The sequence below is a fragment of the Somniosus microcephalus genome, chromosome 3 (genome assembly GCF_052327205.1).
Source record: "Somniosus microcephalus isolate GS21.2 chromosome 3, FLI_Smic_1.0, whole genome shotgun sequence".
Classification (NCBI taxonomy): domain Eukaryota; kingdom Metazoa; phylum Chordata; class Chondrichthyes; order Squaliformes; family Somniosidae; genus Somniosus; species Somniosus microcephalus.
In genome coordinates this window covers 351,633,563-351,777,741 of record NC_140989.1, presented here as the reverse complement: position 1 = coordinate 351,777,741, position 144,179 = coordinate 351,633,563, and the positions used below count along the sequence as shown (strand labels likewise).

Sequence of the window (144,179 nt, the reverse complement as noted above, 5' to 3'; positions counted from 1 at the left end):
TGAGAGAGGAATTGTGTCAGGAGCTTTCCTCAAATTCTTTACTACAATTTGTCTTTTCCTGTTGAATAAATTTGTATCAATTTCCTACTTCTTTAAGATTAGATGCAGTAGTGTAGTCGATGTGTCATAGCTGGACTAGCAACCTAAAGGTCAAAATCCCATCACGGCAAGTTGTGAAATTGAATTCCTTAAATTTGCTAATTTGTCAGCCGGCAGTGGTAAAAATGACTATGAAAGTAGCACGGAGTCCAGCTTGACGGAGTACTGCTTCTACAGAGTACTAAACTTGGAATTTGGTGAGTGAGGGAAGTGGTGCTGTTCTGGTAATTTAAAAAACAAGGAATGGTCCAAGAGAGGGAGCGTGAGACAGCGATACATGACAGCTGAGGTCTAGAGACATTAATTCAAATTAAGAGTTTAAACAAGATACTAATTAGCTTCTGAAAGAGGGAATAGACATTTTTTAGATCATGAATGGGTAGCTGATAACCTGTTGCTTGCAATTCCTGCTCCATGTGGGAACTTCAGGACACTTCATGTGTCTTGGGGGAACCATGTGTGTAGGAAGTGTTTCCAGCTGCTTGAGCTCGAGCTCAGGGTTTCCGAGCTTGAGGGGCAGCTGGAGTAACTGCGGAGGGACAGGGAGGCTGAGAATTTCCTGGACCGTACGTTCCAGGAGGTGGCCACCCCACAGGCAGAGAGAGCTCAGGATAGTAAATGGGTGGCCATCTGGAAGAGTCAGAAGTGGCAGGAGTCTTCAGGGTGTGCGTCACTCTCAGACCGATACACAGCATTGGAGAGTGCTGGGAGTAACGACACCTTGAAGGAGTGCAGTCCAGACCATGGCACCAATGGGCAAGTGACTGCACAGGTGGGGGGTCAGCAAAGCATAGAAATGCAGTCGTTATAGGAGATTCCATAGTTAGGGGGACAGACAGGCGTTTCTGTAACCGTCATCGTGAGGCCCGCATGGTGCATTGCTTCCCTGGTGCCAGGGTAAAGGACATCACGGAGAGGGTGCAGAATATTCTGCAGGGGGATGTAAGGATATCAGCAAATAGTGATGATATTTGCCTGTGTTTGATTACTTATGCCTTACAGCATATTTGTCTGTGTTTTTGATTGCTTGTGCCTTAGCAGCAGAGGTCATGTGACCAGACAAGCAGGCTGGCAGTTTTACTTTCAGTTTGATTCTAGCTGCATCACAGCATAGTGTGTTCTGTAAAAAGCTGTAGAAAGTCTTGAACAAGACTTTAGATTAAACAACATTCTCTTTCAGAAATGAGTCTTTATTGAACCCAAAAAGAAATCAAAACATGATGTCAGAAGTGGCTGAAAGAGAAAAAATCTGAAGTTAGCAACTCGATGGGACAGTGAAAGCAGTTGTGGCAAGTAAGCGAAATCAGCTCTCCACATATTAGCAAGCCAGAAGAGAACATCGTTGCTTACCATTAGAGAATAGCTAACGAAGTGAAAAAATGGAAGGTTTACACCCACTGGCGACGCTTCAATTGACCGGTAATGTGGCTGAAAATTGGAGGAGATTCAAACAACGTGTAGGGTTGTATTTATCAGCAATCGGAGCTGACGATAAAAGTAATAAACAGAAATCGTCCGTGTTTTTACATGTAGTGGGTGATGCAGCGCTGGAGGTATATAATAATTTCATATTTGCCGTTGATGGAGACAAAATGAAGCTAGATAAAATAATGGAACAGTTTGAGGCCTACTGCATACCTAAACGCAACGTGACCTTTGAGAGGCACAAATTTTTCACATGTGTACAGAAAATCGGCGAGACTATTGATCAGTATGTGACTGAACTGAGAAACCAGAGCAAATTGTGTGAATTTGGGGGACTCACAGACTCGCTGATAAAAGACAGACTGGTGTGTGGTATTCGAGATAATGGTCTAAGGGAAAGACTGCTAAGAGAGCAAGATCTAGACCTGGGAAAAGCCATAGCACTGTGTAGGGTTACAGAGACTGTGAAGTTGCAGGCAAAGGAGCTGTTCAGTGACAGTAGCTGCAACGTGGATGCAGTGAGAAAGAACGGATACAAACCGTTTAACAAAGAGAGCGCCAATGTGAAAAAAGAGACGTGGCCAGCAAACGAAAATGAAAGGGACAATCGAAAGTCATGTAGTCGATGCGGTACACAGCATCCACCAAGAAAGTGTCCAGCATATGGTAAAACTTGCTATAGTTGCAACAAGAACAACCATTATGCCCGTTGCTGCAAGAACCAAGTGCAACAAAGCAAGGTCCATGCAGTAGATGCAAGCGACATAGAGGAATTCTATGTAGATATTGTGTCTGAAAACAAAAAAGAAAGAGACTGGATGTTGACACTAAAAGTGAATGACATACACATTCCATTTAAATTGGATACTGGAGCACAAGTTAATGTGATATCAGAGACCGATTTTAAGAGAATTAGACCCAGACCAAAGTTACATGGAATACAAGTGAAAGTGACCGGATACTCAGGTACTGATATACCAGTGAAAGGAAAATGCATTGTCAAAGTAACACACAAGGACAGAGAGCACACGCTAGCATTAATCGTGGTGCCAAAGGATGTGCAAGCCATACTAGGTTTAAAAGCCTGTGAGAGGCTGAACCTGGTAAAGAGAGTCCTCGTTGTGGAAAGTGAAAGAGAGACAGTCTATGATGAACTGAATGTTGCGTACACACCGGGTAAGCTGATGTATACAGCAGACACGTTGTCCAGAGCTGTTGACCCAGGAGAGCCCGCAAACACAGTGAAAAGACTGAAGTACAAGGCAAAAGACAGTGGAACTGACTTCGACCAGAGCATGCTTGTATACCGCACAACGCCGCTCGAGTGTGGTATGTCACCAGCCCAACTCCTGATGGGACGTCGGCTAAGGTCAAACCTACCCATCCCGGAGAACCTCCTGAAAACAAAAGAGGGGGAGAAAGTGAGGAAGTTCAAAGAACAACCAGATCACACAGCTGAGAACCAATCATCTGAGGCAACAACTCAGATTCAAGGACAATTAATCAGAAAATCCTCAAGACACGTGAAGCCTCCTGAGAGACTCATTGAGCAAATTTAAGGACTATTGTTAAAGAAGGAAGTAATGTTATCTTATTCTTTCTTCAAGTTCTAGTGTATTGACATATTTCATGCGAACACACAAAGCAAGGGTAAAAAACCTTGATCATGATAATGATGATGTAAGTTCATTAAATGTTGTTAGTTAAAAGTAAAATACTTTTGTTTTAAGAAAGGGAGATGTAAGGATATCAGCAAATAGTGATGATATTTGTCTGTGTTTGATTACTTATGCCTTACAGCATATTTGTCTGTGTTTTTGATTGCTTGTGCCTTAGCAGCAGAGGTCATGTGACCAGACAAGCAGGCTGGCAGTTTTACTTTCAGTTTGATTCTAGCTGCATCACAGCATAGTGTGTTCTGTAAAAAGCTGTAGAAAGTCTTGAACAAGACTTTAGATTAAACAACATTCTCTTTCAGAAATGAGTCTTTATTGAACCCAAAAAGAAATCAAAACAGGGGAAGGGAGTGAGCCAGATGTTGTGGTACACATTGGTACCAATAACATAGAGAGGGCAGGTATTGAGGTCCTACAGTCAGACTTTCAGGAGCTAGGGAGGAAGCTAAAAAGTAGGACCTCAAAGGTAGTAATCTCTGGATTACTCCCAGTGCCATGTGCCAGCGAGGGTAGAAATAGGAAGATAGGGAGGATCAATGCATGGCTTGAGGCGTGGCGCAGGAGGAGGGCTCCAGATTCTTGGGGCATTGGGACCAGTTCTGGGGCAGAAGGCACCTATTCAAAAGGGACCAATGTCCTTGCGGGAAGGTTCATTAGTAGGGCTGGGGAGGGTTTAACTAAATTGGCAGGGGGGTGGGCACCAGCATATAGAAGTAGAAAAGAGGAATAAGGTGCATAAAGGAGGGAGTGTGTCGGATAGTACTAGAGAAGGAAGCAGTACCATATTAGATAGGAGCAGACTAAGAAGGACTACGAGGAATACAAAGACAGGTTTGGAATGAATGTATGTAAACGCACAAAGTGTGGTGAATAAGGTTGGTGAGTGTGATGAAATATGTCATTCATCAGACTCTGTAGTTAACTGTATATATTGTATTGCCTGCTCCGGTGTTTGTACCTTGTATTGTGTATAGGGCACCGCCCCCTTTGTGTGTCGGCTCCACCCATACCTGGCCCTACTTAAGACAAGTCCAGGCTTGTCCTGCAGTAGAACAGCAGCACGCCAGGTGAAGCTAGGTGCAGCCACCGGCATCTTTTCTTTGCTAATAAAAGCCTTGTTTTATTCTGCTAACTTTGAGTCTTGAAGTTATTGAGGCACGTCAGTGAGCTACAAGCACAATTAGCCGTGTGGCAATATGATGTAGTGGCAATAATAGAAACGTGGCTTAAAAAAGGTGAGGGCGGGGTGCTTAATATTCAAGGGTACAAGTTGTTCAGAAAAGATAGGGAATGAAAAAAGGGAGGTGGGGTGGAAGTACTGATTAGGGAAGAAATTGGAGTGTTGGAAAGAGAGGATTTCCTTGAGGGGACAAGGACAGAATCCATTTGGTTAGAGCTGAGAAACAAAAAGGGTATGATCATGCTATTGGGGGTATTCTATAGGCCTCCAAAAAGTGAGAGAGAGATAGAGGAGCAAATCTTCAGGAAAATCACAGAGATGTGCAAGAACTATAGAGTGGTGATATTGGGGGACTTGAATTACCCAAATATCGATTGGGATAATGTTAAGAATAAAGGGAAAGGAGGGGGGAGGAATTTCTGAAATGTGTTGAGGAGAACTTCCTTGACCAGTATGTTCTCGGCCCAACTCGGAAGGAGGCATTGCTGGATCTGGCGCTGGGGAATGAGGTGGACCAAGTGTCTGTGGGAGAACACTTGGGTAAGAGTGATCATCGTATCATAATGTTTAGATTAGTAATGGAGAGGAGCAAGGAACAATCTAAAGTACAACTTCTAAATTGGAAGGGGGCTAACTTCAATGGGATGAGATGGGATCTAGCCAGAGTAAAATGGAACCAAAGATTGACAGGAAAATCTGTAACAGAACAATGGGTGATCTTTAAGGAGGAGATGATTCAGGTACAGGCTAGGTACATTCCAACAAGAGGGAAAGGTAGGGGAACCAAAGCCAGGACTCCTTGGATGATGAGGGAGATACAGAATATGATGAAACAAAAAAAGAGGGTGTTTGATGCATGTCAGGTGAACTCTTCAAGTGAGAACCAGGCCAAGTACAATAAGTTGAGAGGAGAAGTGAAGAGGAAAATAAGACTGGCAAAGAAAATATGAGAGTAGAATGGCAGTTAACATAAAAGGGAACCCAAAAATCTTCTACCGGCATGTAAACAGTAAGCGGGTAGTAAGACGTGGGGTGGGGCCTATTAGGGACAAAGAAGGTGATAGATGCTTAGAGGCGCAGGGCAGGCTAGAATACTCAATGAGTACTTTGTATCGGTGTTTACTGAGGAAAAGGATGCTGACCAAATATCGGTAGAAGCGGAGATGGTAGAGGTAATGGATGGGGTGAAAATTGATAGGCAAGATGTACTGGAAAGGATGGATATGCTTAGAGTGGATAAGTCACCTCGTCCAGATGGCTTGCATCCCAGGTTTTTTTAAATTCACTTATAGGATGTGGCCCAGCATTTATTGCTCATCCCTAATTGCCCTTGAGAAGGTGGTGGTGAGCCGCCGCCTTGAACCGCTGCAGTCCGTGTGGTGAAGGTACTCCCACAGTGCTGTTAGGGAGTTCCAGGATATTGACCCAGTGACAATGAAGGAACGGCGATATATTTCTAAGTCAGGGTGGTGTGTGACTTGGAGGGGAACTTGGAGGTGGTGGTGTTCCCATGTGTCTGCTGTCCTTGTCCTTCTAGGTGGAAGAGGTCGCGGGTTTGGGAGGCGCTGCCGAAGAAGCCTTGGCGAGTTGCTGCAGTGTATCTTGGATATATTTCTTAAGGCTAAAGGGATCAAGGGATATGGGGAGAAAGCGGGGACAGGGTACTGAATTTGGATGATCAGCCATGATCTCGTTGAATGGCAGAGCAGGCTCGAGGGGCCGAATGGCCTACTCCTGCTCCTATCTTCTATGTATCTATGTATCTTATAGATGGTACACACTGCAGCCACGGTACACCGGTGGTGGAAGGAGTGAATGTTTAAGGTGGTAGTGGGGGTGCCAATCAAGCGGGCTGCTTTGTCCTGGATGGTGTCAAGCTTCTTGAGTGTTGTTGGAGCTGCACTCATCCAGGCAAGTGGAAAGTATTCCATCACTCTTTACTTGTGCCTTGTAGATGGTAGAAAGGCTTTGGGAAGTCAGGAGGTGAGACACTTGCCACAGAATACCTAGCCTCTGACCTGCTCTTGTTACCACAGTATTTATGTGGCTGGTCCAGTTAAGTTTCTGGTCAATGGTGACCCCCAGGTTGTTGATGGTGGGGGATTCGGCGATGGTAATGCCATTGACTGTCAAGGGGCTGTGTTTAGACTCTCGATTGTTGGAGATAGTCATTGCCTGGCACTTCTGTGGCGCGAATGTTACCTGCCACTTACCAGCCCAAGCCTGAACGTCATCCAGGTCTTGTTGCATGCAAGCATGGACTGCTTCATTATCTGAGAACTTGTGAATGGCACTGAACACTGCAGTCATCAGTGAACATCACCATTTCTGACCTTATGTTGGAGGGAAGGTCATTGATGAAGCAGCTGAAGATGGTTGGGCCTAGGACATTGCCCTGAGGAACTCCAGCAGCGATGTCCTGGGGCTGTGATGATTGACTTTCAATCACCACAACCATCTTCCTTTGTGCTAGGTATGACTCCAGCCAGTGGAAAGTTTTCCCCCCCCGATTCCCATTGACTTCAGTTTTACTGGGGCTCCTTGATGCCACACTCGGTCAAATGCTGCCTTGATGTCAAGAGCAGTCATTTTCACTTCACCTCTGGAATTAAGCTCCTTTGTCCATGTTTCGACAAAGGTTGCTAAGGGTAGTGGGGGTAGAGATAGCAGAAGGGCTTGCCATAATCTTCCAATCTTCCCTAGATGCGGGGGAGGTGCCAGAGGATTGGAAAGTGGCAAATGTGACAAATGTGACACCCTTGTCCAATTCTAGTAACTACAGGCCGGTCAGTTTAACATCAGTGGTGGGTAAGGTTTTAGAAACAATAATCAAGGAAAAAATTAACAGACACTTGGAGAGGTTTAAACTAATTAAGGAGAGCCAACATGGATTTGTAAAAGGCTGATCGTGTTTGACTAATCTAATTGAATTTTTTGATGAAGTAACAGAGAAGGTTGATGAAGGGAATGCAGTGGATGTTGTCTATATGGATTTTGAGAAAGTGTTTGACAAAGTATCACATAAAAGGCTGGATAACAAAATTGAGGCTCATGGAATAGGAGAATTAGTGTCAGCTTGGTTAAGAAATTGGCATAAGGACAGAAAACAGCGAGTCATGGTAAATGGTTGTTTTTCAGACTGGAGGATGGTAGACAGTGGTGTTCCCCAAGGGTCAGTGCTAGGACCACTGCTTTTTTTGAAATATATAAATGGCTTGGATATTGGAATACAGAGTAAAATTTCTAAATTTGCCAATGATACCAAACTTTGGAGGTGTGGCAAACAGTGAGACTAGGACTAGGGGGCATAATCTTAGAATAAGGGGCTGCCTTTTCAAAACTGAGATGAGGAGAAACTTCTTCACTCAGAGGGTAGTAAATCTATGGAATTTGCTACCCCAGAGAGCTGTGGAAGCTGCAACATTAAATAAATTTAAAATGGAGATAGACATTTTCCTAGCAGATAAGGGAATTAGGGGTTACGGGGAGAGGGCAGGGAAATGGACGTGAGTCTAGATTCAGATCAGCCATGATCCTATTGAATGGCGGAGCAGGCCCGAGGGGCCGTATGGCCTACTCCTCCTATTTCTTATGTTCTTATGTTCTTATGTTCAATCGACTGCAACAGGACATAAATAGGCTAGCAGAATGGGCAGAGAAGTGGCAGATGGAATTTAATACAGAGAAGTGTGAGGTGATGCATTTTGGCAGAAGGGATAGGGAGAGGCAATATAGGCTTAATGGCACAGTTCTAAAGAGTGTCAGAGTGACAGGAGGACCTGGGGCTTCATGTGCATAGATCTTTGAAGGTGACAGGACATATTGAGAGAGTAGTTAGTAAAGCATATGGGATTTTGGGCTTCATAAATAGAGGTATTGAGTACAAATGCAGGGAAGCTATGCTGAATCTTTATAAAGCTCTGGCTAGGTCACAACTAGAGTATTGCATCCAGTTCTGGTCACCACACTTTAGGAAGGATTTGAAGATCCTTGAGAGGGTGCAGAGGAGATTTACCAGAATGGTTCCAGGGATGAGGGATTTTAGCTACAAGGTTAGATTTGAGAAGCTGGGGTTGTTCTCCTTGGAGTAAAGGAGGTTGAGGGGAGATTTGATAGAGGTGTACAAGATTATGATGGGTTTGAATAAGGTAGACAGAGAAAGGCTGTTCCCATTAGCTGATGGCACAAGGACGAGGGGACACAGATTTAGGGGTAAAAATTTGGTTGCTTTGCGCCTCCTGTCAGCGCCCTAAGAGGGTCTCTGCATAGTTCTTTCCAGCAGATTTGACGTACAGGTCTCTCCAGGCCGAGATTCAAGGCTGCAATGAGCAAGGTGTGGATAGAGAGCAAGATCGACCCTCCCCTTTAAGAACTGGCCGGCGCCAGTGTGTCTGTGTTCCATTGCTGACTGACATCACATGAGCTTCACCAGCGCTCTGAGGTAGCGCCTTGCTCCTCGGCGTTAATGCCTTAAGAGAGGTGTGTAGCGCCTGATTTAGCGCTCCAATCACCTCCAGAGGCGATAGAAGCCAAGTTTGCAGTCAGAGGCGATAATTAGCGCCAGGCGCTAAACTTTGCGCCCGGCCGATAATTGCGCCCCAAACGGGGTGATACCGAATTTCTCCCCCTTAAGGTTTTGGGCAAGAGATACAGGGGGGATGTGAGGAAGAACATTTTTACGCAGCAAGTGGTGAGGACCTGGAACTCGCTGCCGACGAGGGTGCTGGAAGCGGAGACGATCAATGATTTCAAAAGGAAATTGAATAGGCACTTGAGGGAAATAAACTTGCAGGGCTACAGGGATAGAGCAGGGGAATGGGACTGACTGGATTGCTCTACTGAGAGCCGGCATGGACTCGATGAGCCGAATGGCCTTCTTCTGTGTCATAATGACTCTATGACTGATTCTATGAAAGCTGCCGGATTGTTAGAAACCCAACTGGTTGCACTAATGACCTTCAGGGAAGGGAATCGGTCTTGCCCACACATGACTCCAGTCCCACATTGCATGGTTGACTCATCAAGCTCTCAAACAGTCTGGCAAGTCCCTCGGTTTAACCACAACTAGGGATGGGCAATAAATGCTGCCATGCCAGCGTTGCCCACATCCCAAGAACAAATAGCAAAAAATGGAAACAACTTACTTTGTGTTCAGCAGAGTGTAGGCATGGGAATATTGGGAAACAGGAATTTTCTTTAATCATTTGTTCTCCAGACTGCCATTCAAATGAGAAATCACCTGGCACTGTTTCTTTAAGAGATTTTATTTTCACGACAGTCATAAGATGTCCACAGTGTATTAAGGCCTCGATTTGGATATCATCCTGAGCTCTTTCTTCTCTCATCGTTGGCACCTGTTTCTCACTGTAGCTCCTGGTTACAGCCACCTTCGATAGCCTGCAGGCAACCGCATAGATCAACCTTGACCAATGTTGTTCTGCCCTGCTGCCGATGGCTGGAAGCTGTGCAGAAGCGTACTGCCCATTAACCTGGAACCGGAAGCATTATGTTTCTGGTTTTTTTTCCCCCAGAGCCCGCTCCCTCCCCGGCATTTAAAATTTGTTTTTTTTACGAGCCCGCTCCCGTAACGAGCCAGAAGCGCGCATGCGCAGAACGCTTCTATGCGGCTTCTGGTTCGATGGCAGCAGTCACGTCCTTTTTTTAATGTTGCCTGAGCTATTTAGCAGACTCAAGCCTCATTCTGATGTAGAGGATTTCTGTTCGGCATTTGGCATTCTGTTACAGGCCTTGGTTGAACATTGGACCTTTCACAACGCCTGCCTTCTGCTGGGTTCCCAAGCTTCTCTATTTCACACCCCTTTCCTCAGCTCTGCCTAAGGTAAGCGGACGTGACAGATTGCTCATGACCACTGTAGAAGTCCCTGTGTCTATTTTGCCTGCCGCAGACTCGTGTGTGATTTCCACATCAGATAAGTTTTGATAATCCTCCGAAGCCAGGGGAGGAACCCTGTGTTTATTGGCAAGGGGTCAAAAAGAGAGTGCAGGCTAGAAATTCCACAAGCCTCATTCCACCGCTGGACGGGAGGCAGGCCAGGAGCTCTGCCTGCTTGACTGCTCTGATTCTGGGGGCAGGGTCATGTGCATAATGGGACGAATGCTCGCAGCGTTTATGGAGCTATTGGGATGCCCACCTCATGAGGAGAGTAGGACTTTGGACCATGCAACTCTACCGGCGGTGAGGGGAGGCGCGGGCAGGTCTGGAGTGGGCTAGGTATCCCAGCTCAAAGGTTCCCACTGTTGGCTGAACCCTTGCTGTTATTCCATTTCCCTAACAGCGATGCATTTCCCTGAGATCAATTGCCATTGGGATACGACATTGTCGGCCCCGCTTATTGAAGTTGTATGGCAAGTGTACCTGCTTCGTGCAGGTGTACGTATCATTGGCTGTCGCTGGGCAGAGCTGACAGGATTTCAGGAAAACCCAGCCTCCCAGCAGCCCCAACTCCAAACGTGTTGTCAAGGTGGAGGGGTGGGTGGGCAGCAGAAGAGCCCAGCTCCCCATCGGAGTTTAGCCAGACTGGCCAGAAAGGGCCGGAACCTGGAAGGCAAGCGGAAATGGGTCCCATCCCAAATTCCACCTCCAGCTCGGATCCCAATGATTCTGCGCTCAGAGATGGTCAGAATTTCTAGGCCTGGGTGTTTGAGGTGGGGCAGGGGGAGGGGGTGGGGAAATGTCCATCTTGATGAAGACGCTTGATGTTCATCATAAGGAATAAATTATCATTACAAGGTGATCTTGTTACCCTGACAGTAGCACCCAGAGTGTTCAGAAAATGCCCGCCAGTAATAGAAGCCACCCTTAAGCTGCAGCAACTATACATCTCCCCGTACCGACAACAACTAGAAACAAAAGGAAAAACGAGTTTCAGACTTGACGTGGACTATTTCTGATTCATTCTCAACTTCGTTTTTGGGGTCAGCTCCACCTTTGAAAAAGTAGCAACATGTGACATGCAACGTCCATCTCCACAGCTGCACTGCTTTATTGCTGGCCCAACAGTGCATTTCTTTCCTATCCTGGTGAGTAATGTGTCTGCAAATGATGTCTTTGGCCAGATCCACAGTGACAAGGAAATAAAAGGTATTTTAGGTGTGTTTCTTAAGCATGCACCAGTTTCTTTCTGCTAGTTTTGGGAAACTGCTCAGTCTCAAGCACTGGCGTGTCAGCGAGGATCCATTTTCCTCACAGGCATATAGAGTGGGTCAAGGCCATGTGGCAGTCTAGGGATAACCACAACTTGCGCGATGAGATCAGACCTTCACTTTTATCATCTGGACTTCCGTGGATCAAACCCCAAATTCTCCTTGCGGCCAGCTCCAGACAAACATTCAGGCCCAGAATTTGCTGAGAAAATAACGGCGAGTTCATGGAGCAGGCTGCTATTAGTGCATAAAAAAACCCTCAGCAATTTGTGGCGAGGGAGATTTGCGGCCTGAATTGTGAATCACCACAACTTGCTGGACGATTTGGGCTGCTCGCCTTCAACCTCCCCTTGCGTTTCAAGAAATTGCTGCATTTACGCACTAATTATGAATCAAGCTCGCTGCAGAAAGTTAGGGCTGGTACTTAACGACATAAAGACCCTTTTAATGTCGGTGACCCAGAAAGTGAACAATTGAAACTGTGGTGTCTCATTCTTGCAGGTAGTAAATTGTTGCTAGTGGTTTTTTTAAATTTTAAGATGAAACATTTTTTTCTTACTTTTCCTTTCTGACTCTTTTTTTCTCTCTTAATCCAATCATTCTTTCCCTCTTCATTTCTCTCTCTGTGTTTAAATTGACTCTAATTCACCCTATTTTCCTCCTCCATCGTTCCTCTGTTTCTTTCCCATTGAGTTAAGGAGATACACTGTTGGTCCTGTCGTTCACCAAGGTCCCAGATGCCCCGTCGCCCTCGCTTGCACGTTCAGCAAGGTATCAGCTCGCACATCCAGCAATTTGTGGCGCAAACATTTTTCGAGCTGATGGGGGAGGAAAAAAAATCTAACTCACAGAGTGTGCTGCAAAGGTGCCCCGCTCCATCACAATATAAGAAGTAGGAGCAGGAGTAGGCCACACACCTCCCCGGGCCCACTCCGCCACTCAATAGGCTCATGGCTGATCCGAACCTAGACTCACGTCCACTTCCCTGCCCGCTCCCCGTAACCCCTAATTCCCTTATCAGCTAGGAAACTGTCTATCTCCGTTTTAAATTTATTTAATGTTGCAGCTTCCACAGCTCTCTGGGGTAGCAAATTCCATAGATTTACTACCCTCTGAGTGAAGAAGTTTCTCCTCATCTCAGTTTTGAAAGGGCAGCCCCTTATTCTAAGATTATGCCCCCTAGTTCTAGTCTCACCCATCAGTGGAAACATCCTCCCCGCATCCACCCGATCAAGCCCCCTCACAATCTTATATGTTTCGATAAGATCGCCTTTCATTCTTCTGAATTCCAATGAGTAGAGGCCCAACCTACTTAACCTTTCCTCATAAGTCAACCCCCTCATCTCTGGAATCAACCGAGTGAACCTTCTCTGAACTGCCTCGAGAGCAAGTATATCTTTTCTTAAATATGAAAACCAAAACTGTACGCAGTATTCCAGGTGTGGCCTCACCAGTACCCTGTATAACTGGCAAGACTTCCCTGCTTTTATACTCCATCCCCCTTGCAATAAAAGCCAAGATTCCATTGGCCTTCCTGATCACCTGCTGTACCTGCATACTAACCTTCTGTGTTTCATGCACCAGGACCCCCAGATCCCTTTGTACTGTAGCACTTTGCAGTTTCTCTCCATTTAGATAATAACTTGCTCTTTGATTTTTTCTGCCAAAGTGCATAACCTCACACTTTCCAACATTATATTCCATCTGCCAAATTTTTGCCCACTTACTTAGCCTGTCTATGTCCTTTTGCAGGTTTTTTATGTCCTCCTCACTCACTGCTTTCCCTCCCATCTTTGTATCTGGGCCTCTGTTGCAGTGCAGAATACATATTGAAAACAAAACTGGAAGCAGTAACTAGCACAAAGGAAAAGTCGATTCTCGAGTTCGGTAATCGAAATTTGGTCACATTTGCTTTAAAATAATATTTATATTTTTCGTGTACTTGCGTCCAACATTCTTTATAGAGTGCAGCCAAGAAATTCCACATGTCTCGTTCCATCGCTGGACATGAGGCAGAGCTGAAATCTGAAATCATCTCCAACACATAACGTGCAGACAGATCATCATTGTGCTGTTTTCTTTGGTGTATGTATTGAGTGACCTTTCCTCAGATAATTGTAGATAATTGCATACAATTCGCCAGGGTTTTCTGCAAATTATGAAAGGAAGTTCTGTCGGAAACCTTGCTTTTGGCATCAGCAATAAGCTATTCAAAGTCCAACATGAAATATAATTCAGAGGTTCAAAAATAGTTTTGTAGATTTGAATGTCTATTCCCAGTAGAGGAAGCATTCACAGCACAAACCTCTGCCCAGCCAAGATGAAATCAACATGCTCCCTATAACACGGGTGGATCTCACGGAGATCGTGGTGCCGGTAAGATTAAATAGCAGGACACAAACAATTGACCATAATGAGAATTGAATTTTTAGCTGCCGCCACAGTAATCGGTCAGGTTGCACTTTGGCATGATTTCTTTGAATAATGACAAAGATTATTTTTTCTGAGTAAACTGATGGTATAGCTAATGGAAGTGAGATAGTCTAAATAGGGGTAACTTTGACTCAATAAAGTCAATGGAAATAAAAATCGGGAGAGATGTCAAACGAGCTGCCCACTCGCTATCACCCGTTTTACACTATCGCACAAAGTCAAAAATACCCCCCAGTGTTTGGGACAACATAGAGCTTTAGTATGAAGTAAACACCCTCATTCAGTGGAGCACAATCCTGCCTGTGCCTAACTATTTTACCAGCACAACTCCTAGGGGTAGATGTTAACTGGCGGGGAGCGGATTGGCTGCCCGTTACGCAGCCCACCTGACTTTCCTTTCTGTTTACTTGGATTGAAATCCCACAAAAGTTTCTCCCAGTCTCATGTCAGAAGTGAACATTTACACTGTCTCTCCAGTTGGCTCCTGTTAAGGGTGGGAGACTGAGAGGGTAACAAAAACTGCGGGCCACAGTCACCCTGAGACAACATGTACTACAGCAACAAAATGACTGCCAAGATACACTGACAAAATTAATTTGTTGGCGCCTGTTCTTGGGCACAAGAACATAAGAATTAGGAGCAGGAGTCGGCCATACGGCCCCTCGAGCCTGCTCCACCATTCCATAAGATCACGGCTGATCATCGGCCTCAACTCTACTTTCCCGCCCGATCTCCCTATCCCTTGATTCTCCCAGAGTCGAAGAATCTATCTATCAAGGGTGAATTTGCGAGCACCCTAACTGTGAGGCCCGAGGCCGGCCCTAGATTGGGCCTGGGGCCTCATCTAAATAATATGGGTGAACTTCCGTCGTCTGTCGCGCCTCAGCAGGCAGCTCACCCTTTTGCAGCAACAAATTTTAGGCTTGCATCCATGCTGGCAGCGACCATGGGTAAGTACCAGAGGGGGGGACACGGACAGCAGGAGGGGCGCCGGGCCTATCATGGCCGGTGTAATGTATATACCTTTAAGGGGGGAACTATCTTTTACAGCTCATGTATACTGCAGTACCGGCAGTGACCACACCTGTATATAGCACTGAGTAGTAATCTGTACAGACCAGTTCCAGTTTGAGCCACATTGAGTAAACACCTGTTGTGCCGTTCTCCTGCAGTCTGTGTCTTATTATACACGGACACAACATTGGCGACAAGGCAAGTTCGAACCTACCTGCAACTCTGCATCACCTCCCGGGGATTCGTTCCTGGAGATCAGTGGATTGGAGGTCAAGGCCAGAGACTCGGGCGTCGACCACGGGCAACCGCCCAGTCATCCAGCAGAGACTCGAGAATTGCGGGGGAGGCTGTTGAGAGCCAGGCTTGGCTTTCCAGTCGAGGTGGTCCAGTGAAACGGGCTGGCAACAGGTAGTGCGCAGACCCTTCCCGGACAGCGGCGGGCTAGAGCCCGACTGAGCGGCACAGCAAAGGGCTGAGCGGCACAGCAAAGGGCCGAGCAGCGTCGACGGGGGAGAGGGAGAGAGGGCAGAGCGCACAGGGCGCAGCCGGTGTTCAGGGGCCGAGCAGCATCGAAGAGAGGGAGAGAGAGACGCGCAGAAACCCGTAAGGCGTCGCCATTGCCACGAGGACCGCTGAGAGCGGCGTTGGCAGCAGCGCAGGAGAAGCGCGCGAAACCTACAGGGCGCCGCCATTGCCACGAGAACCGCTGGGAGCGGCGTTGGCAGCAGCGGGGGAGGAAGGAAAGCGCGGGAGACGCCATTTTAAGCCATTGGGAGACGCCATTTTAAACCACACCCAAAATGCCGAAGAGTGGCAGTATCACCGCATTTGACAATGAAGTCGAAGATTGGCCTGCATATGTCGAACGAATAGAGTTATACTGCAAGGCAAATGAGGTGTCAGATGACAAGAAAGCGTCGGTATTGTTAAATTTAATGGGTGCAAAGACATATGGTTTATTACGAAATCTAGTAACCCCAACGAAGCCAATGGAAAAGAATTTTGAAGACATAGTAACGATACTACAGGAACATTTAAACCCCACACCGCTGCTGATAGCAGAAAGATTCAAGTTTCACAAACGGAACCAGCATAAGGATGAAAGCAATGCTGATTATTTAACAGAACTGCGCAAACTATCGAAACACTGCCAGTTTGGAGCGGGACTGGCAGATACCTTAAGGGACAAGTTTGTGTGTGGGATTCAAAGTGAAGGAATCCAGAAACGGCTTTTATCTGAAAAGGACCTTACGCTGGAAAAGGTTTTCAGCAGTGCGGTATCATATGAAGCAGCAGCACGGGGCGCTGCAGAGATACAACAGAGACCGCAAGAATATGGCACAAACGAAATGTCATATGGAACAGAGAAGTGCTATCGCTGCAGCAGAACAACACACGACCAGAATGATTGCTGGTTCAAAGACAAAGTGTGCAGACAGTGTGGAAAAGTAGGACACATAGCATGAGTCTGCAGGTCGGGAAAGAAAACCAGCACTAAGAAACCTACCAAAGAAAAGTACAAGAAGGTACATAAGATGACGGAGAATAGTTCAGACGAACAAAAGAGTGATAATGACTCCGAAAGCAGGGAACTGAGTTGTCTGAAACTACATAATGTGATCACAACGGAGGATCACTGAACCATTTGGGTCACTCTCAAGATAGCAGGAGTCCAGGTAAAGATGGAATTGGAAACAGGATCAGCCCTAACAGTCATAAACCGACGGGACTACGAGTGGCTATTCTCACACATACCCTTGAGAGACACAAAAATTATTTTGAAGACGTACACGGGGCAAAAAGTCTACCCCAAAGGAAAAATAAGGGTGACCGTTATATATAACGGTAAGGAAACACCAAAACTAGACCTGTATGTATTGCAAGATGGAGGACCACCATTACTGGGACGTGAATGGATCCGGAAAATACAACTGGATTGGCATTCCATACAGGCACTGACTGTGGCTGACAAAAAGGATGACGACGTCACACCTGGGCGACTGTCAAAGATCCTAACTGACGTGAAAGAAGTGTTCCAGCAAGGACCCGGAACACTAAAAGGCATGACAGCGACGATTAAAATTGAAGAAAACGCAAGCCCAAAATTTTTTAAGGCCAGACCGGTACCTTATGCGATCCGCCCAGCCGTCGAAGCAGAGCTGGAGAGTCTGGAACGTTCAGGTGTACTGTCCAAGGTAGACTGGAGCGAGTGGGCTACACCCATCATCCCTGTGATGAAAAAGTCATTGAGCAGCATGCCTGGGGAACCAAGGAAGGTTCGCATCTGTGGGGACATTAAGGTAACAGTGAACCCGGTCCTTCACACCGTACAATATCCACTTCCGCGGATTGAATCTATTTTCGCCTCGCTATCTGGAGGGAAACGCTTCACTAAGATTGATCTGGCCCAGGCGTATCTGCAAATGGAGGTAGAAGAAGCATCAAAAAAATACCTCACAATCAACACCCATAAAGGTCTCTACCAATACAACCAGCTGGTATTCTGGGTAGCATCAGCTCCGGCTATTTGGCAGAGGGCAATGGAACAAGTCCTGCAAGGGATCCCAGGGACCCAGTGTTATTTGGACGACATCCTGGTCACGGGCGAAAATGACAGTGATCACCTTGCCAACCTGGAGCAGGTGCTCACTAGATTGCAGGAATATGGGCTCCGAGCTAACCGCCCCAAATGCGAGTTTTTTAGAAAACAGATCTCGTATTGTGGCCACGTTATCGATAAAGAGGGGTTGCATAAGTCCCCAGAGAAGATTGAGGCAGTAGTCAAGGCTCCAGCACCGGAAAATGTGTCACAACTGAGGTCGTTCCTCGGGTTGGTAAACTACTACCATAAGTTCTTGCCAAATTTGTCTACAATACTACACCCACTGAACACCCTACTGCAAACTGGGGTGCCATGGAAGTGGAGTGACGAATGTAGACGAGCTTTCCAGAAGAGCAAAACACTAATCACATCGAAAGAGGTATTGGCCCATTACAACCCAGCATCACCAATTCGGTTGGCATGTGATGCGTCACCCTATGGCATTGGAGTGGTGCTGTCACACAAATTCTCGGACGGCTCAGAGAGGCCAATAGCCTTTGCGTCACGATCACTAACCTCAGCCGAGTGTAACTACGCCCAGATTGACAGGGAGGCCCTCAGCCTAGTGTGGGGAGTGAAAAAGTTCAATCACTATCTGCACGGGCAGAAATTCACCTTGCTGACTGATCACCAGCCTCTTGTCTCCATTTTTAATCCGAAGAAGGGCGTTCCCGTGATGACTGCGCAACGACTACAAAGATGGTCACTTTTTCTAGGGGCGCACCACTATGAGATTGAATATAAGGGCACAAAACAGCATGGAAATGCTGATGGGCTATCACGCCTGCCACTGCCTACTGCGGAGGAAGCACCAGCAGTGGATCCTGTCGAAATATTCCATTCGACTATAGTTGAATACCTACCGGTAACTAACGCTTGTATCGAAAAGGAAACACGAAATGACCCGACACTGTCTCGGGTATATGATTTGACGGTGAAGGGATGGCCAGCACATGGTGACTCACTGTTGCCAGCATTCTCGACAAGGAGAGAACAGCTGTCAGTGTGCCGGGGGACCTTGATGTGTGGATCCCGAGTGGTAATTCCACCCAAGTTAAGGGATAGAGTGCTCAATGAGCTTCATGAGGGTCATCTGGGAGGGGTAAAAATGAAAAGCCTAGCCAGGGCTTATGTGTGGTGGCCAGGAATCGATAAACAAATCGAGGACCTGACCAAGAGCTGCTCAGGATGCCAGAAAGTCCAAAATGCACCACCACAGGCCCCTCTACACCCATGGGAGTGGCCCTCATCTCCATGGCAACGGGTGCATATTGATTTTGCTGGTCCATTCATGGACTCAATGTTTTTAATAGCCGTGGATGCGCACTCGAAATGGCCTGAGGTCATCAAAATGTCCTCCACCACCACGGAGAAAACTATTGCAGTCCTACGGACCATTTTTGCCAGGAATGGCTTGCCAGAACAGATTTGCTCCGACAACGGACCACAGTTTGTGTCCGAAGAGTTCCGGAGGTTCTTGAAAAAGAATGGGGTAAGGCATTACACATCCGCCCCATATCATCCAGCCACAAATGGATTGGCTGAGAGGTTCGTACAAACCTTTAAGAAGGCAATAAAGGCTATGTACAATGACAACATTCCGCTGCAGCACAAGGTGGACAATTTCCTGTTCGCCTACCAGAATGCGACACATGCAGTCACCAACCAGGCCCCAGCCATGATGTTCTTTAACCGAAGGTTAAGATCTCGCCTGGATTTGCTCAGACCAAACGTACAAAGAGATGTTGAGAGTAAGCAATTCCAGCACATCCATGAGAAGCCAACAAGGAGCTTCAATGTAGGGCAACCAGTCTTGGCCCGCGACTACCGAACAGAAAAATGGCAGCCAGGAACGATATGCACACGGCAGGGCCCACTAATGTACACAGTGGACGTTGGGGAGAGCATCGTGAGACGCCATGCTGACCAGATCCTAGAGTCACAGGAACAAGTCAACCCCATGCCTCGCCCATACGTACCTGGTGATGAACCCGACGTACAGGTCACATCTACCCCAGAAACAGTAGCATCGGAAGCTGATGAACCAACCGACGACAGGGGGCCAGAATCGCCTCCGCACCAAGAGCAAGACACTCGGGAAAGGCGCTATCCAGAAAGGATCAGGAAGCCTCCCCAAAGACTGAATATATAAATAGACTATTTTCAGCTAATGTTGCATGTTAAAAGTGTTAATTGTAATTAGTTTGATATTTAATTGTTAAATGAGTGTTATGGTACTGTTAATCTAAAAGGGGAGGAATTGTAATGTATATACCTTTATGGGGGGAACTATCTTTTACAGCTCATGTATACTGTAGTACCGGCAGTGACCACACCTGTATATAGCACTGAGTAGTAATCTGTACAGACCAGTTCCAGTGTGAGCCACGTTGAGTAAACACCTGTTGTACCGTTCTCCTGCAGTCTGTGTCTTATTATACACGGACACAACAGCCGGCAGTAACTGTAAGGAGCGCTGTCGAGCCGGGAGGAGATCCTTTTGGCGCCACAGGAAAGGTTTTGAAACTATTTTTTTTAAACTAACCTTTAGTTGGTGGCTGCTGCTTAGGCCATCGGTGGCTGCTGGGTCCTAAGTGGGGAAGGGGCGACACCCACCCCACTCATCGTAGATAATTTTCTGTGAGGGGGGAGACATAAAACTGGCGTTAGGCTCCTCATTCACATATGTGAAGAACCTAATGCCTCCTTTAGGCAGCTGCTAGAGAACGCCTGGAAAATGGCCCACCCAATGTCGTTTCCGACGTTTTTCAGCTGCCTTCGGATCCCAAAATTGGGCCTCGCTGTGCTTGAATTTTCGGCTCTGGTACAGACGCAGCCAAGTCCACTTTCTATCCCATATTCTCCTGTGTATTTTCCTGGGAATCTCAACACTTATTTACCCCCCCCCCCGACCTTACACATACATAGCCCGGGAAATTTCTCGGAGCTGCTCCCACTCTGCTAGCGTTTACGTGTGTAAACGGGGTCTCCGCTGCACTTCTGGCCAAGTAACGATGGCGGAGCGGGAGGGACTCCGGAGGGGGGTTGGCGAGGGGGGTAATTTCCCGGCCATGGTTTCTCACGCATTGGGAAAACCAGAGAAATGGGAGCGAGGGGAATTTTTTTTTTCCCCAATTGGCTTTTTTTTCTTGCTTAGGAATCCTCATAGAAATGGAATCTTATAAAATTCTAACAGGACTAGACAGACTAGATGCAGGAAGGATGTTCCCGATGGCGGGGGGAGTCCAGAACCAGGGATCACAGTCTAAGGATAAGGGGTAAGCCATTTAGGACAGAGATGAAGAGGAATTTCTTCACCCAGAGAGTGGTGAACCTGTGGAATTCTCTACCACAGAAGGCAGTTGAGGCCAATTCATTAAATATATTCAAGAAGGAGTTGGATATATTTCTTAAGGCTAAAGGGATCAAGGGATATGGGGAGAAAGCAGGGACAGGGTACTGAATTTGGATGATCAGCCATGATCTCATTAAATGGCAGAGCAGGCTCGAGGGGCCGAATGGCCTACTCCTGCTCCTATCTTCTATGTTTCTATCTGAGGCATACCAAGCTCCCTTCCGTCAAAGAAAGAGAATGTGTTCGCAGTTTAAATCCAAGCTGATGTCAGTGGATCTTGTCGCTATGTTTAGTTTCATATTTTGTACTCACTGGATACGTATAATTGAGTGACATCATAATGAAACTGACATCACAGTGAATTCATTGATCACTGAAGCTCCACAATTCTAACGTCATATAAAACAATTCTTAAGGGCGCAGGGGAAGTTAATTTGAAACCATGAGGGGGCATTATTTCAAGCCACCAGATCAAACACACTTTATAACATTTTGAAAGAAGTCTGGTCATAATGCTGCCGGGCAGCTTTCAAATTCAAATCCACAGTTGAACAAAGGCAATGCGAGATACAGCAGTAATACCTTGCTGCTCCATGGCCAGTGCCAGAGCAGTCCCATAGAAAGGTACCCCTGATTTCCCAACCTCTACACATTGTAAACTACTCCTGAGGTAAGTCTACCTGACTTTAGATCAATTGTTAACTTATTCTATATTTGAAGACATTTTTAAAAAAGTTGTTAGCAGACCCACAATGAAAGCACAAGTTATGTTTACACCAGATATATAATTCTGGCCAGCGGTTGGTAATTGTGATGTCATATCAATACCACTAGCAATCTTCTATTTCCTCAAATATTTTCTGGCACAGGATCAGAGGTGATATGTTGTCAGTTGTGCGATATGATGCATATCGTATCTTCGTAACTGGCTTGTGATGGCCTCCACAAATGAAGATAATTTATCGTGTCACATCGTTTCCATGACATATCCTCTGTATAAAACTATTGTCGGTGTCCCAGCTTGGCTCCGTTGGTGGCATTCCTGCCTCTAGATCTGAAGATTGTGGGTTCATGCCCCACGCTAGGAATTTGAGCTGATAGTCTAACAGGGTGATTGGGCAGATGCATGGCAGATGCAGTATAATGTGGATAAATGCGAGGTTATCCACTTTGGTGGCAAAAACAGGAAGGCAGATTATTATCTGAACGTCAATAGATTGGGAGAAGGGGAAGTGCAAAGAGACCTGGGTGTCCTTGTGCGCCAGTCGCTGAAGGTAAGCATGCAGGTGCAGCAGGCGGTTAAGAAGGCAAATGGTATGTTGGCCTTCTAGCGAGAGAGTTCGAGTACAGGAACAAGGATGTCTTGCTGCAGTTGTACAGGACCTTGGTGAGACCACATTTTGAGTATTGTGTGCAGTTTTGGTCACCTTATCTGAGGAAGGATGTTCTTGCCATGGAGGGAGTGCAGCGAAGATTCACCAGACTGATACCTGGGATGGCAGGAATGACGTATGAGGAGAGATTGGGTCGATTGGACTTATACTCGCTGGAGTTTAGAAGAATGAGAGGGGATCTCATTGAAACTTATAAAATTCTAACAGGACTAGACAGACTTGATGCAGAAAGGATGTTCCCGATGGCCGGGGAGTCCAGAACCAGGGGTCACAGTCTAAGGATAAGGGGTAAGCCATTTAGGACAGAGATGAGGAGGAATTTCTTCACCCAAAGAGTGGTGAACCTGTGGAATTCTCTACCACAGAAGGCAGTTGATGCCAATTCATTAAATATATTGAAGAAGGAGTTAGATATATTTCTTAAGGCTAAAGAGATTAAGGGATATGGGGAGAAAGCAGGGACAGGGTACTGAATTTGGATGATCAGCCATGATCTCATTGAATGGCGGAGCAGGCTCGAGGGGCTGAATGGTCTACTCCTGCTCCTATCTTCTATGTTTCTATGTAACAGGATGCCCTCGGGCAGTGCTGAAGGAGTGCTGCATTGCCGCAGGCACATCTGTCTGTTCAGACGTATGGTGAAGATCCCATGGCACTACAAGAAGAACAGGAAGGTGTCTCTGACCAGTACTCCTCCCTCGGCCACCAGATTAACACACTCCTTCATCTCATTACTACTTGAGGGATCTTGTGCAAAAAATGGCTGCTGCTGTGTTTGCCGACAGAACAGCAGCAAATTTAAAAATTAATGACTTGCATTTGAAGAGCTTTCTGAGAGATGTGATTTGGTGCTTTGCATAAGTAAATTACAGGTTGGATTTTGCTGTAATTTTTAACCAGCTCATCATCCATCCAACACAAAGCTATTTCTCCAATTAACCTTGTCAGGCCAGAATGAGGAGAAGGTTAAATCTGAGTAACAGTCAAAGGAATTTAGGACCGAGACCATCACCTACTCCTGTCTTGGCATTGGCTTATAAATGACTACCAAGATGGAATAGGGGTTACATATATAGAGAATTACATATGTAGAGAATTACATATATAGAGAATTACATAGAATCTACAGCAGAGGAGCAAGCCATTCAGCCCAACTGGCCTATGCCAGTGTTTCTGCTTCAAGCGAGCCTCCTCCCACTCTACTTCATCTAACCCCATCAGCATTTCCTTCTATTCCTTTCCCCCTCATGCATTTACCTTGATTCCCCCATCACTGTGATTCACCTCAACTGCTCCCTGTGATAGCGAGTTCCAAATTCTAACCACTTTCTGGGTAAAGAAGCTTCTCCTGAATTCCCTAGATTTATTGGTGACTATCTTATATTTATGGCCCCTAGCTTTGGTCTCCACTGCAAATGGAAACTTCGGCCGGAATTTTTCGGGGGGTCAGCGGGCACGATCGGTGGCGGGTTGGGTGGGAAAGTGTGTTTTTTTGACAGCGGGTCGGGAACCCGCTGTCAACCCACCACCACGCGCCTTTCCCAATGTCAACGCTGAGCAGACCCGACCGGCAGTGGCGGGGGGCCTAACTAAAATGATTAGCATCTAGTTGCCAGACACTTAACAGCCTTTTTTCACTGACCTTTCGTCTTTAACTTCATGACCACGGGCTCCCTGCTGTGTGCAGACCACGGCTGTCAAGCTGAGGTGTGAGTTCAGTGGCCATTGCTCCAGCTGATAACCTGACAGCTTCAAATGTACAGTAAAAGCTCCCGCCTGACTGATATTCACTTTCCTCAGGCAGAAGCTTTTTCTCACTCCATTTCCAGCACACATTCTGCAGGCTTTCCACTCTCACCTCATTGGAAGAACTCTCTCACCATTGACAGAATGCTTCTGTCATTTCTACTTCACCTGCCATCTATTCCATCAACATGGGTGCCCTTTATACTCTCTCACCTTGGTCCTCAAAACCCCACCACGATCAGCCCCAACACCAGCAGCAACAACACCAACCTTCTCCGCAATCAACTGATGCTGCACAGGACAGAGGGCATCAACACTTGACCACATTGCTGCCCGGGAGGCCAGGGATGACCTTACCATGGCCAGATTTACTTCATTTGATGCACCCTGGCTGCCACATGATGCACCAGGTTGTCACATCCCACACCAACACCATAAAGCATCCCTACAATGCCCAAGCCATTCCTTTCACACTCATCAAGGGGGGGGTGTCTCACCATTCACTGCAACTCACTAAGCCACTTCCAAAGCAGCACACAAATCTGTCCAAGAAAGCAAAGTGTTGAAAATAAAGGTTTCAATGTTTGACACCACATTAACAGAAACTTTACATGAACATTACATAAAACACCCAAGTGCCTACCCTTGTGTGTTGTTAGTTGGTATGATTGCACTAGGATGAAGGTAAGTGTGAGGGGTGGCTAGGGAGGTGGGGATGTGACAATATAGAGAGCGATGGGTGGAGGTCCAAGGTAAGTTGGTTTGAGTAAGGATATGCAGGAGTAGGGTAGGAAAGGCAGAGTGATGGGGATGTGATGAGAGGCACAGCAGGATGCAGTTGAGTGTGGCTTTGTACTAACGTTTCGTGATCTACTGAGATCATTGAAACATTTGCGGCACTGCACCCAGGTCCTCCTGACCACATCACTGCTTGTGTCCTCCTCTGCAATGTGCATCCAGGCTGCGTTGATCTCCTGGGGAGGTCGCTTATGCCCATGGGAAGGGAAGAGGACCTCCCTGCGTGCTGTGACTCCCTCCATAAGCAAATGGAGGGAGTCATGGGAGAGCCTGGGTGTAGCCTTGTGCCTTTGTGCAGTGATTGTTAGTGTTTGCAGCACCTCAATGCTGTTGAACACTGACAGCACAAATGTCAAGATAAATGTAGCCATGGTGCCTTTAAGGAAACTGGCTGATGACACGTCATGAAATGATGGCTCCAGACCCGCTTCCTCTGATTGGGCCGGGAAACGCACTGGGCGGACTTAACAAACCCAATCAACGTAAAATCATTTTACACAGCGGGATGGAGCCAGCAGCGGGGTCGCAACCCGCCACCGACATCGCCCACCACGGTCCCGCCGAGGTTAGTAAAATCCTGGCCATCTTCTCTATGCCAACCCTATCAAACCCCTTCATAATTTTAGGCCACCCACTCAGCCTTCTCTCTTTTAAAGAAAAGAACGTTCTGGAACACATCTCCTTTTAGATGACTTTGAGTTTGAGCCTTCACTTTCTCTGAGGTGTGACAAGTACCCCTCCCAGGTACTCTTTTGTCTCTTGACTTGACCTGTGGTGAGTGTGAGCAGGATATTAGTGTAGTAGAGGGTTTGTGCAGGCTGGCATTCTATTGAAGGATCAGCACCTTAGTGATGTGTCAGTCATCTTGTAGAGTCGCTGTGATACAGCAGAGAGCTTGTGGTGTGTGGGCAGTGATGCAAACGAATGAATGTGAGCAAGTAGTTCAGGTAGAAGGGCAAAGCATTGGACTGGCAAATCCTTTGCAGTAGCAATACTGGGAGGACGTTTTATGTGGAACCCTGGATCATATTGAGAGTTAACGAGACTGACAAAATGTTTAAAATAGTTTTACAGTCGTGTTGACCCCATGAGAGCAGTGCCAATCTAATTCGTTAGCGTCTAGACACACTAAAGCATGCTGAGGAACTGGGGCATGCACCCCTGCACCTGGTCTTAAAGAGGCCAGGTATTCTGTGGCGAGTGTCTCACCTCCTGACTCCCCAAAGCCTTTCCACCATCTACAAGGCACAAGTAAGGAGTGTGATGGAATACTCTCCACTTGCCTGGAGGAGTGCAGCCCCAACAACACTCAAGAAGCTTGACACCATCCAGGACAAAGCAGCCCGCTTGATTGGCACCCCATGCACTCCCTTAAACATTCACTCCCTCCACCACCGGCATACCGTGGCTGCAGTGAGTACCATCTACAAGATGCACTGCAACAACTCGCCAAGGCTTCTTCGGCAGCACCTCCCAAACCCACGAACTCTTCCACCTAGAAGGACAAGGGCAGCAGACACATGGGAACACCGCCACCTCCAAGTTCTCCTCCAAGTCACACACCATCCTGACTTGGAAATATATCACTGTTCCTTCATTGTCACTGGGTCAATATCCTGGAACTCCCTCCCTAACAGCACTGTGGGAGTACCTTCACCACACGGACTGCAGTGGTTCAAGAAGGCAGCTCACCACCACCTTCTCAAAGGGCAATTAGGGATGGGCAATAAACGCCTTGCCAGCGACGCCCACATCCCATGAATGAATTTTAAAAAAGAAATTTGGTTGGTTAGTGTTGTGTATGTACCTTTAAGAGAATAACTGGTCTCAGACTGCAATACCGGCAGTGACCACCCCTGTATAAAAGGCGCTAGAGAGCCTCTGTTGGTTAGTTTCGTTTATGCCTTTCACCAGTAAAGACTTGTTTGTTTCTCTCCTGCTAGTCCATGTCTCAATCATTCACGGACTTAACACTGGCGACGAGTTAGAAAGAACTTACCTGCAACTCAGCAGCAGCTCCGACGATGTTGAAGGTCGGAAGAAGAAAAAAAAATAGAGTCCATTGAAACTTGAGGAACGGGCATCGACCGTCAATCATCGGGTTCAAGGCTTTGCAGGAGCGACTTTCCAGAGCCAGGCTGGGTTCCTCGGTCCGTGGTTTCCCAGCTAATCGGGCTGGTGGCAGGTAGTGCTCTGATCCTTCCTGGGCTGCAACGGGGCCGGGCAGCGAGTCGGGAAGCAAGGAGAGAGCGAGAGGGTGGAGCATACAGGGCGCGGCTGGTGTTTCGAAGCTGGGCAGCGTTCGGACCTCAGAAGAGGGAGGGAAGTGTTCCAGAGTGTCCGCTCCACGACGGGAAAATAATAAAAGAAAAAGAATATGCGCAAGAAACCGTGGAAAGCAGCGCTAACAACAGCGGGGAAGAAGGAAAAGCGCGGGAGGTGCCATTTTGTTAAATCAGAGAAGAAGGCAAGCGCGCGGGAGGCGCCATTTTAGATTTGCAAGATGCCGAAGACTGGCTGTATCACTGCTTTTGATAATACATTAGAGGACTGGACCACGTATGTGGAAAGAGTCGAGGTATATTTCGAGGCAAATGAAATAGCGGAGGGGAAAAAGGCATCAATATTGCTAAACGTAATGGGCGCTAGAACGTACGGCCTATACCCCAGAGGAAAAATAAGGGTGCCTGTCGAATACAATGGCAAGAAAATATGGAAATTGTATCTCTACATACTGCCAAATGGTGGACCACCGTTATTGGGATGGGAATGGATCAGGAAGATAAACTTAGATTGGCATTCCATTCATGCAATGACGGTGGACGGTAAAAAAGATGAAGACGTCACTCCTGGACGATTGTCAACAATCTTAGCTAACGCCAAAGAGGTATTTCAACAAGAACTGGGCACGCTTAAAGGCGTAACCGCCTCGTTAAAAATAGAAGAGAATGCAGTTCCCAAGTTTTTCAAAGTGAGACCGGTACCATATGCAATTCGTCCAGCCGTCGAGGCAGAGCTGGAGAATCTGGAGAAGGCGGGCGTGTTGTCTAAGGTCGACTGGAGCGAGTGGGCGACACCCATCGTTCCTGTCATGAAAAAAACGTTAAGCAATAAGTCCGGAGAGCCAAGGAAGATTCGCATCTATGGGGATTTCAAGGTGACGGTGAACCCTGTCCTTCATACAGTACAATATCCTCTTCCAAGGATAGAAGACATCTTCGCCTCACTGTCTGGAGGGAAGCGTTTTACAAAAATTGACCTAGCACAAGCATATTTGCAGATGGAGGTTGAAGAGTCCTCCAGGAAGTATCTCACGATAAACACTCACAAAGGTTTTTACCAATATCATCGATTGGTATTCGGAGTAGCATCGGCTCCGGCGATATGGCAAAGAGTGATGGAACAAGTCCTGCAAGGGATTCCGGGGACTCAGTGTTACTTGGACGACATCCTTGTAACAGGTGAAGATGACAGTGAACACCTTAACAACCTAGAACAGGTGCTCACTAGACTACAGGAACATGGGCTGCGAGCCAACCGCCCCAAGTGCGAATTTTTTAAGAAACAGATATCGTATTGTGGCCACGTGATTGATGAAGAGGGGTTACATAAGTCCCCTGACAAAATTGAAGCGGTTGTTAAGGCCCCAGCGCCTGAAAATGTGTCGCAACTGAGATCATTCCTCGGGTTGGTGAATTACTATCATAAGTTTTTGCCGAATTTGTTGACAATTCTGCATCCACTGAACGCCCTGCTACGAACGGGGGTAGCATGGAAATGGAGCGATGATTGTAAACGTGCTTTTCAGAAGAGTAAGGACTTAATCACTTCGAAGGAATTATTGGCTCACTACAACCCAGCACTGCCAATCAGGCTGGCGTGTGATGCGTCTCCCTATGGCATTGGGGTGGTACTGTCACATAAATTCCTTGATGGTTTGGAGAGGCCGATAACTTTTGCGTCACGCTCGTTAACTTCTGCCGAGCGTAACTACGCCCAGATTGACAGAGAGGCCCTCAGCCTAGTGTGGGGGGTGAAGAAGTTCAATCACTATCTGCACGGTCAAAAATTTACTCTACTAACCAATCATCAACCTCTTGTCTCCATTTTCAACCCTCAGAAGGGCGTACCGATAATGACAGCACAACGGCTGCAGAGATGGTCCCTTTTCCTAGGGGCACACCAATATGACATCGAGTACAGGGGAACTAAACAGCATGGAAATGCTGATGGATTGTCACGTCTACCGTTGCCGACAGTGGAAGAAGAAGACCTTGCAGTGGATCCAATGGAGTTATTCCACTCGACCATAGTCGAATGTCTCCCTGTGATGAATGCAAACATAGAAAAGGAAACACGGAATGACCCGACACTATCACGGGTCTATGATTTAACGGTGAAGGGATGGCCAGCACATGGCGAACCACTGCTGCCAGCATTTTCGTCAAGAAGAGAACAGCTGTCAGTGTGCAGAGGAACCTTGATGTGTGGATCCAGAGTAGTAATTCCACCTAAGTTGACGGATAGAGTGCTCAATGAGCTTCATGAGGGTCATCTGGGTGGGGTAAAAATGAAGAGCTTAGCCAGAGCGTTTGCGTGGTGGCCGGGAATCGATAGAGAAATCAAAGAGATGACCAAGAGCTGTGCAGGATGCCAGAAGGTCCAAAACACCCCACCACAAGCTCCTCTGCATCCATGGGAGTGGCCCTCATCTCTATGGCAAAGGGTGCACATTGATTTTGCTGGTCCCTTCATGGACTCGATGTTTTTAATTGCGGTGGATGCACATTCAAAGTGGCCAGAGGTAATAAAAATGTCCTCAACCACCACGGAAAAAACTATCGCAGTTTTACGAACCATATTCGCCAGGAATGGGCTGCCTGAACAGATTTGCTCTGACAATGGACCACAGTTTGTGTCTGAAGAGTTCCGGAGGTTCTTAAAGAACAATGGTGTTAAGCATTACACATCTGCCCCATATCATCCAGCCACTAATGGATTGGCCGAGAGGTTTGTCCAAACATTCAAGAAGGCTATCAAGGCAATGTGTAATGAAGATATACCCCTACAACACAAGGTGGACAACTTCTTGTTTGTCTACCGGAATGCGACACATGCGGTTACCAACCAAACTCCAGCCATGATGTTCTTCAATCGAAGACTACGATGCCGCTTGGATTTGGTTAAGCCAAGCGTCCGAAGAGATGTGGAGAACAGGCAGTTTCAGAATATGAATGAAAGGCCGACCAGGAGTTTTAAGATAGGTCAACCAGTTTTGGCCCGGGACTACCGCACTGAGAAATGGCAGCCAGGAACGATTTGTACATGACAAGGACCTCTCATGTATACCGTGGACATTGGGGAGAGCATTGTAAGACGCCATGCTGACCAGATTCTAGAGTCACTGGAAAACGTCAACTCCACACCATGATCTGATACACCTGGTAATGAAATCGACGTTCCAATTGCAGCTACCGCAGAACCGGTAATATTGGAAGCAGATGAACCAAACAAAGACATTGATCCCGACTCAACATTGCCAAAAGAACCTGATACTCCAAAGAGGCGTTATCCAGACAGAATCAGGAAGCCTCCTCAAAGACTGAACTTATAATTGCTTAAACTTAACCAATGTATCTAGCAACAGTAATTGTGATTGTAATTCGTTATCATTCGTGTTAAATGAATGTTATGTACTGTTTATCTAAAAGGGGAGGAATTGTTGTGTATGTACCTTTAAGAGAATAACTGGTCTCAGACTGCAATACCGGCAGTGACCACCCCTGAATAAAAGGCGCTAGAGAGCCTCTGTTGGTTAGTTTCGTTTATGCCTTTCACCAGTAAAGACTTGTTTGTTTCTCTCCTGCTAGTCCGTGTCTCAATCATTCATGGACTTAACAGTTAGTGCCTCCCATTAGCACCTCCGGAGGGCAATAACGGGGCGCGAACGACATACCGCCCAGGCGCGGCGATGTTACCGCCGCCCGCGACACTCGCCTGGTGGTGTACGGTAACCCCTAGCGCCACGATCTCATGTGCCCGGAGATCGTGACATTATCCGGCTGTGCAGCGCCCTGGTAGCACCCCGGACCCGAACTTCGGCTCCGCCCCCTGCAGCATCGCCGGGCGAAAACACTGCAGGAGGGGTTCACCGGGAGGCTGGGCGCTTCAGTGCGATGATTAAAGGCGAGGGCAATTAGGGATGGGCAATAAATGCTGGCCTTGCCAGCGATGCCCACATCCCGTAAACAAGTGGAAAAAAAACAATAGTTTGTTTCATTCCCAAAGCCCTGTAGAGTGCATCTGAGGAGAGATGTTCTTGCCATGGAAGGAGTGCAGCGAAGATTCACCAGGCTGATACCTGGGATGACAGGAATGACGTATGAGGAGAGATTGGGTCGATTGGGCTTATACTCGCTGGAGTTTAGAAGAATGAGAGTGGATCTCATTGAAACTTATAAAATTCTAACAGGACTAGACAGACTAGATGCAGGAAGGATGTTCCCGATGTCCGGGGAGTCCAGAACCAGGGGTCACAGTCTAAGGATAAGGGGTAAGCCACTTAGGACAGAAATGAGGAGGAATTACTTCACCCAGAGAGTGGTGAACCTGTAGAATTCTCTACCACAGAAGGCAGTTGAGGCCAAGTCATTAAATATATTCAAGAAGGAGTTGGATATATTTCTTAAGGCTAAAAGGATCAAGGGATATGGGGAGAAAGCAGGGACAGGGTACTGAATTTGGATGATCAGCCATGATCTCATTGAATGGCGGGGCAGGCTCGAGGGGCCGAATGGCCTACTCCTGCTCCTATCTTCTATGCATTGCTCAGTACAATATATTTATCTCCTCAATAAAAATAATCACACTGCAAAGCACTGTGTATGTGTCATGTGTTCATTGCTTCAACACAAATTACTAAATCAAATTGCACATATTCAGTAAAACTGCTCCAATCACCCTGCACGCATCCCAATAAAGCAAATTGTTCACCCTCATTCCAGTTTATTTTAAATATATGTTTGCAGTCTCTAACTTCCTGCTCATTTCCTTCTCCTGCTGGGGTGCCCCTCTTTCCTGCCTCTTCCACGTTCTCACACGTCCTATTGGAAATCTTCATTCTCCAGCTCTTTCCTGGTATGCTGTCTCTCTGAACACATTCACACTGCTGAGCAGCTGGCGATGCCCGACCCTTACACAGCAATCCGCTTTGCTGATAGGATAGCTACAAAATTTGAAACGTTTCCTAAAATTGATCCAGTCAGGCCATTCTATCATTAAACTGGCTAACCGTCCCCCTGTAATTTCTCCAGCTCTCTTAATGTATTTTAAATTCACTTTTGCATCAACCCATTCAGCATATGGTTACTCCCTCCCTCCCTCCCCGAATCAGATGGCAGTTCCTTGCTCCCAGGCCTCTGCCGTTCCCGCGACCATTTTACCATCAGGCCATTTTTTGCACAGCTTCCCGGGGACCATGTCTGTCCACGTGGGCCATCCCTAATTGTGATTTTCTTAAATCTCGCTTTTGTATGCTGCCTGCAGACCCATTCCCGTCTTTTCCCGCTCTCATCCTCCCCTTGCGCACGTTCGAGCTCAGAAGTGCACATCCTTGTGGCTGGATAGATTTCAATTTATAAAACATTTGCAACCCGTTTATTTGTTCACGTCACCAGAGTTTGTGTATCGGCAAATCCTGCTTGTTGTATAAATGTGAATACTTGGGCATCCCGATTTTACAACATGATTCGAAGATCAGCACCGTTTTCTCCCAGGAACAAGGATAACTTGAAAATTCGAGCGGAACGTCTCCCACAACAGTGCCATCAGTTACTGTACTTTGTTAATGCTTGAAGCCCACCTTACTAGGAGATTTAAAATAGGATGTATAATTTATCATATTAGCTGACAGGTAGCATTGGTTCTCCACCCTGGATGTCATCAGCTTACTGTGTGCCAGTGGGTGGTGTTTGTGTATTAGTTACATTTACATTAGCATTTAGATGAGCACTTGAAATGTAGCATGCAAGGCTACAGACCAAGTGCTGGAAAATGGGATTAGAATAGATAGGGCTTGATGGCCGGCGCAGACACGATGGGCCAAAGGGCCTCTTTCTGCGCTGTATAACTCTATGACACCTGGTGGTGTGACACTTTTACGATTGTGGTGAAACATGGCACATCTTTGCTGAATATTATTTACACTTGTGTTACTGGAGAATGAGATAAAGAGTACTTGCCATTGAAATTGTGCTATGTGACGCTGAGGCCACCTGGTGTTACGCCCTCCCCCACCTTCTTGGCTCCGATTCCTTGCTTCCTCCGTATTCCAAAGCACCCCCCATTTTTAAAAAATATTCATTCCTGGGATTTCGGCGTCGCTGGAAAGTCCTGCATTTATTGCCCATCCCGAGCTGCTCTTGAGAAGGTGGTGGTGAGACTTTTTCTTGAGGCGCTGCAGTTCATGCAGTGCTCCCACCCTCAACTAGTCCAAGAAGCCTATCAATTTGCACCTTTAGACTCCTCCCCTCCCTGCTCCTTACCAACTTCTTTCCCTCAGCCCTCTACTTGCCAACATCACCCACCTAGCTCTATCCTCTGGCCTCACTCTCTACCACATTCAAAGTAGCCATCATCCCACCTTCTCCTCAAAAGAACCCCTGTAGCCTTTTCCCACCCTACCTTTTCTTTTTATATTCGTTCACGGGGATGTGGGCATCGCTGGCATGGCCAGCATTTATTGCCCATTCCTAATTGCCCTTCAGAAGGTAGTGATGAATCGCCGCAGTACTTCTTTGTAGCAGTTTGGTACAACTGAATGGCTTGCTTACTAGGCCATTTCAGAGTCAACCACATTGCTGTGGGTATGGAGTCACATATAGGGTAAGGACGGCAGATTTCCTTCCCTAAAGGACATTAGTGAACCAATTGAGCTTTTACGACAATCCGGTAGTTTCATGGTCGCCATTACTGATAATAGATTTTTTTAAATTCCTGATTGTATTATAATACTGCCGTGGTGGGATTTGAACTCATGTCTCGGGATCATTAGTCCAGGCCTGCTGGATTACTAGTCCAGTAACATAACCACTATGCTACCGTTCCCATAATTCATTGGTTGGGAAGCACTTTGGGATTTCCCGAGGAAGTTAAAGGCAGTATATAAATCCACGTTTTTATACAGCCACTTCAGCATCGCTGCAAATTAGAAACTGCTTCACGCCTTGATGCCAAAGTTGCAATCGTTTATCTACGCTGCATTTAATTCTTTATTCTCTGACTCTATTAGCTCCAGGTTTCCCCAAACCTCTGTCCTTTCTGCTACCCTGTTCTTTCTCCCTATCAATGCTCTCATCCACTCATCCTCCAAGTCCAGCCCCATCTGATATTTTTGCTGGCAATTGTATCCTACGTTCGTCCACTACCTACAACTCATACATTCTTAGTGCTAACTATGTCCATTCCCCTTGCAGTGCATTTATGGTGTCCTGCCCTGTGGGCCTTGATCCTTTACCTCAGTTTCTCAATAGTAATATACAAAAGTGATATTGTTGCAGAAGTGTGAGACAGTACTGAATGTTATACCATGAGCAAGTAATGCAACCAATATAGAGAGGCTTTGTTTTCCCTTGTCTTGGCGAAGTGATCTCCTTCTGGCCTATGTCCCTCCTTGCGCCCTTTGCTTCTCTGACACCGGCCTATTCCTTGATCCCCATCCTCTATACTCTACCATTGCTGGATGCTCTTCCAGCTACCTTTAGGAACTCCCTCACTAAATTCCTTTGCTTTACCTCCTCCCCGTGAGTGAGCCTGTGGTTCAGTGGAAGTCTTCCAGTCTCGGAGTCAGGAGATGAAGGGTTTGTACCTCGCTCCAGACAGTCCTGGTCAGTAGAGACTGGAGCTTGGGCTCTGAATTCTGGGTTCACATTCAGTGGGGACACTCACGTCCAGTGGGTCTGGGTGGCCCCCACCCCTCATCGTATGGGTTATGGAAACCCATAAAAATCCACCTGCCGTACAGGACAAACCACCAGATCGACTGGTATAAAGATATAAAGCCATGGAAGGAGCGTTCATGTCGTAGCCTGACAGACTGTTAATCAGCCTGCAAATCCTTCCACTACTTCACATTACTCTCCAAAGCCCAACCATCTTCAACTACTTTGTCAATGACCTTCCCTCCATTATAAGGTCAGATATTCTCCTGTTGCTTTTCTATTTGTGACCTATTTCCAACAATGTGTTTCTGAGTCAGGAGGTTAAGTTAGAAAACATCACCTACTAAAGCTGACTTGAGTCCACCCCACCTCACCCAACATGTAACTCCTCGTCATATTACTATGATTCTATCAGGAATTGGTTTGTATATTTGCCATCCTGCTAAAAGAATGGGAACAGAGAACAAATGGGCAACTATAGAATGAAATAACTTCCATGTATATGCTGCATGCGGGCACAAACTGGTTCATTATCTGAGGAGTTGCGAATGGAACTGAACACCATGTTAAAAAATAGATATAGAGGCACTGGAGAGGGTGCAAAAAAGATTTACAAGGATGATAACAGAAATGCGAGGGTATACATATCAGGAAAGGATGGGTCTCTTTTCTCTTGAAAAGAGAAGGCTGAGGGGTGACCTAATAGAGGTCTTTAAAATGATGAAAGTTTTTGGTAGAGTGGATACAGAGAGAGGGCTCGATTTTGCCAGGCCCGAGGAGGCGGGATTGGAGGCGTGTGAGGTGGTAAAATCGCAAAAAATGGCAGGTAGGCCCGATCCCACCTCCATCCCGCCTCCGAGCAATGTTCCCAAATGCGTGTTTTCTGACCCCGTTTCCATCCCGTCTCCAAAAGGCGGGATAAGCCCTTAAGGCCCTTAATAACCAGTTAAATGCCTCTATAATCCCATTTTGAGAGGCCTTTCTGATTTTACCACTTTTCCCCCATTCTGCACGTCTCCTTTGGAACACGCCAGTGAATCCTGGCGGCCTCACAAGTGGACTGCTTACTATCAGCTGCAGCTCCACCATTAAAAAGGAGTTTTCACCGATGATCATTTGCAGGTGGCAGAACTTTGTTGTCTCAAGTCTGGGGGAACTTTTAGCAGGCATACTCAGTGTTGTGGAAGTTTGGAGCCTGACACCCATCTCCAGTGTGACCTCCTGGGAAACCCCTCTCCCCACCTTGACTGAGCGCTTCCTCAACTGAGGCATATATCAGAAGCATGGGAACCATTTATTTCCTTTCTTCCTGGACATCAGATTCGGACGAAGACCAGCCGTGGCAGCAGCAGAACCATGAACAACAGCACCACCAACAGCAGCGGCAATAACAGGAGCTCCAAGCTGCTGCTCACCCACCTGAAGCTACACAGGCCAGAAGGCGCCAGCGCGTGACCACATTGCTGCCCGGGATGCAAGGGACACACTCATCTTGGCCAGATTTGCTTAGCCTGCACAATCAAACACTGTTGCCTCGCACCTTCTTATCAGACCATTCGCCAAGAACCTGCGGATTCCTATCACTCTGACCACCATACTGACAATTGCAAGTCGCCTTAATCCCTCAATGTGGAAGTCCCATTAGTGAAATGACACACGCCACAACTGCAACAGTTTGCCATCAGAATTTTTTATGACAATATGCAACTGATGGCTTTTCAAAATTAAATACATTACACCCAAGTGACTACCCTTGTGACTATTTGTGCATTATCTTCCTCTTACACGTGCTCCTACGTGGTGCTTCCCCTGCGGCTTCAGCAGATGTGGAGGCCCCTTGCTCACTTTCTTGCTGCTCCTGTCTCGACACCTTTGGCGGGTGTCCTCTGGGGTTGCGAACCTGTGAGGGCTCGGCAACAGTCTGCTGCTCCTGCGGCTGTGCAGGGGTTGAGACGCCAATCTCAGTTGGGTGGGGATTCTGGTGGGGCTCTGACTGAGGGCTCTGCAGTGGCATGGTCGTGTGAGCGCTTGAAGAGGAGCCCCCACTTCCTTGTTGTATGCCACCAATATCCCTCTCATAGGTCAGTCCCACTTCAAGGCTAGCAAGTGGCTGGACAGCACCTTGCTGCACTGCAGGGGGGGGCCATGAGACCCGTTTCTGCACTGGAAGTCCTACTCCAGAGGACTTGCATGAAGGTCTGGTTTGTTTGCTCAATAGCTGACCATCGCTCCTCAAGAGATGTCAGTCTATTCTGAACAATTACCATGTTTTCCATACCCTGGCGACTAAGCTCCTCCATGGACGTAGCCATCCTCTCCTCTACCGTAGCCATCCTCTCCTCTATGGTAGCCAGCCTTACCCTGGAGGTAGCCATCCTTTCCAAGGAGGTTGCCATCCTTTCCGTGGTGATGCGTTCATGCGCCAACACCTCCACAAAGGCTCTGCTCATGTTAGCGATGGACTCCTCCATTCGCTCCACACTCACAATGACCCTGGAGACAAAACCTGCCAGAGACTCCTGCACCTGTTCCTGGAGTTCCAGCACCGCACTCCTTCTGGATGGACCCGGAGGCACAGGGTCAACATGCAGCGGAGCCGAGCTGGGAGTGTCCTCTCCACTGTGATGAGGACGCTCCACTGCTGTCCCTGTCTCCACCATCTGCTGATGCTCACTTGTGAGCTGTGATACACCAGGTGACAACTCTACTCTATGTCCTGAAGGTCCCACCGAGGTGTGAGTGTCTGCACTGGTGCAGGGTGCGCTTAATTCTGCTGACGGAGCGCCCTCAGAGGTTGCAGTTTCCTCTGAGGAGTCTGGAAGCTCAGGCTCTTCCTCCTGGACAGTGGGGACGGGGGCTCTCGATGGTCCTGTGGGGGAGTAAAGGAAAGAGTTAAAGATGTGAGGCCAAGGTTACATGCACATGGAATAGTGCAGATGATCATAAGTCAATCTGTTAGAGCATCAGAATCATTATCAGTCACTCATGCAATGTCAATGAGAGAGATGCCAAACTATTCTGTCACCAGCTTGCTGTGATGCGCCCACCTGTCTGTCCCCCACTTGGGAATCCTCCTTGATCCCAACAATTTCCAGGGCCGCCTCCTCCGAGGTGGTGAGCTGGGCTACTGAGGAGGGCCCTCCTCCTGTCCTCGCTCTTTCCCTCTTATTGTGAGCTCTCTTTTCCTACAATGAGGGACACAAGTGGAGTTTGAGTGAGAATAAAGGAGTGAGTGTAGAGAATCCATAGCATAGATGCTTAGAAGGAGACAAAGGGCCCTCCCTGTGTGCTGTAAGTTGTTGTCATTGCGTCACAGTGATAGGGAGTGTGAGGGCTGCATGGTCGAATAGTTAAGTGAATGTGACCATAGAGAGAGAGGGAATGGGTAAGGGTGCAGGGATGTCAGTGTCAAGTGGGATGTGGAAGAAGAGGTTGGCAAAGCAGAGTGCTGGTGAGGAGAGGCGATGGGGATGAGATTGAGGGTGATGAGAAAGTCATACTCACTTTTCCTGTGCGGAGAAGGTCATGAAACCTCTTCCTGCATTGCAGCCAGGTTCTGTGGCAGATAGAGATGGCATTGACCTCCTGGGCCACTTGCAGCCACACAGTTTTAGTCTAGTGTGGTGGCTTTTTTTCTCCCTGAGGAAGGGAAGAGCACCTCCTTATTAGATCTTGCTCCCTGCACCAGAGCTTGGAGGGAGGGCTCATCAACGTGAGGTGCACACTTTTGCTTGCTGGTGGACATGGCCGGTAAATGAAGTCCTTCATACAATGTCCAAAGCGTTTCCAGTCTCCAGAAGAAGCGAGGCTGCTTGCAGGCCTTAAATCCAGCAGCACTGATGACATCATCGGAGGCGACTTTCAGGATGGAAAGACTCATTGGGCCAGGGGTTCCCACACGCTGGAAATCAAGTGCCCAATTAGTGGAAAATCCCACTTTTTCAACACTTCACTTAGGAATCGGGATCCTGACATGATTTCCACCTGACACGCCCCAGCCCGCCCACATTGACAAAATCCAGCCCAGAGTGTTTCCACTTGAGAGGAAGAACAAAACTAGAGGCCATCAATGCAAGATAGTCACCAAGAAATCAAATAGGGAATTCAGAAGAAACTTCTTTCCCCAGAGAGTGGTGAGAATGTGGAACTCGCTACCACAGGGAGTGGTTGAGGCAAATAGCATAGATGCATTTAAGGGGAGGCTAAATAAGCACACGAGGGAGAAAGAAATAGAGGGTTATGCTGATAGAGTTAGATGAGGAAAGACGGGAGGAGGCTCAAGTGGAGCATAAACACTGGCATGGACTGGTTGGGCCGAATGGCCTGTTTCTGTGCTGTATATCCTATGTAATCCTGTGCAAAGTGGAGATGTTCGCTGATGATTGCACAGTGTTCAGTTCCATTCGCAATTCCTTAGATAATGAAGCAGTCCGTGCCCGAATGCTGCATGACCTGGACAATGTCCAGGTTTGGGCTGATAAATAGCAAGGAACATTCGCGCCACACAAGTGCCAGGTAATGACCATCTCCAACAAGAGAGAATCTAACCAGCTCTCCCTGACATGCCATACCATTACCATCGTTGACTCCCCCTCATCAACATCCTGGGCGGTGGGGGGGGTGGGGTGGGGGGGCGGGGTGGGGGGGCACGGTTCATCATTGACTTACCAGCTGAATCTGGCAGCTCACTCCTCCCTTCAGCTGCTGAGTTTCCCGAGCCCTGGGAAACCGGCCCGCTGCCGTCAAATCCAAATGGCTGGCAAAATCTGAGGCACGCAGCCTCGTTAACATATTATAATTACTGTCACGCCTCTCCAGAGCGGGTTACTCGCCCGACCCCCAACCTGCCCCAGTTAAACCGGAAGTTGCCGCATTCGTGGCTGGTTGGGGTCGGGTTTCCCATTTTTAACAATTTTCTCACTACTGTCCCGCCTGCCCTGGGAGGGTAAAATTCAACCCCCCGTGTGTCACCTGTGGAATAATTCATTTTTAAAATTTTCGTGAATGTCAAAGATTAAAATCAAGTGTTAAATCCATAAAGCAGTTTATGGAAAAAGAAACCACTCCCAAAGACCAGAAAATCCATATTGATTCTTGGCTGCAGCGGTCACAATTTTTATAATTTATCTGAATAGCTTTCACAGGAAAGAAAACCTCATTGGGACTACTCCACAGCTCTTCTTCGGATAGGATTGTTACCCTGAACAAGAAAATGGTGCCTCAATTTAACATCTCATTACAAGGACCACACCACACTTAAATGGATTGCCAGCCTAACTCATAGAATCATAGAATGGTTACAGCATATCACAGATCACAGAAATCACAGAAACGCCACAGTGCAGATAGAGGCCATTTCGGCCCATCGAGCCTGCACCGACACATATCCCACCCGATCCCCGTAACCCCTACACCAACACATATCCCACCCTATCCCCGTAACCCCACATATTTAATCCCCCTAACACTAAGGGTCAATTTATCATAGCCAATCAACCTAACCCGCACATCTTTGGACTGTGGGAGGAAACCGGAGCACCCGGAGGAAACCCACGCAAACACGGGGAGAATGTGCAAACTCCACACCGACAGTCGCCCGAGGCCGGATTCGAACCTGGGTCCCTGGTGCTGTGAGGCAACAGTGCTAACCACTATGCCACCGTGTCTGCCATTCGGCCCATCGAGCCCATGCCGGCTCTCTGCAAGATCACTTCAGCTAGTCCCACTCCCCCGCCCTTTCCCCGTGGCCCTGGAAAAAAATTTCCTTCAGATACTTATCCAATTCCCTTCTGAAAGCCGTGATTGAATCTGCCTCCACCACCATTTCAGGCAGTACATTCCATTCACTGCGTAAAAAAGTTTTTCCTCCTGTCGCCTTTGGTTCTTTTGCCAATCACCTTAAATCTGTGTCCTCTGGTTCTCGACCCTTCTGCCAATGGGAACAGTTCGATTACAGTTTTGCCTGCCAATCTTTGATTCCAATTTACCTGGGCCAGATCCATTCTCAACCCACTGAAATTGGCCTTCCTCCAATTAAGTATCTTTACTCTAGATTGCTCCCTGTCCTTTTCCATAGCTAATCTAAACCTTATGATATTTTGATCACTGTTCCCTAAATGTTCCCCTACTGACACTTGCTCCACTTGACCCACCTCATTCCCCAGAAACAGATCCAGCAACGCCTCCTTCCTCGTTGGGCCGGAAATGTACTGATCAAGAAAGTTCTCCTGAACACACTTCAGAAATTCATCCCCATCTCTGCCCTTTACACTATTACTATCCCAGTCTATATTAGGATAGTTGAAGTCCCCCAATATTACTACTCTATAGTTCTTGCACCTCTCTGTAATTTCCCTGCAAATTTGCTCCTCTATATCCTTCCCACTAGTTGGTGGCCTATAGAATACACCTAGTAGTGTAATGGCACCTTTCTTGTTTCTTAACTCTAACCAAATAGATTCTGTCCTTGACCCCTCCAGTACATCCTCTCTCTCCAGCACTGTAACATTCTCCTTAGCCAATACTGCCACCCCACCTCCTTTCTTTCCTTCCCTATCTTTCCTGAACACCTTATATTCAGGAATATTTAGTACCCAATCCTGCCCTTTTTTGAGCCAGGTCTCCATTATTGCCATGACATCATATCCCCATGTGGCTATTTGTGCCTGCAGCTCACCAACCTTACTTACTACACTTTTTGCATTTACACACATGCGATGTAAACCTGTCTTAGACCTTCTTGTATTCTCTCTTAGTCTGACCCCACCTAATACCTTACTATTTCTTACTCTAGTGCTATCTGCCTCTCCCAATCCTTTGACCACTTTGTTTCTCCTTTCTAATGCTACATCCTGGTGCCCTTCCTCCTGCCAAATTAGTTTAACCCCTCCCCAACAGCACTAGCAAATCCCCACGTGAGAATATTGGTTCCGGCTCTGTTGAGGTGCAACCCGTCCGGCCTGTACAGGTCCCACGTCCCCCAGAACCGGTCACAATGTCCCAGGACTGTAAAGCCCTCCCTCCTGCACCATCTCTCCAGCCACGCATTCATCTGTTTTATCCTCCTATTTCTATACTCACTTCTATACTCACTAGCTCGTGGCACCAGGAGTAATCCAAAGATTACTACCTTTGAGGTCCTGCTTTTTAATCTCTTTCCTAGTTCCCTGAAATCTGCCTGCAGCACCTCATCCCTCTTTCTACCTATGTCGTTGATACCAATGTGGACCATGACCTCTGGCTGTTCACCCTCCCCCTTCAGAGTGTTCTGCAGCCATTCAGTGACATCCTTGACCCTCGCACCAGGGAGGCAACATACCATCCTGGAATCACGTCTGTGGCCGCATAAACGCCTGTCTGTTCCCCTAACTATCGAAACTCCTATCACTATTGCTTTCCTGATCTTCCTCCTCCCCACCATGCAGCTGAGCCGCCCGTGGTGCTGCGGACTTGGCTCTGGCTGTACTCCCCAGAGGAACCATTGCCCTCACCAGTATTCAGTACAAATTGGTTAGAGAGTGAGATGCACTCAGGGGACTCTCGCACTACCTGCCTGGTCCTCCTTGTTTGTCTGACGGTCACCCATTTCCTCTCTGCCTGCACACACTTACGCCACTGGGTGACCACCTCTAGAAACGTGCTGTCCACGTGGCTCTCAGCCTCATGGATGTACCGCAGTGACGCCAACTGTCGCTCAAGCTCCGAAACCTGGAGCTTGAGCTTCTTCAACTGACGACTCTTCCTGCACATGTGGTCATCCAGACACGAGAAGCGTCCTGGAGTTCCCACATGGCACAAGATGTGCATTCCATGGGACTGAGGTGCCCTGCCATGCTTCTATTTATTCGACTGTTAACAAACTTAACAGAAAGAAATTCAGTTACACCCCGTTTGAGGGCGGTAACCGAGTTAAGGCTGGGCAATTAGCGCCCGGCGCGGAAGAACCGCCCCGACCGCTAAATTTGGCTTACCGCCCTGCATAGGAAATGGAGCGCAATGTCGGGCGCTTCACATCCTGGTGGGGCAGTGACCGAGGCGATGTCGGGACGCGATCGGCAGCGCTCTGCATTTCAACACCCCTCCTCTTCAATTAAAGAGAAGGGTCGCTGCGCACTCTGCAGGGCCCACACTAGGCCACCGTGTAGCCGCGGCCACAGCCCGGCACCGAGAGGGCCCACCATTGAGGGCTAACCTGGAGGTTGGCCAAAAAAAGAAAATGGCGGCACGGGTCGCGGCTGTTAAATCCGTGAATCTTGATCTATGGTGTCCTTCAATAAATAGACAGAGACTGCAGAGGAACAATCAACAGGTGTTTACTGGATGAGGGTTACTCTAAACTAACACTACAGATCCCGACTCAGGGTTTATATACAGGTGTGGTCACTGGCGGTACTACAGTATACAGGAGCTGTCAAAAAGTAGTTCTCCCCTTAAAGGTACATACACTACAGCGGCCGTACCTCCCCTTTAAATACCGCCCGTGAGCTTCTACCCCCCCGCCCCCCGTGGCCGATAAGCCCCCCGGAGGCGCTAACGGCAGGCGCAAAGGAGCCAAATTTCTAGCCGTAAAAGTCTTAAAAGTTGGGCCTACCTTTATCTCCGGCCGCTCCCCTCGCTCTTTTAATTAAAGTCCACCAATCACCTACCTGCTGTCCTGTGATGTCACACTTTGTTTTTTTGCCGTTGTTTTAGAATTGGCCGGATTTGTGCTGCCTCCTCCGGTGCTGCCGACTCCTCGCAGGCCCACGCTGTCCTCGCCTCCCGTTGTATTTACCTGCCTCCTCCGGTGCTGCCAACTCCTCGCAGGCCCCAATGATGTGATCATCTCCAAGAGTGGGCGGGGGACTTGCATCCACAACCCTCTAGCTCAGAAAAAAGACTGCTATCAACTGAGCCAAGCTGATAACCTGTAATTCAATACTCGGCACTCAGTCCAACAGATAAACACCCTAAATTATAAAATATATCGGACAGCGTAAACAGACTGAAAACATGTTAAAAAATCTTTCATTTTTACCTTTTCTGCAACATTTGTGAATTAATAAATTATTGGTGCGACCTCGCTTACAATACTACATATAGTTCCTGTAATGTATGTACCTTTAAGGGGAGAACTACTTTTTACAGCTCCTGTATACTGTAGTACCGGCAGTGACCACACCTGTATATAAACCCTGAGTAGGGATCTGTTCATTTAGTTCTAGAGTAACTCTCATTCAGTAAACACCTGTTGATCGTTCCCTGCAGTCTTTTGTCTGAATATTGAAGGACACAACAACAAGATACACGGATCTAACATTGGCGACGAGCAGATTCAAACCTACCTGCAACTCTGCATCACCTCCCAGGGATTCGCTCCTGGAGAACAGTGGAAGAAGGCCGAGTCCAGAAGCACGGGTGTCGACCATGGGAAACCCCCCAGTCATCCAGTGGAGATTTGAGCATCGCAGGGGAGGCTGTCGAGAGCCAGGCTTGGCTTTCCAGTCACGGTGCTCCAGCGAAACGGGCTGGCAACAGGTACTGCGCAGACCTTTCCTGGACGGCGGCGGCTAGAGCCGACCGACGGCACAGAAAAAGGCTGAGCAGCGTCGACGGGGGAGAGAGAGAGGGCAGAGCACACAGGGCGCAGCCGGTGTTCAGGGCCGAGCGGCGTCAACGGGAGAGAGAGGCGAGAGAGAGCAGAGCACAGCCGGTGTTCAAGGGCCGAGCAGCGTCAACGGGGAAGAAAGGAAAGCACGGGAGACGCCATTTTAAGCCGCAGCGGGGAAGAAAGGAAAGCGCGGGAGACGCCATTTTAGGCCAGTCTAACCACACCCAAAAATGCCGAAGAGTGGCAGTATCACAGCGTTCAACAATGAAGTCGAAGATTGGACGACATATGTTGAACGCATAGAAGTGTACTGCAAGGCGAATGAAGTGCCAGATGACAAGAAAGCGCTGGTATTGTTGAATTCAATGGGTGCAAAAACGTATGGCTTACTACGAAACCTAGTAACCCCAGAGAAGCCAGTAGAAAAGGATTTTGAAAACATAGTGTCAATCCTACAGGACCACATAAACCCCACACCGCTGCTGATAGCAGAAAGATTTAAGTTTCACAAAAGGAACCAGCATAAAGATGAAAGTACTGCGGAGTATTTAACGGAACTGCACAAGCTATCGAAACACTGCCAGTTTGGAACGGGACTAGCAGATACTTTAAGGGACAAGTTTGTGTGTGGGCTTCAAAGTGAAGGAATCCAGAAACGGCTTCTATCAGAAAAGGATCTTGCGCTGGACAAGGCTTTCAGCATTGCAGTATCACACGAAGCAGCAGCACGGGGTGCGGCAGAGATACAATGGAGACCGCAAGAATATGGCACAAATGAAATGTCATACGGAACAGTGAAGTGCTATCGCTGCGGCAGAACATCACATGACCTTAAGGATTGCTGGTTCAAGGACAAAGTGTGCAGACAGTGTGGAAAAGTAGGACACATAGCAAGAGTCTGCAGGTCGGGAAAGAAAACCAGCAGCAAGAAATCTCCACAGGAGAAGTACAAGAAGGTACATAAGGTGACGGAGAGTAGTTCAGATGAACAGAAAAGTGATCCAGACTCCGGAAGCAAGGAGCTGGGTTGTCTGAAACTACATAATGTGATCAAAATGGAGGATCACCAAACTATCTGGGTCACGCTCAAGATAGCAGGAGTCCAAGTGAAAATGGAATTGGACACAGGATCAGCCCTAACAGTCATAAACCGAAGGGACTAAAAGCAGCTATTCTCACATATACCCTTGAGAGATACAAAGATTGTCTTGAAGACGTACACGGGGCAAAAAGTCTACCCCAAAGGAAAAATAAGGGTGAACGTTATATATAACGGCAAGGAAACACCAAAAATGGACCTATATGTATTGCCAGATGGAGGACCACCACTACTAGGACGTGAATGGGTCCGGAAGATACAGCTAGATTGGCATTCCATACAAGCACTGACTGTAGATGCCAAAAAGGATGATGACGTCACACCTGGACGACTGTCAAAAATGCTAACTGACGCACAAGAAGTGTTCCAGCAGGGACTCGGAACACTAAAAGGCATAACAGCGACGATCAAAATAGAGGAAAATGCAAGCCCAAAGTTTTTTAAGGCCAGACCGGTACCTTATGCGATCCGCCCAGCCGTCGAAGCAGAGCTGGAAGGTTTGGAACGTTCAGGAGTACTGTCCCAAGTGGACTGGAGCGAGTGGGCTACACCCATCGTTCCTGTAATGACGAGGTCGTTGAGTAATACGCCTGGGGAACCAAAGAAGGTTCGCATCTGTGGGGACTTTAAGGTGACAGTGAACCCAGTCCTTCACACTGTACAATATCCGCTTCCGCGGATTGAAGATATTTTCGCCTCGCTATCGGGAGGGAAACGCTTCACTAAGATTGATCTGGCCCAGGCGCACCTGCAAATGGAGGTAGAAGAAGCCTCGAAACAGTACCTCACGATCAACACTCATAAAGGTCTCTACCAATACAACCGGCTGGTGTTCGGGGTAGCATCAGCTCCGGCTATTTGGCAAAGGGCAATGGAACAAGTCCTGCAAGGGATTCCAGGGACCCAGTGTTATTTGGACGACATCCTGGTCACGGGCGAAAATGACAGTGATCACCTCGCCAACCTGGAGCAGGTGCTAACTAGATTGAAGGAATATGGGCTCCGAGCTAATCGCCACAAATGCGAGTTTTTCCAGAAGCAGATCTCGTATTGTGGCCACGTTATTGATAAAGAGTGGTTACATAAGTCCCCTGAAAAGATTGAGGCAGTAGTCAAGGCTCCAGCACCGGAAAATGTGTCACAACTGAGATTGTTCCTCGGGCTGGTGAACTACTACCATAAGTTCTTCCCAAATTTGTCTACCGTACTACACCTACTGAACACCCTACTGCAAACGGGGGTACCATGGAAGTGGAGTGACGAATGTAAACGAGCTTTCCAGAAGAGCAAAGCATTGATCACATCAAAAGAGGTGTTGGCTCATTTCAACCCAGCACTACCAATTCGGTTGGCGTGTGATGCATCACCCTATGGCATTGGAGCGGTGCTGTCGCACAAATTCCCGGACGGCTCAGAGAGGCCAGTAGCCTTTGCGTCTCGGTCACTAACCTCAGCCAAGCGTAACTGCGCCCAGATTGACAGGGAGGCCCTCAGCCTAGTGTGGGGTGTGAAAAAGTTCAATCACTATCTGCACGGGCAGAAGTTCACCTTGCTGACTGACCACCAACCACTTGTCTCCATCTTTAATCCAAAGAAGGGCGTTCCGGTGATGACTGCGCAACGGCTACAAAGATGGTCCCTTTTTCTAGGGGCGCACCAATATGAAATCGAGTATAAGGGCATGAAACAGCATGGAAACGCTGATGGGCTATCACGCCTGCCACTGCCTACTGCGGAGGATGCACCAGCAGTGGATCCTGTCGAAATATTTCATTCGACTATAATTGAATGCTTGCCAGTAACTAACGCTGGTATAGAGAAGGAGACCCGAAATGACCCGACACTGTCTTGGGTATATGATTTGACGGTGAAGGGATGGCCAGCACATGGCGACCCACTGTTGCCAGCATTCTCATCCAGCAGAGAATAGCTGTCAGTATGCCAGGGGACCTTGATGTGTGGATCCCGAGTGGTAATTCCACCCAAGTTAAGGGAGAGAGTGCTCAATGAGCTTCACGAAGGCCATCTGGGAGGGGTGAAAATGAAAAGCCTTGCTAGGGGTTATGTGTGGTGGCCGGGATCGATCAGCAAATCGAGGACCTGACAAAGAGCTGCTCAGGATGCCAGAAGATCCAAAATGCACCACCACATGCCCCTCTACACCCATGGGAGTGGCCCTCATCTCCATGGCAACGGGTGCATATTGATTTTGCTGGTCCATTCATGGACTCAATGTTTTTAATAGCCATGGATGCGCACTCAAAATGGCCTGAGGTGATCAAAATGTCCTCCACCACCACGGAGAAAACTATTGCAGTCCTACGGACCATTTTTGCCAGGAACGGCTTGCCAGAGCAGATTTGCTCTGATAACGGACCACAGTTTGTGTCCGAAGAGTTTTGAAGATTTATGAAAAGGAATGGGGTAAGGCATTACACATCCGCCCCGTATCATCCAGCCACAAATGGATTGGCTGAGAGGTTCGTACAAACCTTTAAAAAAGCAGTAAAGGCCATGTGCAATGACGACATTCCACTGCAGCATAAGGTGGACAATTTCCTGTTAGCCTACAGAAATGCGACACATGCAGTCACCAACCAGGCCCCGGCCATGATGTTCTTTAACCGTAGGTTGAGATCTCGTCTGGATTTGCTCAGACCAAATGTACGAAAAGATGTTGAGAATAAGCAATTCCAGCACATCAATGAGAAGCCGACAAGGAGCTTCAATGTAGGGCAACCAGTCTTAGCCCGCGACTACCGAACAGAGAAATGGCAACCAGGAACGATATGCACACGGCAGGGGCCACTAATGTACACAGTGGATGTTGGGGAGAACATTGTGAGACGCCATGTTGACCAGATCCTAGAGTCACAGGAACGAGTCAACCCCATGTCTCGCCCATACGTACCTGGTGATGAACCCGACGTACAGGTCGCATCTACCCCAGAAACAGTAGCATCGGAAGCGGATGAACCAACCGACGACAGGGGGCCAGAATCGCCTCCGCACCAAGAGCAAGACACTCGGGAAAGGCGCTATCCAGAAAGGATCAGGAAGCCTCCCCAAAGACTGAATTTATAAATAGACTATTTTCAGCTAATGTTGCATGTTAAAAGTGTTAATTGTAATTAGTTTGACATTTAATTGTTAAATGAGTGTTATGGTACTGTTAATCTAAAAGGGGAGGAATTGTAATGTGTATATCTTTAAGGGGAGAACTACTTTTTACAGCTCCTGTATACTGTAGTACCGGCAGTGACCACACCTGTATATAAACCCTGAGTAGTGATCTGTACAGTTAGTTCTAGAGTAACCCTCATTCAGTAAACACCTGTTGATTGTTCCCTGCAGTCTGTTGTCTGATTATTGAAGGACACAACAACAAGATACACGGATCTAACAGTTCCCACCTCCCATGACCTAATTTAAATCCACTTCACTGGCGAGTTGCCTGGGGACATGCAGCAGGCATATGCAACTGAAACGAGGCCCAATATCGAGAGTGCCTCAGGCCTACCTGTTTTGGTGCAGGGATCATCCCCTGCCTACAGTTCACGCTATCCAATTTTATCCCCTTTAATTCTACAAAATCTCTACCTCACATCCACCTCTCTTGTTACGTCCACTGCCTCCGATTTGTCACACTGCTTGCCCGACATGCAGGGGGCGATTTTCCCACTGGAGGCGGGTTTCGGTTCGGGTGGGTTCCAAACCCGCCTCCACTGATAGGTTTCAAAAAATTGCGATTTTCCCCCAATTGGCCAGTTGATTTCAGAGGTGTGGGTTGCCCTTGGTCAATTAGTGTTTTGGGACTGAAACGCGCCTCTGCTGACATCACTTTTCCAGCCTGTTTTAAGGGCTGCTTGCTGCCTTGGCTCATTCCACTAGATTTCTGTCGATGCTGCACCATCTGCAACATCTTATGGAAAAACCACTGTGTCCAAATCCAAGGCAAGGGCCTCCCCGAGGTTCTCGGATGTTGAGCTGCAAATGCTGGTTGAGAGGGTGAGAGCTAGCAGGAAGGTGCTCTTCCCCTCATCTGGGAGGAAGAGGCCTCCCAAAGAAACCAAGGCTGTGTGGGTCCAGCTGGCAAGGGATATAACCTCCAGATCTGTGTGCAGATTGGGTGAATGTTTGTGTATTGATGAAATGCCATCCATGTTGGAAAGTATTACAATGATTTGATGGCAAAATGTTGGCGTGATGGCATCTGTTCTTTCGCCTTAGGCAGCTTCACATTGCAGGCTCTGGGACATTTGGGTTGTCAGGTTGGTGGCCAGAGTGAAAGGAGGCCAGAGAGTCATGTCCATTGTCTATGTTGTCTCAAGATGGAGCCAAGGACATGTGCCAACATGGCCAACCTATGCAAATCCTCCAGGATAAGTTCATCCCTTGCATCTCGGGCAGCCATATGCTTGCGTGCTGCCACTGCTGCTGGTCGAAAGACTGGCACTCTCTCCTCCTGCTCCTCCTCCTGCTCATCCTCCAGGTCCTCCTCCTCCTCAGCCTCCTCATTCTCCTCCTCCTCCTCATCCTCATCTGAGGAGGCCTGGAACTGAACCACTTGCTCATTAGGAAGCTGCAAGCCACGACGCTGTGCCATGTTGTGCAGTGCACAGCAGACCATGACCATTCTGGAGACCCTGTATGGTGTATACTGCAGGGCTCCACCTGATCGGTCAAGACATTGGAAGCGCATCTTCAACAACCCAATGGCTTGCTCGATGATGGACCTGATCGAAATGTGGCTGGCGTTGTAGCGCTTTTCAACCTCGTTAGCTGGCCTCCTGATCGGTGTCATTAGCCACTTCTTCAGGGGTTAGCCTTTGTCACCAAGGAGCCATCCGTTAAGTTGGTTTGACGGATTGAAAAGCGAAGGAATATTAGAGTGCCACAGGATGAAAGAGTCATGGCAACTACCACAGAACTTTGCGCAAACATGCAAAAACTCCTTCTTGTGGTTACACACCAGCTGTACGTTGAGGGAGTGGAAGCCCTTGTGGTTGACAAAGATAGCTGGGTTTTGATGGGGTGCCCTAAGGGCCACATGTGTACAGTCTATGACGCCCTGCACCATTGGCATGCCTGCCATATTTGCAAAGCCAACCACACGCATGGTTATACTTGCTTGATCCCTTGAGAAGTGGATGTAATTGTGCGCCTTTGCGAAAAGGGCATTGGTAACCTGCATGATGCAACTGTGGGCGGCTGACTGGGAGATGACACTGATGTCTACTGATGATCCCTGGAAGGAGCCTGAGGCAAAAAAATTGAGTGCGGTGGTGACTTTGACAGCCACTGGTAAGGGGTGTCCACCTGTTCCTCTGGGCACCAGGTCTTGCTGCAGCAGTGCGCAGATCTCTCCGATAAGCTCTCGCGAAAGTCTCAGCCTCCTTTGGCACTGCTGTTCACTCATGTTGAGGTAGCTCATCCGCTGTCTGTAAACCCTCTGTTGGGGGTATTTCCTGCAGCGAAGTGCCTCGATGCACTGGCGCCTTCTGCCCTGTGCAGCATCAGGTGGCTGAGCAGGAAGTTGGCGCTCCTGCTGCTGTTGCTGCTGAGCTGCCTGGTTCTGCTGCTGCCGTGGCTGCTCCTCATCCGAATCTGAGCTCCATGGTGAAAGGAAATGAATAGTTCCCATGCTGCTGGCAGATGGGTCCGTTGGGGAAGCACTCAGTCCAAGCGGAGAGAGGGTCTTCCAAGGAGGTCCCACAGATAGATAGAACCTGCAGCACCTCTGACTTCGGAAGGCCTGCTAAAAGTGTGGAAAGACCTTTTAAAGCAAAGTTCTGCCACCTGCAACTAATCCCTGATGAAATCTCCGATTTAATGGTGGAGCTGCAGCTGTGAGGAGGCTACCCACTTATCAACCCGCCAGGTTTAGCGGGCGTGGTTTAGGAGGGGCATGAAACACGCTAGAAATGTCGAAAAATAACGAGGGCCTCTCAAAATAGGATTAGAGAGGCCCTTAACGATCATTTAAGGCCCTTAACAACCTACCTGGCCAGCTGGGGGCGGGACCGTCTCCTGCCCTGCAAAACCGGCACCGGCAAAGTCCCGCAGAAGCGGGTTGGAGGCGGGTTCCAAACCCACTCTCATTTTTTCCAATTTTCCCGCCTTACCCGCCTCCTAACCCGTCTCCTCTGGGCTGAGAAAATCGCCCCCTCAGTATTGGATGAGCAGAACTTGCCTCCAATTAAATATTGGGAAGACTGAAGCCATTGTCTTCGATCCCCACCACAAACTCCGTTCCCTGGCCACCGACTCCATCCCTCTCCCTGGCAACTGTCTGAGGCTGAACCAGACTGTTCACAACCTCGCTGTCCTATTTGACCCTGAGCTGAGCTTCCGATCCCATATCCGCTCCATTACCAAGACCGCCTATTTCCACCTCTGTAACATCGCCAGTCTCCGCCACTGTCTCAGCTCATCCGCTGCTGAAATCCAGCCAGTGTTGTGATAGTTTTAATTTATCACAAATCAAGACACACATATCTCTTTCATTTTCCATGCACATTATTTTCTTTTGATTTAAGTAATAGTCCCTTCCTGGATTTTTTTGTCCCTATATGAAACGCTTTGCATTTCTCTAAAATGCATTTAATCTGCCGCCTGTCTGCCCAAACCCAAATATATTCCAATCCTCCTGTAGCTTATCCTGTTCAATGTTGGGGTCATATTAGCTGCCTTTCAAGATTTTATTTCTATCCAGATACTCCATGATCTAATCTTCCATAAGGGTTTGATAGCTTTACCCACAATGGACATTAAACTCACTGGTCTGTAGATTCGTGGGTCAATTTTGCCACAATCTGCCTTTCTCCAGTCCCCAGGCACCTCTCCAATATTCAGCGGTTTCTGAAAGATTTATGCCAGAGTTCAACAACAACACAACTTGTATTTATATAGTGCCTTTAATGCAGTAAAATGTCCCAAGGCGCTTCAAAGGAGCATTAGCAAACAAAATCTGACACTGAGCCACATAAGGAGATAAGAGTGCAGATGGGTAGGTTTTAAGGAGCGTCTCAGATGAGGAAAGAGAGACAGAGAGGGAATTCCAGAGCTTAGGGCCTTTGCAGCTGAAGGCACGGCTGCCGATGGTGGAACGAATAAAATCGGGGATGCTCAAGGGGCCAGAATTGGAGGAGAGCAGATATCTCAGAGGGTTGTAGGGATGGAGGTGGTTACAGAGATAGGGAGGGGTGAGGGAATGGAGAGATTTGAAAACAAGGGTGAGAATTTTAAAATCAAGGCATTGCTTAACCGGGATCCAATGTAGGTCAGCAAGCACAGGGGTGATTGGTGAACGGGACTTGGTGCGAGTTAGGACACGGGCAGAAGAGCTTTGGATGAGCTCAAGATTCCAGAGGGTAGAAAGTGGGAGGCCAGCCAGGAGTGCATTGGAATAGTCAAGTCTAGAGGTAACAATTGCATGGATGAGGGTTTCAGCAGCAGGTGAGCTTAGGCAAGGGCAGAGTCGGGCAATGTTTCGGAAATGGAAATAGGTGGTCTTAGTGATGGCGCAGATATGTGGTTGAAAGCTTATCTCAGGGTTAAATATGACATCAAGGGGGGCGATTTTCCCAGCCCCGAGGAGGTGGGTTTGGAGGCGGGACAGTTGGCAAAATCGCAAAAAGTGAGGGCGGGTTCGGAACCCGCCTCCAACCCGCCTCCGCGCAATTTTCTTGGAGGCGGGTTTCATGGGTACAATTCAGTCCCACCTCCATCAGTCAGGAGAGGTAGTTAAGACCCTTAAATAGTCATTAACAGCCTCTATAATCCTATTTTGACAGGCCTTTGTTACTTTGCCACATTTTGTGCGTGTTGCATGACCCTCCTAAACCACGCCAGCTAATCCTGGCAGGTTGACAAGTGGGTGGCCTCCTCACAGCTGCAGCTCCACCATTAAGACAGAGCTTTCATCAGGGATCAGTTACAGATGGCAGAACTTTTGTTCCACAGGTCTTTCAGCACTTTTAGCAAGCCTACTGAAGTCGGAGGTGCTGCAGCTTCTATCTCTCAACTGTGGGACCTGCTTGGAAGACCCTCTCCCCGCTTGGACTGAGCGCTTCCCCAACGGAGGCATCTGCCAGCAGCATGGAAACCATTTATTTCCTTTCACCATGGACCTCAGATTCGGATGAGGAGCAGCCACGGCAGCAGCAGAACCAGGCAGCTCAGCAGCAACAGCAGCAGGAGGGCCAACCTCCTGCTCACCCACCTGATGTTGCACAGGGCAGAAGGTGCCAGCATATGGAAGCACGTCGCCACAGGAGATACCCCCAATACAGGGTTTACAGACAGAGAATGAGCTACCTCAACATGACTGAGCTGCAGTGCCAAAGGAGGCTGAGACTTTCGCGACAGGTTGTCGGAGACATCTGCGCACTGCTGCACCAACACCTGGAGCCCAGAGGAGCGGGTGGACACCCCTTACCAGTGGCTGTCAAAGTCACCATCGCACTCAACTTTTTTGCCTTAGGCTCCTTCCAGGGATCATCAGTAGACATCAGTGGCATCTCCCAGTCGACTGCCCACTGTTGCATCACGCAGGTTACCGATGCCCTTTTCGCAAAGGCACACAATTACATCCACTTCTCAAGGGATCAAGCAAGTGTAACCGCGCGTTCAGTTGGCTTTGCAAATATGGCAGGCTTGCCAATGGTGCAGGGTGTCATAGACTGCACACATGTGGCCCTTAGGGCACCCCATCAAAACCCAACTATCTTTGTCAACCACAAGGGCTTCCACTCTCTCAACGTACAGCTGGTGTGTAACCCAGCCTGTTTGCGCCAAGTTCTGTGGTAGTTGCCATGACTCTTTCACCCTGCGGAACTCTAGTGTTCCTCCGCTCTTCAGCTTAATGGATGGCTCCTTGGTGACAAGGGCTACCCCCTGAAGAAGTGGCTAATGACACCGATCAGAAGGTCAGCTAACAAGGCTGAGGAGCATTACAACACCAGCCACATTTCGACCAGGTCCATCATCGAGCAAACCATTGGCTTGCTGAAGATGTGATTCCAATGGCTTGACAGATCAGGTTGTGGCCTGCAGTATTCAGCAGCCAGGGTCTCCAGAATGGTCGTGGTCTGCTGTGCACTGCACAACATGGCACAGCGTCGTGACTTGCAGCTTCCCGATGAGCAAGTGGCTCAGTTCATAGCCTCGTCAGATGAGGAGGAGGCGGACCAAGCAGCGGCGTATCTACCAGCAGCAGTGGCAGCACGCGAGCACATGGCTGGCCACGATACAAGGGATGCACTCATCCTGGCCAGATTTGCAGAGGTTGCCCATTGTGGCACATGTGCTTGGCTCCTTCTTAACACATGATAGACAATGGACATGACTCTCTGGCCTCCTTTCACTCTGACCACCAACCTGACCACGCAAGTGTCGTGGAGCCCGCAATGTAGAGCTGCCTAAACCGAAATAACAGGTGCCATCACGCCAACAATTTGCCATCACCTCATTTTAATATTCACACAGGGATGGCATTTCAACAATAAACAGAAACAATCACCCAATCTGCACACTGATCTGGAGGTGATAGCCCTTGCCAGCTGGGCCCGCACAGACTTAGTTTCTTTGGGAGGCCTCTTCCTCCCAGATGAGGGGAAGAGCACCTCCCTGCTAGCTCTCACCCCCTCAACCAGCATACCCAGCGCCCCATCCGAGAACCTCGGGAAGGCCCTTGCCTTGGAGTTGGCCATTCTTGAAGGAGATAACAGCTTGGAGGTGGTGCAGCATCGACCAAAAACCAGTGGAATGAGCCAAGGCAGCAGGCAGCCCTTAAATGAAGCTGGATAAGCGATATCAGCAAAGGTGAGTTTCAGTCCCAAAAGACTAATTGGCCCAGGGGAACCCACACCTCTGAAATCAACTGGCCAATTAGAGGAAAATCGCTAATTTTTCCCACCTCTCAGTGGAGGCGGGTTTGGAACCCACCCAAACCGAAACCCGCCTCTAACCCGCCTCCATTGGGAAAATCATGCCCCAAGGTTGCAAACAGTCTGGTTCAGCTTCAGACAGTTGCCAGGGAGAGGGATGGAGTCGGTGGCTAGGGAACGGAGTTTGTGGCGTGGGCCGAAGGCAATGGCTTCGGTCTTCCCAATATTTAATTGGAGAAATTTCTACTCATCCAGTACTGGATGTCGGACAAGCAGTGACACAATTTAGCAACAGTGGAGGGGTTGAGCGAGGTGGTTGTGATGTATAGCGATGATATCGTCAGCGTACATGTGGAAACTAACGCTGTATTTTTGGATGATGTCACCTTGGGGCAGCATGTAGATGAGAAATAGGAGGGGGCCAAGGATAGATCCTTGGGGAACACCAGAGGTAACGATGTGGGAGCGGGAAGAGAAGCCATTGCAGGTGATTCTCTGGCTGCGACTGGATAGGTTTGGAACCAGGCGAGTGCAGTCCCACTCAACTGGACGACGGTGGAGAGGCGTTGGAGGAGGAAGGAGTGGTCAACCATGACAAAGGCTGCAGACAGGTCGAGAAGGACGACGAAGGATAGTTTACCTTTGTCATAGTCACATAGGATGTCATTTGTGACTTTGATAAGAGCCTTTTCAGTACTGTGGCCGCAGCGGAAACCTGATTAGAGGGAGTTCCGGGAATGGATTTGGGAGGTTTCGGCATGTTCAAGGATGTTGGAGAGGAAAGGGAGGTTGGAGATGGGGCGGTAATTTGCAAGGATGGAGGGGGTCAATGGTTGGTATTTTGAGCAGATCGGTGATGACAGCAGATTTGAAGGAGAGGTGGATAGTACCTGAGGAGAGAGAACCGTTAACAATAGATGCTAACATGCGAGCCTGCAATTCCCTCCTTTATTTTTAAGGATCACCAACCACACATTAAAACCGTGGGCAGCTGCCAGGCAGCACTCGCCCTCCCTCCCAGCCACCGCCACGACCCCACTGTCCCGATGTCCTGATCGTCCCTCTTAGTTGCCTAACCCTAAACCTAACCCTCACACTAACCCTAACTCTAACCCTCATCCTAACCCTAACTTTAACCCTTGGAGTCTAAATTAGACTCTTTATATGACAAATTTGAGGCATAAAGGTTCCCCTTCCTGTGAGATTTTAATGCTGTGTATTTAAAATATGTGTATTATGGGGATTTGAAAAAAAAATCACTATTATTTATATTTACTGAAATGATCACAAATATAATTTGAAATTATAGTTACCACAGTCAAATGAGGCCTATCTTTTGTTTATTTTACCAGGCGACTACAGTAAAGTTTTAGACCAATAATCTAGTTTTAAAGAGGAATTGACTTTTGAAATTGTCAACATTTCCTGTGCAAGGATAGAATTCCCTTCAAGTAAATGCTTTAAATGAAGTCTTTTGCCCTTGTTTACTCCCCACTTGCAGTCTGTTATGTTGCCTCCTTTTGCCAGGAAGCTTATCCAGAGTCTTGTGAATGATGCTAATGGAAAACCCTTTTTAAACACATATGCAGAAATCCAGCTCAGAAATGATGAAACTCATACAGAGAGGGTAATCTAATCTGATTGTCCATCAATCAATGAGCTCTGAACCCTCACACTCATTGACATGAATCTTGTCATTCATGTGAAAATGACTTATGTAATAATACTGGGCGGCCTGCTGGTGGTGCTGTCCAGGGAGAGTATAAATACTCGGGCACGGGCCCAGCTTGCTCAGGACATTCTTTAACAGGAACTAGTGAAGGACACAACTAGATCTCCATGTTGAAAAACAGCTGATTAAAGCCTTGTTTAATACTCAGACCAAGTGCCTAGTAGTTTTCTAATGTCAGTCACAATCAGCAGCCAACACTTGGCCACTGGCATTACTGTGTGAATTCATCGTTTGAACTAATTTTATTTGAAAACACTTTTGTTTTTGTAGAAATATCAATGTAATTACTGTAGAAATTACTTTTTTTACATTATTGCTTGTTCATTTTATGTGCTGTCTTTTTATGTCTTTTATTTATTTTATGTCTGCTTTATTTATATTTAAAGTATGTATGCGTGTATATGTTGGTATGTGTTTTTTTGTGATGGCGCCGATGAAGATGGCTGCCGTCCTTGCGAGCTCCGTGCGTACCAGGCAGCTCAGTGTTCTTGCTGCTTGGTGCTCTCGGTTCGTCAAGAAAAAAGCATTTCACTGACTAGATTACACTTCTTGTATTTAGTTACGTGACCAATAAAATTGAAATTGAAAATTGAAATTGTTTCTTTCTGCTTTTGCCCCACAGGTCACAGGGATGTTTACAGTGTCCGAATTCAAATGGTTGACAGATCCTCAGACTGCCTACCGCATACTGAAGCCATGGTGGGACGTTTTTAGCCACTACATCTGCATGGTGATGCTCTTGATTGCGCTGCTAGGAGGAACGCTTCAGATTGCTCAGAATAAAATGCTATGTCTCCCATGCAAGCTGGTGGTCGACAACCAATGCCTGGCCCCTTGGGACAGTAATTTTAGTACGTCAGCAAATGGGACTGCTCCTGGCCTCGGTGGGATACAAAACCGTCTCGACAGGCAGCAGTATTCTTACATTGATGCTGTGTGTTATGAGAAGCAGCTTCATTGGTTTTCCAAGTTCTTCCCCTACCTGGTGCTCTGGCAGACACTGCTCTTTTTAATCTGCAGCAACTTTTGGTTCAAGTACCCCAGCACCAGTTCGCGGCTTGAGCATTTCGTCACCATTCTTCATAAGTGCTTCGACTCTCCGTGGACCACGCGGGCTCTGTCCGAAGCAGTCGAGATAAGTGGCGAAAAGCAGCCTTACCACAAGGCCAAGGACTCGTCCAGGCCGTCTTATTCTTCTCTAAACCTTGAGCTGGGCAACAAGCCTGCACAGAACAGGGTGGAGTTTAATCCTGCCGACAACACCGAGACAACTATCCTGGATCAAAAAGAGGGCGAGCAAGCAAAAGCTATTTTTGAAAAGGTGAAGAAGTTCAAAGCACACGTTGAAGAAAAAGATATTATCTACAAATTGTATATGAGACAGATTATTATCAAAGTCCTTCTATTCATTATTATCATTACTTATATCCCCTATTATGTTATTCAGATGAAATTTGATATCAATTGCATGGTTGACATACAGATGTTTACAGGATATCAGCAGTATCACTGTGTCCATTCCTTGGCAACTATGTTTAAAGTTTTAGCATCTTTTTATGCAGTGCTGGTTGTGTTACATGGGTTTCTTAGTGTCTATAGCCTGTACTGGATGCTCAGACGCTCACTGAAGCGATATTCTTTTGAAACTGTTCGAGAGGAAAGTAGCTACAGGGATATTCCAGACATTATAAATGACTTTGCATTCATTCTTCACTTATCAGACCAGTATGATCCCCTCTATTCGAAGCGATTCTCAGTCTTCCTCTCAGAGGTCAGTGAAAACAAACTGAGACAGATTAACCTTAACCTGGAGTGGACAGCAGAGAGATTAAGGTATAAGCTGCAGAAAAACGCTCAGGACAAGGTAGAGTTGTCCATGTTCATGTTAAGTGGACTCCCAGACGCTGTCTTTGAACTTAAAGAACTTGAAGTGCTAAAACTGGAGCTCATAGCTGAAGCTAAATTCCTTGCAGCAATGTCTCAGCTTACCAACCTTAAAGAGCTGCACCTTTACCACACACCGACCACTGTGGATCCGCAGGCATTGAATTGCTTATCAGAAAATCTGCAAACATTGCACATCAAGTTCACTGATATGGATAAAGCCCCACGTTGGATATTTAATCTAAAGAATCTGACAGAACTTCATTTAACTGGTAACTTAAAAATGGAAAAGAACCACTTTGTATCTCTAAATGGACTTGAGAACTTAAAGAATTTAAAGGTTCTATACATGAAAAATAGTCTCCCTCACATTCCAGCCGTGGTAACTGGCACAGGACTCCTCTTAAACAAACTGTCCATTGATAATGAAGGTACCAAACTAACTGTGTTCAATACATTGAAGTATATGATAAACCTCACTCACCTTGAACTCCTTAACTGTGACCTAGAACGCATCCCGCATTCTATTTTTAGCTTGTACAATCTACGTGAAATTGATCTGAAAGGCAACAGGCTTAAGACAATAGAAGAAATTATTAGTTTCCAGCATCTGAAATGGCTTTCTTGCCTTAAGCTTTGGCACAATGCTATTGCATACATACCAGTGCAAGTTGGAACACTAGCAAATCTGGAGCATCTGTACCTCAATAACAACAGAATTGAAACCATACCAACACAACTTTTTTTATGTCGCAAATTACGATTCTTGGACTTCAGCAATAATCACTTGACTACTATTGGTGATGAGATCAGTGAGCTGAAACATCTTCAGCACCTTAATGTATCCAACAATAATGTGAGTGAATCAGTCTATCGTTATTGCGAAAGGAGCTGTATAAGTAATTACATAAGAACATAAGAACATAAGAAATAGGAGCAGGAGTAGGCCAATCGGCCCCTCGAGCCTGCTCCACCATTCAATAAGATCATGGCTGATCTGATCCTAACCTCAAATCTTCTATCACTCTCCATCCCACCCGAACCCATGTGATCTCCCGGGAGAGGCGAAAAACCAGATAAAAAACCCAATGGCCAATTTGGGAGAAAAAATCTGGGAAATTCCTCTCCGACCCATCTACATTACATAAGTTTATTCATCTGAAGATCTTCAATCTCTGGCCTCTGTATGGTGTATAGCTAGCTGAATCCACAGAGGTTAATTCACCTTCCACTGAATCAATCTTATCCATCATTCCAATTCTTGAATCTGGCTGATTTCATTATTGCTGTTAAGAGTAGCGGGAGTTAGATTAGGTCAGTGCAAGAACTCTCGCCCCTGGATCAGTAGGTCGTGGGTTCAAGTCCCACTCCAGAGACTTGAACACAAAATATAGGCTGGTTCTTCAGTGCAGCACTGAGGGAGTGCTGCACTGTCGAAGGTGCCATCCTTTGGATGAAATGTTAAACCGAGGCCCTGTCTTTTTTCTCAGGTAGTCCTATGGCACTATTTCGAAGAAGGGCATGGGAGTTCTCCCCAGTGTCCTGGCCAATATTTACCCCTCATCACTAAAATAGATTAGCTGGTCATTATCTCATTGCAGTTTGTGGGACCGGGACCTTGCTGTGTGCTAATTGGCTGCCATATTTCCTATAATGCAACAGTGGCTCTACTTCATTGGTTGTAAAGTGCTTTGGCCATGAAAGGCACTATATAAATGCAAGTCTTTCTTTCTCAGCTCTGAGACAAAAGGTTGTGGATTCCAGGGTCTCAGTACTTTCTGGGTTGATGCCTGCTGGGGGCATAATCTTAAAATAAGGGGCTGCTCTTTCAAAACTGAGATGAGGAGAAACTTCTTCACTCAGAGGGTGGTAGGTTTGTGGAATTTGCTGCCCCGGAAAGCTGTGGAAGCTACATCATTAAATAAATTTAAAACAGAAATAGATAGTTTCCTAGAAGTAAAGGGAATTAAGGGTTACGGGGAGCGGGCAGGAAATTGGACATGAGTCTAGGTTCGGAATGGTCATGGCCCTGTGGGTAGTGGAGCAGGCCCAGGGGCCGTGTAGCCTGGTTCTGCTCCTACTTCTTGTGTTCTAATTCTGTGTTAGATTTCAGGAGATGGTTTAATTCCTGTTCCTGGCTGGGGTGGAGATCGCCTTTACAGAAGGTAAGTACTGTAGAAAATATAGGGACAGAGTGATCTCCTGGAAGAATTTCGATCGCCTAGATGGGTCGGAGAGGAATTTCCCAGATTTTTTTCTCCCAAATTGGCCATTGGGTCTTTTATCTGGTTTTTCGCCTCTCCCGGGAGATCACATGGGTTCGGGTGGATGCAGAGTGATAGAAGATTTGAGGTTAGGATCAGATCAGCCATAATCTTATTGAATGGTGGAGCAGGCTCGAGGGGCCGATTAGCCGACTCCTGCTCCTATTTCTTATGTTCAGCAAGTAATGCCTTGTCAGAGGGTTGAATTATCAGGCTTCCCACCCGGCGGAAACAGGGTGGTAGCACCCTGCAAATGCTGGGGACCGACCTTTGCCCCAGCCCCGCCATTGCTATGGCCAGGGCAATGTTCCCCGGGACATTAGATTAGGCCCATTTAAAATGCAAATTGGGGCCCTATACGGTACAGCGACTGAACAGGTTGGAGCGTACGGCGCTGCTCCAATCAGTAGTGGCTGGCCGGAGGAGCTCATCCTCATGTCCAAATCCCTTCATGGCCTCACCCCTACCCATCTCTGTAACTTTCTCCATCTGTACAACCCTCTGAGAACTCTACGCTCCTCCAACTCTGGCCTCTTGCACATCCCACAATCCCTTTGACCCACCATTGGCAGCCCTGCCTTCAACCATCTAGGTGCAATGCTTTGGAATTGCCTCCCTAAGCCTCTCCACCTCCCTCTTCTCCTTTAAGAGCCTCCTTTAAAGCCACCTCTTTGACCAAGCTTTTAATCACCTCCTTCTTTGGCTCGGTGTTGATTTTTGCCTTGTTACACTTCTGTGAAGCGACTTGGGACATTTTTCTTTGTTAAAGTCACTTTATAAATACAAGTCGTTGTAAAAAGAGAAAGAGAAAAACTAAATGCTGAATATCTTAAAAATAATTCTGGAAACGCACAGTCAGTGTCAATAAAGAGAAAAGACAATTTGAGTTTTGAAAAAGAAGAACTTGCATTTATATAGCACCTCTCACATCCACAGGATGTTACAAAGTGCTCCGCAGCCAATGAATTACTTTTGAAGTCTGGTCACTGTTGTTTTTTTGTGGGCAAACGCAGCAGCCAATTTGTGCAGCAAGGTCCCACAACCAGCAAATGAGATAAATGACCAGTTAATCTGGTTTGGTGTTGCTCTTCAGCCACCTCAGCCCTACTCTGCAGAACTCCCACCATTAAGCTTACTATTTCCGTCCCCCACCTTTAGAAGCTTCTCTCTCTCTCTCTCTCTCTCTTTGATCATGCTGATGGAGTAAATGGAGGAAGGGATGCACAGGAGACCAGAATCAGAGGACATATTAACACAGTAACATTAAGAACAGGAGTAGGCCATTCAGCCCTTCGGGCCTGCTCCACAGTTCAATGGCTGATCTGTACCTTGACTCAATTTTTCCACCTTTGCTCCACATCCCTCGATGCTCTTACCTAACAAAAATCTATCTAACTTAGTCGTGAAAGCTCCAATTGTCTTCACATCCACAGCCTTTTGAGGGAGAGAATTATAAATTTCTACTACCCTTTGCAGGAAAAAGCGCTTCCTGATTTCGCTCATGAATGACCTGGCTCGAATCTTAAGATCATGCCCGCTTGTTCTTGATTTCCCAACCAGAGGAAATAGCTTCTCCATATCTACACTATCAAATCCTTTTAACATTTTAAACAACTTTATCAGATCACCCCTCGATCTCCTTATTCAAGGGAATACAAACCAAATGTATTCACTCTGGCCTCATAATTTAGTCCTCTAAGCCATGGCATCATTCTGGTGAATCTGCGCTTCACCCCCTGTAAGGCCAGTGTATCCTTCCTGAGGTTTGGTGCCCAAAACTGAAGGCGGTGCTCCAGATGGAGTCTGACCAAGGCTCTCTACAACTGAAGCATAACTTCCTCCCTTTTGTATTCCAGCTCCCTTGAGATAAAGGCTAACATTCCTTTTTGATTGCTTTCTGTACCTGTCTACTAGCTTTTAATGATTGTATACTTGGGCTCCCCAAATCTCTTTGCTCCTCTACCATCCCTAGTTTGACACCATTTAGAAAATAATCCAATTTTTCTTTCTTGGGCCCAAAGTGGAAGACCTCACACTTGCCCACATTGAACTCCATTTGCCACAGTTTTGCCCATTCACTTAATCTGTCCATGTCCCTTTGCTCCCATCTGCACTAATTACTGTCCTTCCTAACTTAGTGTCACCTGCAAGCTTAGATATACAACTCTCCATTCCTTTATCCAAGTCATTAATAAATATGGTGAAAGGTTGAGGCCTCAGAGCAGATCCCTAGGGCTGCCACTTGTCACATCCTGAAAATCAGAGTACCTATCCTTTATCCCCACTCTCTGTCTCCTACCTCACAACCAATTTTCAACCCAAGTCAAAAGGCTACCTCCAATTCTGTGCCCTCTCATTTTTGCCAATAATCTCTTGTGTGGAACTTTATCAAATGCCTTCTGGAAGCCTGTATAGATAACATCCATAAACATTCTCTTATCTACCTTATTAGTGACCTCCTCAAAAAAATCAACTAGATTAGTCAGACATGACTTACCTGTAACAAAGCCATGTCGGCTCTCTCTGATCAGTTCATTATTCAAGTGCTCTGTCACTCTATTCCTAATGACACATTCTAGTGGCTTTCTATGCCCCCTGGTTATTGACCTCTCTGCTAAGGAAAATAGGTCCTTCCTATCCACTCTATCTAGGCCCCTCATAATTTTATACACCTCAATTAAATCTCCCCTCAGCCTCCTCTGTTCCAAAGTAAACAGCCCCAGCCTATCCAATCTTTCCTCATAGCTAAAATTCCCCAGCCCAGGCAACATCCTCGTAAATCTCCTTTGTACCCTCTCTAGTGCAAGCACATCTTTCCAGTATTGTGGTGACCAGAACTGCACGCAGTATTCTAGCTGTGGCCTAACTAGTGGTTTATACAGTTCTAGCATAACCTCCCTGCTCTTACATTCTATGCCTTGGCTAATAAAGGCAAGCATTCCGTATGCCTTCCTAACCACCTTATCTACCTGTCCTGCTACCTTCAGGGATCTGTGGACATGCACTCCAAGGTCCCTCTGTTCCTCTACACTTCTCAGAATCCTACCATTTATTGTGTATTCCCTTGCCTTGCTAGCCCTTCCCAAATGCACTACCTCACACTTCTCCGGATTGAATTCCATTTGTCACTTTTCTGCCCACCTGACCAGTCCATTGATATCTCCCTGCAGTCTACAGCATTCTTCCTCACTGTCAACCACACAGCCAATTTTTGTATCATCTGCAATCTTCTTAACCATACCCCCTACATTCAAGTCTAAATCATTGATATATACCACAAAAAGCAAGGGACCTAGCACTGAGCCCTGTGCAACCCCACTGGAAACAGCCTTCCAGTCACAAAAACACCCGTTGACCATTACCCTTTGCATCCTGCCACTGAGCCAATTTTGGATCCAACTTGCCACTTTCCCTTGGATCCCATGAGCTTGTACTTTTCTGACCAGTCTGCCATGTGGGACCTTGTCAAAAGCCTTGCTAAAATCCATGTAGACTACATCAAACATGCTACCCTCATTGACCCTCCTTGTTACTTCCTCAAATAATTCAATCAAGTTAGTCAGACACGACCTTCCCTTAACAAATCCATGCTGACTGTCCTTGATTAATCCGTGCCTTTCTAAATGATTAATACTGTTCCTCAGAATTTTTCCAATTACTTGCCCACCACCGAGGTTAGGCTGACTGGCCTGTAATTAATCGGTCTATCCCTTTCTCCCTTTTTAAACTACGGTACAACGTTAGCCGTCCTCCAGTCCTCCGGCACCATGCCTGTAGCCAGAGAGGATTGGAAAATGATGGTCAGAGCCTCCGTTATTTCCTCCCTTGCTTCTCTTAACAGCCTGGGATACATTTCATCAGGGCCTGGTGATTTATCTACTTTCAAAGATGTTAAACCCCTTAATATTTCCTCTCTCACTGGGGGGATTTTTAACCTGAAAAAAATGGGTGGGTTGGGTACTGGGGTGGGGGGGAAGTTAAGGTATTAAAAATCGAAATCCCGATCCCAATCCGCCCACTTCCGGGTTTAACGGAGGCGGGACGGGGGGCAGACAGCCGACCCGCTGCCAGGAGGTGGGTTGACACTTTAAGTATGATACTGAGGCCCCGAAGCCTCTGATTTAACCTGTTGTGCAGGTTTAACTGTGGCCGGCCGGGGATCCTGGGCCTCGAGATTCCCGGTTGCTGCAGCGAGGCGAGGACAGCTTCGGGGAGCAATCCTTGTGGGCAGGAGTGCTTCTTCCCGGCCCCCCAAGCTGAACCACTATCAGCCCGCCCCATATAAACACCACTGCCCCCACCGGGATTGGGGATTGGACCCCCCCGGGCTTGGAAGCCCCCCCATAAGGCTCAGAACCACCCGCCTGGGCTTGGAATTCCCCCTCCCGGCTTGGGGTTTGCACCTACCTGTTTGTTGCGGCTGTCTGTCAAGCGTTACCCGCCCGACTGGAAGGCATTCTGTGAATCAGGCTGGCTTCCGGGCAGGGATCCTCCCCATCACATCACACACACACACTGAAGAGTTAAAACTCCACAGCGAGTGGGGAAACCCAGACTTCCTGCGGTAAACCGGGGCCCCCCACTCTGGGAGGGTCAGAAACTTTAAAATTCCAGCCACTATGTTTATCTCATTGAAGTGGAGTATTTGAAATAAACACTCAACACCAGGTCTGCATTCGAAGATTCAAGCAGTCTTTATTCGCACCGGTGGGGAGGCAACCTGCTATTGGCCTAGTCAGACTTCTCTCCGATGATACAAAGTTTTAAGCAGTCTTTTGCACAAAATATAGGTACATGATTAGCCTCGTGCACGACCCATCTTAACAATTTGATTGGGTTTCGCCCTGCATGCACATTTACTGATTGGTTGCCTCTGCCGCGTTACATTAAGGTGCCACCTTGATTACCAGAAAAGCATATGTCCGTCATCACCGCAAGCTGTTGTTGCAACTATGACCTTTGTTTATGCCAGGTTGGGTCTCACCAACATTGTACTTCTGACTCATTGTCCTGCTTTCCTGCCCCTCTAGGCCTTTTTACTTCCAACTCATTGTTCTACTTTCCTGCCAGAGCAGAACTTACATCCTCTAGGTCTCTTATGGTTCCATGTCCGGCTATTTGCAATTGTCTCCAAGTTACACAGCTTGCAGTCGTTAATCATTCTAACACTACTGCAAAATCAACATCTTATTCTTTAGCGTTATCTCGACTGCCAGTTAAGCAACTTAGAAAAAGCTGACTTCTGCAAAAGGCCTATTAGCTCATTCGATTCCCGAGACCCCTTATTAACCCTTTAATTATAGTAGAGCTCGAAAGCCCCACTTCATCGTCTAATATTTCACACTCTTCCTCCTTATCTACAATGTCTGCATCATCCCTCTCTTGTGAGGACAGATGCAAAGTATTCATTAAGAACCATACCCATGTCTTCTGTCTCCACACACAGGTTACCCTTTTCATCTCTAATAGGCCCTACTCTTTCCTTAGTTATCCTATTGCTTTTTATGTATTTATAAAACATCTTTGAGTTTTCCTTGATTTTACTTGCCAATATTTTTCATGTCCTCTCTTTGCTTTCCTAATTTCCTTTTTAATTTCACCCCTGCACTGTAACAATCCAGAGATTGTTACCTGTGAGGTTCTGTGTTTTAATTTCGACCCTAGCTCCTCAAACTCCCTCAGCAGAACTCATTCCTAATTCTACCTATGTTGTTGGTTCCTACATGGACCATGACAACTGGATTCTCCCCTCACACTCCAACTTTTTATCCAGCCGCGAGGAAATATCCTTAATCCTGGCTTCGGGCAGGCAACACAGCCTTTGGAACTCCTGGTCGCAGCTGTAGAGAAGAGTATTTATCCCTCTGACTATATTGTCCCCTACCATTACAGCATTCCTTTTCAATTCCCCCCCCACTTGAATGGCCTCCTGCACTATGGTGCTGTGGTCTGATTGCTCATCCACCCTGCAGACTTTGCCCTCATCCACGCAGGCAGCAAGGACCTTGTATCTATTGGATAAGGGCAACGGCCAATGCTCCTCCAGCACTGCACCTGGGGTCACCTTACCTGCCTGAGTCGCAGTCACAGCCTCCTGTCCCTGACCATTAACCATATCTGTAAAACTACCTAACCTAAGGGGTGTGACTGCCTCCTGGATCAAAGTGTCCAGGTAACATTCCTCCTCCCTGATGCCATGCAATGGCTGCACCTCGGACTCCAGCTCAACCCCTCTGAGCTGAGATAACAACCGAAGATGCTGGAAAAACTCAGCAGGCCAGGCAACATCCGTGGAGAGAGAAATAGAGTCAACGTTTCAGGTCGAAACCCTTCTTCAGAACTGAGAAAAAAGGCAGGAAATGAAACAGATTAAAAGGCAGTTTGGGGGGCTGGGAAATGGGGGAGGGGATGAAAGAAGAGACATTAAGAGATATTCAAGGTGAGACGAGATGGTAATAGGACAGGTAAAGAAACAAAAGAAACAAACAATGGCTCTCGATGAAGTGTGAAATGCGCCGGCAGAGCGAAAGACAGCTGCCATGTGGGAGAGAGAAAAAAAAGGAAAAGGCACAAACCAAAAGTGTGGATAAAAAATATGAAAATATAATAGGGGCTGAGGTTATGATCTGAAATTGTTGAACTCAATATTGAGTCCGGAAGGCTGTAAAGTGCCTAATCGGAAGATGAGCTGAGGTTCCTCGTCTGCCCTCTCAGGTGGACGTAAAAGATCCTATGGCACTGTTTTGTAGAAGAGCAGGGGAGTTATCCCCGGTGTCCTGGCCAATATTTATCCCTCAACCAATATCACTAAAACAGATTATCTGGTCATCACCACATTGCTGTTTTTGGGAGCTTGCTGTGCGCAAATTGGCTGCTGTGTTTTCTATATTATAACAGTGACTACACTTCAAAAAGTACCTCTGTAAAGCGCTTTGGGGCGTCTGATGGTTTTGAAAGGCGCTACATAAATGCAAGTCTTTCTTTCTCTTACTTGTTATGTGTGGATTTTATGCTCATTAAGGTGAGGAATGTTGGTGCTCAGGAATTCAGGCACTCGGTCTCAGCAACAAGTACTTGCCGGCCAGGCGTGCTATGGTTTGATGTTCCCTGTGCTCAGTCGGACAATGTACCTGAGTCCTGACCTCAGAACACCCACTACACTGCACCAGTATAACTTCTTTCCATTTCCCACACTACCCATCCTGTGACCTCTTTGAGTGAGATTGGCAATTTAGTATCAATTAGTGCCGGGTTAGAGGCAACTTCCTGCCGTGGCAGGAACAGAAGATACGATGCTAAAACCTAGTGCTAGGCATGGAAAATAAGTCCATGTCTATTCTTCTTCTTCTTCTTAGGCAGTCCCTCGGGAACCGAGGATGACTTGCTTCCACATTAAAAATGAGTTTGCAGGTGACTGATGAGTCCAATGCGGACTCACAGGCCCCGATTTTCTCCCAGCCATCGGGTGGGTTTTCAGGAGTGTGGGCGGGGAAAATCGCAAAAACAGGGGGTCGCGAACACCCGCCCCCCCCCACCTGATTCCCCGCCCCGTCCGACTTTCGGACCGCCGTTTCTCTCCGACTCGAATCAGTCCCGCCCACCGCTGGCGGGACTGGCCGTCGGGACCCTAATCAGCAATTATTGGCATGTTTAATGCCATTTTAAGGGGCCCTTACTATTTTCAAGGGTTTCCCACACTAAACACGCCTGCGGGGAACCCCACTGATGAAACCTGGCATGAAGCATCCCGACTTGCTTGCTCTCAGCTGCAGGTCATTCGGGAAAGCTGAGATTTAATCGGAGAGCATTTGTATGTTGAAGGACCTTGTTGCTGCAGGCTTGGGGCTACTTGTTCAAGGCTTAGGCACAGCTGTAGAAGGTTGGAGCCTCACACACTTCTCCAATGTGAGCTCCTGGGAAGCCCCTCTCGCCACCCTCACTCAGCGCTTCCTCAGCGGAGGCATCTACCAGAAGCATGGGACGCCTTTTTTTCTTTCCCTTCTTGCCATTAGAGGATCTCCAGCAGCAGAGGCAGCAGCAGCAGTACCAGGAACAGTAGGATCAGCAACAGGAACACCAGGCTGCTGCTCACTCACCTGAAGCTGCACAGGCCAGAAGGGGCCAGCGCTTGGGAGTGGCTTGAGAGCACCTTGCTGCGCATTAGGGGGACATGGGGACCTGTATCTGCACTGGCAGTCCGACTCAGAAGGACTTCCATGAAGGTCTGGTTTCTCTGTTCACTAGATGGCCATCGCTCCTCAAGAGATGTCATTCTCTTATGAGCACTCACCATGTTTTCCATATCCTGGCGACTTATCTCCTCCATGGAGGTTGCCAACCTTTCCATGGTGATGCGTTCATGCGCCAATGACTCCACAAAGGCTCTGCTCATGGTCGCTATGGACTCCTCCATTCGCTCCACACTCGCAGCGACCCTGGAGACAAAACCTGCCAGTGACTCCTGCATCTGTGCATGGAGATCCATCACCTCTTCCCTAGCGGATGGACCCAGAGGCAGAGGGTCGACATGCAGCGCAGCTGAGCTGAGCTGGCAGAGTCCTGCGCCCTCCGACGAGGACTCTCCACTGCTGTCCCTGTCTCCAGAATCTGCTGAGGCTCACTTGTGAGCTGTGAAACACCAGGTGACAACACTACTCTATGTCCCGAAGGTCCCCCCGAGGTGTGAGTGTCTGCGCTGGTGCTGGGTGCGCTTACTTCTGCTGACGCTGCGCCCTCAGAGGTTGGAGCTTCCTCTGAGGAGTCTGGCTGCACAGCCTCTTCCTCCTCCACAGTGGGGACGGGGGCTCTGGATGGTCCTGTGGGGGAGTAGAGGAAGGAGTTAGAGATGTGATGCCAAGGTTACATGCACATTGGAGTTGGCAGATGTTCATAAGTCCAAATGATGTAGCTTCAGAATCATAACAGCGACTCATGCTATGTCAATGAGAGAGATGGCAAACTATTCTGTCACCAGCTTGCGGGACTGCCCCCGTCTCTCCTTCCCCAACTTCCGTGGCCACATCAGCCCCAACAATTTCCAGCATTCCTTCCTCCCAGGGGGTCAGGTGGGCTACTGAGGGTGGGCCTCCTCCAGTCCTGGCTCGCTCTCTGTTGTTGTGAGTTCTCTTTTCCTGCAATGAGGGAGGCAAGTGGAGTTTGAGTGAGAGTGCAGGAGTGTGTAGAGATTGCATAGCATAGATACTTAGAGGGAGACAAAGATGGTGTGAGGCTGCAAGACCAAGGGTGACCCTGTGTGTTGTCAGCTGTGTTCAAAGCATGAGAGTGAGAGGGAGTGTGAGGGCTGCATGGTGGAATAGTTATGTGAATGTGAGCATAGAGAGAGATGAAATGGGTAAGGGTGCATGGATGTGATTGTGAAGTGGAATGTGGAGGAAGAGAGTGCTAAAGCTGAGTGCTGGTGGGGAAAGGCAATGGGGATCAAGCTGAGGGTGTTGGAAACTTCATTCTTACTTTTCCTGTACGGTGAAGGTCATGGAATCGTTTCCGACACTGTATCCAGGTTCTTCTGGTGACTCCCAGCGAGTTGACATCTGCTGACACCTGCATCCTGCAGTCTTGGTCTCAGTGGGAGGCCTCTTCCTGCCTGACCTAGGGAAGAGGACCTCCCTGTGGGCCCTAACCCCATCCAATAATGCCTGCAGTGAAACTTCGTCGAATTTGGAGGCAGCTCGGGGTCTGGCACTGGCCACAGCTGCTGCAGGCTCCTCTGCCATCCTGTATGGTTCGTTTGGAAGCCAACCGAGGAAGCAATGCTTGCTGTGGACCTTGAAAGCACCACGAATGATGACATCATACTGTGGGGCTTTCTGACTGAAAATTGTCAATTAGCAAGGGTTCCCACACGTTGGAACTTAATTGGCCACTTGAGGGAAAATTACGTGCAGCTGGCTGACCCATTTTTTTCCGGTCGGAATCCGACATTCGGGGAGCCCGAAAATTTCCCGCACGATCCAGAAAATCGGGCCCACAGTCTCTGTCACAGGTGGGGCAGACGGTGGTTGAAGGGGTGGGTGGGTGGGGTGCTTGGGTTGACGTGCGCTCCTTGCGCTGCCTGCGCTTGGCTTCCGCTTGCTCCCGGCGAAGAGACTCGAGGTGTTCGGCGCCTTCCCGGATGCTTCTCCTCCACTTTGTGCGGTCTTGGGCCAGGGATTCCCAGGTGTCGGTGGGGATGTTGCACTTTTTCAAGGAGGCTTTGAGGGTGTCCTTGAAGCATTTCCTCTGCCCACCTGGGGCTCTCTTGCCGTATCAGAGCTCCGAGTAGAGCGCTTGTTTTGGGAGTCTCGTATCGGGCATGCAGACGATGTGACCCGTCCATCGGAGCTGATCAAGCGCGGTCAAAGCTTCGATGCTGGGGATGTTGGGCTGAGCGAGAACACTGACGTTGGTGCGCCTATCCTGCCAATGGATTTGCAGGATCTTGCGGAGGCAGCGTTGGTGGTACCTCTCCAGTGCTTTGAGGTGCCTGCTGTACATGTCTGCTAGAGGCTGGGTTGAGACTGTCCAAATCATTTCACGTAGACCCCTTACAAGCAGCATACAGACTGCCTCAGTTTTCAAACCTCTTTTTCAAGATACTTCATGTCAAGGAGAAATAACATACTAGGGCCTTTGGCTGTAAGAGCGGACCAGTTCATGAGCAAGAAATAACCATATTCAAACAGTTGTTGCCCCTCCTTCCTAACTAGAGACAATTTCATTATGGCATCTTGTTGTTGATTTAAAGCCATCATAGGCATTTCCTGTCTGTAGATATACAAGAATATTTGGCCTTGTTGTTCCAGTTGCCTTTTGTCACTCATGATTTTTCGATTAAATGCTGCGACTTGGCAACCATTCATAATACTGGGATGGTGAAAATGATTCACATCGGTGACCTTTGCTTTATTAAGGAAGCTTCACAGGGACGAAGACTTTCCTTCATTGCAGCGAGCTGAATAAACAGCAGAGTCTGACTCCCCACCCAGAGCAAGAGCCAGAAAAAGAACTGTAACCTATTGCCAACAGAGCAGTACGACAATGAGAATTTATTGTTGCTTAAACTTTGACTTTTATTGTTTCCTGGTATTGTCCTCAGTGCGTGTTTTTTTTTCTTTTCAAATGCTTTGGTTATTTGTTCTGGAATACTTCTATCTTTTTGTACAAATTAAACTCCGTTCGCGGCTCAGTTGCTACTGTGTTGTTTAGTGGGTCTGGTTCCCATTTCCTGAGATTTGGTTTAGATTTCTTGAGCACCTTTTGTCCCGGTTTGCGAGGAGTTGGGAATGTCTGTCTCCTGACGCCCTGGATGTTGCTGCAGTGAGGTTACTTTACCTCACCTCGCTTCTTAATCTGTTGCCAGAATTGCCTGGAGGAAGTTCAAGTACTGTAACATATTCTACAGAACTCTGAAGCCGCAATTGAGTCAATTACTGTAAAATGACCCGTACTTACAACAACAACAAAAAAACATCCTTTGCTAATTTTTGACGTTTCATAAGGTGAAGATTTGCCAACTTTTGGTTGTTCGGTCAACAAAAACATCAACGGTTTTCCACAAGAGTGTAGCTGAGAGAAAGCATCAGCACCAATGCACACAGTATTGAGGTTGAGGGATATGAGGGAGAGGAGGAGGGATCCAGAGTAGTGAATATCTCAATTATGCAATGTGCCTCCCATGGCAGTTTTTAATTAGCCCGACTTTCTGCCATGTGTTGTGAAGGTTTGAGATATGTAGCAGAAAAGACTCCATTCGACAAGAATTGAACTCTGGCCTCCCACGTGGCGAGAGACAATTCTCCTACTAAACTACCAATACGAGCAGTTTTAATAGAGGTTTTTTTTTTACATGATGAAGGGTTTTTGATAGGGTGAAGAGGGAAAAACTATTTCCTCTGATTGAGGAGGCAGTGACAAGAGGTCTTAAATTTAAGATTGTAAAAGAGTGAGGGAGAGAGGTTAGGAGAAATGTCTTTACCGAGAAGGTTGTCGGACCATGGGATGCTTTACCACAGGGAGTGGGCTGAATGACCCCTGACCTGAATCTTGTCATTCATGTGGAAATGACTTATGAAGTAATACTGGGCGGCCTGCTGGTGGCGCTGTCCAGGGAAAGTATAAATACTTGGGCATGGGCCCAGCTTGCTCAGGACATTCTTTAACAGGAACTAGTGAAGGACACAACTAGATCTCCATGTTGAAAAACAGTTGATTAAAGCCTTGTTTAATACTCAGACCAAGTGCCTAGTAGTTTTCTTACATCAACCCCCTTCAGTGCCGGTTAATGTCTATGGTCCTTTACATGGCAAAATTCAGCAGCCATAGCAGAAAATGGATATAGGTGCAGAAAAAAATCGGGGTATATTTTCAATTTGTTACCCAGCCATAAAACTGGTGATGTGGGTCAACTGTCTGTTAGAAATCGCTGGGCTTTAAACAAAAATCAGGCAGGTTCTCAGGGGAGTGGGATTAATTGGACAGCTCTACCAAAGAGGCGGCACAGGCAGGATGGGCCGAATGGCCTCCTTCTGTGCTGTATCATTCTATGATTCCACAATGGGCTGGTAATTTGCTCAGCCAAATTACAGCCCAGGCAGTGAAGACGAATGTCTTACCCCTTCTTCTTTTGTGGGTTCGAAGCTGAAATGCAGCAGCCTGTACATTCTTTCTCCACCCGACCACCATACTGTGTTGAAATCCGACGCTTACTCATTCATTCCCAGAAACTCTGAACTGTGGAACTCTTTACCTCCCTCAGTCTTATCTTCTTCCCACAACCTCCAGGTTCTTAAACTCCAAGCTTAGTGTCGCCTAATCACCACTTTCTGATTTATCTCTGCTTTATTTCCATCCTGGGCTTTGGTAAACAATTTTCTCTCTTTCTAAACCACCCATCCATCAACTGTGGCCAGCCTATTCCCAGGCTTTTTATTCATTTTTATTTGTTCACCGGATGTGGCCAACACTTCAGAAGATATTAGGTGTCAACCATTTAGGGCCCAATGATAACATGGAGCCGAGAAGAGAGCGGGGCTGGGGGCTGGGTGGGGGGGAAGGTGGGGTGGGGGCGGTGGGTGGTGGGACGGAGTTGCAACGGGAAACACGGAAGTGAGTTTCTCACAGGTCCTGCCGAATGTAATGGTAGGACCTGTTTTAAATGATCTCAACAGGTTTCCCGCCCGACAGCCAGCCGGATTGACAGACTGCCGTCTGTCAGGCTGGGAGAACAGCCGGGGTGCGGAAGGTAATTTAGTTCGACATTGCGGGGGAATCTCACATCACCGGTGGAATCCGACATCGCGGGGGAGTGGTGGGGGGGGTGCTGAGGAGATGGGAAATCGGGGTGGGGAATCGAACATCGAGGGGGCGGGTTGGGGGGGTCAGCCGACAGTGGGGGGTAGACGGGAATGGTAGCACTGTGGTTATGTAACTGGACTAGTAATCCAGAGGCCTGGACTAATGATCCAGAGATGTGAGCTGGGGAATTTAAATTCACAATGAAATAAACCTGGAATTAAAAAAAAAGCTAGTATCAGTAATTGTAGTAACCTAGGAGGTTATGAGTAACCTGATCCACCAGGTGGTGCTGTGGCAATTGCTCTCCTGAGTTAGTCAAAACGGAGTTTGTGTAGTTTCATGGAGAAGGAAGTTACATTCCTGGGACATCGGGTGGATGCCACAGGCCTCCATCCATTACCAGGGAAAGTGCGGGCAGTGCAGGATGCACCTGCACCCACCTCAGTGACTGAACTGAAAGCCTATCTAGGGCTCCTGAATTATTATAACCGGTTTCTTCCAAACTTATCGATGCTGCTGGCACCCCTGCACAAACTGCTGAGAAAGGAGGAGCCATGGCGTTGGGGGCCAGAGCAAGCGAAAGCGTTTCAGCAGTCAAAGGAGCTACTTCAGTCCAGCAGGGTGTTGGTGCATTATGATGAGAAGAAGGAGCTGATAATGTCCTGCAACGCATCACCCTATGGAGTGGGGGCAGTGTTGGCCCACCGCATGCCAGATGGAGCAGAAAGGCCCATCGGGTTTGTTTCACGCACGCTCACAGCTGCGGGAAAGAACTATTCACAGCTTGATAAAGAGGGGTTGGCGATTATATTTGGAGTAAAGAAATTCCATAAGTACATATATGGGAGGAAGTTTGTAATCAGTACTGACCACAAGCCTCTTATCAGCTTACTGAATGAGATGAAAGCAGTGCCTCAAATGGCATCACAGAGAATAATGAGATGGGCGGTAATACTAAGAGCCTATGAATATGTGATCACGTACAGAGCCGGCAAGGAAAACAGGAACGCGGATGCTCTCAGCCGCCTGCCCCTCTCAAAATCTCCTTGCAGTACTTCCCCTGAGGAGCACGTCCTGATGCTGGATCAGGAGATCAGTCCCCTGATGACTTCAAATCAAATCAAATCAAATCAACTTTTATTGTCATTGTTAGTGCACAAGTGCAGTACAATGAAATGTAGGCTTGCGGCTCCCGAGAGTGTACAATTTGGATTAGGACACTTAAACATTTCAACATACATTTGTACATATATATTAGCATAAATATGACCATAATAAAGTGCATCGGCAGATGTGCAGGCTTTAGTGTTTATTTGTGGAGTTCAGTAGGATGACAGCCCTGGGAAAGAAGCTGTTCCTAAATCTGGTCGTACGGGTGCGAATGCATCTGTAGCGTCTTCCAGATGGTAGGAGGGTGAACAGACTGTGGCTGGGGTGGGTAGGGTCTTTGATGATGGACCGTGCCCTCCGTAGGCAGCGTTTCTGATATATATGTTCTATGGTCGGTAGCCGGGTGCCGGTAATGCGTTGGGCAGTTTTGACTACCCGCTGCAGGGCTTTCCGGTCATGGGAGCTACAGCTGCCGTACCATACCGTGATACAGTTTGTCAGGATGCTCTCTATAGTGCAGCGGTAGAAGTTAGAGAGGATCGGGGGTGACAGATTACATCCCTTCGCAAATCCAGGGCTGGACAGCCAAGGACCCCGTTCTGTCAAGGGTCCGTGAGTATGTGTTGAAAGGCTGGCCAGATCACCGTGAGGGACCGGAGTTCGCGCCGTACAGACAGAGACAGCACGAGCTCAGTGTCCAAGATGGATGTGTGCTATGGGGAGCACGCATCATAGTCGCAGAGCGGGGACGCTCTACTTTGATGGAACAGTTGCATCAATCGCACCCAGGAATGACTAGAATGAAAGGACTGGCTAGGAGCTACCTGTGGTGGCCTAACTTGGATGCTGAAATTGAGTCAAAGGTAAAGTCATGCACTATATGTCAGGAACAGAGGAAAGCACCTGCCGGGGCACCACTCCATCCCTGGGAGTGGCCCAGCAAACCCTGGAGGAGAATTCACATAGACTATGCGGGACCTTTTATGGGCAAAATGTTTTTGGTGCTGGTTGACGCTCACTCAAAGTGGATCGACGTTTATCCAGTGAGATCTGCAACGACTGATGCCACACTGAATTGTCTCAGGAACAGCTTCAGCACGCATGGTATTCCAGAAATGATTGTATCCGACAATGCACAGTGTTTTGTTAGTGAAGGGAGCAAAGAATTCATGGTAAGGAATGGAATCACACATGTCACCTCGGCTCCATATCACCCAGCCTCAAATTGGTTAGCCGAGCGAGCTGTGCAGACTTTTAAGGAGCTCATGAGGAAGAGCTCAGGTGACACCCTGGAGACCAAGCTCAATAGAGCCTTGTTTAGTTATCGTATAACACCCCAAGCTACCACGGGGCTTTCTCCGGCTGAGTTGATGATGGGGAGAAAGTTGCGGTGCACGTTAGACCTGATACACCCAGGTCTCAAAAGCAAGGTTGAGACAAAACAAACAAACCAAAAAGCGTACCATGACAAATATACTAAAGCTCGCCATTTCGCCATAGGGGACTCTGTGTACACCCGGAACTTCGGTTATGGGTGTGAAGGCTAATTCAATAAATATTTTCAAGAGAGAATTGGATATATTTCTGAAGGCTAAGGGGATTAAGGGTTACGGAGAAAAGGCGGGGACGGGGTACTGAACTGGTAAGATCAGCTATGATCTCAGACGAAGATCAGCCATGATCTCATTGAATGGCGGAGCAGGCTCGAAGGGCCGAATGGCCTACTCCTGATCCTATCTCTATGTTTCTATGTTTCTAAATGGATACCAGGACTAATCCAGGACATTACAGGACCTGTGTCGTACTCCGTGTTACTAGGGGATGGTCGAGGGGTTTGTCAGCATGTGGATCAGCTTTTCAGCCGGCAGCAGGGGGAACTGCCTCAGATGGAACAAAGGGCAGTAGAGGAGGCTGTTCCAGGACCCAGCATGGCTTATAAGGTGCCAGTGGACACTGGTACTGCCAGGCCACAGCAGGACAGAGTAAAACCAACATCAGAGACTACTCCAATCTCAAGTGCAAATGAACCTGTTAAATTAGTCAGGGGTTAACCATGGTTAGAGCATACTGGTTAATAAAAACGTAGTACCTAGTAAGGGTTATTGTTTAAGAATTGCATACGGCAATCTTAAGGGGGGAGGAGTGTAGTAACCTGGGAGGTTATGAGTAACCTCATCCACCAGGTGGTGCTGTGGCAATTGCTCTCCTGAGTTAAGTCTGATCTGTACTGTGGTACTCTTTGTTTTTGCTGCCTCATGGCAGAAGCTTTTATGTGCAAGTGTTGATTAAACCATGTTACAGAGTTAACCGGTGTCCGTCTCCATCTATGGCCACCTCAAGATACCACAGTAATGGTGACCATGAAACTATCGGATTGTCATAAAAACCCATCTGGTTCACTAATGTCCTTTCGGGAAGGAAATCTGCTGTCCTTACCTGGTCTGGCCTATATGTGACTCCAGACCCACAGCAATGTGGTTGACTCTTAACTGCCCTTTGAAATGGTTTAATAAGCCACTCAGTTGTAACAAGCAGCTACAAAAAGCAAGAATAAGAATAAAACCAGAGGGACCACCCGGCACCGACCTTGACACCAGCTTTGGACATGACAACGGCACACCCAGCGCGGTCGACTCTGCAAAGTCCTCCTCACTAACATCTGGGGACTTGTGCCAAAATTGGGAGAGCTGTCCCACAGACTGGTCAAGCAACAGCCTGAAATAATCATACTCACAGAATCATATCTTTCAGTCAATGTCCCAAACTCCTCCATCACCATCCCTGGGTATGGGCTGTCCCATCGGCAGGCCAGACCCACCAGGGAGGTGATGGCACAATGGTTTATGGGAGGGAGGTAGTGCCCCTGGGAGTCCTCAACATTGACTCCAGACCCCATGAAGTCTCATGGCTTCAGGTCAAGTATGGGCATGGAAACCTCCTGTTGATTACCACCTACCGCCCTCCCTCAGCTGATGAATCAGTACTCCTCCATGTTGAACACCACTTGGAAGAAGTACTGAGGGTAACAAGGGCACAGAATGTGCTCTGGGTGGGGGACTTCAATGTCCATCACCAAGAGTGGCTCGGTAGCACCACTGCTGACCGAGCTGGCCAAGTCCTGAAGGACATAACTGCCAGACTAGGCCTGCAGCAGGTGGTGAGAGAAACAACACGAGGGAAAAACCTGCTTGACCTCGTCCTCACCAATCCACCTGTCGCAGATGCATCTGTCCATGACAACATTGGTAGCAGTGACCACCACACAGTCCTTGTGGAGACAAAGTCCCATCTTCGCACTGAGGACACCCTCCATCATGTTGTGTGGCACCACCACCGTGCTAAATTGGATAGATTCAGAACAGATCTAGCTGCTCAAAACTATGCATCCATGAAGGCCATCAGCAGCAGCAGAATTGTATTGCTCCACAATCTGCAATCTGCAACCTCATGGCCCGGCATATCCCTCACTCTACCATTATCATCAAGCTAGGGGACCAAGCCTGGTTCAATGAGAAGTGCAGAAGAGCATGGCAGGAGCAGCACCAGACGTACCTAAAAATGAGGTGCCAACCTGGGGAAGCTGCAACACAGGACTACATGCATGCTAAACAGCAGAAGCAGCATGCTATAGACAGAGCTAAGCGATCCCACAATCAACGGATCAGATCAAAGCTCTGCAGTCCTGCCACATCCAGTCGTGAATGGTGGTGGGCAATTAAACAACTAACGGGAGGAGGAGGCTCCATGAATATCCCCATCCTCAATGATGACGGAGCCCAGCATGTGAGTGCAAAAGACAAGGCTGAAGCGTTTGCAACCATCTTCAGCCAGAAGTGCCGAGTGGATGGTCCATATCGGCCTACTCCTAAGGTCCCCACCATCACAGAAGCCAGTCTTCAGCCAATTTGATTCACTCCATGTGATATCAAGAAGCGGCTGAGCGCACTGGATACAGCAAAGGCTGTGGGCCCCAACAACATCCCGGCTGTCATGCTGAAGACTTGTGCTCCAGAATGAGCCGCGCCTTTAGCCAAGCTGTTCCAGTACAACTACAAATGGCCTCTACCCGACAATGTGGAAAAGTGCCCAGATATGTCCTGTCCACAAAAAGCAGGACAAATCCAATCCAGCCAATTACTGCCCCATCGGTCTACTCTCAATCATCAGCAAAGTGATGGAAGGTGTCATTGACAGTGCTATCAAGCGGCACTTACTCTACAATAACCTGCTCACTGATGCTCAGTTTGGGTTCCGGCAGGATCACTCGGCTCCCGACCTTATTACAGCCTTGGTCCAAACATTGACAAATGAGCTAAATTCCAGAGGTGAGGTGAGAGCGACTGCCCTAGACATCAAAGCAGCATTTGACCGAGTGTGGTATCAAGGAGCCCTAGTAAGACTAGGTTAATGGGAATCAGGGGGAAAACACTCCACTGGCTGGAGTCATACCTAGCACAAAGGAAGATGGTTGTGGTTGTTGGAGGTCAATCATCTCAGCCCCGGGACATCGCTGCAGGAGTTCCTCAGGGCAGTGTCCTAGGCCCAACCATCTTCAGCTGCTTCATCAATGACCGTCCCTCCTTCATAAGGTCAGAAATGGGGATGTTCACTGATGACTGCACAGTGTTCAGTGCCATTCACAACTCCTCAGATAATGAAGCAGTCCATGCCTGTATGCAACAAGGCCTGGACGACGGTCAGGCTTGGGCTGATAAGTGGCAAGTAACATTCGCGCCACAGAAGTGCCGGGCAATGACCATCTCCAACAAGTGAGAGTCTAACCACCGCCCCTTGACATTCAACGGCATTACCATCACCGAATCCCCCACCATCAACATCCTGGGGGGTCACCATTGACCAGAAACTTAACTGGACCAGCCACATAAATAATGTGGCCACAAGAGCAGGTCAGAGGCTGGGTATTCTGCAGCGAGTGTCTCACCTCCTGACTCCCCAAAGCCTTTCCACCATCTACAAGGCACAAGTCAGGAGTGTGATGGAATACTCTCCACTTGCCTGGATGAGTGCAGCTCCAACAACACTCAAGAAGCTCGACACCATCCAAGACAAAGCAGCCCGCTTGATTGGCACCCCATCCATCACCTTAAACATTTACTCCCTCCCCCACTGGTGTACCATGGCTGCAGTGTGTACCATCTACAAGATGCACTGCAGCAACTCACCAAGGCTTCTTCGGCAGCACCTCCCAAATCCGCGACCTCTACCACCTAGAGACATAAATATGTGAAGAGAAAAAGATTGGTAAAGTCAAGCGTAGGTCCCTTGCAGTCAGAATCAGGGGAATTCATAATGGGGATAAAAGACATGGCAGACCAATTAAATACATACTTTGGTTCTGTCTTCACAAAGGAGGACACAAATAAACTCCCAGAGATGTTGGGAAACATAGGCCTAGAAATTCAGTTGTTTGCGCCAGCCGCTAGCGCCTTAGGAGGAGGAGATGTGGGGCGCTAGGCGGCTAGCGGCCGGGCGCAGCGCGATCTGCGCCTCTCCCCAACTTCAGTAAAGATTTAGCGGCGGCGCAAAGCCTTTGCGCGTGCTCAGCTGCGCGCGCAGATCCTGACGTCATTTCATCGTGCAACGCCCTTTGTGCGCCCCAAACCGGAAATTCAGTGGCGCCGGCCTATTGTGCGCCTGACGCCCCTAGCGACTGGTAGAGGGGAACGGTTCCCAGTCGCTGCGGGGCGCGGGGGGCGCAAATTAAAGGGCACTCCTCCTGCAGTAGAAATGGCAGCCATTTTGCAACACTCCTTCTTTGTGAGAGACGGATCTTTGCAGAGAGACAAAGGTAGAGAGCTTTCTGGTTTGGCTCAACACTCGCACAGGTACTTGTGGCTTCAGGCCACAGCTTTGCACTTGTCTTTAACTTCAGAGCCATAGCATTGATTGGAAACATATAATGGGGGCTGCAATGGGTGCAAACGTTGGCCTTCTCCATTGCATTCAAAGGGCTCAGAGATGCCGTGAGAGAGTGGCAGTCATGGCCAGACGGAGAAGGGGCAACAGGCGTCGGCAAAGGAGGCCTTACCCACCCAGGATATACCGCCAGCAGTTCTCATGTCTGAACATGACTGACGAGCAGTGTGTTCGGAGGCTGCGATTCCGAAGGGCGGTGGTCACTGAGATCTGCCACCTGCTTCGCGGAGATCTGCAGCCACAGCTGAGGAGCAGGACGTCTCTGTCGGTGGCAGTGAAGGTGACGGTGTCTCTCAACTTCTATGCCACCGGCTCCTTCCAATCCGCTACTGGGGACATTTCCAACATCTCCCAGTTTGCCGTACATTGCTGCATCCGCCAGGTGACCAATGCCCTTTTCAGAAGGAGACGTCAGTTCATCTCCTTCTCCATGGCCCTTGTCAAGCAGCAACAGCGTGCAATGGGCTTTGCAGCATTAGCGGGCTTCCCCATGGTGCAGGGCGCCATTGACTGCACGCATGTGGCTTTGTGGGCGCCTCTAGAGAATGCCGAGGATTACCGCAACCGGAAGGGCTACCATTCGCTCAACGTGCAGTTGGTGTGTGACCACAGGCAGCTCATCCTAGCTGTCAATGCCCGCTTTCCAGGCAGCAGCCACGATGCCTTCATCCTGTGCGAGACTTCTGTGGCAGACATGTTCCAGGCCCAGCCTCACCCACGAGGATGGCTTCTCAGGGACATAGGCTATCCTTTATGCACCTGGCTGATGACCCCGCTCCGTGCGCCCAGCACCCCTGCTGAAGAGGGATACAATGACAGCCATCAAGCAACCAGGAACATCATTGAGCAAACAATCGGCGTCCTGAAGCAACGGTTCCGCTGTCTGGATCGTTCCGGAGGAGCCCTACAGTGCTCGCCTGAGCGAGTCTCCCATTTCGCGGTCGTGTGCTGCATGCTGCACAACCTGGCTATCCGCAGGACTCAGCCACTGCCACCAGACATTGGAGGACCACCAGAGGAGGAGGAGGAGGAGGAGGAGGAGGAGGACCAGCACAGGAGGGAGGCAGAAAGTGCAAGGGCCGCCCGTCGGTGGCTTATTGCACGTCGGTTCTAGGCCCCCTCTCAGGGAATGGCTTGTGGCACAAGATGAATGTGGCCGCTCCAGAAGCCCTCAGCCGAGCAGGGCAACCAGGACTTCCAAAAGAAAGCATGGACAGTGCGATTTAAGAACATTTATTACTTTGATACCTCTGTGCCCTTCCCACATAACAAACTAATGGAGAGAAGCCCCCCCAAAAAACACAAATCGACCAGTCTCGGCCTTTCAAAAAACACAAATCGACCAGTCTCGGCCTTTCCAAAAAAACAAATACACCCGTCTCGGCCTTTCCAAAAAAACAAATACACCAGTCTCGGCCTTTACAAGTGAAACAAAACATTTGGCCACACCTTCTACTTTTTGCCCTGCGAGGGTGATGCGTTTCGCATCCGTGACTGGCCCCTGCCCGCCCTGCAGCTCCTCCTCAATGGGACCTCAGTGGCTGCAGCAAGGCTGGGGGAAGGCTGCTGAGGGTCAGATGGCGAGACGGCAGATGTCCTTGGGGGTCGGCCTGGACCAGCTCTGGCCCTGGAGGGGCCGGCTGCTGACTGCTCCAACTCTGCTTGTGCGGCAGCAGTCTGTCCAGCGGCTGGTGGCAGCTGCAATGGAGGAGTGGCAGTGTCGGCTGCAGGAATGCTGCCAACCTGACAGATCACAGGTACTCCCTGGTCGCCTGAGACATTGGCACTCGCACGGGCCAGCACTGCAGCATGCGCAGCAAACTGCTGAAGCACAGACTGCTGGGCTGCTGCGGCGCGGCGAGTGCCCTGGCGATGCCTGGCCGATCCAGCGAGGGTGGCAGCAGTTAGTGCCCGTGTGGCCCTGGTCTGTGTCCGCATGACACCAGCCAATGAATGGACGGCACGACTGAGCACTTGGCTAGAAGCCGCCTGTGCTGCCGCGAAGTCCTGCAGACTCCTGGCCTGTGCTGCCCCGAATTCCTGCACACTCCTTGACAGTGACTCTATGGAGTCAAGCATCCTTGCCACTGCAGCCATGAGCTCAGTGTGCCTGCGCTCAGCCTGGGCGGCCATTTCCTCTAGGAGCCGCACCTCCTCTGCGCTCACCGTCGCAGGACTGGAGGCCGCACTCACCCTCCGGGGAGAAGGCCGCCGAGCTTCCCCACCCCTCCTGCGTTGCTGCAGGCCGCTGGGCCCCGGAGCTTCACTCTCCTCCGACCCTTCCCCCCGGCTCCCCTCCAGGGAAGACGTGTCCCCATCATCGCCATGGGCTGCCTCGGCTGAGGGTGGCACTGATGGTCCGGCTTCCTCTTCCTCTTCCTCCTCCTCACCCTCCGATTCACTCACAGTGCCAGGTTGAGGGCCCGCCTCCTCACCTGGCAATTCACCATCTGAAAGCAGGGAGGCACAAGAGTTGCTTTAGAGTGAGGACAGGGCGGCAGCGAGGGAGGCATGATTGCTGCTATGCACTGCACTGGGCCGACAGTGGCAAAGGATGCTGTTTTGAGGCGCAAGTGGAAAGAGATAGGTCAAAAAGGTGATGCCCTTACCATTGGGGCCCACAACAGGGTCGGCATCTCCACTGGCGACGGGGCCAATCAGCCGGCCTGACATAATGCGCTCCACATGCTGGTCCAGGTCGGAGAGCTGTTTGAGGTCAGGATGGCCTCCCCCGGCCTCACACTGCTGCCTTCGGTTGTGCACCACCTTGCCCTGCAAGAGAAAGGACGGCCTCTAAGTACAGTGTGAAGCCCTGATCTTGTCTGCACTGCCTCCCATGGTGGACTAACCCTGACAGTGTGAAGCCCTGATCTTGGCTGTACTGCCTCCCATGGTCGAATAGCTTTTACAGTGCTGAATGTGCAAGTGATTTTCATGACAGTCCCATAGCTGCTGGATGAGGGCTGGGCATTAGGGCTTTCAGGTCCCTTTGCCCATAAACTGAGGTGCACATGCAGGGATGAGGAGGACACTGGAAAGGGTACTCACCCTGACAACCCGAGTGAGGTCGTTGAACTTTTTTCGGCATTGCACAGGAGTCCGGGCAACCACGCTGTTGGAGGTCACTCTGTTTGACACCTCCCTCCAGGCTTTCCGATAGGCGCTGGGCAGCGGCCTCCTGCCACCTACAGGGAACAGAACATGGCGCCTGCGCTCCACTGCGCCAACCAGCACCCTCAGGTCACCGTCGCTGAAGCTCTGTGCTCTCTCCCTGGCCTTCTCCATAGTCCTGGGCATTGTACAGATCAAGCAGCAGTGGTCAGGCCTTGCTTCAGGGCTGCAGTGTGCAGGGCGTGGCAGGCAAACAAATCCACCCTCCCCCTTTAAGAGCTCACCGGCGCCAGAGTGTCTGCCGTCAATCAGCAACTCGCCGCACCTGCGCTGCGCCCGCCCTTGGGGGTATTGCCCCGGGCCGCCGGCTTAGCGCCTAATGATAGTCGTGCATCGCCTGTTTTAGCGCAGCAACAACCTCTTGGGGCGATGCCACTGAATATCGGCGAAGGTGTCACGAAGTTGCGCTGGGCGCAAACTTTACCGGCCGCCCGGCTGTAGCGCCCCAAATGTGGCTATACTGAATTTCTAGGCCATAGAGTCTAATGAGAGGGAGGAACTGAATGAAATCAGTATTTGTAGGGAAATGGTGTTGGGGAAATTGACGGGATTGAAGGCCGATAAATCCCCAGGGCCTGATAATCTAAACCCTAGGGTACTTAAGGAAGTGGCCCTAGAAATGGTAGATGCATTGCTGGTCATCCAAAATTCTATAGACTCTGGAACAGTTCCCATGGATTGGAGGGGAGCTAATGTAACCCCACTATTTAAAAAAGGTGGTAGAGAAAAAATGGGGAATTATAGACCGGTAAGCCTGACATTGGTAGTGGGGAAAATGCTAGAGTCCATTATAAAAGATGTAATAGCAGAGCATTTAGAAAACAGTGACAGGATCGGACAAAGTCAACATGGATTTACAAAAGGTAAATCATGCTTGACTAATCTACTGGAATTTTTTGAGGATGTAACTGGTAGAATAGATACGGGAGAACCAGTGGATGCGGTGTATTTGGACCTTCAGAAGACTTTTGATAAGGTCCCGCATAAGAGACTAGCGTGCAAAGTTAAAGCACATGGGATTGGGGGCAAGGTACTGACTTGGGTAGAGAACTGGTTGGCAGACAGGAAGCAAAGAGTTGGAATAAACGGATCTTTTTCCGAGTGGAAGGCAGTGACTAGTGGGGTACCGCAGGGATCGGTGCTAGGACCCCAGTTATTCACAATATATATTAATGATCTAGACAAGGGAACTAGATGTAATATCTCCAAGTTTGCAGATGACACAAAGCTAGGTGGGCGTGTGTGCTGTGAGGAGGATGCAGAGAAACTCCAGTACGATTTGGACAGGTTGGGCGATTGGGCAGATGAATGGCAGATGCAGTATAATGTGGATAAATGCGAGGTTATCCACTTTGGTGGCAAAAACAGGAAGGCAGATTATTATCTGAACGGCAATAGATTGGGAAAAGGGGAAGTGCAACGAGACCTGGGTGTCCTTGTGCACCAGTCGCTGAAGGTAAGCATGCAGGTGCAGCAGGCGGTTAAGAAGGCAAATGGTATGTTGGCCTTCATAGCGAGAGGATTCGAGTACAGGAGCAAGGATGTCTTGCTGCAGTTGTACAGGGCCTTGGTGAGACCACACCTTGAGTATTGTGTGCAGTTTTGGTCGCCTTATCTGAGGAAGGATGTTCTTGCCATGGAGGGAGTTCAGCGAAGATTCACCAGACTGATACCTGGGATGGCAGGAATGACGTATGGGGTCGATTAGGCTTATATTCGCTAGAGTTTAGAAGAATGAGATGGGATCTCATTGAAACTTATAAAATTCTAACAGGACTAGACAGACTAGATGCAGGAAGGCTGTAATCGATGGCGGGGGAGTCCAGAACCAGGGGTCACAGTCTAAGGATAAGGGGTAAGCCATTTAGGACTGAGATGAGGAGGAATTTCTTCACCCAGAGAGTGGTGAACCTGTGGAATTCTCTACCACAGACGACAGTTGAGGCCAATTCATTAAATATATTCAAGAACGAGTTAGATATTTTTCTTAAGGCCAAGGGGATTAAGGGATATGGGGAGAAAGCAGGGACAGGGTACTGAATTTGGATGATCAGCCATGATCGCATTGAATGGCGGCGCAGGCTCGAGGGGCCGAATGGCCTACTCCTGCTCCTATCGTCTATATTTCTATGTTTCTATAAGGACAAGGGCAGCAGGCGCATGGGAACACCACCACCTCCAAGTTCCCCTCCAAGTCACACACCATTCTGACTTGGAAATATATCGTCGTTCCTTCATCGTCGCTGGGTGAAAATCCTGGAACTCCCTCCCTAACAGCACTGTGGGAGTACCTTCACCACACAGACTGCAGCGGTTCAAGAAAGCTGCTCACCACCACCTTCTCAAGGGCAGTTAGGGATGGGCAATAAATGCTAGCCTTGCCAGCGATGCCCACATCCCGGAACAAATTTAAAAAAAAGACACTCATTCTCCTCCTGGCCCACAAGCAGTGCTGTGAAGGCACTTACCTCATGGATCCGGCTGTTCTCGCCTCCTTTTACCTACCAGGATTCCTGAGTCCAGGGAAACCCGGCCTGAAGAAGTTAAAAAATAAAACATTCGTTAAAATGGGGACTTTCTGCCTCCTTAAAAGATTTTTTAGACCGACCAGCCTCCTGAGAGCGGGTTGGTCACCCGTCCCGCCCGCACCTCCACCACCCCCCCCCCCCACCGCCCCGCCGACCCGCCTCCGTTAAATGGACGTGTTGGAGATGGGTTGGGGTCGAGTTTCCCATTTTTTAAATTTTCCACCAGATGTTGTGCATCGAATGACATAGAATTTACAGCACAGAAACAGGCCATTCGGCCCAACTGGTCCATGCTGGCGTTTAAGAACCACACGAGTCTCCTCCCGCCCTACTTCATTGCACCCTATCAGCATATCCTTCTATCCCTTTCTCCCTCGTGTGTTTATCTAGCTTCCCCTTAAATGCATCTCTTGTATGGAAAGTGTTGAATTCAATCTCACAACTTGCCATGTGTGTGTGTGATTTGAACTTATGACTTTGGGTTCTAAGCCTCATACCCGAACCCCTGCACATCCACTCCCAGGACAAGTGCACAAAAGCTGGGGATGACTTTAACCAACCTCCCCATCCTTTCTGTTGGGGATACATCAAACATCTGGTCAGTGCATTCCAAATCTAATGCAATAAAGTGACAGGTCAGAAGTTTAGTGACAAAGGGGGCAGTCACTGATGCATGGGCCTGAGATTCTCTTTTACAGTCCTGACGAAAGGTCATCGACCTGAAACGTTAACTCTGCTGTTTAACCTGTTGAGTATTTCCAGCATTATCTGTTTTTCATTCTATTTTATTTCTTTGACTAAGTAAATTTTGGAATGATTTGGTAGTTGTGAACACTTACTTGATTTAATATCCTTTGAAGCCGCATCTGTTCGATATGATTGCAATGATCGTTTGTAACTATTTTGCCACCAGAACTCTTTTTTTAACGTTAAACTTTATACGTCAGCTGGAGGTGCGATTAAGAGGCATTTATGTTCTTTGTATATATGTGTATAGCAAAAGTTTTCAGTTAGAAACCATTATCCCATGCCCAAATGATTCATTTTTAACATTGGTGTTCTTTTATAGTTGGAGGCATTACCCAATGGACTATTTCAGTGCAAGAGCCTGCGGACATTGCTTGTGGGGAAAAACAGCCTGACCATATTATCACCTCAAGTGGGTGATCTGGTGAACCTTGTACAGTTGGAACTCACCGGAAACCAGTTGGAGTCCCTGCCTGAAGAACTGGGCCGGTGTAACTTTAAAGTAGGTGGTTTTGTTGTGGAAGAGACGCTCTTCAATTCATTACCCGCCTCCGTAAGAGAACATTTGGAAAAAACTGAGAAGGATCAAGTGTAATCTGACCTTATGCCAAAATTGGCCAGACGCAGTGTTTCTATAGCTAGTAGAGATTATGGGAAGAAATCTTCAACTTTTATTGTTGGTAAGGACCACGGCTCGTAGCCACGTGCATTTTTCAACACGGAAAACCAACAGATATCAGATATATCAGACAGCTATCTGCCTGGTATCCAGAAGAGTATATGTATTATAAAAAGAATTACTAATTTAGACATGAAGGGGAATAAATCGATTCGAGGGAAGTAGATCGTAAACCACAGAAGGGAGAAGAATTGAACATTGACCAAGAAACCGAAAGCGACAAATATTGCGATGCTGAATCAGTCACCCTCGTTATAAGTGAAATGAGTTTGTTGATTGATGTTCTTTGTGGTGTTTACAGGGCATATATATTTGCACATTGTACAGTCTGGGAATCTGTGGGTGGGCGGAAATTTTCAGATTTCCAAAATAAATATATAAAGTGTTAAATAAAAGTAAAATTGCACGATAAGACTTTAAGGGATTGTTTCACATCCTGAATTGTGTTTCCCTTCAGATGAATGTTCTCATAGAAAGGCCGACACCTACTATTTCACAATGTTCAGTCAGTAATTAGGAGTCATGGAAACCGTTGAGCGTGCTGAAATAGCTAGAATGTCGATTTGTTTCTCTTCACTCTGCAGTTTAGTTATTGAGTTATTTTAACTTGGAAGACATTCTGACAATGGAATGCATTGCCACTGCATACTTTCAAAGCTATATTTTGTTGGGTTATATTGACTTTAATATTCTTTAAAAGTATTTAATAAATATTTGGCACACCAGTTTCTTCGCACTGTTTGAAATAGCGAAAATTGGCCACCTGAGTAATTAAGATCAGGGATGTAACGTAACAATTTCTTGATTGCATTTTTCCTCTTTTCCCCTCCGTTACATAGGATTACATAGGATATACAGTGCAGAAACAGGCCATTCGGCCCAACCAGTCCATGCCAGCATTTATGCTCCACTCGAGCTTCCTCTCCTTTCCTCATCTAACTCTGTCAGCATAACCCTCTATTCCCTTCTCCCTCATAGGCTTGTCCAGCCTCCCCTTAAATACATCTATACTATTCGCTTCAACCACTCCCTGTGGTAGCGAGCTCTACATTCTCACCACTCTCTGGGTAAAGAAGTTTCTCCTGAATTCCCTATTGGATTTCTTGGTGACTATCTTATATTGATGGCCTCTAGTTTCCTCCCCTGTCAAAAAAAATCACGTTAGCTTCCACAAGTTCATCTAGTACCAATGCATTCCTTCCCCAAAAGCCACCTTCTCTCCTCTGGTGGGACATTCCATTGTTACGAGGCTTCCCGCCTTGTGGCCCAGTTGAAAATTAGAGAGACTCAATTGACTGAGCTGCATTTGTCACGATGGCTTTAGTAGAGTGGGTAAAGTTCCCCTTCCTGCACCAGCTTGCCCCAGCCCCTGCCTTCCAGCCCTGAAACAGTTATTATGGGTGGCTGAGAAAAATATGTTGTTTTTCTTTTTGTTGGTTCATATTAAGTGCCACCTAAACATGTACATGTGACTCAAGCCACATGTATGGCGAGCGAAAGCTACATAAAGTGACTACTGTAACCAATCTTATTGCACGACTGCTCGCATTACCACAGATGAGAGAAAAATCAGATGGCAGGTTGGGCTTAGTCATTCTATTGACCTCGCCTCCAGCTCCCAATTGCCCAAACCGCAGCCCCACCACTAGTGTCTAAAATCTGGTAGCAAATTTCTGTCCATTATGTGAAAGACTGGGAGAGCCAGCCACTAGTACTATGCATAAGTTGTAGCAGTGTGTTTGGAGGATCTTTTACTCTACACTAGCAGAAGATCTCTGTAATTGTGCTGAGACACACATATCCACATTTTTGCAACTGTCTCGTAAGATCTACTAAAAGATCCATGTTTTTGTTGTCATAGAGTCATAGGGCCATAGAGTCATAACGGCACAGAAGGAGGCCATTCGGCCCATCAAGGCCATGCCAGCTCCCTGTAGAGCAATCCAGTCAGTCCCATTCCCCCGCTCTATCCCCGTAGCCCTGCAAGTTTATTTCCCTTAAGTGCCTACCCAGTCTCCGCTTGAAAACATTGAGGCCTAGAAATTCAGCTGTTTGCGCCAGCCGTTAGCGCCAGATTTCCGGCGCTATCCACTTAGCGCCCGGGCACCGCCGGATCTGCGCCTACGCCAAAATTCAGCTGGGCTTTAGCGCCGGCGCAAAGTGTTAGCGCCCGCTCAGCTGCGCGCGCATCTTATGACGTCATTCCGTCGTGCAACGCCGTTTGTGCGCCCCAAACCGGAAATTCAGTGGCGCCCGGCCGATGTGGGCATGGCGCTGCTAAGAACTGTGAAATGGAACTCAACAGAGGCCCTGTGGGATTCGGGGAGCGCTAATTAAAGGGCACATCCACTCACCCATAAAAGCCAGCCATTTCGCTGCAATGACTTGACTGGTTTGGATTTCTGCACAGAGAGCAAGGCACAGAGATTACTGATTTCGGACACCATAGGAGAGGTATTTTTGGCTTCTAGCCAGTGCTTTGACATTTGCATCCTTGTGATTTTGCTGTTTGGAACTTTGTAATGGGGGCTGCATGGGGGGCCAACCCTCAGTTGCTACATTTTGTGCGAAGGGCTCGCAGACGCTTTGAGAGAGGGCCAGGCATGCCTAGACGCAGAGGGGCCATTAGGCATCGCCAACGTAGGCCTTACCCAGTCAGGCAATACCGGGAGCAGGTCTCATATCTCACCATGACTGCGGCGCATTGTGTTAAGAGGCTGCGCTTCAGAAGGGAGGTGGTTGGAGAGATCTGCCAGCTGCTTCATGCAGATTTGCAGCCACAGCTCATGTCCAGGGCGTCTCTCTCGGTGGAAGTGAAGGTCACGGTGGCTCTCAGCTTTTATGCAAGCGGCTCCTTCCAAGCCGCTGCTGGGGACATTGCGAACATCTCCCAGTTCGCCACGCATCGCTGCATCCGACAGGTCACCGAAGCACTTTTCGCGAGGAGGCACCAATTCATCTCCTTCCCCATGACCCAACACAAGCAGGAGCAGCGTGCAGTCGGATTTGCCAGGATCGCGGGCTTCCCCATGGTGCAGGGCGCCATTGACTGCACGCATGTGGCTATGCGGGCACCTATCCACAATGCCGAGCAATACCGCAACCGGAAGGGCTACCATTCCCTAAATGTGCAGCTGGTGTGTGACCACAGGCAGCGCATCCTAGCTGTCAATGCCCGCTTCCCAGGAAGCAGCCACGATGCCTTTATCCTGCGCCAGACTACTGTGGCTGACATGTTCCAGGCACAGCCTCCACCAAGGGGATGGCTTATCGGGGACAAGGGCTACCCTTTGTGCAGATGGCTCATGACCCCGCTCCGCGCGCCCAGGACCCCAGCGGAGCTGGCATACAACGAAAGCCATCAAGCCACAAGGAACCTAATAGAGCAAACGATAGGCGTCCTCAAGCAACGGTTCCGTTGCCTGGATCGTTCGGGCGGGTCTCTTCAGTATTCGCCGGATAGAGTCTCCCAGTTCGTCGTGGTGTGCTGCATGCTCCACAACCTGGCTATCCGCAGGACTCAGGCACTGCCACCTGACATTGCCCCACCACCTCAGGAGGACGAGCAGGAGGACCCTGAGGAGGAGGAGCACCAGGCCAGGAGGGAGCGACAAGGTCCAAGGGCCGTCCGCCGGGGGCTTATTGCTCAACACTTCTAGGCCCCCTGTCAGGGAATGGCCTGGGCCACTGAACGCAGCCGCTCCGCAAGCCCTCAGCCGGTTAACCCAACAACCACTTGAAACATGACACCTGCACATGGTGAATAAATAAACATCTTTATTTCAAAAACTCAGGGCCCTTCCCACATGGAAGAGCAAAACAGAGAAGACCCCCAAAAAACAGTCACAAACTTCTGTCACTCCCAAAACCTGGGGAGGACTAACAAAACATCACCATCCAAATGGCCTTCCTCACTGGCCTAACAAAAACAAGCCCCCCCCCACAACACAAACACCCCCATAAAACCAAACCACATAATGCCCCCCAGAACAGAAGCCCCCGCATCACCCAAACCCTCGCTCAACACACTCTATTCGGTGTGGCGAGAGGGCGAGTCTGTCGACAGCCGTCTTTTGCCCCGGCCCGTCCTGCTGCTGCGCCTCAAGCTGGGCCGTGAGGCTGTGGCGAGGCTGGGGGAAGGATCTTCAGGGCGACAAGGCGTCTCGCCAGATGCCCTTGGGGGTCGGCCTACACGAGGGCGGGCCCGGGAGGGGCCGGCTGGTGGCTGCTGCAGCTGTGGGTGGCCCTCTTCACTGCCTGCAGCAGCTCCTTGCACCCTGGCTGGGGGAGTGGCAGGCTCGCCTGCACCAATGGGGACAAGGTGGGTGATGCCAGGCGCGCGCTGGTCGCCAGACACACGTGCACTCGGGCGGCCTGGCCGGGGATCAAGCGCGCCAAACTGTTGGTCGCCAGACCGGTGTGCGGCAGCAGGGCGGTGGCTGGCCTGGCGACGCCTCCGCGCCAGTGCGAGGGTGGCAGAAGTCAGTGCCCCAACTGCGCCGGCATGTGCCCGCATCTGCAGTGCCATTGTCTGCACAGCACCTCTCAGCTGGCGACTGGCGTGCTGCGCTGCCTCGAGTTGTTGCACCCCCCTCTCATGCGCTGCCACAAGGAGCTCCACCCCCCTGGCGTGCGCTGCTGCGAATTGCTCTAGGCCCCTGGCCTGGGATTGGCCGAAAGCCACCACACTTTGTGCGAGGCTTTCGATGGCGTGAGGCATCTGTGCCACCACCTCCATGATTTCGACGTGCCGCCGCTCCGACACCGCCGACATCTCGTCCAGGAGGCGCACCTCCTGGGCGACGTCCGAGTCCGGACTGGAGGGCGCCTCCACCCTCTGGCCAGAAGGCTGGCGTGCCGCCGGAGCCTTGCCGCGTGCGTCCATGCCACTGGGACCAGGTTCGGGGCTCCCCTCCCCCGCCTCCCCCTGGCTCTCCGGCACGCCAGACGTCTCCCCTTCATTGCCATCTCCTGGAGCGGAGGAGGGTTCCCCCGAGGTGGCGCCTTCCTGCTGCTCCTCAACGTCCTCCTCCTCCGAGGGCCTGGCTGTCTGGGCTTCAGGGAGCACCTCCTCCTCACCAGCTGAAAGCAGGAAGGCACAAGTGTAGCTTTAGAGTGAGGACAGGCCGACAGCGAGGGAGGCCGCACTGGTGCATTATTCGCATTTTTCGGCCAGTGGGGAAGGATGTAGATCTGATGCGCGAGGGCAAGGAGAGAGGTGCACCCGGTCCTGTCCTTACCAGTGGGTTCCAGTATAGGGTCGGCGTCGCCGAGCGCCACAGGCCCAATCACCGGGTGACGCAGCAGTCGGGCCACCCTCTCTTCCAGAACCGTTAGCTCCTGGTAATCGCGAGGGCCTCCACCAGTGACATGCAGGCTCCTGGCGTTCCTCGCCAGCTTGGCCTGCAAGAGAAAGGAGGGCGTCTAAGTACAGTGTGGTGCCCCGTTGTTGTGTGTGAGGCCTCCCATGGTGGAATAGCTTGCACAGTGTGGTGCCCTGTTGCTGTGTGTGAGGCCTCCCATGGTGGAATAGCTTGCACAGTGTGGTGCCCTGTTGCTGTGTGTGAGGCCTCCCATGGTGGAATAGCTTGCACAGTGTGGTGCCCTGTTGCTGTGTGTGAGGCCTCCCATGGTGGAATAGCTTGCACAGTGTGATAAGTGCAGAAAGAGCTATTGATTAACATGCAAGTGCCATTGCAGCGGCAGCAGGGCTGGGCATTAGACCTTGGATGTCCCTTTGGCCCTAATGGGAGGTGCACATGCAAGGATGAGGGGGACACTGGAAAGGGTACTCACCTTGACCAGCCGACATAGGTCATTGTATTTCTTGCGGCACTGGTCCGCACTCCTGGGAACATCGGAGTTGGAGGAGACCCTCCGGGCAATTTTGGTCCACGCCTCCCTGAACTGGCTCCTGGGAGCCTTCCTGCCACTAGCCGGGCACACGACCCGTCTTCTCTTGCGTACCCCATGAAGGAGCACACCCAGCGCATGCTCAGAGAACCGCTGGGCTCTTTCACGGGCCCTCTCCATGACCTCCAGGCGTTGATTTGGTACACAACCAGTCCTGAGGCCTAGTTGCAGGGCTACAGCATGCAGGGCGTGGCTGCAGTCAAAGTTGACCCTTCCCCCTTTAAGAGCTGGCCGGCGTCAGGGTGTCTGCTGACACTCACCACATGATCGCACCTGCGCTGCGCCCGGAATCGGCGTTATCAGGCTGCATCGCCGGATTAGCGCCTGAACACAGGGTTCCAACGCCTTTTGCAGCGCTCGGCCAAAAAGTTGGCCAAATCTACTGAATTTCGGCGAGCTCGCCTGCACTTTCCGGCGGCCGCTAAATTTGCCGAGCGCCCGACTTTAGCGCCGCAATAGCGTCCGAACTGAATTTCTAGGCCTCGAGTGTCTCCGCTTCCAACACTTCCGTCAGCAGCGAATTCCAGGTCATCACCACTCGCTGCTTAAAAAAGTTTTTCCTCACATCCTCCCTGTATCTCTTGCCCAAAACCTTAAATCTGTGTCCCCTAGTTCTTGTACCATCAACGAGTGGGAACAGCCTTTCCCCGTCTAGCCTATTCAAACCCGTCATAATCTTGTACACCTCTATCAAATCACCCCTCAACCTCCTTTGCTCTAATGAAAACAAATCCAGCTTCTCCAACCTGTCCTTGTAGCTAAGATCCCCCATCCCCGGAACCATTCTGGTAAATCTCCTCTGCACCCTCTGAAGGGCCTTCACATTCTTCCTAAAGTGTGGTGACCAGAACTGGATGCAATACTCTAATTGTGGCCTAACCAGCACTTTATAAAGGTTCAGCATAATATCTCTACTTTTGTACTCAATACCTCTATTTATGAAGCCCAAGATACCATGGCCTAGAAATTGAGTGCCCTTAGCGCCGATTTTGCGGCGCTAGAGGGCCTAGCGCTGCATTTGGCGCCGGCGCTGAAATTGCCTGGGGCCCTTACGCCGCGGTAAACCGGTAGCGCTGCGCCGGCACCGATGACGTCATCGGTGTGCGCAGCGTCCCGGTTGCCATGCCGACGGGCCCCAGCGCCGAAATTCAGTTGCGGCCGCCTCGCCCGTGACAGCCGCAACTAAGACTCTGGCAACAGAGTCTTACGAGTCTTTGCGCCGGCGCATTAAAGGCCCCGCGGCGGCCGGACGCTTTCCCGCCGGCCGCCTGGCCGCAGCTCCCTCCCCGGACTTCCCCCCCCCCCCCCCCGGAACAGAAGCAAGCCCGGCACTTGTCCGAGGTGCCGGGCTCATTTTTTAAAAGATTTTCGCGGGCCGCGATCGGGTGCAGGCAGCTCCTCCTTAAGGGAAGGAGGAGGCCTGCACTTCCCGAGCCTGCCGCACCGCATCGGGTGCCGCAGCGCCGGAATTGCGGCGCGAAACGGCAGTTAGCGCCGATTTACCGCCGCAAAGACCCTTCAGTAGCGCCGGCAGCCGTTTGGGCGCGGCCCTGCTGAATTTTTGGCGCGCGCAGGGGGACTTAGCGCCGGCACTAACTTCCGGCGCTAAAGCCCTGGCTAAGCCAAAACTCAATTTCTAGGCCCATATGCTTTGTTAACCACTCTCTCAATATGTCCTGCCACCGTCAGGGACCTATGCACATTAACTCCCAGGTCCCTCTGTCCCTGCACACTCTTTAAAACTGTACTATTAAGTGTATATAACCTCTCCCTATTCCTTCTGCCAAAATGCATCACCTCACACTTCTCTGTATTAAATTCCATTTGCCACTTGTCTGCCCATTCTACTAGCCTTTCTATGTCCTGTTGCAGTTGATTGATATCATTATTACCGTTTGCCACACCCCCAAGTTTGGTGTCATCGGCAAATTTAGAAATTCTACTCTGTTTTCCAATTTCCAGGTCATTTATATATATTTAAAAAAGCAATGGCCCCAACACTGACCCTTGGGGAACATCACTGTCTACCATCCTCCAGTCTGAAAAACAGCCATTTACCACAATTCGCTGTTTTCTGTCCTTAAGCCAATTCCTTATCCAAGCTGCCACTGACCCACCTATTCCATGAGCCTCACTTTTGTTAACCAGCCTTCTATGTGGTACTTTGTCAAACGCCTTCCTAAAATCCATGTAGACAACATCCATTGCATTCCCTTCATCAATCCTCCCTGTTACTTCATCAAAAAATTCAATTAGATTAGTCAAACACGATCTGCCTTTTACAAATCCGTGTTGGCGCTCTTTAATTAACTTAAACCTTTCCAAATGCCCGTTAATTTTTTTCCTTGATTATTGTTTCTAAAACTTTACCCACCACTGATGTTAAACTGACCGGCCTGTTGTTACTAGGATTGTCCTTACACCCTTCCTTGAACAATGGTGTCACATTTGCCACTTTCCAATCCTCAGACACCTCCCCCCGCATCTAGGGAGGATTGGAAAATTATGGCAAGCCCTTCCGCTATCTCCTCCCCCAATTCCCTTAGCAACCTGGGATGCAAGTCATCTGGACCAGATGACTTGTCCGCTCTAAGCATACCCAACCTTTCTAGTACATCCTGTCTTATCAATTTTCACCCCTTCCATTGCTTCTACCTTTTCCACTTCTACCGATATTTTGTCAGCATCCACCTCCTTAGTAAACACTGATACAAAGTACTCATTGAGTATTCTAGCCTTGCCCTGTGCCTCTAAACATATAAGTCATGTTAAATGAAGTAGGAAATTTAGAAATAACTATCAGTGTTGCAGAAGATTAAAATTCAGTGAAATGCCGTCTTCACTCACAGTCAAAATATACAAGCTGGGTGTGCAATATTTCTGACTTATTTAATGGAAATATATTTCTTATTTAATAGGAATCCAAATTAAGAATGAGAAAATTTGTCACAAAAATACTAAGCAGGAACATGGGTATGGAGTTTCCAAGGTTACTTAGCTGATGAAATCAGAAGGATTAAATGGAACGGCTTACTTCCAGAACAAAATGACCTAAATGGCTATTAATGGTCATGGAAGTACTTGGCACAGTCAAAATAAACTGTTAGTTGCATTTTAATATAAATTCAAACCTTTCAATTTATAGGGGGATTATTGGACATTATATTTGGACTTGTGGGGAGAAACCTGCTTTGGCTGGTAACTGAGCACTCATCGAGCCTATATTTGTAATTTACTGACATTTGTAAGTTAAGTCATCCACTGGGGAACGTTACAGTTCAAGCTTTTAAGGCGCTGTTTTCAACAGTGTTACAGCGTTTACTGTGCATGGCGCTCACCCCCCACACGCCCCACAATCAGGAAACGTGCTTCATATTAACGCTGCCATCACAGATATAGGTTTCCGTCAGTCTAACAATTAATCCCAATTACAGTGAGTTGCTACACTGGGACAAGTAGAAGTGAATCCCAGCAAGCACGGTGCCACGGAGGTTGTACCGCAGAGGTCAGATTTTGAAGGTGGCTGACACTGTTAAATGTCACAGAGAGGTCGAGGAGGAAAAGAAAGGTTAGTGCATCACAGTCATTGGGTGCCACTGACCAGGGTGGCATCATTTCTGGGAACATGGCAGGAGCCAGACAGAAGCCGATTTAACCACGGGGTCATGGAATAGGTGAGCATGAAGCTGTGGGGCAGCAGCACATTTGGCCATCTCCTTGGTCGCTCCACTATCCTGAGCATTTACTGCTGGAATGGTCTTTATTCCACCTGTTCATGGTCAATGGGTCCCGTTTGAAATATAACGTGAAGATTGTGTCGGGGTACTCGTCAATGTAACACCAGTTGTGTAACGTATGTTAATCTAATGTCAGCTGTGAGCAAACTCTAAAGAATCCAAAATTCGAGAGCAACTTAGTGAGCATTATGAAATGCGTGGGTTATTCAAGGCCAGCCTTGAATTTGGCATGGTTTTGTGAATGTCTGATAAATGTAATACATTTTCTAATGAATCAATTGCATAGACAAAGGGAGTGCAGTCAATGCGGTATGTAGGAATTTTGAAAGGTATTTGATAAGGTGCCGCACATGCTTGTCACAAAATTTCAAGCATATGGTATAAGAGAAAATGTAGCACCATCTAGGAAACAAAGATTTAGGCCCCAATTGTAACTCCAGGCCAGTTTTTGGACAGTGGTGCGAGCTCCCAGAATGGGCAGGAAGTGGACAGCAGGTAAGTGACGTGATTGGCTGGCGGGCCATCCTGTGGGAGGGGGGTTCCGTGTTCAGGGGCCGGGGGTGGGTCCGTGGCAGGTGGAGACTTAAGCTTTCCTGTGGGGTCCGGATGAGTACTCCTGCTCCTCCTGGTCCCACAAGGAATGCTAAAAAAAAAGAAAAAAATACCCTTGCTAGGGTAGATGTAGAGAAAATGTTTCCACTTGTGGAGGAGTGCAAAACTAGAGATCATAAATATAAGATAGGCACTAATAAATCCAGTAGGGAATTCAGGAGGAACATCTTTACCCAAAGAGTGGTGATAATGTGGAACTTGCTACCACAGGGAGTAGTTGAGGCAAATAGTATAAATGCATTTAAGGGGAATCTAGATAAACACATGAGGGAGATAGGAATAGAAGGGTATGCTGATAGAGTTAGATGGAGAGGGGTGGGAGGAGGCTCTTGTGGAGCATAAACATCGGCATAGACCAGTTGGGCCGAATGGCTTGTTTCTGTGCTGTAGACTCGATGTAACCTCTTTGGGCCTCATCTGAGCCCGATCCTCTTTGTTGCTGGGCTGGCCTTGCTGGAAACTCACTGCCACTTCCCGCTGAGGCCGCCTAGTAAAAATTGCAGTCGGGATCCGATGACATCAGATGGCATTAAAAAGAACCCTGGCGATTTTGGGTCGGCGTCCTTGACTTCTTCTTCTTAAGCAGTCCCTCAGAACCGAGGATGACTTGCTTCCACATTAAAAATCAGTTCTCAGGTGACTGATGAGCCCAATGCGGGACCTACAGTCTCTGTCACAGGTGGGGCAGACGGTGGTTAAAGGGGCGGGTGTGGGTGGGGTGCTTGGGTTGACGTGCGCTTCTTGAGCTGCCTGCGCTTGGCTTCCGGCGAAGAGACTCAAGGTGTTCGGCGCCTTCCCAAATGCTTCTCCTCCACTTTGTGCAGTCTTGGGCCAGTGTGGTGAAATAAGTCTTATAAGTATATACCTTATTCTACCTGTGTATAGTTTCCTATTGTAATCTATTGTAACCCTGCTGTTTTCTTGGTTGGCCAGGAATGCTGATGTACTGTATACCACTCTGCTGTGCCATTGATTGTCCTGATCTGTTACTTCGCCCCTGGCTCCGCCTCCTAGTTCACTTCTGAGAAGCTGGTCAGAAGGCTAACATGTGTGTTCTGTTCTGTCCAGTTCTAAGCTATTAAAAGCCAACTGTTTGAGGTATAACTACTAGTCTCTGTAGCTATTTAAGGTATATCAATTTTAATAGCTTATTACTTCCAGGGATGGACAGACTCCTGAAGCCGGAGCGTCTAGACAGTGATCCACATTCGGCGGACGCATCGAAGAAATTCGCACATTGGCTCCGGTGTTTCGAACATTTCATTGCATCGCTCGATGATGGGGCCAACAAACTGGGCCTACTGACTAACCTAGTAAGTCATCGGACTTACTCGCTAATTGGGGACGCTTCTACATACGAGGATGCACTCGCGACTCTCAAGGCCCAATACCTGAAGCCTGTTAATGAGGTGTATGCCAGGCATCTCTTGGCTACCCGCAGGCAACTACCGGAGGAATCGCTGGATGATTTTCTACAGAATCTAAAGGCCCTGGCGAAGGACTGCAACTACAAAGCCGTGACGGCCATTTTGTACCAGGAAGAAGCGGTTCACGATTCGTTTATATCGGGCCTTCGATCGAATTACATTAGGCAGAGGTTGCTTGAAAGGGACACTCTGGATCTAAAGACGGCCGTGGCTACGGCTCGATCGCTGGATGTGGCGCAGAAGAACTCCGAGACCTATGCGTCAGGCCATGCGGCCCTCTCAGCCTCGTGCACGCCGAGCGAGGAGGCGCCATCCTCTCCGCCTGGGCCTCGGACCAGCCCTACACCACGGGAGTCTCCACCCAGCCCCACCACTGCAGCGATGTCCCGCGGACCAAGATGCTACTTCTGCGGCCAGCTCAAGCACCCCAGACACCGATGTCCTGCGAGAGACGCCACATGTTTCAAGTGCAAGAAACGGGGACATTTCAGCAAGGTATGTAAGGGGAATCCCATACCTGATACAGTCTCCGCGGCCCTACACGTGGTCCCAGAATTTGATACCGTCTCAGTGGCCGCCTACGGATCTACGATAGCCTCAGTCACGGTTGACCAGTCCAGACCACATCCACTATCAAAGTCTATGATGGACGTTAAGGTAAACGGACACACGACGAAGTGTTTAATCGATTGCGGGAGTACTGAGAGTTTTATTCACCCTAGCCTCATCAAACCGTACTCACTAAAGGTGTACCCTACCCGGAGCAAAATCGCGATGGCATCTAAGTCCCTCACTTCGGAGGTAATCGGTTTCTGTAAAGTAACACTGACTGTTAAGGGCACAGAGTATAAAGATTTTAAACTCCTTGTGTTGCCGCAGCTCTGCGTGAAACTAATTCTAGGCCTAGATTTCCAGTGCCACCACGAGAGCGTCACACTTGCATATGGCGGATCCCAGCCCCCGCTCACAGTTTGCGGCCTCTCCACTTTAAAGATAAGCCCACCATCCCTGTTTGCGAACCTCGCCCCAAACTGTAGACCTATCGCGACCAAAAGTTGACGGTACAGTTCGGAAGATAAAAAAATTTATAAAAGAAGAAGTAGGAAGGCTACAGCGGGAGGGTATCATCGAAAATAGTAATAGCCCGTGGCGTGCTCAGGTAGTGGTGGTTAAAACTAACGAAAAGAAACGGCTCGTGGTCGACTACAGCCAGACCATCAACATATATACGCAACTAGACGCTTATCCCTTGCCTCGCATCTCCGAGATGGTGAACCAGATTGCCCAGTATCGTGTGTTTTCCACTATTGACTTAAAGTCTGCCTATCACCAGCTCCCCATAAAAGTAGACGACCGTCCTTATACGGCTTTTGAAGCAAATGGGCGCCTGTACCAATTCCTTAGGGTACCCTTCGGGGTCACGAATGGAGTTTCCGTTTTCCAACGGGAAATGGACCGTATTGTAGATGAGAATGCGTTGGAGGCAACATTTCCGTACCTGGACAATGTTACTATCTGTGGACGCGACCAACAGGAGCATGACCGGAATCTCGCTAAATTTCTAGAGACTGCCCAAAAGCTAAACCTGACCTATAACGAGCACAAATGTACTTTCAACACTGCTCGTCTGTGTATTCTCGGCTGTGTGGTAGAGAATGGGGTAATCGGGCCAGACCCTGAACGATTACGCCCGCTTAAAGAACTACTACTGCCACATAACCCTAAGGCCTTAAGAAGGTGTCTGGGATTCTTCTCTTATTATGCTCAGTGGGTGGCCAACTATTCGGACAAAGCCCGAGCCCTTATCAAGTCGACGTCCTTCCCTCTATCAGTAGAAGCGCAGGAGGCATTCACCAACATCAAACGGGACATTGAAAAGGTCGTGGTATGTGCTGTAGATGAGAGGATACCCTTCCAGGTAGAGAGCGATGCTTCTGATTTCGCGTTGGCTGCAACCCTCAACCAGGCCGGGAGACCGGTAGCCTTCTTTTCCCATACACTACAGGGTCCTGAAGTCAGGCATTCTTCCGTTGAGAAGGAAGCACAAGCAATTATCGAGGCGGTCAGACATTGGAGACATTATCTCGCCGGCAAACGTTTCACACTCCTCACTGACCAGCGGTCTGTGGCCTTCATGTTTAACACGAAGCAGAGAGGCAAGATAAAAAATGACAAGATCCTAAGATGGCGGATAGAACTGTCCACTTACAACTACGATATTATGTACAGGCCAGGAGCACTCAACGAGCCACCCAATGCCCTATCTCGAGGGGTATGTGCCAGCATTAGTACTGACAAGCTCCAAAGTCTCCACGACGCACTCTGCCACCCAGGAATCACCCGATTGAATCACTTCAAGTCTCGCAACTTACCCTACTCCATTGAGGAGGTCCGAACGATGACCAGAGCCTGCCGCATTTGTGTGGAACGCAAACCCCGCTTCTACAGGCCCGAACAAGCTCACCTCATCAAGGCAACTCGGCCATTCGAGCGCCTAAGCCTTGATTTCAAAGGTCCTCTCCCATCGGTTGATCGTAATGTCTATTTCCTCAACGTTATAGACGAATACTCTCGTTTCCCCTTTGCCATTCCCTGCCCGGACATGACCAGTGCTACGGTAATCAAAAGCCTCTGCAACTTATTCTGTCTGTTCGGTATGCCCAACTATATCCATAGCAACAGAGGGACGTCGTTTATGAGTGATGAGTTACGCCGGTTCTTACTATCAAAAGGGATTGCTACTAGTAGAACCACTAGCTACAACCCCCGGGGCAATGGGCAGGTTGAGAGGGAGAATGCGACAGTGTGGAAGGCAGTCATTCTGTCTTTAAAATCGAAAGGCCTACCGACCTCTCGCTGGCAGGAAGTTCTTCCCGATGTACTGCATTCCATAAGGTCTCTGCTGTGCACCGCAACAAATGCTACTCCTCATGAGAGGATGTTCGGTTTCCCCAGGAAATCTTCCTCAGGTATTTCACTACCCGGGTGGTTGATGTCCCCGGGCACTGTACTGCTACGAAAACATGTGAGAGGTCATAAGACTGATCCCCTAGTGGAGGAAGTACAGCTCCTCCACGCCAATCCTCAGTACGCATATATCCAATACCCTGATGGACGTGAGGATACTGTTTCAATAAAGGACCTGGCTCCGAGAGAGAGAGCGATGCTGCTAGCGAAGATGCGGGTGTGGAGCACCGTGATGCGCCGCCTGTGGGGGTGGGATGCCCGGAGTTACAAGACGTACAAAACGTCGTTTTGGAAAACCCAGCAGACGCCGGGACGGCGGAGGAACCTGAGCAAGTCCCCCAAGAGGTTCCTCGGCCGACGCTACGTCGCTCACTACGAACTGTAAAACCCCCAGTCAGACTTAACTTATAGGAGGGGTGAATGTGGTGAAATAAGTCTTATAAGTATATACCTTATTCTACTTGTGTATAGTTTCCTATTGTAATCTATTGTAACCCTGCTGTTTTCTTGGTTGGCCAGGAATGCTGATGTACTGTATACCACTCTGCTGTGCCATTGATTGTCCTGATCTGTTACTTCGCCCCTGGCTCCGCCTCCTAGTTCGCTTCTGAGAAGCTGGTCAGAAGGCTAACATGTGTGTTCTGTTCTGTCCAGTTCTAAGCTATTAAAAGCCAGCTGTTTGAGTTATAACTACCAGTCTCTGTAGCTATTTAAGGTATATCATCCAGGGATTCCCAGGTGTCGGTGGGAATGTTACACTTTTTCAAGGAGGATTTGAGGGTGTCTTTGAAGCGTTTCCTCTGCCCATCTGGGGCTCTCTTGCCATGTCAGAGCTCCGAGTAGAGCGCTTGTTTTGAGAGTCTCGTATCGGGCATGCAGACGATGTGGCCCGTCCATCGGAGCTGATCGAGCGTGGTCAAAGCTTTGATGCTGGGAATGTTGGCCTGAGCGAGAACACTGACATTGGTGCGCTTATCCTGCCAATGGATTTGCAGGGTCCTGTGGAGGCAGCATTGGTGGTACCTCTCCAGTGCTTTGAGGTGCCTGCTGTACATGGCCCATGTCTCTGAAGCATACAGCAGGGCAGGTATCATTACTGCTCTGTAGACCATGAGCTTAGTGCCGGGTTTGAGGTCCTGGTCTTCAAACACACGCTTCCTCAGGCGACCGAAGGCTGCACTGGCACACTGAAGGTAGTGCTGGACTTCGTCATCGACATCTGCCCTTGTTGACAGTAGGCTCCTGAGGTATGGAAAGTGGTCCACGTTGTCCAAGGCCTCGTCATGGATTTTGATAATCGAAGAGCAGTACTGTGTGGCGGGGGCAGGTTGGTAGAGGACCTTTGTTTTACAGATGTTTAGTGTAAGGCCCATGCTCTCGTACACTTCGGTGAAGGTGTTGACGATGGTTTGGAGTTCGGCCTCAGAGCGTGCGCAGATGCAAGCGTCATTTGCATACTGTAATTCGATGACAGAGGATGGGACGACCTTGGATCTGGACTGGAGGTGACGAAGGTTGAACAGTTTCCCAGGAAGATTGAGAAGAGCGTTGGTGCAATGACACAGCCTTGCTTGACCCTGGTCCGTACGTGAATTGGGTCTGTGGTAGATCCATTGGTCAGGATCACGGCTTGCATGTCGTCGTGAAGCAGGCGGAGGATGCTGACAAACTTTTGAGGGCAGCCAAATTTGAGGAGGGCACTTCATAATATCTCACGGTTGACAGTCTCGAAGGCCTTTGTGAGGTCAAAGAAGGCCATGTACAGCGGTTGGTGCTGCTCCCTGCATTTCTCTTGTAGTTGACACGCGGTGAAGATCATGTCCAATGTGCCCCTTAGTGGGCGGAATCCGCATGCCGATTTTGGGTGGGTGTCCTTGACACCTGCTCAGGAGAGCACGTGAAAATTGGTGTCCACCAGCTCTCGCCGGCTACAGGGAGGGTAGAAGAGATCAGGCTCCTGATGACATCATCTGACCCGATCTACTCATTTAAAGTAGGACCCCGCTTCCTTCTTGTGGGTATCTCGCTCGCCTGCTCAAAAGATCAGGTTAACATGGAGACATGGCGGGAAGGAAGCGGGATCAGAGGGGTTAGTGACTTGTGTTATTTTAACTGCCCCTCCGCCCCCCGTTTGGTTTCCGCCAGGCAGGGGGCAGTTAAAATCGGGGCATGTAGCTTTAATGAGATACTGGGACTACTTCCACATCAACACAGAAGGTAAGAGGAGATTTAGTAGAGTTTTTTTAAATTAAATTATGAATGGTTTTGACAATGTAAATATGGAAAGATTATTTCCTCCGGTTGGGGATTCAGCGATGAGATCATCAATTTAAAGTTGTCATTAAAAGAGTGAGGAGAGAAGGTGGGAAACATTTATTGTTGGAGATGCAATGCTTTGCCACCATGGAATGGTTGAGACAGAGAAAAGTGGATAAATATTTGAAACAAAGAAGATGCTGGATTATGGGGTGAGAGCAGCGCAGTGGGATTAGTTTTGGATTACTCGAGCAAAGAGCCAGCACAGACACAATGGGGAGAATGGCCTCGGTTTGTGCTGTAAGCTTCTATGACTCTATAATAAAAGCGTTAAAAATGGCAAAATTGTTAAATTTACCAATACCAGAACATTTGTGTGTTTGAAAGGCCTGCAGCAGTTTCATGTCAGACGCCTGAACTTTTGCGATTGTCCCAGTTCCCAGTAGTGTATTTAGACTTCCAAAAGGCATTTGACAAGGTGCCACACAAAAGATTATTGCTTAAGATAAAAAATCACGGGATTGGGGGTAATATTCTGGCATGGATAGAGGATTGGCTATCTAACAGAAGGCAGAGAGTTGGGATAAATGGTTCATTCTCAGACTGGCAATCAGTAACCAGTGGTGTTCCGCAGGGGTCAGTGCTGGGTCCCCAACTCTTTACAATCTATATTAACGATTTGGAGGAGGGGACCGAGTGTAACATATCAAAGTTTGCAGATGATACTAAGATGGGAGGGAAAGTAGTGAGAGAGGAGGACATAAAAAACCTGCAAGGGGACATAGACAGGCTAAGTAAGTGGGCAGAGACTTGGCAGATGGAATACAATACTGGAAAGTGTGAGGTTATGCACTTTGGCAGGAAAAATCGTAGAGCAAGTTATTATCTTAATGGCAAGAAGCTGGAAAGTACTGAAGTACAAAGGGATCTGGGGGTCCTGGTGCACGAAACTCAAAAGGTTAGTATGCAGGTGCAGCAAGTGATTGAGAAGGCCAATGGAATGTTGGCTTTCATTGCTAGGGGGATAGAATATAAAAATAGGGAGGTATTGCTTCAGTTGTACAAGGTATTGGTGAGACCGCACCTGGAATACTGCATACAGTTTTGGTGTCCATACTTAAGAAAAGACATACTTGCTCTCGAGTCAGTACAAAGAAGGTTCACTCGGTTAATCCCGGGGATGAGGGGATGGACATATGAGGAGAGGTTGAGTAGATTGGGACTCTACTCATTGGAGTTCAGAAGAATGAGAGGCGATCTTATTGAAACATATAAGATTGTGAAGGGGTTGGATCGGGTGGATGCGGGGAGGATGTTCCAGATGATGGGTGAAACTAGAACTAGGGGGCATAGTCTTAGAATAAGGGGCTGCTCTTTCAAAACTGAGATGAGGAGGAACTACTTCACTCAGAAGGTGGTAGGTCCATGGAATATGCTGCCCCAAAAAGCTGTCGAAGCTACATCATTACATAAATTTAAAACAGAAATAGACAGTTTCCTAGAAGTAAAGGGAATTAAGGGTTACGGGGAGCGGGCAGGAATTTGGACATGAGTTTAGGTGCGGATCGGTCATGGCCCTGTGGGTAGCGGAGCAGGCCCAGGGGCCATGTAGCCTGATCCTGCTCCTGTTTCGTGTGTCTAATTCTGTTAGATTCAGGAGATGGTTCTGTGATAGTAGATTGGCGGTTAGGATCAGATCAGCCATGATCTTATTGAATGGCGGAGCAGGCTCGAGGGGCCGATTGGCCTACTCCTGCTCCTATTTCTTATGTTCTTATGTTCTTATGACGAGACCCACAGCAGGTTGCAGTTTCCAACAAGCATCCGTGCCTAGCAACCTCCAGAAATCTTGTGCTTGGTAGCGAGACTGGCCGGGACCTCCTACTTGCGAGCCCCATCTCCTCCAGTGGAAAGGTGCTGGGAATGAAAATCCCAAGGGAAGTTAATTTTAGGAGCTGTGAAAGTTACCACAGTTTTCCTTTTGAGGTAAGTATGGGAGCAAAAAAGGGTGTATTGTAGGAATTAACGAATTCCTACGAATAACTGAGATCGACACAGGAGAGCAATTAAACAGGTCTTTACACAAAGGAGATGCCACAGGGACTGCCTGGGCAGCCCCGTGGTTTGCGACGTGACGTCATCGTGTTTGCCCGCGTTTTCCCGCGCTCTTAAAGGGGCCACGCCCCGTACATGCAAACTCTATATACAAAACACAGTAATGCCTAACACAATGGTACAGGTTTAGGCTGGTGTTAGAACATCGTTAAAGGGAATTATATACAGTTATCCAGAGTCATTCAGTGGTTCTGCCACATGCGCCCCCCCCAGAATTCGCTTTAACGGACAAAGTCAAACGGTGAGGGGGTCTGACAAGCCTGTCAGAACGACTCCTGTACTCTCGAGGCGGAGGCTGCTGGGCGGCTGGCAGTTTGGCGGGCGGTCGCACTTGATCTGCCGTAACGACGATGGTTGGTCGACCCCGTCTCGGTGGTTGTGCTGTCTTAACGGGGCGGTCGAGGTCTAAATGCGCTGGCTTTAAGCGGTCGATCGAAATGTAGTCTGGTTTACCACCGACATCTACCGTGAAGGTTTTGTCCCCCGCTTCCAACACGCGGAGGGGACCGGTATATGGGGCCTTGAGCAGATCTCTATGTGCATCATGGCGAATAAAAATGTATTCCGCCTTGTGAAGCTCCGTGGGAACGTGTGACCTCTGCGGCCCGTGGTGCGAAGTGGGCACCGGTGTGAAACATCTGGCTGCCTCTTGATGGCTAGCAAGCTGGGCAGACGCGGACCATGGCTCTGTCGATGTTGGTAGGAAGTCCCCTGGGACTCGCAGCGGCTGACCATAGACAAGCTCCACTGATGAAGAGTGAAGGTCTTCTTTGGGGGCCGTGCGAAGGCCCAAAAGGACCCACGGTAGCTTGTCTGCCCATCCAGCGTCCTGGAGGCTGGCCCTCAGGGCGGCTTTTATTAAATGGTGGAAGCGTTCGCAGAGGCCATTCGCCTGTGGGTAGTAGGCTGTGGTGCGGTGTAATTTGACACCGAGTCCTTGGGCCACTGCATTCCAGAGTTCGGAGGAGAACTGCGGTCCCCTGTCCGACGAAATATCTGCGGGCACTCCGAAACGGGCAATCCAGGAGGAAATGAACGCTCTGGCCACATCCGCCGAAGTAGTGGATGACAGGGGGACCGCCTCTGGCCATCTGGTGGTGCGGTCAACCATGGTCAGGATGTGTGAAAAACCATGGGAGGGTGGGAGTGGTCTTACCAGGTCCACGTTGACATGGTCAAAACGTCGCTCCAGAACTGTGAAGGCGGACAATGGAGCTTTGATGTGGCGCTGTACCTTAGCCTTTTGGCAGACCACGCAGGTGTTGGCCCAGTCGCGGACATCTTTGTGCATGCCATGCCATATGAGTTTTGCTGACATCAGTTTCTGAGAGGCCTTCATTCCAGGGTGTGACAACCCATTTATGGCGTCGAACACTTTGCGGCGCCAGACGACCGGCACGACAGGGCGAGGATCCTGTACGGAGACGTCACACAACAGCGTGGTACCTGCCGAATGGAACTTGACGTCGGCCAACTGGAGGCCAGTGATGGCCATTCTGTAAGCCTGGACTTCCGGGTCTGAGGCTTGGTCCGCTGCCATGAGGGCGTAGTCGATGCCCAAATGAACCGTATTGACGATCGCGCGGGAGAGGCAGTCTGCCACCAGGTTGTCCTTACCGGCCACGTGCCGTATATCCGTGGTGAATTTGGATATGTAGGTCAGTTGACGCTGCTGTCGGGCAGACCACGGTTCGGCGGTCTTGGACATGGCAAAGGTCAGCGGCTTATGGTCCACAAAGGCGGTGAAAGGACGTCCTTCCAGAAGGAACCGAAAATGGCGGATGGCCAGAAAAAGGGCGAGCAACTCCCGGTCGAACGTGCTGTATGCTCTCTCGTTCTGCCGTAGTTGACGGCTGAAGAATGCCAACGGCTGCCACGTCCCGTTCACCCACTGCTGTTGCACGGCACCGACTGCGTAGTCTGACGCGTTGGTGGTGAGGGCGATGGTGGCTCCTGGCAGCGGGTGCGCCAGCATGGTGGCGTTGGCTAAGGTGCTTTTGGTGTCGGCGAACGCTCGGGCCATGTCCTCCGTCCAGTCTACCGGGTTCTTGCCAGTCTTGCCCTTGAGGGCCTCGTATAGGGGCTGCATGAGTAGTGCCGCCTTAGGCATGAAACGGTGGTAAAAGTTTACCATGCCTAGGAATTCCTGCAGGGCCTTTATGTTCTGCGGGCGTGGAAAAGATGTCACCACCTCTACCTTCGAAGGTAAAGGAACCGCTCCCTCTGAGGTGATGCGATGCCCCAGGAAATCAATTTGGTGCAGGCCAAACTGACACTTGGCCAGGTTGATAATCAGGCCGTGTTGGCTGAGGCGTCGAAAAAGGGTGCGTAGGTGACAGGTATGTTCTTCCTTGGTAGGACTGGCGATTAGAATATCGTCCAGGTAGACGAAGAGGAACTTGAGGTCCCACAGCACGGAGTCCATCAGGCGTTGGAAAGCCTGGGCTGCGTTCTTTAACCCAAACGGCATCCGTAAAAACTCGATGAGGCTGAATGGGGTGATGACTGCGGTCTTCTGGACGTCTTGTGGATGAACTGGGACCTGGTGGTAGCCCCGGACGAGGTCGACTTTTGAGAACATGGTGCTCCCTACCAAATGGGCAGAGAAATCCTGGATATGGGGGATCGGGTACCGATCAGGAGTGGTGGCGTCATTTAGCCGTCGATAGTCGCCGCATGGCCGCCATCCGCCGCCAGGCTTCGGGACGATATGGAGGGGCGAAGACCAGGGACTATTCGACCGGCGAATAATCCCTAACCTTTCCATGGTTGCGAACTCCGCCTTTGCGACCGCCAGCTTGCCAGGTTCCAGGCGCCGGGCCCGCGCGTAGACCGGGGGCCATTGGTGGTGATGTGGTGCTCCACACCATGTTTCGTGGCTGTGGAGGAGAACGTGGGTCTTGTCAGGTCGGGGAATTCACTGAGCAGGCGAGTGAACTCATCAGGAGTCGGGAACGCACAGGAGATGGTGCGTGACGTAGTGTTACTGTGGTAACACGGAAGAGAATTAAAAGTTGCTGCGTTGATCAGCCGCCGGTTCCTAATGCCAACCAGGAGGCTGTTGGTGCACAGGAAATCCGCGCCGAGGAGGGGCTGGGAAACTTTGGCCGTAACAAACTCCCAGTGAAAACATTGTCCCCCGAGGCACAACTCCACTCGCCGTCTGCCGAAGGTCCGAATAGTTCCGCCATTGGCCGCTTCAAGGGCGGGGCCGTGATTCCCCGTCTGCACATCGAGGGCGGACACGGGTAAAATGCTGCACTGCGCTCCGGTGTCGCACAGAAAATGACGACCGGAGAGAGTATCAGTGATGAAGAGCAATTTTCCCGCGTTGCCGACCGCCATCGTGGCCGCGGAGTGCCCGTTAGACCCGTTCCTCGGTGGTCACATTGTAAGTTGTTGGTTTTTGGGGGGAAAACTGCAGGGAGGGCGGCAACGCTTCGCCTTCGCGCTGAACTGCGCGTGGTAGAAACACAGCCCAGCAGGCTGACGAGCTGGGGCGGCGTCTGTGGGGGATGGGTGCCTGTGGCGGCGCAGTACTGCCGAGTTACAGCGAAAATTTTGTCAGCCTCCGCAGCGAGTGTTGCGCAGTCTTCTATTTCAGATCTGGCCAGGGCAGCTTGTACCTGTTCAGGCAGTTGGCTGAGGAAAATTTCGCGGAATAGGAAACATTCCTGTTCTGAGCCCAGGAGTGTGAGCATTCGGCTCATCAATTCTGAAGGCTTGGAGTCCCCGAGCCCGGGCATAGCGAGTAATCGACGGGCGCGCTCCGATTTTGTGAGCCCGAAAACCTGCAGTAACCGCGCTTTGAGGGTTTCATACTTGCGCTCCGTTGGGGGGTTTTCAAGGCGGCTGACAATCCGAGAGGCGGCAGAGCTGTCGAGTGCGGAGACCACGTAAAGATATTTGGTCTGATCCGCATCGATGTTCCTCAGGGCGAACTGGGCCTCGACCTGAATAAACCACGAGGGCACTTGCTGCTCCCAGAACTGCGGTAGCTTTAGCGAAACGATGTTTGTTTCCATGCTGTGCTCTTCTTCTGTGAAAACGTTCACAAAAACGGGGTCACCAATGTAGGAATTGACGAATTCCAACGAATAACTGAGATCGACACAGGAGAGCAATTAAACAGGTCTTTACTCAACGGAGATGCCACGAGGACTGCCTGGGCAGCCCCGTGGTTTGCGACGTGACGTCATCGCGTTTGCCCGCGTTTTCCTGCGCTCTTAAAGGGGCCACGCCCCGTACATGCAAACTCTATATACAAAACACAGTAATGCCTAACACAATGGTACAGGCTTAGGCTGGTGTTAGAACATCGTTAAAGGGAATTATATACAGTTATCCAGAGTCATTCAGTGGTTCTGCTATACTATATACTAGCTGATCGCCCACAACCGTAATCAACATGTAAAGTGAGAGCTGAATGCAGATACTAACCGAGGAGAAAGAATTATGAATGGGCAGGATTCGGGTGAGAACCCCATGTGTTCTTTAAATGTTATAATATATTCAAAATGGTTACATCAGCTGCATTTATGTTCCTATAAACAATAACAAGTGTGGAAGGAGTGTGCCATTAATCAAATTTGAAGGGAGGTTGTGAATAAAAATCTGGAATTTAAATGTTTATTTAAGTAGAACCTTTCGCTAACACTAAGTACTCGTACAGGTTTATTTGTTACAAAAGGAAAGATACAATGGAGCTGAATCTTTTCTTAAGTTTCATATATTTCTTATCCATTCCTATCAAAACCCAAACCTTAAACAGATGGGCAGTAAAGGTAAGGAGCTGCTCCCCCAAGTTACATGCAGAGATCTATGTGTTAATGTTAAGTGTGATATATAAGCAAAATAAATGTATTTACCTGCAGTGGCTAAGGAAAGTTTTTTAAAACGTTATTTCCTAAGACCAACCAAAAAAAAAAATTTACTTCATGGTTTCTGGGGAGATCGCTCACAAATTTCTTTACAGATCCATCCCTCGCTTCCACACCCTCTCACAACAGTTTCTTTTAATAATTCTTCGGGATGTGGCCGTTATGTGGTCGCCACTTATTGCCCATTCCTAGTCGCCCCTGAGAGCCTGGTGGTGAGCCGCCTTCTTCAACCACTGCAGTCCGTGCGGTGAAGGAAAAAAGAAGTGTGACCTCTGACACACCACGATCAACACCATGGGAGATCTACTAGTTATTCAATAAAGATTACAAGTCTACTGGGGGAAAAGTCTAATTTTATTACGAGTGACAATGAACCACTTTGACGCAGCCAAATAAATGTGACAGTAGAGGGGCCAGATGGCAACAACAAAATTACATAGAATTTACGGCCCAACTGGTCCATGCCGGTGTTTAGGCTCCACACAAGCCTCCTTCTACCTCTCTTCATCTAATCCTGTCAGCATCTCCCTCTATTCCTTTCTCCCTCATGTGTTTATCTAGCTTCAGTCAGCTGTGGCTCAGTGGGTAGCACACTTGCCTTCTGAGTCATTGAAGGTTGTGGGTTCAAATCCCACTCCAGTGGAACTTGAGCTTATAAAGCTAGGCTGACACTCCCAGTGCAGTGCTGTGGGAGTGCTGCACTGTCAGAGGTGCTGTCTTTTGAATGAGACACTAAACCGAGGCCCCGTATGCTCTCTCAGGTGGATGTAAAAGATCCCATGGCACTATTTCAAAAAAGAGTAGGGGAGTTATCCCTGGTGTCCTGGGCAATGTTTATCCCTCAATCAACATCACAAAAACAGATTATCTGGTCATTATCACATTGCTGCTTGTGGGAGTTTGCTGTGTGCAAATTGACTGCTGTGTTTCCCACATTACAACAGTGACTACACTTCATTGGCTGTAAAGTGCTTTGGGATGTCCGGTGGTCGCGAAAGGCGCTATATAAATGCAAGTCTTTCTTTCTTTTCCCCTTAAATGCATCTATGTTATTCGCTTCACCTACTCCTTATGATAGGCAGTTCCACATTCTTACCATTCTCTGAGCAGCTGCTTCTCCTGGGGGATGGAAGCACATCTCCAGTGAAAGGGTCTTTAAAGAAATTTCCCTATTGCATTTACTGGTGACTATCTTAAATTTATGGCGATAACAAAATACTGCAGATGCTGGAAATCCAAAATAACAACAGAAAATGCTGGAAAAACTCAGCAGGCCAGGCAACATCTGTGGAGAGAAAATAGAGTCAACGTTTCGGGTGAAAACCCTTTGTCAAGACTAAAGAAGCACAGGAAGTGAAATAGATTAAGAGGCCAAGCTGGGAGAGAACAAAAGAGAAGAGACATTAAGAGGTATTCAAAACCAGACGAGATGGTGATAGGACTAGTGGAGACAAAAGACGACTCTAGATTAGGTGTGAAATGTGCTGGCAGAATGGGAGACAGCTGCCATGTGGGAGAGAGAAAAAAAGGTGGGGGGGGGAAGGGCCAAAACAAAGGTGGGGATAAAAAATATAAGTAAAAATGCAATGGGGGCCGAGGTTATGATCTGAAATTGTTGAACTCGATACTGAGTCCGGAAGGCTGTAAAGTGCCTAATCAGAAGATGAGGTGCTGTTCCTCGAGTTTACGGTGAGCTTCCGTGGAACAATGCAAGAGGCCAAAGACGGTGAGGTCCGAGTGGGAATGGGGCGGTGAATTAAAATGACAGGCGACCGGAAGCTCGGGGTCACCCTTACGGACTGAACGGAGGTGTTCCACAAAGCGGTCACCCAATCTGCGTTTGGTCTCCCCAATGTAGAGGAGACCACATCGTGAGCAGCGAATACAGTATACTAGATTGCAAGAAGTACAAGTAAATCACTGTTTCACCTGGAAGGGGTGTTTGGGGCCCTGGACAGTGGGAAGGGGGGAGGTATAAGGGCAAATGTTACATCTCCTCTACATCTATTTTCTCTCCACGGATGTTGCCTGGCCTGCTGAGTTTTTCCAGCGTTTTCTGTTGTTATTTTAAATTTATGGCCCTAGTTTTGGGGTCTCCACTACAAAAGGAGAAGTACAATACACACCAAATTTCACTGAGATTGAAATCTACAGTGAAGTATAAAATGGAATGATACATTACTTAATAGCAGAACCGCCATGCTTACAACAGAAGACTGTTAAGAGGCCTCAGCAATTGCAAGGAACACAATCAGTAAAGTTTCTTACATTTTTTGGAATATAAAGGGTTGCAGGAAAATAAAAATCTAAAACCAGTGTCTAGTTTTGACAGAGTGCACAATTAAGATTGGATACCAACAGATAAGCACAGTGAGATGCTACTCAACCCCAGCAAGAGAAAGAGGTAGATGACCAAGAAAAAGAACAAATTCATTTCACATTCCTCTCCAATTTATAGTAAGTTTCTATTAGCATGCTAATAAATAATAATCAATAAGGGGGTGATTTTCTCAATGGGGAGCTTTTGGAGGTGGGACTCCCACTTGTCGGGTTTCAGTCCCGCCTCCATCAATTTCTGGCCAACCCACGCTATTTTCCCTTGATTGACCTTGTTAAGCCCGCCCAGCAGGCTTAGCAGGCCAATTAAGGGAAAGCCGGTTGCAGAGAACGTCAACGTATGACGTTTCATCTGTCAAACATTTTTGACAGATGAATTGTCATCGTTTGACAGCTCAGTGAAGCTGTCAAACACTGACATTCTCTGTATTTTGATGAGGTCTTGAATTAAACCTTTTTCTTTTGCATAAATGAGATGGTTGTTGCATTGGAGAATGCAACGGCCATCTGTCATCTCCAACGTGGAGGTCAGAGACTCTCCGCATACCCACCGATTGAAGCCTGCAGGAAGAAACAAAGGTAAGTACACTTTTACTAACACTTTGCACTTACCTCAGATACTCACCTCTCCACACTTACATCCATCACTTACCTTCACAGCACACTTTTGCAACCCCCCCCCCGACCCCCGCAGAACCCACTACTCGCCTCGGTGACCTGGCGGGTTTCGGAGCCTTCGGGAAGCCCGCACTTGTGAGGGCAAAAAGGGGATAATCCTATTTTCTGCCTGTTAACTACCTGTTAACAGGCTGTTAATAGACTTTAATCCCTTCCCGCCTCCAAGGAGACGGGACCCGGCGCGGGACGGCTACCCGTTTCCTAGGAAGATGGCATGGAGGTGGGTTGGGCACCCGCCCCCAAATTCTGCCATTTTCCTTGCAGTCCCGTCTCCAAACCCGCCTCCCCGGGGCTGGCAAGATCGCGCCCTAAGCATCAAAATTTCCCTAACTTCTATAATAAGCTTTCAATAATACTTGATAGAATCTTGCAAATTGGATGTATATTAATTGTCTAGAATCAGCTCTTGTGCCTGAGGTAAAAAAAGTTCCCATTATGAAAATATTTTCAGTTCAGCCAGTTTAATGAAAATCTTTCTTTCCGAATATATTTTCCTCTTCCATTCTGTGAGTCATTAGAAAACCCCCATCATGGATTTGGAGGAGGCCATAGATAAGCATGACAGCGATGAGATACTTGCAAAGGGAGGACACCACAGCCCTGAAGATCCTGGAGCTGGGGTCCAATTCAGTGCAGGAGGACCTGAATCCTTTGGCAGGTGTTGCAACGCGGCATTTTTGGATGACATCATATAAACTCTGAGAATCTATTAAATGGGTACAGTGCATGTGCACCCATGGGGTGATGTAATACTCTCCAGTGGCCTGGATGAGTGCAGCTCCAACAACACTCAAGAAGCTCGACACCATCCAGGACAAAGCAGCCCGCTTCATTGGCCCCCCATCCACCACCTTAAACAGTCACTCCCTCCACCACTGGCGCATCGTGGCTGCAGTGTGTACCATCTACAAGATGCACTGCAGCAACTTGCCAAGGCTTCTTCGGCAGCACCTCCCAAACCTGCGACCTCTACCACCTAGAAGGACAAGGGCAGCAGACGCATGGGAACACCACCACCTCCAAGTTCCACTCCAAGTCACACATCATCCTGACTTGGAAGTATATCGCCGATCCTTCATCGTCACTGAGTCAAAATCCTGGAACTCTCTCCCTAACAGCACTGTGGGAGTACCATCACCACACGGACTGCAGCGGTTTAAGAAGGCGGCTCACCACCACCTTCTCAAGGGCAGTTATCGATGGGCAATAAATGCTGGCCTTGCCAACGATGCCCACATCCCATGAACGAATTAAAAAAAGGTTGGGCGTCAGCTCCACTATACACCAAATCACACAAGGGTGAGTCCACTGACCCAATATGCTCAGAATGTCTTTGAAATGGTGCAGCATAGAGATACACAGTTCTAGGATGATACAAGAACTGAGAGATTATACTTACCAGGAAAGATTGAACAGCTAGGGCTCTTTTCTCTAGAAAAGAGAAGACTGAAGGGTGACCTGATAGAGATCTTTAAGATTATGAAAGGGTTTGATGGGGTAGATATAGAGAAGATATTTCTACTTGCGGGCGAGACCAGAACTAGGGGCCATAAATATAAGATCGTCCCTACTCAGAAGATGGCTTCTGGCATGGAGAACAACATCATGGAAAGCAACTCGCAACCCCTATTGCCGGCCAAAGCTGGAATGATTGCAAAGGCCAAAAATGTAAATTTTGAATACAAAAACTTTTTACTTTAACAAACTCTATGTGTGTCATTTATTCAGGACAAACAATTAGAAACAAACACAACAAATCATGAACGAACAGAACTGGTTCTCACAAGATGGAGATAAACAGCTAAACAGTAAACAAATGTAACCAGATGAACCTCGACCTTTACTACAAACATTCCCACCATTTATTTAGCCCTCCTACTGTTGGGCCTTCGAGGGTGATCTCCATCCCCTGCGCACTTCCCCCCTTCCCACCCTACTGCTCCTCCATAATAGGGCCCCAGTGGCTGCAGCAAGGGTGGTGGAAGGCTGCTGAATGTCAGATCCAGAGGCTACAGATGGCCTTGAAGGACGCCCTCGACCAGCTCTGGGCCTGGAGGCCCCGGATGCAGACTGCACCAACTCTGCATGGGCGGCAGCAGTCTGGGCTGGCTGTGTTGCAGGCGGTGGCAGGTGCAATGGGGAAGTGCCAGTGATGGGAGCAGGAATGCTGTCATCCTGAGAGAGGACAGCACCTTCCTGCTCGACCGACACACTGGCACTCCCACGGGGCAGCACCTCAGCATCCGGAGCAACCTGCTCGAGCACAGATTGCTGGCCTGCTGCGGCACCGTGGGAGCCCGGGTCAATGTGGCCGACCCAGCGATGATGGCAGCAGTCAGTGCTTGCGTTGCCTAATCTGAGACTGCGTGAGAGCAGTCTGAGACTGGATGGCACCAGCCAATGACTGAATTGCAGCAATAAGCCGTTGCGTTGCGTCGGCCTGTGCTGCAGCGGACTGCTCCATGCTCCTAGCCAGTCCATCCATGCTTTCGGGCACCCTTCCCATTGCACCCATGAGCTGAGTGTGCATGTTCAAGGCCTGGGTATTCATGGCTGCGATGACGCAGTCCTCCTCTGAGTCCTGTGCAGCAGGACTCGCTTGCCTACTCGCCCTCTGGGGAGATGGCCCCCGAGCTTCCCTACCCCCATGGCGTTGCTGTAGCCCGCTGGGTCCCGGAGCTTTGACCTCATCAGACCCTTCCTCCCTGCTCCCCTCCAGGGAAGGCATGGTCCTAGTGTCGGTATGGGCTCCCTCGGGAGACGCTGGCGCTGAGGCTCCGGCTTCCTCTTCCTCCTCGCTTGGGGCGTCGCTCCCACTGGTTGGTTGAGGGCCAGGTTGGTCAGCTAGTGGTTCACTATCTGAAAGCAGGGAGGTACAAGAGTGGCTTTAGCGTCAGGACAGGGGGGCAGGAAGGGAGCAAGGACTGGAGACATTTAGTAAGTTGGATTGAAGGTGTAAAAGGCCGGTGCTGTGAGGGGCAAGTGGAATGAGAGAGGAGAGAAAGCTGATAAACTTACCATTGCTGTCCACAAGGGGGTCGACCTCTTCAGCCACCACGGCACCTATGACCTGGCTGGCAACGATCCTGTTCATGCACGCCTCCAAATCGGTGAGGGTGTGTAGGTCAGCCGGTCCTCCTCCCGTGCATTGCTGCTGCCCCCTGCTATGAGATAGCTTGGCCTTCAAGAAAAAGGACGGCGCCTGAGTAAATGTGCAGCCATGTGCTTGCCTGATGTGCCTCTCATAGTTGAATAGCCCTTAATGTATGCAAGGTGTGGAATGTGCGTGTGTGTTTTATGAGATGGCCATAGGCCTTGGATGAGTGTTGGGCATTTGGGATTTTTAAACCCTCTGGGCACAGAGTGAAGTTGAGATGGAGGGATGTAGAGGTATTGAAAAGCAGCCACTCACACTCACCACCCGAGTGAGGTCGTTGAACTTCTTCCCACATTGGGTGTGGGTCCTCGGCACCAGGCTCCTCGAGGAGATGTACTGAGCCACCTCCCTCCAGACTCTTCTGTATTCACGGGACAATGGCCTCCTGCCACTCTGTGTGTAGAGCAGTGCCCGTTGCCGCTCCACAGCACCAACCAGAGCCACCAAGGCCTGGTCGCTGAAGTGCTGAGCTCTTTCCCTGGGCCTATCCATTGGTGGTTCCAGCAGAATTGATTTACAGGTCTCTCCAGGCGAGATTCAAGGCTGCAATGAGCAGGTTAAGAACTGGTCGGCGCCAGTCCGTCTGTGTTCCATTGTTAACAGACATCACCTGAGCTTCGCCGGCGCTCTGAGATAGCGCCTCGCTCCTCGGCATTAGTGCCTTAAGAGAGGTGTGTAGCGTCTGATTTAGCACTCCAATCACCTCCAGGGGCGATAGAGGCCAAGTTTGCAGTCAGAGGCGATAATTAGCGCTGGGCGCTAAACTTTGCACCCAGCCGATAATAGCGCCCCAAACGGGGCGATACCGAATTTCTCCCCCATATATGTCTTACAAATGCAGTAACCAACAGTTTCTGTGCTCTGAAACTCACCATCTGCAACATGATGGCATCCTTGACACCACTTCTGCAGCTGTCAGCTTTTCACAAACATCAGAACAGACTCAAAACACGCCAGGGTGAGCTGACATGTTCCCCGAACAGCGGGTAACCCGTGGGGGAGAAGGTAAAATTAGAAGTAAGCCTCAAAATACTCTTCAATTGGCTCTTAACAAGCCATTTAAGTAGCTGCATTGTCTCCCCCGCCGCTTGGTGTCAGGGTCAGTTCTGCGCTGACAGACCCGACACCTGGGAGACTCGCGTGGAGACGGGTGGACAGCGGGTTTTCTACCCGCTGTCAATCTTTGCTGCTTTGACAGCGGTCCCACCTCCAAACCCGCCCCCTCAGCGCTATTAAACTTGTGGCCAAAGATTCTGTCAGTCTCAGAGCACCTGAAATGTTTTGGAGCCCAGCCTCCAATGTTGCCTCTGAGCCGTGCTGCCATGCGGCCGCGCAGCAAGCTGCAAGGTCCTGCACAGACCCCTCATCGGTGTCTCCATTTTAAATACTGCACACCTGCGGAAATTTAAAGGGGCCACGCATTAAAAGAAACAGTCCACGCACAGAACAAAGCGCAGCTTACAGGGAACATTGCCCGCCACCCCCTCACGCATTGAGAAATGCCTAAGCAGCTGGAATGGAATCTCCAATGGGCATAACCCTACACAAAAGCAAAATACTGCGGATACTGGAAATCTGAAATAAAAACAGAAACTGCTGGAAATACTCAGCAGGTCAGGCAGCATCTGTGGAGAGAGAAACAGAGTTAACGTTTCAGGTCGGTGACCTTTCATCGGAACTGGAAAAAGTTAGAGATGTAACAGGTTTTAAGCAAGGACAGGAGCAGGGAAATGGGGGAGGGACATACCCTTGGTCTGCATAATAATAAGAGTAGCAGAGGCAAGAGACAGCACCGCACTCCCCATTACCCCGATTGGCAGTGTTGCATTTGTGCTTGTTTTACGCGGGTTTATTACTCTCTGGCATTGGTAAATGAGCGCCCCAGGAAATCTCCGTATTGTTTTGTTATTCATTCACGGGATGTGGGCATCGCTGGCAAGGTCAGCATTTATTGGCCATCCCTAGTTGCCCTTAAGAAAGTGGTGGTGAGCCACCTTCTTGAACCGCTGCAGTCCGTGTGTGTTAGATCCGTGGTTCAGTGGATAAATAATCACACGGATGCTGTACATTAACAATATAACAGGTCTTTACTGGAGGAGGGTAATCTCTAGACTGGGGTACAGAGGCATGCGCAAAGCCTATATACCGGTGTGGTCACTGCCGGTACTACAGTATACAGGAGCTGTAAAAAGTAGTTCTGACTTAAAGGCACATACACTACAATTCCTCCCCTTTTAGATTAATAATACCCCCTTAATATTCAAATAACAATTACATTTTTACATGTACATTAAATAACAAAAGTCCATTTATAGATTCAGTCTTTGGGGCGGCTTCCTGACCCTTTCGGGATAGCACCTTTCTAGAGGTTCTTGTTCTTGGTGCAGAGGCGATTCTGACCCCTTTTCATCGGGTAGTTCATCGGGTTCCACTGCTACTGGGTCTGAAGTAGAAGCTACCGGTATGTCGGGTTCATCCCCAGGTACTCGAGACATGGGGTTGACGCGTTCCTGTGACGCTAAGATCTGATCGATGTGGCATCTCACAATGTTCTCCCCAACATCCACTGTGTACATTAATGGCCCCTGCCTTGTACATATCGTTCCGGGTTGCCACTTCTCTGTTCGATAGTCACGGGCCAAGACTGGTTGCCCTACATTGAAGCTCCTTGTCGGCTTCTCATTGATGTGCTGGAATTGTTTGTCCTCAACATTTCTTCTCACATTTGGTCTGAGCAAGTCCAGACGAGATCTCAACCTTCGGTTAAAGAACATCATGGCCGGGGTCTGGTTGGTAACTGCATATGTCGCATTTCGGTAGGCTAATAAGAAATTGTCTATCTTATGCTGTAGTGGAATTTCCTCGTCGCACATGGCCTTCATCGCCTTCTTAAAGGTTTGCACGAACCTCTCAGCCAATCCATTGGTGGCTGGACGATACGGGGCGGATGTGTAATGCCTTACCCCATTCCTTTTCATGAATTTTTGGAACTCGTCGGACACAAACTGTGGTCCATTATCAGAGCAGATCTGCTCTGACAAACCGTTTCTGGCAAATATGGTCCGTAGGACTGCAATCGTTTTCTCTGTAGTGGTTGAAGACATCTTTATCACCTCAGGCCACTTTGAATGAGCATCCACTGCTATTAAGAACATTGAGTCCATGAATGGACCAGCGAAATCAATGTGCACCCATTGCCATGGAGAGGAGGGCCACTCCCATGGGTGTAGAGGGGCATGTGGTGGTGCATTTTGGACCTTCTGGCATCCTAAGCAGCTCTTACTTAGGTCTTCGATTTGTTGATCGATTCCCGGCCACCAGACATAAGCCCTAGCAAGGCTTTTCATTTTCACTCCCCCCAGATGACCTTCATGTAGCTCATTTAGCACTCTCTCCCTTAACTTGGGTGGAATCACCACTCTGGATCCACACATCACTGTCCCCTGGCATACTGACAGCTGTTCTCTTCTGGATGAGAATGCTGGCAACAGTGAGTCACCATGTGTTGGCCATCCCCTCACCGTCAATTCATATACCTGTGACAGCGTCGGATCATTGCGGGTCTCCTTCTCTATATCCGCGTTTGTTACTGGCAATCGTTCAATTATCGACGAATAAAATATCTCGATAGGGTCCACTGCTGGTGCTTCCTCCAGAGTAGGCAGTGGCAGGCGCGATAGCCCATCAGCGTTCCCATGCTGTTTTGTGCCTTTATATTCTATTTCATATTGATTCGCCCCTAGAAACAGGGACCATCTTTGTAACCGCTGTGCAGTCATTACTGGCACGCCCTTCTTAGGATTAAAGATGGAGACAAGTGGTTGGTGGTCAGTCAGCAAGGTGAACTTCAGCCCATGCAGAAAGTGGTTGAATTTTTTTACTCCCCATACTAGGCTGAGGGCCTCCCTGTCAATCTGGGCGTAGTTGCGCTCGGCTGAGGTTAGTGACCGAGACGCAAAGGCTACTGGCCTCTCCAACCCATCTGGGAATTTGTGCGACAGCACCGCTCCAATGCCGTAGGGTGATGCATCACATGCCAAACGAATTGGTAGTGCTGGGTTGAAATGCGCCAACACCTCTTTTGATGTGATCAATTCTTTACACTTCTGGAAAGCTCATCTACGTTCGTCATCCCACTTCCATGGTACCCCTGTTTGCAGTAGGGTGTTCAGCAGGTGTAATACCGTAGACAAATTTGGTAAGAACTTGTGGTAATAGTTTACCAGCCCAAGGAACGACCTCAGTTGTGACACATTTTCCGGTGCTGGAGCCTTGACGACTGCCTCAATCTTGTCAGGGGACTTATGTAACCCCTCTTCATCGATGACGTGGCCGCAATACGAGATCTGTTTCTGGAAAAACTCGCACTTGTGGCGATTAGCTCGTAGCCCATACTCCTTTAATCTGGTGAGCACCTTCTCCAAGTTAGTGAGGTGATCACCGTCATTTTCGCCCGTGACCAAGATGTCGTCCAAATAACACTGGGTCCCTGGAATCCCTTGCAGGACCTGATCCATCGCCCTTTGCCAGATAGCCAGAGTCAAGGCTACTCCAAACACCAGCCGATTGTATTGATAGAGACCTTTATGAGTGTTGATCGTAAGGTAATGTTTCGAAGCTTCTTCTACCTCCATTTGCAAGTACACCTGGGCTAGATCAATTTTGGTGAAGCGTTTACCACCAGATAGCGAAGCGAAAATATCCTCAATACGTGGAAGCGGATATTGCACCATGTGAAGGACTGGGTTCACTGTCACCTTAAAATCCCCACAGATGCGGACCTTCTTTGGTTCCCCAGGCGTATTACTCAATGACCTCTTCATTACAGAAACGATGGGTGTAGCCCACTCGCTCCAGTCCACTTTGGACAGTACTCCTGCACGTTCCAACCCTTCCAGCTCTGCTTCAACAGCTGGTCTGATTGCATAAGGCACTGGCCTGGCCTTCAGAAACTTTGGGCTTGCATTTTCCTCTATTTGAATCGTTGCTGTTATTCCTTTTAGTGTTCCTAGTCCCTCCTGGAACACTTCTTTTGCGTCAGTTAGCATTTTTGACAGTCGTCCAGGTGTGACGTCGTCATCCTTTTTGGCCTCAACCTTCAGTGCCTGTATGGAATGCCAATCTAATTGTATCTTCCGGATCCATTCACGTCCTAGCAGTGGTGGTCCTCCATTTGGCAATACATATATATCCATTTTAAGTATTTCCTGGCCTTTATATGTCACTTTCACCCTTATTTTTCCTTTGGGGTAGACTTTTTGCCCCGTATACATCTTCAAGACAATCTCTGTAGCTTTCAAGTGTATGTGTGAAAATAGCCGCTTGTAATCTCTTTGATTTATGACTGTTAGAGCTGACCCTGTGTCCAATTCCATTTCCACTTGGACTCCGTCTATCTTGAGTGTAACCCAGATAGTCTGGTGATCCTCCATTTTGGTTACATTATGTAGTTTCAGACAAGCCAGCTCCTTGCTTCCGGAGTCTGTGTCACTTTTCTGTTCGCCTGAACCACTGTCCATCACCTGGTGTACCTTTTTGTACTTCTCCTGTGGAGATTTCTTACTGTTGGTTTTCTTCCCAGACCTGCAGACTCTTGCTATGTGTCCTGTTTTCCCACACTGTCTGCACACTTGGTCCTTGAACCAACAATCTTTCTGGTCATTTGCTGTTCTGCCGCAGCGATAGCACTTCCCTGTTCCATAGGTCATTTCGTTGGTGCCATATTCTTGCGGTCTCCGTTGTATCTCTGCAGCGCCCCTTGCGGCTGCTTCGTGTGATACTGCCATACTGAAAGCTTTGTCCAGCGTAAGGTCCTTTTCTGATAGAAGCCGTTTCTGGGTTCCTTCACTTTGTAGCCCACACACAAACTTGTCCCTTAACGTGTCTGCTAGTCCCGCTCCAAACAGGCAGTATTTTGATAGCTTGTGCAGTTCCGTTAGGTACTCAGCATTGCTTTCGTCTTTGTGTTGGTTCCTTTTATGGAACTTAAATCGTTCTGCTATCAGCAGCGGTGTGGGGTTTAAGTGGTCCTGTAGGATTTCTACTATGCTTTCAAAATTCTTGTTTACCGGCTTCTCTGGGGTTATTAGATTTCGCAGTAACCCATAAGTTTTTGCACCCATGGAATTTAACAGAACCAGTGCTTTATTAGCATCTGGCACTTCATTCGCCCTGCAGTACACCTCAATACGTTCCACATATGTCGCCCAATCTTCGACTTCATTGTCGAACGTAGAGATACTGCCACTCTTCGGCATCCTTGGTTGTGCGTTAACTATCACCAATGGCGCCTCCCGCGCTTCCCCTTCTTCTCCGCTGGCACAAAATGGCATCTCCCGCGCTTTCCTTCCTTCCCGCGCTCGCCCTTCTTCTCCACTGCGGCTTCTCAAAGTGGCGTCTCCCGCGCTCTTCCTTCTTCTCCGCGGCTCAATGGCGTCACCCGCGCTCTCCCTGCTTCTCCGCAGCTCAATGGCATCTCCCGCGCTCTCCCTGCTTCTCCGCGGCTCAATGGCGCCTCCCGCGCTCTTCCTTCTTCTCCGCGGCTCAATGGCGTCTCCCCTGGCTTCGCCCCGCGGACCCTGATCAGCCCGTGATCCCTGGCTGTGCTCTGCGTGTTCTTCTTTTGATATTTTTTGACGCCGCTCAGTCTAGAACCCGGCTGTTTCTTACCCTCTCTCCCTCCGGTTTGCAGTATTTTTCCTCGACGCCGCTCGGTGTTCAACCCCCGGCTGTGCCCTGCGCTCTTCACCCTCTGTCTTACCCCATCGACGCTGCTCGGCTCTCTCTCTGCCGTCGGTCGGCTCCAGCCGCCGCTGCTCGGGAAGGGTCTGCTCCGGACCTGTCGTCGGTTTCTTACTGCTCGTTGTGGCTGGGGAACCAAGCCCGGCTCTCCACAGCCTCCCCAGCGAAGTTGGATCTCTGCCTGACTGCTGGGCGGTTGCTCGTGGTTGACGCCCGTGTTCCTGGCCTCGACTAATTTTCTTTTTTTTTATGTTGCAGGTAGATTCGAATCGACACTCTTCGCCACTGTTAGATCCGTGGTTCAGTGGATAAATAATCACACGGATGCTGTACATTTACAATATAACAGGTCTTTACTGGAGGAGGGTAATCTCTAGACTGGGGTACAGAGGCATGCGCAAAGCTTATATACCGGTGTGGTCACTGCCGGTACTACAGTATACAGGAGCTGTAAAAAGTAGTTCTGACTTAAAGGCACATACACTACAGTGTGGTGAAGGTACTCCCACAGTGCTGTTAGGGAGGGAGTTCCAGGATTTTGACCCAGCGACGATGAAGGATCGGTGATATATTTACAAGTCAGGATGGTGTGTGACTTGGAGAGGGACTTGGAGGTGGTGGTGATCCCATGCGCCTGCTGCTCTTGTCCTTCTAGGTGGAAGAGGTCGTGGGTTTGGGAGATCCTGTCGAAGAAGCCTTGGCGAGTTGCTGCAGTGCATCTTGTAGATGGCACACACTGCAGACACCATGTGCCGGTGGTGGAGGGAGTGAATGTTTAAGGTGTTGGATGGGGTGTCAATCAAGAGGTCTGCTTTGTCCTGGATGGTGTCGAGATTCTTGTGGGTTGTTGGAGCTGCACGCATCTAGGCAAGTGGGGCTTTGGGGAGTCAGGAGGTGAGTGACTCGCCACAGAATACCCAGCCTCTGACCATTTCAAAGACATTCTGAGCGTATTGGGTCAGTGCATTCGCCCTTGTGTGATTTGGTGTATAGTGGAGCTGTTAAAGAGCTGACACCCAACCTTTTTAAAAATTATTTAATGGGATGTGGGCATCGTTGGCAAGGCCAGCATTTATTGCCCATCCTTAACTACCCTTGAGAAGGTGGTGGTGAGCGGTTTTGCTATTAAGGCTGCAGTCCGTGTGGTGAAGGTACTCCCACAGTGCTGTTAGGGAGGGAGTTCCAGGATTTTGACCCAGCAACGATGAAGGATCGGCGATATTTCCAAGTCAGGATGGTGTGTGACTTGGAGAGGAACTTGGAGGTGGTCATGTTCAATGTATCTGCTGTCCTTGCCCTTCTAGGTGGTAGAGGTCGCGGGTTTGGGCAGTGCTGTCGAAGAAGCCTTGGCGAGTTGCTGCAGTGCAGCTTGTAGATGGTATACACTGCAGCCACGGTGCGCCGGTGGTGGAGGGAGTGAATGTTTAAGGTGGTGGATGGGGTGCCAATCAAGCGGGCTGCTTTGTCCTGGATGGTGTCGAGATTCTTGAGTGTTGTTGGAGCTGCACTCATCCAGGCAAGTGGAGAGTATTCCATCACACTCCTGACTTGTGCCTTGTAGATGGTGGAAAGGCTTTGGGGAATCAGGAGGTGAGACACTCGTCGCAGAATACCCAGCCTCTGACCTGCTCTTGTAGCCACAGTATTTATATATTCCTTCCATTCGGCAAGATCGGTGCAGTATCCGGCATAATTTAAGTGCCATTGCGATCCAGGAAATTCCAATGTGTGTTTGTAAGCAAATGGAAACAGGTCTGGCAAACACTTTTAATCATGACTGTGAGATCAGAACAAAATGCAAAGACACTTTTTAAACCATGTGTTTAAAATATATTCCTGATGCTATCGCAGGATTTGTTTTCAAATATTTGCACGTTTGCTGCATGTCTGTCAGACTGCGCCATGTAAGCTTTCTTAAGTCTCTCTTACATCTTATATCCTAAAGCTAAATTAATACATTAAGACGTGAGCTTGGTTGCAAGTGGGAAAAGCTGACTTTGAGAGTGATTTATCAGGTGCCAATGTGTATTTGCACATGTACCTTTAATTGTTCATATTTATTACTTTGGCTGCATTGCAATAAATTTGTAGATAACATTGTCTGTTTGCAATTTTGTGCTATGACTACCAATCTGTTACTTTCCCATATTTGGTTAGGGTCCTATGTGTGTTGTGCAGGGGTTGATTTCACTAATCCTTCAACATACTTGTGTTCTACTGCCCTCGCTTCAAAGGACCAGATTAAGTAAAAGAATTTCTCCAGATCACTTTGAATGGATTTGCAAAGTTCTCCCTCCCATTAACTGTTGTGCTTGTCTGCGCCTTTACTTTGTCTCCTGACCAGCTGATAACGTTGCTGGCTTTCATAATCTGTTGAATGTCGGGAGGCGGTCATGGCTGTCTAATGTCTTTGGGGAGAATGTCAGTAATAGACTGTTCATTACAAACACTGTGCCCTGGTCATCGCTCAGCGCAGACTGGGCACAGTGAGCGATCCCGGCACTGGAACGGGTTAGGCCCAAGTCACCCTCTATAGTGGACACTAGGCCTCATTTACACGAGGCCAGCGAACTGCTGACACCTGCTGGGAGTCCCCAGGCAGCTCGTCAGTGAGGAGGAATTCCATCTCTCAAAGAGGAGGGGTGAATTATGAGAATTTTCAGAAAAAGCTTGAAAAGATGTTAGAAGTGGTTAGACCAGACTTGGAGTACTGCGAACAGTCCTGGTCCCCATATTATCAAAAGGGTACAGAGCAACTGGAGAAGGTGCAAAAAAGATTGACTAGAATGATACCTGAACTGAGAGGGTATTACTATCAGGAAAGATTGAACAGGCTGGGGCTCTTTTCGCTAAAACAGAGAAGACTGAGGGGGGTGACCTGATAGAGGTCATTAAGATTATGAAAGGGTTTAGAAACATAGAAGATAGGAGCAGGCGTAGGCCATTCGGCCCCTCGAGCCTGCTCCGCCATTCAATGCGGTCATGGCTGATCATCCAATTTCAGGACCCGGTCCTTGCATTCTCCCCATACCCCTTGATCCCTTTCGCCTTAAGAAGTATATCCAACTCCTTCTTGAATATATTTAATGAATTAGCCTCTACTGCCTTCTGTGGTAGAGAATTCCACAGGTTCACCACTCTCTGGGTGAAGAAATTCCTCCTCATCACTGTCCTAAATGGCTTACCCCTTATCCTTAGACTGTGACCCCTGGTTCTGGACTCCCCGGCCATCGGGAACATCCATCCTGCATCTAGTCTGTCCAGTCCTGTCAGAATTTTATAAGTTTCAATGAGATCCCCTCTCATTCTTCTAAACTCCAGCGAGTACAAGCCCAATCGTCCCAATCTCTCCTCATACGTCATTCCTGCCATCCCAGGTATCAGCCTGGTGAATCTTCGCTGAACTCCTTCCATGGCAAGAACATCCTTCCTCAGATAAGGCGACCAAAACTGCACACAATACTCAAGATGTGGTCTCACCAAGGCCCTGTACAACTGCAGCAAGACATCCTTGTTCCTGTACTCGAATCCTCTCGCTACGAAGGCCAACATATCATTTGCCTTCTTAACCACCTGCTGCACCTGCATGCTTACCTTCAGCGACTGGTGCACAAGGACACCCAGGTCTTGTTGCACTTCCCCTTCTCCCAATCTATTGCCATTCAGATAATAATCTGCCTTCCTGTTTTTGCCACCAAAGTGGATAATCTCACATTTATCCACGTTATATTGCATCTGCCATGCTTTTGCCCAATCACCCAACCTGTCCAAATCATCCTGGAGTTTCTCGGCATCCTCCTCACAGTACACACGCCCACCCAGCTTTGTGTCGTCTGCAAATTTGGAGATATTACATCTAGTTCCCTTGTCTAGATCATTAATATATATTGTGAATAGCTGGGGTCCAAGGAACGATCCCTGCGGTACCCCATTGTCACTGCCTGCCACTCGGAAAAAGACCCGTTTATTCCAACTCTTTGCTTTCTGTCTGCCAACCAGTTCTCTATCCAAGTCAATACCTTGCCCCCAATCCCATGTGCCTTAACTTTACACGCTAATCTCTTATGCGGGACCTTATCAAAAGCCTTCTGAAAGTCCAAATACAACACATCCACTGGTTCTCCCTTATCTATTTTACCAGTTACATCCTCAAAAAATTCCAGTAGATTAGTCAAGCACGATTTACCTTTTGTAAATCCATGTTGACTTTGTCCGATCCTGTCACTGTTTTCCAAGTGCTCTGCTATTACATCTTTTATAATGGACTCTAGCAATTTCCCCACTACCGATGTCAGGCTTACCGGTCTGTAATTCCCTGTTTTCTCTCTACCACCTTTTTTCAATAGTGGGGTAACATTAGCTACCCTCCAATCCACGGGTACTGTTCCAGATTCCATCGAATGTTGGAAGATGATCAGCAATGCATCTATTATTTCTAGGGCCACTTCCTTAAGTACCCTAGGATGTAGATTATCAGGCCCTGTAGATTTATCAGCCTTCAATCCCGTCAATTTCCCTAACACCATTTCCCTACAAATACTGATTTCTTTCAGTTCCTCCCTTTCATCAGACCCTATGTTCCCCGACATCTCTGGGAGGTTATTTGTGTCCTCCTTTGTGAAGACAGAACCAAAATATGTATTTAATTGGTCTGCCATTTCTTTGTTCCCCATTATAAATTCCCCTGATTCTGACTGCAAGGGACCTACGCTTGACTTCACCAATCTTTTTCTCTTCACATATCTATAAAAGCTTTTGCAGTCAGTTTGATAGGGTAGACGTAGAGAAGATGTTTCCACTTGCGGGCGAGACCAGTACTAGGGGCCATAAATATAGGATATGTCACTAATAAATCCAAAAAGGAATTCAGGAGAAACATCTTTACACAGCGATTGGTTAGAATGTGGAACTCGCTACCACAGGGAGTGGTTGAGGTGAATAGCATAGCTGCATTCAAGTGGAAGTTTGAGTAACACATGAGGGAGAAAGGAATAGAAAGATATGTTGATGGAGTGAGATGAAGAAGGGCAGGAGGAGGCTCATGTGGAGCATAAACACCTACATGGACCTGTTGGGCCAAATGGCCTGTTTCTGTGCTGTAAATACTTTGAAAGAAGTGTAAATGGAGATGAGGTCTAGGAGATGATAGCAAAAGAAAGAAAGAGAGTAAGAACTTATATTTATACCTTATTGTGCCTCTCAAAAAACATCCCAAAGCGCTTCACATAGAACAGATGGCTTTTTAAAGTGATTGTTCCCTGACACTGGCACTGGCCAGATGGACCACAATGGTCTTTCCCAAACCTATACATTCCTACGTTCCAATGTGTAAGGGTAAACCGGGAGAGCTTCTTCTCCCCGAGACGGACCCTCTGATATAAAGGGTCGACGTCTGCCTTATTCCCAATCAATCACTCGGAGTCCGGAGGTTCGTTCTGTAAAGCAACTTTATTCACAAGTCAACAGGGAAGACACTCATCCTGGGACGAATGCTCCCTGATCGCTGAAATTCTCCTGCCTTATATATAGGTTTTGTTCTGAGTCGTGGCTTCTGTTTGCAATTAGGTGCATTACACGTATACATTTCTTTCATCATACAGTTGGCTTCGGGTGCAAATTCTTGTGACCTGTGTGCATTGGTCTTGTAACCCCATACTTTATCTCTCAATACGTTCCTCAGTTAGTGATTCACGGTTTGTGCACTTTGGCCACGACTACACCAGACTTCCCTTCTGAACATTGTTCATAACCATTCCTTATATGGTTGGATATATGCTCTGTTCCTTAATCCCCTCATCTTAGCTCTTTTAACCCTTTCACAATGTCATTGTTCTTATGAAGTTAAGAAACACACTATTCCAGTAGTGAGAGAATGTGGTTCCTCACTTCTTTATTTAGTGCTTGTACCTCCTGATTTAGTTGTACAGGTAGACTATCCTTTATCCAAAAACCTCGGGACCAGCCGTGTTTCGGTTTTCGGAAAATTTCGGATTTCGGAAGGTATTTTATAAGAATGGGAAATTTGTCGGGGGTGGGTCGGCGGGGGGGTCGGGGGTGGGGGTCGTCGGGGTCGGCGGGGGTCGGGGTCGGCGGGGGTCCGCGGGGGGGTTGGCGGGGGGTCGGCGGGAGCCGGGGTCGGCGGGGGTCTGTGGGGGGGTCGGCGGGGGGGTCAGCGGGGGTCGGCGGGGGTCGGGGTCGGCGGGGGGGGTTGGCGGGGGTCCGCGGGGGTCATCGGCGGGGGTCGGGGTCGTGCGCCACTCTGGTCATGTCGTGCGCACAACTTACGCTGAACGAAAAAACCTTCGGTTTTTAGAGGGTTTCGGTTTTCGGAAGTTCGGATAAAAGGTAGTCTACCTGTACTAAGTATCGCCTTAATCTATCTTGTACTGGTCCTGGTTCTCCCACCCTTCCAGCCAGATCCTCTGGTAGTCTCATAGCTTGTCCTGTCATTAATTCATAGGGGGTCAGTGCGGTCGTTAGTCCTGGGGTGGCTCGCAGCCTCATTAGTATGCTGGTAATAATTCCAACCATCCCTTCCTTGTTTCTTGGATGGCTTTTGTCAGTGTGTTTTTCAGTGTCCTATTCATTCTTTCTACCATCCCCGAGCTCTGGGGGTTATATGGTATGTGGTATGTTTGTGTTACGTGTAACAGCTTACAAGTTTCTCTCATTATTTTACCGGTAAAGTGGGTGCCGTTGTCTGAGTCAATTTGCAGAGGCACTCCCCAACGGGGTATAACCTCGGTAGCCAATATTAGTGCAACTGTTTTTGCAGAGCAATCTCGGTGGCAAAGACTTCCACCCACCTGGTAAATTGGTCAATTATTACCAGGCAATATTTTTTCCCCCGATCCTGCGCTAAGGGGCCGATAAAGTCAATTTATAAGTTTTCCCAGGGTCCTTGGGGACTGGGTTGGTTTGCTACTCTAACTCTACATCTCTGTCCTATATTATTCTTAGCGCATATTATACAGCTGTAGCAATATTTCACTACTTCCCGACCCATCTTTGGCCACCACCAGTACTGTGTCAGTAGGTGCAACATGTTACTTCTGCCAGTATGTGTTACACCATGGTATAGCGCCATCAGTTGTCTGCAACATCCCGGTGCCACCACCTGGTTACGGGGGGCCCCATTTCCAAATTCCATCCTGTAGTCGAGCACCTGCTTGTCTCCATCTCTCTTTTCCCTCTTTACTACTATTTTCTTGTGCCTCCATTATATTCACTTCCTGTACCCCACTGGCTGTCATGACCATATTTATTTCATTTTTGAACACGTCCTCTGGTTGCATTTCTTCCGCAGCTAGTTTGGCGGCTAGATCTGCATACCTATTCCCTATAGGGGCCTGGTCCTGGGGTTCCTGTGAGTCCATATCCTCTATCTTTGTGTGGGCTTTTATTTTAATTACCGCTGCCTCTAAAGGTGCCTGTGCAGCCTTAACTAACCTTTCTATTAGGTTTCCATGTTTTACTACCTCTCCCGTAGAGGTCATGTACCCACTTCTGGCCCATAGTGTCATATAATCATGCAGCACTCCAAAGGCATAACGGCTGTCGGTATAAACATTGATCCGTTTGTTTTTTGCTATTTCCAACGCTTTTATTAAAGCCACTCGTTCCGTTACCTGTGCTGACTTATCCCCATAAAGGGCTCCTTTTAACAGGGTCTTTCCTTCTTGATTTACTACTGCCCACCCTGTTCTGGGTTCTCCGTTGATATACTTTCGGGATCCATCTACATAGATTATCATATCGGGATTTTCTGGTGGGTCTTCCTTTACTCCACTACCTATTTCTTCCTCCATTTTCATCTGACAACTGTGCCCTTCTCCTTCTGTTAATATGCCCGTGGCTGGATTAACCCCGGTATGTTTTTGTATTATCACAGTTCCATCCCTGGGGAGTAATATAGCTTCCCATTTAGCTTTCCTGCTATCCGATATAGACCGCAATTTTCCTGTGTTGAGTAGTTCCACTAATGTATGTTGGGTATGCAAAATTACCTTCCCCATCATCACTACTGGTTCACTTACTCGCACCGCCCAGGTGGCGCAATCTATTGCAGCCACACATCGTGGCATCGCCTTTGCTTTTCTTTGCAGTGTAATACGCAACGGGTCTCTGTTTCCCTCCGTGATCTTGCATTACCACGGCTGAATAACTCTCATGATCTAAATTACAATATAGGTGGAAGGGTCGAGTGGGATCTAATAATCCTAGGGCAGGAGCTGTTATTAATTCCTGTTTAAGGGCCCTATATGCTTCCTCCTGCTCCGTCTCCCATTCTATCTTATCAGTGGCGGGCCTCCCCCCTTTAACTAACCGTTGAATTGGCTCTGCTTTCTCTACAAAGTCTGATATAAAATTCCTGCAGTAATTAAATAGTCCCAACACTTTCCTCATTTCCTGGATGGTCACTGGCCTTGGCATGTCTTTTATGGCTGCCTTTTGTTCCTGCGGGAGTGCCTTATACCCCTGGCTAATTTTGTGTCCTAGATACTTTACTTTGGAAAGTCCAACCTGTGCCTTTCTGGGTTTAATTTAAAGCCAGCTTTCTTAAGTGTCTGGAGGGTGGCTAGTAATGCTCCCATGTGTCCTTTGGCATCCTCTGATGCAATCATTATGTCATCGACATATTGGAGTAGGGCGCTCTGGTACTTTGATAGGTCTAACTCAGGACACGGTATAATATATTTGGACTACTGTGGGACCCCTGTGGGACCCTGGTCCATGTATACGGTCTATCCCTGACAGTAAAGGTGAATTTCCCTTGTGATGCCTCTGCCAATGGTATGGACCAGAATCTGTTCGCTATATCCAAGACTGTAAATATTTTAAAGTCTGGTTTCAGACCATTAAATATCTTATTCAATACAGTCTACACAGATGTACACCAACCAGGATTTCACCGTGGCCACAATGAAAGTCTGGTTTTAATAGGTTAATTTACATCAGTAACTCCAATTTAATCCAGATCAAAACATTTTTTTTAAACTAACCAGTATCACTTGGAAAAGAAAGAAACCATAGCCACATTAACCAAGAAACAATCACCCATGCCTTGTAAACATTCAAATTCATTTTCTTCCAGACACATTGGCAACTGTGACTTCAAGGCTGAAGCTTATCTTTTGTAAAACAATTAACAAACTTAAAACAACACACGCTTGTCCATCCTTCAATACAAGTCTTCAAAGGGTTAAACAGCTTTTAGCTCTCTGTACAAAAGAGTGGGTGGAGCTAAAACACACAACAGACATTTTTTTTAAGGACAGACTTTCAAACAAATGGAATACTGTAACTTCTTAAACATTCATGGTCAGGAAAACTTTCACACTTTAATCACACACTTTCACACAAACTGAGATCCCAGCATTTTTTAAGGTTCCTTTCACTCAGCAATCTTGTGTTTTATTTGTTTCAGCACAGATGTTAATAACTTCCATGTCAGTAAAACTTTAGGTTTCTCTTTCTAAACCATCCCAATCAACCTCCTCACTATCATTCCTTCCACTATGCACTGACCTTGTCTTCATTACAGTGGCACACTTGGCGCCTACCTTTTTAACTGTTCCACTAACTCCTCTTTTTCCCTCTCCCGTGTGGCCCCAATCTTACACATTTTTCAGGTGGCCCTGACAAAGAACCACTACAGTTTTCTCCTCCTTATTCTTGTTCTCCTTACTCCACCATTCTTTCTGTCGGTCGGGAACCCATTCAGGATCCCACCTTCCTTTCCCATTCTTTTTATTACCTTGTCATCATATCCCTTTTTTTTTAACCATCTTTTCCTTAACTTTCTCATACTTATCGCGCACAAATTAATACGGCAAGTTACGTTATGCCATCCTGTTTGTCCGTCGATTTCTTTCCTGGCTATTTTCTAGCCGCTCGGGAACTTCCGTGAGGTTTTCTCACTTCCTCGGGGTCTTTTTACCCCACCCCTAATGGAATTTCCATTATCCAATACTATCGCATACAAATTCATATGGCAAGTTACCTCATGCCCTACTGTTGTCCGTCGATACCTATCACGTACAAATTCAGACGGGAGTTTAGATCTTTTGGCGTCCTTTCTGTTCGCTTTCCTTTTAGGGTGGATTTGCTAGTTCCCCCCTCGTTTGCTACCTCCGGGACTCCCTCGGACCTTCAGGGACCTTTCCCTGCTTATGTGGTTTTAACACCGCCTAGATTGGATTTTGCTATATCCAATCCTATATAACCCGAGCTCCTCAACTTATTCAGACATTTTCATTTCTACAATGTCCTAGCATGCACCCAAGTTGTTTTACTCACGTATCCAGACTCTGCCTCAGATTCGTTGGATCTCCGGCCCTGGGCTTCGATGCGAGGAGACAATGGGCTGGATTTTCATTGAGGAGGTGGGTAGGAGGCGGAACTACAACTTTTGGGGTTGTAGTCCCGCTTCCATCGAGTTCTAGCCAACCCATGTGATTTAGACTTGATTGACCTTGTTGAGCCCGCCCAGCGTCCTCAGCAGGCCAATTAAGGGCCACCCGGCAACAGGTGACGTCACAGATTGAAATTGCATCTGTCAAGACCTTTTGACAGATGAAATATCAGCGTTTCACAGCTGTTTGAAGCTGTCAAACACTGACAATCTGTACTCCAGGTTAATTCCTTCCTCTCAGGATAATTTAGAGATCTCCTCGGAACAGAAAGCAGAGGCTGCAGATTTTGACAGCTGGCGGCCATTCTGCTTTCTGTGCCGGTGAGATGAGGGACTCCCGAGACCTGAAGGAAGGAAGGCTGTAAAGGTAAGTAAAGGTCAGTAGAACTTCTTTAAACACTTTACACAGATCAAACACACTTACATCTGCACTCATGCACCCATCACTCACCTGAACACCGGACATCTCGACCCCTCCAAGCCCTTCATCCCGACGGCCCGCCTCGCTAACTTGGCGTGGTTTGGAGCCGTCGGGAATCCCACATTTCAACAATGAAAATAGGGATTAGGCTAAAAACTGCCTGTTAACTACCTGTTAACAGGCAGTTAATTGGCCCTAATCCCTTCCCGCCTCAGGGAGGAGGGTCCCAGTGCGGGGTGGGTACCCGCCTCCTTTGAAACTGGCATGGAGGCGGGTTGGGGGCAGGATGGGGTCGGGACCTCGATTTTGGGATTTTAAACCCCCACACGCCTCCAATCCCGACTCCACGGCCCAATGAAAATCCAGCCCAATGTCTCTACTCAACCTATCCAGTAGATCCTGCCGACTACGCCAAGTTGTAAGGGTAAACCGGGAGAGCTTCTTCTCCCCGAGATGGACCCTCTGATATAAAGGGTCGACGTCCACCTTATTCCCAATCAATCACTCGGAGTCCGGAGGTTCATTCTGTAAAGAAACTTTATTGACAAGTCGACAGGGAAGACACTCATCCTGGGACGAATGCTCCCTGATCGCTAAAATTCTCCTGCCTTATATACAGGTTTTGTTCTGAGTCGTGGCTACTGTTTGCAATTAGGTGCATTACATGTATACATTTCTTTCATCATACAGTTGGCTTCAGGTGCAAATTCTTGTGACCTGTGTGCATTGGTCTTGTGACCCCATACTTTATCTCTCAATACATTCCTCAGTTAGTGATTCACGGTTTGTGCACTTTGGCCATGACTACACCAGACTTCCCTTCTGGACATTGTTCATAACCATTCCTTATATGGTTGGATATATGCTCTGTTCTTTAATCCCCTCATCTTAGCTCTTTTTAACCCTTTCACAATGTCATTGTTCTTATGAAGTTAAGAAACACACTATTCCAGTAGTGAGAGAATGCGCTAGAATTCTAAAAAAAAACTCTCAGTGAAACTCTTTAAAACGAATATTTTCCAGAAATATTCATCCAAGAGGATAATGTGAATATGCTTTCCATTTTGTGTAGTAAGCTGAAAATTCTTAATGATTTTGAGGTCAGTGTGGCAGAGGTAAAAGACAAGTTAAAATGACTACTAAATTCCCTGAGCCTGATGAAAAATATACAGCACTAGGGATCTGAGGGAGACCAGGAGTATCTGTGGGGCATTGGCTATAGTCAGGAAGTAATCATTGGAAGGTTCTCTAGATCTGGAAGTAAGGCTATATTCAAAAAAGGTGACAAATGACCCAGGCAACAACAAGCCCATTAGCTTTACATCAGCAACAGGTAAAATAATCGTTGTTTTTATTGTTTTTAGGAGTAAGCTGGAGGAGATTCTGTATAACAATACCTCAGTAAGAATCACGGGACATGGATTGAGAAGGTGCTGTCTTTCAAAGTTCCCCTTGTCCTCACCTTCCACCCCACCAGCCTCCACATTCAACAGATCATCCTCTGCCTTTCCACCACCTCCAGCCTGATCCCACCACCAAACATATCTTCCCATCACCTCCCCTTTCAGCATTCCGTAGGGACCGCTCCCTCTGCGACACCCCGGTCCACTCCTCTATTACCACCAACACCCCTTCCCATTCGCCCGGCATCTTCCCGTGTGTAGTGTATGTACCTTTAAGAGGAACTATGTTTTTGAAGCCCCTGTATACTGTAGTACCAGTAGTGACCACTCGGGTATATAAGCCTGTGTAGCGTCTTGTGTTGTTAGTTCACCTCCAGACTTTGTTCAGTAAACACTTGTTAAATCAACTCCTGCATTCCGTGTCTCCATTAACACACGGATCTAACAGTGGCGACAAGTTAGAAATGAACTTACCTGCAATTCGGCAGCACCTCAAGGGGATCGATTCCTCAGACGAAGGTCGAAGCCAGAAGCAAGAAAAAAAAAATAACTCGAAGAAACTCGAAAACGAGGGCCAGGCTTGGTCTCCAGTCTGTGGTTTCCCCAGCTAAACGGGCTGGTGGCAGGTAGTGCACTGATCCTTCCTGGGCTGCGGCGGGCTAGAGCTCTGCAACGGGGCTGGTCAGTGAGTCGGGAAGCAGAAGCAAAGAGAGAGAGAGGGTGGAGCACTCAGGGCGTGGCCGGTGCTGCGAAGCAGGTCGGCGTTCGGACCGAGCAGAGGGAGGGGAAAGTCCCAGAGGGTCCGCTCCACGACGGGAACGGTTCTCCAAGTAAAGGAGAAACTATTGAAGCGCTATAAAAAAAAAAGTCGCAGAGGGTCCGCTCCACCACGGGAACGGTTCTTCAATTACGGAGAGAATATTGAAGCAATATATAAAAAAAAATAGAAATACCGCAAAAAGCTGCAGGTCGCAACGGGAACCGCAGAGAACAGCGTTGGCAGCAGCGGCAGTGGCGGGAAAGCGCGGGAGGCGCCATCTTAACTCGGCGGGGAAGAAAGAAAAATGGGAGAGGCGCCAATTCTGATCCATCGGGGATGGAGGAAAAACGCGGGAAGCGCCATTTTAGATTTTCAAGATGCCGAAGCCTGGCAATATTACTGCTTTCGATAGTGATATAGAAGATTGGACCACATATGTGGAAAGAGTGGAGGTATATTGCAAGGTGAATGAAGTAGCAGATGATAAAAAGGCATCGGTACTTCTAAATCTGATGGGCGCAAGAACATACGGGCTGTTACGAAACTTGATCACTCCAGCCAAACCGATGGACAAGAATTTTAAGGAGATTGTTGATACCTTACAGGAGCACTTAAACCCAACACCGCTGCTGATAGCGGAACGATTCAAATTCTTCAGGAGGAATCAGCACAAGAATGAAAGTAACGCTGATTACCTCACCGAATTACGAAAGCTGTCAAAGCACTGCCAATTCGGGGCAGGACTGGCAGATTCTCTACGAGACAAATTCGTCTGCGGTCTCCTAAGCAAAGGAACACAGAAAAGACTACTTTCTGAGAAAGATTTGACACTGGACAAGGCTTTCAGTGTGGCTGTATCATACGAAGCAGCAGCAAGAGGAGCTGCAGAGATACAGCAAAAGCCACAGGACTTCGGCACCCATGAAATGACACGGGGTTTCGAGAGATGCTATCGCTGCGGCAGATCCACCCATGACCAGAAGGACTGCTGGTTCAAGGACAAAGCATGCAGGCAATGCGGAAAGATGGGACACATTGCACGTGTATGCAGATCTGGAAAGAAATCTGCTGACAGTAAAAAGGTCAATAAGGAAAAGTACAGAAAGGTACAAATGATGACGGACAGTAGCTCCGAAGACCAGAAGAGCGATAGCGACTCCGGAAACAAGAGATTAAGCTGTCTCAAATTACATAATGTAATTGCCAAAGAAGATTACCAGACCATTTGGGTTACCCTCATGATAGCGGGGTCCCCAGTCAAAATGGAGCTAGATACAGGTTCAGCTCTGACCGTCATAAGTCGACGGGATTACGAGCGGCTATTTCCGCATATACCTTTGAAAGACACATCCATTGTCTTGAAGACATATACAGGGCAGAAAGTAGAAAGTATACCCCAGAGGGAAAATAAGGATGCCTGTTGTATACAACGGCAAGGAAATACAGAAGTTGTATTTATACGTTCTGCAAGATGGTGGTCCACCGTTGTTGGGACGTGAATGGATCAGAAAGATATGTTTAGACTGGCACTCCATTCAGGCACTGACGGTGACCAGTAAGAAAAAAAACGATGATGACGTCATACCTGGACGATTAAAAGAAATCTTGGCTAACGCCAAAGAAGTGTTTCAACAGGAACTAGGAACCCTGAAAGGCGCCACCGCCTCAATAAAAGTGGAAGATGCAGCAATTCCCAAGTTTTTTAAGGCAAGGCCGGTGCCATACGCAATTTGTCCAGCCGTCGAGGCAGAGCTGGAGAATTTGGAAAAAGCAGGCGTGTTATCCAAGGTAGATTGGAGCGAGTGGGCAACACCCATCGTCCCGGTCATGAAGAAAACGTTGAATAATGATAAATCTGAAGAACAGAGAAAAGTTCGCATCTGTGGGGACTTCAAGGTGACTGTAAACCCGGTTCTTCACACGGTACAGTATCCTCTTCCGAGGATAGAAGATATTTTCGCCTCACTATCCGGAGGGAAACGTTTCACCAAAATTGACTTGGCACAGGCATATCTACAGATGGAGGTTGAGGAGGCCTCTAAAAAGTATCTCACGATAAACACACACAAAGGCCTGTACCAGTACAATCGACTGGTTTTTGGAGTGGCATCAGCTCCGGCTATCTGGCAAAGAGCTATGGAGCAAGTCCTGCAAGGGATTCCGGGGACTCAATGCTACCTAGACGACATCCTTGTAACAGGAGAAAATGACAACGAGCACCTTGCCAACTTGGAGCAGGTGCTCACGAGGCTGAGAGAACGGGGCCTATGAGCAAATCGCCCCAAGTGCGAATTTTTCCAGAAACAAATATCATATTGTGGCCATGTCATTAACGAAGAAGGGTTGCATAAGTCACCTGAAAAAATTGAAGCGGTCGTAAAGGCCCCAGCACCTGAAAATGTCTCACAATTAAGGTCGTTCCTGGGATTAGTAAATTACTATCATAAATTTTTACCAAACTTGTCGACGGTTCTGCACCCGCTTAACGCACTGCTACAAACGGGAGTAGCTTGGAAATGGAGCAAAGACTGTAAACGTGCCTTCCATAAATGCAAAGGCTTGATCACGTCCAGGGAAGTGTTGGCTCATTACAACCCATCACTGCCAATCAGACTGGCGTGCGATGCATCCCCTTACGGCGTGGGAGCGGTATTATCGCATAGATTCCCTGATGGCTCGGAGCGGCCGATAGCTTTTGCGTCACGCTCATTGAACTCAGCTGAGCGTAACTATGCCCAGATCGACAGGGAGGCACTCAGCCTGGTGTGGGGGGTGAAGATATTCAACCATTACCTACACGAACAAAAATTTACCTTGTTGACTGACCATCAACCCCTCGTCTCCATATTCAACCCTAAAAAGGGCGTTCCCATTATGACAGCGCAAAGGCTACAGAGGTGGTCCCTTTTCCTAGAGGCACACCAATATGACATAGAGTACAAAGGAACAAAACAGCATGGGAATGCTGACGGGTTATCGCGTCTACCGTTGCTAACGGTGGAGGAGACGCCTACAGTGGACCCAGTGGAGATATTCCACTCGACCATAGTGGAATGTCTACCGGTGACAAATTCTACCATTGAAAAGGAAACGCGAAATGACCCGACTCTCTCACGAGTCTACGATTTAACGGTGAAGGGATGGCCAGCATATGGCGAACCACTGTTGCCAGCATTCTCGCAAAGAAGAGAACAGTTGTCAGTGTGCCGAGGAACCTTGATGTGTGGATCCAGAGTGGTGATTCCACCCAAACTCAAGGATAGAGTGCTAAAGGAGCTTCACGAGGGGCATCTGGGTGGAGTGAAAATGAAGAACTCAGCCAGAGCATTTGTGTGGTGGCCAGGTATCGATGGAGACATCGAAGAAATGACCAAGAGCTGTCTAGGATGCCAGAAGGTCCAAAACGCCCCACCACAAGCCCCTCTACATCCATGGGAGTGGCCCTCATCTCCATGGAAAAAGGTACATATCGACTTTGCTGGTCCATTTATGGACTCAATGTTCTTAATCGCGGTGGATGCACACTCCAAGTGGCCGGAGGTAATAAAGATGTCCTCCACCACCACGGAAAAAACCATCACAGTATTAAGGTCCATATTCGCCAGGAATGGGTTGCCTGAACAGATCTGTTCTGATAATGGACCGCAATTTGTATCCGAAGAATTCAGGAAGTTCTTAAAAAACAATGGGGTTAAGCACTACACGTCCACCCCATACCATCCTGCCACCAATGGATTGGCTGAAAGGTTTGTCCAGACCTTCAAGAAGGCCATAAAGGCCATGGGTAATGAAGACATAAATCTACAACATAAGGTAGATAACTTCTTGTTTGCATACAGGAATGCAACACATGTGGTTACAAACCAAACCCCCGCCATGATGTTTTTCAATAGAAGACTAAGATGCCGGCTGGATTTGGTCAAGCCAAACGTCAGAAGGGACGTAGAGAACCGACAATTTCAAAGCATGAATGAAAGGCCAACTAGAACCTTCCAGATAGGTCAACCAGTTTTGGCCCGGGACTGCCGTACTGAGAAATGGCATCCTGGAACTATTTGCACATGACTAGGACCGCTGATGTATACCGTGGACATTGGAGAAAGCATAATAAGGCGCCATGCTGACCAGATCATAGAGTCATCCGAAAAAGGACAACCTACACCACAACTCCATACGCCTAGTGATGAAGCAGAGATACCCATAGTATCTACCTCCGATCCGGTGATACTGGAACCAGATGAACCCGACACTGGCATTGAAGCCGAATCGACCTTGCCAAAAGAACCTACTACACCACCGAGGCGTTATCCGGACCGAGTCAGGAAGCCTCCAGAGAGACTGAATTTGTAATTGATTAACTTCAGCAAATGTGTATATTATTGTTCTTGTAAAAATGTTATTTAATGATTACTTAAAATGTTATGTACTATTTATCTAAAAGGGGAGGAATTGTAGTGTATGTACCTTTAAGAGGAACTATGTTTTTGAAGCCCCTGTATACTGTAGTACCAGTAGTGACCACTCGGGTATATAAGCCTGTGTAGCGTCTTGTGTTGTTAGTTCACCTCCAGACTTTGTTCAGTAAACACTTGTTAAATCAACTCCTGCATTCCGTGTCTCCATTAACACACGGATCTAACACCGTGCAAGTGCAGGAGATGCAACACCTGCTCTTTTACCTCCTCCCTTCCCACTGCCCAGGGCCCCAAACACTCCTTCAAAGTGAAACAGTGATTTACTTGTACTTCTTGCAATTTACAATACTGCATTCGCTGCTCACAATGCAGTCTCCTCTACATTGGGGAGACCAAACGTAGATTGGGTGACCACTTTGCGGAACACCTCCATTCAGTCCCTCTCTCACATGGCAGCTGTCAATCATTCTGCCATTGGCATTTACACTTCATCTAGAGTCATCTTTTGTTGCTTAACTTATCCCGTTACCCTCTCCTTTTGCCTTGCACCATCATCCCTTCTGTCTCTTAATCGCTCCTGCCTTCCATCAGACCCTCCCTTTTGTTCTTTCCTCCCCTCCCCCCTCTCCCTGCCCCTACACTTGCTTAAAAACCTGTTTTATCTCCAACTTTTTCCAGTTCTGTCGAAGGGCCATCGACCTGAAACGTTAACTCTGTTTCTATCTCCACAGATGCTGCCTGACCTGCTGAGTATTTCCAGCATTTTCTGTTTTTATTTCAAATTTCCAGCATTCGCAGCATTTTGCTCTTGTAAACCGAGACCCTGTCCGCCCTCTCAGGTGGATGTGAAAGAGCCCATGGCATTATATCATGGCATGTCAGGTTTCACATGTACGCTGACGACACCCAGCTCTACCTCACCACCACCTCTCTCGACCCTTCCACTGTCTCTGGTTTGTCACACTGCTTGTCCGACATCTGCTACTGGGTGAGCAGAAATTTCCTCCAACTAACTTTGTGGAGACTGAAGCCATTGACTTTGGTCCCTGCCACAAACTCCGTTCCCTAGCCACCGACTCCATCCTTCTCCCTGGCCACTGTCTGAGGCGGAGCCAAACTGTTCACAACCAAGTTGTCATATTTGACACGGAGATAAGCTTCCAACCACATGTCCACTCCATCACCATAGAAACATAGAA

General features: G+C 48.5%; 2 protein-coding genes across 2 annotated transcripts; one reads left to right on the top strand and one right to left on the bottom strand.

Moving 5' to 3' along the window:
* The first annotated feature begins 57,765 nt into the window (after positions 1-57,765).
* Positions 57,766-89,466, top strand: LOC147122348 (volume-regulated anion channel subunit LRRC8A-like). Its single transcript, XM_085983397.1, has 2 exons — positions 57,766-59,874; positions 88,391-89,466. The coding sequence occupies exons 1-2, from the start codon at positions 57,766-57,768 to the stop codon at positions 88,661-88,663; spliced, it is 2,382 nt and encodes a 793-aa protein (XP_085839523.1). The 3' UTR covers positions 88,664-89,466.
* Positions 89,467-90,067: 601 nt separating this feature from the next.
* LOC147122347 (uncharacterized) lies at positions 90,068-133,375 on the bottom strand. The gene is made up of 4 exons (XM_085978259.1): positions 133,196-133,375; positions 93,988-94,150; positions 93,122-93,829; positions 90,068-90,129 (listed from the first exon to the last, which is right to left on the bottom strand). The coding sequence occupies exons 1-4, from the start codon at positions 133,373-133,375 to the stop codon at positions 90,068-90,070; spliced, it is 1,113 nt and encodes a 370-aa protein (XP_085834385.1).
* Between the last annotated feature and the right edge of the window lie 10,804 nt (positions 133,376-144,179).

Bases quoted from the DNA above. Each gene is read 5' to 3' on its own strand.
- LOC147122347 (XM_085978259.1), bottom strand. From the start codon at position 133,375: ATGGAGGAAGAAATAGGTAGTGGAGTAAAGGAAGACCCACCAGAAAAT. The intron at 94,151-133,195 runs GTAACGGAACGA...TTTCTCTTGCAG, and splicing joins ATGGGGATAAGTCAGCACAG to GCCAAGCTGGCGAGGAACGC. The intron at 90,130-93,121 runs GCCGCCCGAGTG...TAACTGTTTCAG, and splicing joins CGCGCTTGATCCCCGGCCAG to GGCTGGAAGGCAGGGGCTGG.
- LOC147122348 (XM_085983397.1), top strand. From the start codon at position 57,766: ATGTTTACAGTGTCCGAATTCAAATGGTTGACAGATCCTCAGACTGCC. The intron at 59,875-88,390 runs GTGAGTGAATCA...GTTCTTTTATAG, and splicing joins TTAATGTATCCAACAATAAT to TTGGAGGCATTACCCAATGG.